The sequence below is a fragment of the Armigeres subalbatus genome, chromosome 2, assembly GCF_024139115.2.
Source record: "Armigeres subalbatus isolate Guangzhou_Male chromosome 2, GZ_Asu_2, whole genome shotgun sequence".
NCBI classification, from domain to species: Eukaryota; Metazoa; Arthropoda; class Insecta; order Diptera; family Culicidae; genus Armigeres; species Armigeres subalbatus.
This window is the reverse complement of record NC_085140.1, coordinates 35174262-35318440: the sequence shown is the minus strand read 5'-3', so window position 1 is coordinate 35318440 and position 144179 is coordinate 35174262. Positions and strand designations below refer to the sequence as shown.

The 144179-nt window shown below is 41.0% G+C and overlaps 1 protein-coding gene across 1 annotated transcript; it reads left to right on the top strand.

The window, feature by feature from the left end:
- The first annotated feature begins 54021 nt into the window (after window positions 1-54021).
- On the top strand, window positions 54022-92006 carry LOC134218445 (uncharacterized). Its single transcript, XM_062697443.1, has 2 exons — window positions 54022-54371; window positions 90760-92006. Exons 1-2 carry the CDS (start codon window positions 54345-54347, stop codon window positions 91810-91812), a joined length of 1080 nt encoding a protein of 359 aa, XP_062553427.1. The 5' UTR covers window positions 54022-54344; the 3' UTR covers window positions 91813-92006.
- Window positions 92007-144179: the final 52173 nt, after the last annotated feature.

Here is a 144179-nt window from a genome sequence, read left to right as displayed (position 1 = left end):
TTCCGGAAATTCCTTCAAAAATTTATTTGGTGATTCTTGCACAAAGTCTCTTCCATCTAGTATTTATCCAGAGATTTTCTCTGGGAATAATTTAAAAACTTCACCAGGAATTCCCTTGGATATTCCTCCAGGGACTTCTTCAAAAGATCCTTCTAAAATCTTCAGAGAGCTCATTCGAAAATTTCTTAAAAATGTATGTACTGCGAAAGTTCTTTCAACGAGCACTTCAAAAACTAATTCAAAGATGAAATAGTTTCCGGACGAATTACTAACTGAATTTTCGAAGAAGTTGCTGAAATGAACACTAGAATACTTTCGGAAAGTAATCTTGAAAAAAATTCAGAAGGTATTACTGAAGGAATTCCGGTAAGAATTCATGAAGAATTAGAAGAAATTCCTGCGGGGAGTTCTGGAAGAATACCTGGTGAATGTTTTAAAGGCTTCCTGGAAGAAGTTTTTAAGAAATTCCTTAAGAATATTTGGAATGAATTCCATGAATTTCTTCCTAAAATTTTCGAACAAATTTCTTCAGAAATGTCTAGAAGAATTTGTCTAATGTACACCTTAAATAATTACCGTAGGAATTTCAGAAGGAATTCCTAAACGCATGTAATAAAGGAATTCTCCAAGAAAACTCCCAAGGCATTTCTTATAGAAAAATTTAAGAAGTTCATAAACAATTTCCGAAGAAATCCCTAATGGAATTTCATAAGGATTTCCTGAAGGAATTTCCTCATGAATTGCTAAAGAAATTTCCGAAGGAATTCCTAACGGAGTTTTCGTTAGAATACCTGAAACAATTTTCGTATGCACTCCCTAACGAATTTCTGGAAGTATTTCGTAAATGATTTTCTGAATGAATGTTGCTGGTGAAGGGAGTGTTGTTGCTCGGCCCAAACGGCGTTCCCGGCCAAATTCAATGTTCGACAAAATTTCCCGACCCTTTTTTCCAAATGACCTATTCTGCCAAATGACTTATTCGACCAAATGACCACCCAATAAACAATTCAAGCCGAATAAGCTAGTATTTAAACTGAAGAAGTCGAGCACTGGTCCAAGTGATCTCTTCTGTATGACCCTTCCGAACCAAATTACTTTAGGCCTATTGGTTTATTTGACCAAATGTTATAATGTAGCCAAACAACTTTCGGCCTAGTGGCTTCCAGTCAAATGGCATTAGTTTTAATGGCTTTCAACAAAACGGTTTATCCCCTGATGTGTGATTAAATATTAACATCTACATTTTTTGAATAAGAATAATGAATGATGATGGAATCTATGAATAATCATTAATGCTCTGATACAAACAGCAAATTGGTTGTTTGGGAGTACCAATGTTTTTGTATGAATCCTACGCCCAACCTTAATTTTACTGATATTTCATTAGCTTTTCAACGTTATTTAGGGCTAGAGAACTACACCTGGGCTATATTGGCCGGAACGTTACTTTATAAATGTTAATGCCATTCTGTCAATAAGTAGTCAGTTGAAAAGAAACTTTCTTAGAGCTTTTTAGTAGAATGTCTTCACTTGTCATAGGACGAGTTAGCCCCAGTAACATTTTGGATTTATTCTGATTTTATAGAAGTCGTGCAGAGCAAATCATGGTTTCAAAGACCGCTATTAAACTAAAAATGTGCCTCGTACTTGGCTGACGAAACACTGAAGACGGCCTTTATGTTATGGTCGAAATAGATACATGTAAAGTTACAATCAAGTGGTGGAATTGAATAGGATAATACTAACTCGTCTTAAGACTAGTAAAGAAGTCAGTTGCTATCAATTATTTAAAAAGTAAGACACAATTTTATGAATAACATAAAAATATCCCTGAAATGCAGAAACTGTTAATTACTTCCTACTGACACAAGTGATATAGTTTCCTTTCTCATACACTAAAATTTACCGAAAGGCTATATGTTCGCTCTAAAAACAATTTTTTTATAAAAGACCCGGACACCCATAGTGCTATATATCCATCGACCCAGTTCGACGAGTTGAGGTGATGTCTGTGAGTGCGTTATCTTCTTATATATAAAAATGAAATGGTCTGCGTTCGTATCCGCATAACTCGAAAACGGCTGGATGGATTTTTTTCATTTCTTCAGCAGAAACATTCATTATAGTTTCCGACGGGTTTATATGATATTTCCTAATGCGAAAATTACGAGTAAAGTTGAGCAAACCGTGCATAACTAAAATTGTGATTCCTATGCGACTTTTGCATGGGCAGTTCGGAACGCGCATTTTCGCCTACTATGCAGGACAACGTCTGCCGGGTCAACTAGTATATGTATATTAGAGTGGGGCGTCATGGTCATTTTTTCAAATCAATGGTTTTTCGAAGCCATTCTGGGTCCTGAACAACTGTGCAGAATTTGGGACCGATTGGTTGCTTCCTCGCTTTCCGCATCGCGTTTGAAGTTTGTATGGAAATTAGTATGGGAGAACGTATATTTTTGCATTTCTACTACTAGATGCTTCAGTTCATCGTAAACCAAGTGGCACATTGCGTTAAAGTATAACCCAAAGGATGCCGAAAAACTTTGCTGAAGAAGGCACGTTGCTGGAACGTCCACGAAAAAAGTTATAACGCTTCGAACATTGAGTGTTCAAACCATATGCAAAAAATCGTTTATTCTGCCAGCACTGCCATACTACGTAGATCAATAATTTAACTGAGTGTTATTTCAAAATAATTGATCTTATTGGGCTTTAGAGCTAATGAGAGCTATCCAGAATCATTTCACAAAGAAAAAAATCCGACGAGAAGGAAGATGGGTTTTGCCCTTCGAGAACCATAGGTTGTCCGGTAGTGCTGGCAGAAACATTGATTTCTTGCATATGGATTGAACAATCCATTTTCGAAATGTGATAACATTTTTTGTAGACCTTCCAGCTACGTACCTTCTTCGGCAAAGTCTTTCGGCATCTTCCAGACTAGATGCTAACGTATTGAGTCACGTGATTGATGATAAATTGAAGCCGCTACGAGCAAACATGTAAAAAAGTACGTTTTCCCATACTAATCTCCATGTAAATTTAAAACGCGATGCGGCATGCGAGGTTGCAACCAATCGAGCCCATATTTTGCACAGTTGATTGGGGTCCCAAAACGATTCAGAAAAACCTTGATCTCACTTGATCGGACGAAGTTTGCGTTTTTCCATACAACTGCGCCCCACTCTAATGTATACTTATGTGTGTGCGCAAACAATTTCACCCATTCTTCACGCACTTACCCTTAACCAATTTACTCGCAATAAATTGCATTTGAAAGGTAATCCTGCCTCACTGTTTCCTATTGAGAATGATCCGAATCGGACTATGGGCTTAAAGTTATGGCAATTAAAGGCACCTATTACCGCTTAGTAGATTAGTCAGATTTTTTTACATATTCTGCAACAAATTTATTAGAGCCATGTTGATATAAATAACTCCTAAGTGTAATGTGACCAGACGTCCCGCGTTTCGCGGGACAGTCCCGCATTTTCGCTATTTGTCCCGCGCTGAAAAGCGTCCCGCGAAACGTCCCGCATTTTACAAATTTCTAGATAATGTCCCGCGAAATCATATTTCTTAGTATTTTCAAAGAAATTATATGATTTTTAAAATATATAATTTTGACTAAAGCAAACGTTTTGTAAGACAATCGTATGGATCATAAAAGTCAAGATTAAAATCTGTGATACAGAAAAAAATATCTCTATAGTTTGTTTTACTCAAGCCTTATAGCAGTGTCAAATTCTCAAATCTCATTCAGGATTCAAATCAAGCGCGACTCAAACCCCACCCGACTCATGGCCCAGAAAATCGTTCATGATTCGACTTGCAATTTGCATCATTGCATGATTTCAACGTGTTCTTCTACGATGTATTCATCAAATTAACTTTCTTTCCCTAAAACAATGGATAGTAAAACCATACCAACATTAAGCAAAATCATTTTTCGGCAAATGGGCGAAACGATGCGATTCTGTGTGAAAAACAGATCGAAAGCGAGTTAGATCGCGCATGAGGCTTCGATGATTGAGATTTGAACATGACTCTACCAACACTGGCCTTATACCCTGGGAATCTTGTAAGTAGATTTTGCTTCCATGTATTTTCTGCTAGATGATTGCTTGGATATCCAGATGGATTACAGAATGTCCAAAATCCCACTCCATATAAATTTTATGCGGACCAAAATCTTGCGGAAAACTTACCCCAAAACTTACGACCATTAGATTGTTAATATTGGATGTCGGTAGTAATAGATCCGACATTTACGTTGAATAACTTGATGCAAAAAATGCTCCAAAAAATGAAAATGTATTGTGTTCAAGGTAGCCTCACATTTCGGGAAAATTTTCTATTCCTGAAAGTGGAAGCTTCAACCAGAATAGACTTTAAAAAATTTGATCTAACTAATTCTTAATCACAATACTTTTGTTAGGTAATTTTGAAAGAATTATTTAGGTTATTCAGAAAATAGTTTTCGAGATACGATACCATTGCTTATATCTTTATTAAAAATAATATTCTAACAAATGTCTATACACTAGACGTTCAACAGCTGAAAGTTATTTAACTGCAATACTTTCTAACTGCAATTCGGTAGTTGCAACAGTTTTGCAATTATCAGACAGAGGACCGCCAAACTTCAAAACGATGTGAAACTCAATAACAGCTACTATGCGCTGTACGTTTGAAGAAAGCTTTGACTTCTAAAATGTGTAACCGTTTATCGAACAGTTAACAAACTAAACCTTAGTAATAAATAAGTTCTGATTCTGATTTGCTTTGAGTGCATTTCTAGAACATTATGAACTTTGTTTGTGTCCCGCGCTCACACCAAATTTATCTGGTCACTTTACCTAAGTGGACTATAGAATTAATATGTACGGTGCATGGGAGCAGAGTTCTGCCATATTTCTCAAAACTTAATTTCCATTGTCTCATGACCCTGCTACTCTAATCACGGGACTGACACTTGTATACCTCCACCACAGTTCATTTCGTAGCCAACATAGAAAATTCCGCACTGACAGCCATAAGAAGAATCATGGGAAAGAAAGAGATAGGTGCGTTCCACCCTGACAGTTCCATAAATGACAAGCAGAAGAAACGAGACTGCATCTACACTACGAAAACACAACCAAAACATCAGACCCCTGACTCTAATCGCAATTATCGCCAAATCCTGCCAAAAAGGCATTACTGCCGATTGTTTCTGGTGTGGCTGTATTGTTGAAGCGATTATTACAGCATGGCATTTCCACGAGACGACACGGATGCCAAAGTTTATCGGTGCGATAAAGATGCGACCTGACTGGCTTGATTTTTCTCCACTATAGTAACCAGCCGGTCAGTCAGCGTCATCATGCCACATGCGAGCAGAAGCTAATGGAATCAAATGAAGGTCGAGAAATTCTTGGCGAAAGTTCAACACGCGGAAGATAGGGTTTTTATTGTGTCACGTTCATTTTTGCGAAAGGGTGGTGGACTCTGGAAGCGATTCGATGCGAGAACGATGATGATACCCGGTGAAATGGCGAACATCTATCAATTTTTATGAGTTCTCCCTTTGTTGCTGCACGGCTGCTGACAGTTGGAAGCATGGGGGATGATCATCATTTGGTTTGAGTTACAGTTGGCCTTAGATGGACTGTAAAGCGTAGCAAACGACCATGAACGGTTGAATAAATGAATAAATGGCGAACTGTGCGATTCGAAGCATGATTGGTTTTATGGCATTCCGGGGGTAGCACTATTGCACCGTTGGACTCTAGGCGGATTAAAGAATAACCAAGAAATATTATGTCTCAATTCCCTTTACAATGGGTTTGATAGAGATGTGATCATTTTTTTAAAACAATTTTGTGCAATCGGGAAGTGAGTCGTTCGCCTAGCATATTCTCTTTGTATGTAACTCTGCCGCATGGAGTTATTCTTCGTTATGAAAAAAAATGGCAAAAAAATTACGTGGCCAGGCTATGGTTGTATCAGTCTATGATACTTGGATCCCAGAAATGTAATCTAAAACGGAACAAACAGCAATACATAGTAAACACAATTGAAATGGCAACCGAGTAGCTAAAATCTTCAAAATGAGTCTGTATCGTTGAACACAACTGTCATAATTGTGTCCTCGAGGATCGTTCAGTAAAGTATGTGATTTGGACTCATTCATTTTCTATTGAGACCGCTTTTGCCATGCATATTCCGAAATTCCTGAAAATACGATGTTATTTTAATAATCAAGGTTGGATTCTCGAATATTTCCATTAAAAAACAGATTCTACGATAGCATAAAACCGCATAATTTAAAAATTTGCTCTCAAATACATTCGTTTAGAATATCATTATCATAATTATAATCCTACTGCAGTTGAAATTGAAACATCTTGATTCGCAACAAGTGCTATTTCTCGACCTCAATTATGACCAAGCTACGCAAATGTGGGTGACCCTTAAATGATAAAAATAAACTCATTAATCTTGTAAGTCGAGCGAATCGTTATGCGTGTATCGACCAGCAGAGTGCAAATATTTGCCCTATCAACGATAACCAAGAACGGCTACTGCTCGGCAGACAACAAACAAAACGAAACACAAATCACAATGTGCGATTCCCACAAAGGCAAACAGAAGTATACGTAAAGATGGACCACAAGAAAGACTCCGGCAAAAGCCTAATGTCTAGTCGAGCCAGCCAGTGGCTGATAGCAACTTGTAAAGTACTGGAAAAATTCATTATACGACCCTTATGGGCATCGACTGGTATCGTTGCTGAACATAAATCTGGTCAAACGATTGCCGCCGTTAACAAGAAGTTTCCGTATGTCTACTAATTGGAAGAACGAGTTTTAAAGTGCCATCATCTTCATTTGATTTAGTTGGGATAATTGGAGTGAAATTCCAATATACTTGCAATAATTTTGCGATATGGAGCTCAATGCCACAAGCTAATGGATGCTGGTTTTGAGAATGCTTGATAAACATCAGTAATACAGTTACTGCGAGATTTCCATATCCATTCGTTTTAATAAATTGTACAATGTATGACTATGACTTTCCAGCATTGAATTCAACATATAAACAGTCCAATCTTTTCATTAAGCTATACAACCGAACGCCAAAAAGTATCCGAACAGTACCGCCATCGGGGGTGGCAATGGGTCTGGGGGTGAAAATAGGTCATCGCTTTCACCGGCAGTCTGGAGGTCGTAGAGCAAAACTGTTCAAAAAGTCATCATCAATTTTAGTCATCTTGCCCACAGATGCATTCAATCCAATCTGCAAGCATTCTAAGTGGTTGAAACAGTGACCCATTCTCACCCCCATTTGACCCATTGCCACCCCCGACGACAGTACTCAAAACATTGTAAGTTTCGAATACTTCACATTAACCATTCGTATTCCTAATTTACTCTGTAATTTCGCTCTAAAGACGCAATTTCATTAATTTTGCCACTTGTTTCCGGGGAGATATTATGTCAGTTTTCCACGAGAATCATCTACAATTGGTTCAAGTCGCACATAAGGGGTATTTTGCCTATCTAGCCGAAATAAATGTTTTTATTTGTTGAAGCCCCTTAAGGTCACTCCTGACGGAATCCAATCCTCAAAGTACTCGCGTTTACAAGGGCACACCGTTCGATACGGAAGCAGCGCACAACTGTAATTTTTATTTTTCAGCTTTGCTGCGTCGCAGCAAGCGTGAAAAAATAAAAATGACAGTTGTGCGTTGCTTCCGTATCGAATGGTGAGCCCTTGAAAACGCGAGTACTCTGAAAATTAGATTCCGTCAGGAGTGACCTTAAATCACTTTGGTTTTTTTTTGTTTTTGTGATGTAAAAACAGTTTTAACATGGATAACATGACATTAATATACTTCGAGCTCGCTTTTTACGCGGTTGGTTTTCATCAATTTCTCAGTCACCTCTAATTCCACGAGTTTTTCAATTCCACCTATTTTTTTCTTAATTTTTTATAGATTTTTTCGACCGATAAATGTGAAGTTTTATCAGCTCCAATGACCAAAAGCAACCAAAAACGATTTGCGTAAAAAGGGATCCCATTGTATCCCGTATAATAATGTATTTAGAATCCGATCAAAATGCTAGTTGATGAGGGAGCAGATTTACCACGTGCGTGGGTGATTGAGTAAGTAATTGAGTGAGTAAGCGAACGAGTGAATGGAAGATTAATGTTCATTAGAGTATGAATCAACGAGTTAACGAACGTGAGAAATTAATTAATGGAGATATAATCGTATGAGAGAGTAAGTGACTGCGTAAGTGAGTGAGCGAGTAAGTGAGTGAGTGAGTAAGTGAGTAAATATGTAAGCGAGTGAGTAAATGCATGAGTAACGAAGTGAGTGAATGAGTAAGTAAGAGAGTAAGTGAGTGAATGATGAAGGGAGTGAGTTATTAAGTCAGTGAATAAGTGAGAGATTGATAAGGTAATTATATGGTGGGGAAAGCTTGTTAGTGAGAAAAAGTGAGTGAACGAGGAGCAATGTTGGGAAATGTACGTTAAAACACTCTGATTATGTGTATATTCACATTTTATCCAGTCAAATTTCATGCACCAAACAAGCCGAAACAGTTTGCAAAAAAAATGTACGCGACATCGTGACATTATTTTGCCGATGAAGCAAACTGTTTGTTTGCTGCTTGTTACCATTCTGGTGCGTTCACCCTATTTCCCCAGTCCAGAGCAAGAAAGCGCAGAGAGCAGAAGAGCATACTGCTGTTCAGTATGAACTCAAAGAGAGTAAACCGCTGTAATAAATATTTAAATTAGCCACTCCCAATAAACCAACCGTCAAATCAAATAATGTAATCATTAAGTTAAGCACACTTCACACATTAAACACACGATACAATAATCTACGGGATGACAAAGGATTGGGAAGGCATTGAGTTGCGGAAAGGATATAAGAAAAAGGAATGAGTTGAGATTTTAGGAGGAAAGAAGGGTCTTGGGGGTCTTAGCTACTGGGTAAGAAGATACCCTTTTCAACTCCAACCGTCATAGTGATCGGATCAAGTCTACCGAACGAGAGTTAAAAGTTAAAAAGTTCCTGAGCTACAAACGACATCATTTTTGCTGCTTTAAGAGTGGTAGATACCACATCCAGTGTTTTGGGATCATTCAGAGCATTCGAGCAATCATTGAGCATTGCTTAAAATATTGGAGTCAGGTATGAAACCAAAGAAAACCCCAGTAGCAACACCCTTCCTTAAATGCCCTGTCCAACCTTTATTAGGACCCATCGTTATTGATCGCAGAAGTGTGGTTCATCCACCAGCGCCGGATTTGGTCCCCGTACGGCCAATTACGCTTGCCCCTTAGTGGGAAATCGCACCGCGTCGTAGAGCGACATCGTTCACCGGCAGCCATCTTGGCCGAAAGGACCACGTCGTTTGGTCTGCAGTGCCTCCCGAGTACTCCGCCCGCCCAACCCATTCTATCTCGAGCATCCCGTCATCGCTGGCCAGCCCTACACCTTACACGAGACACGCCACACAGTAAGTCTAATAATAATAGTTACTAAAAGTGAAATCGCGGTGTAGTGTTTCTTTATTCCCTGATTAGCTGAATAGTGAAGAGCCGGCCCTGGGAAAAGTGGTGGTTGTAACCCACCCCAGACGACTTCCGTGGCCGTGACCAGAAGTCAGGGGTACCCCAGGTGGCGAGGCCCTTCTGGCCAAGTCACCCTAAAAAGTAGTATTGTTTTTGAACAATTGGCGCCCATACTAAAGAAAGCTGAGCTGATCAGAGTTCAAAGGGGAGTGGTGAAGGTTAGATTTTGAGGTTTTCAGAAAACCAGATTTGAGAATTAGGAATAAATTAAATGCGCTCGGACTAATAAATAGGGTAACGAATTGGACTTGCATAGTGCGACACACATTCTCTGCGGATGCTATTGCGAGAGCTGTGCTTTTACTAGTGCGCGTACGTCGACAAGAGCAAATTTATTAAACGAAAATTGTGCTAAATAGGGCACGCGAATAAATTGTAGGTTTTCTAATTTAATTTTCATTCTCGATCGATGGGTTCTGACTCAGGAAAACATATTTAATTGTTGAATCGATTTTGCCCGAGCAATAAGTTATCGTTAAATTTAAAATTGAGATTGATCCGTTGTGATTTTCACTGTGGTTTGGCGATGGATTTACAGGCTGAATACAGGAACTTAGATGTATCTCATCTCGCGGTAGATGAAGTAGAACACGAGCTGTTAATCAGAAATTTGCTTTTTCATTTCGATGATCACGATAGTGTTAAACGTCGTAAGTTAAAAGACAGAATGAAAGAGGAAAAAAGTATTGGGGTTAATCCGACTGCCTTTGCCAGAACTTGGCGAACGGCGAAAGAAGAGATCGGAATTATCAGATCTCACATCAAAATTATCGGTGGGATACTTGCGAATCCAAAAACCGATGCCAGGCAAAAGGAAAAAATGAGAACGCGCATCGTGCATTATCGGGTGAGAATAGGTCAGTTGGCGAGAGCCACTGATGCACAGGATTATTTACAACAGATAACAGAAATCGAAGATCAAATCGATCAGATTATAGTAACTCATTTTACGAAACCGTCCAACACACATACCAGAACTAGCAAAACGAAACCAATAGGTGATAAAATTACAGCAGCTTTACAAGAGGTACGCACCGAGATCGCAACCTTAAATGATACGGTTGCGAATCTCGAGAGTGGTGATGAGGGGGATAAGTTAGATGAGGCGGTAGGGGGAGTTCAAACAAATTTGATCGACAATAGGAAGAAGGAAATAGAAGCTTCAAAGAAACGAACGGAAGAAATCTTAAGAAAATTGGATGAATACGAGCAAGGAAAAGAAATAAATTTTGAATATTTGTTGCCTGCTTTCAGAAATTTTGTGATTCACACATCTGAACAGCAAAAGCAGACGCGAGAAAAAGAAATTAAGGCAGCAGAAGAAAAGAAAAAAGAAATGGAATTACGAATAAGAAGAAAACAAAATTTGGAAAAAGTATTAACAGAATTGAACGAGAGTTTAGAGCAACAGAATGTTGCCGTATCAAAGTCAGAGAAGACTAGATACCATGCGCCTCCATCAGATATATCTGAAGAGGAGAGCAGAACAAAGGAAGCGCGAAAATTATGTAATCCAAAACCATCATTGAGCACAAGAAATAGAATGAAATATCAGAATAGCCCAACAGAGAGCTCTAGTGAAGCAAATGAATTTTCGAAGAGAGAGGAAAGGGCACGGAAGAGTGGCAAGAAGGAAAAACGAAGCGGAAGAAAAACCGAAACGAAAAAGCGAAGAAAAGGTAATTTACGATCTAGCTCGTCTGAGGAAACTCTCTCGGTAGACACTGAAGAGAGCTCAGAATCATCCAGTTTGAGCTCGGATAGTTCAACCGACTCAACAGAGGAGGAAAGGAGGAAAAAGAAGAAAAATAAGAAACAGAAGTATCGGAGGAGAATGACAAAGCGAATTCCAGTAGCAGAATGGAAATTAAGATATGATGGGAAAGACGATGGACGGAAAATAGCAGAATTTCTAAAAGAGGTGAAAATGCGATGCCGGTCCGAAGACGTTTCGGATCGTGAATTGTTTCGATCTGCCATTCATTTATTTTCCGCACGTGCCAAAGATTGGTATATTGACGGGGTAGAGAATGGTGATTTCCGAAATTGGTCGGAGCTCAAAAAGGAATTGAAGCGAGAATTCCTTCCTCCTGACATCGATTTTCAGTTAGAAATTCAAGCTACTAACCGACGTCAAGTCCGTGGGGAAAAATTTTCTGATTATTTCCATGAGATACAAAAGATTTTCCAATCCATGACAAAGCAATTGTCTGAGAAAAGGAAATTTAGGATAGTTTGGCGCAATATGCGTCACGATTATAAAAACGCCTTAACAGGAGCGGAGGTTAAAACCTTAAGCAAACTAAGAAGGTATGGTAGGAAAGTGGACGAAAACTTCAGTTTCGTTCAAAGACAAACCGAAATGCCAATTCGTCACCGTAATCAAGTGGGTGAGATAACGACTACGCAGACGAAAGGAAAATCGGGTAGCTCTGGAAATAATACGAGAGTTTTTATTAACAGTCAGAATCAAACGAAACCTATTACTGCGGGACAAGGGAAGAAAGATCAGCAAGCCAGAGTAGGTAAAGAACAAGGGAAGAGGGAAGAAGTAAGGGCTATCCCTGGTGACCAACCATTAGAAGTGCAAACGCAATCTCTGCCTAATCGGTATCAAAGACCACCTATCGGAACTTGTTATAATTGCCGCAAGCATGGTCATCACTATGTGGAATGTTCAGAGACAAAGCGTTTATTTTGTCGTGTATGTGGATTTCCGGACGTTTATACAAGTGCTTGTCCGAACTGTCCAAAAAACAAGGAGGAATCAGCTTGAGGAGGCAGGCTGATGTAAACCTCATAAATCCTTCCAGTACCGAACCACTATCTAGAGAATTGACATCGTGTGGTTTTGAACCATTTTCTGAAACTGATTACGACTCCGAACATCACTTAAACGAAATCTTTGTCCATATGCAAGGGGACGGTAGACCATACGCAAATGTTAACATTTTAGGAATAGATTTGGTGGGGCTCTTGGACAGTGGTGCCCAACGATCAGTATTGGGGATGGGCTCCGAAAAGTTAATAAAATTTTGAAATTAAAATGTATCCAACACCTACTTCAGTGAGAACTGCAGAAGGGAAAAATGTTCTAGTGAAAGGTCTAGTGTACCTACCAATCACATTCCAAAATCAAACCCGAATTGTACCAACACTGGTTGCTCCGGAGCTTCGGAGAAGACTCATTTTGGGCTTCGAAGATTTCTGGAGAATATTTAATATCCGACCTACTTTGCAAAACGGAGAAGGGTTCGTTAGAATTGACGAAGTTGAAAATTCTGAAGAATCAGAATCCGATCTCACAGATGAGCAGAGAGCTCAACTGGAGGAGGTAAAACAATTGTTTAAGATTGCGATTGACGGTGAGATCCTGGATATCACACCTCTGATCTCGCACAAAATCGAGCTTAAAGAGGAATATCAACATTCTTCACCCATTCGGATAAACCCGTACCCCACATCTCCGGAGATGCAACGAAAGATCAACACCGAAATTGACAATCTCCTGGCCCAGAAGGTAATAGAAAAGAGCAAGAGTGACTGGTCTCTCAGTACGGTGCCTGTTATCAAAATTCTGGGGAAGTAAGATTGTGTTTGGATGCTCGTCGCCTTAACGAACGAACACGAAGGGACGCCTATCCTCTCCCCACCAAGACCGTATACTGAGTCGATTGGGAGCAAGCAAGTATATGACGACAATTGACTTGACCAAAGCATTTCTACAGATTCCACTTGACATCGGCTCACGAAAGTATACGGCTTTCTCGGTGGTTGGGAGAGGACTGTTCCAGTTCACCAGATTGCCATTTGGACTGGTTAATAGTCCAGCCAGCTTGTCTCGGCTAATGGACGAAGTGCTAGGCTTTGGTGAACTGGAACCGAATGTGTTCGTCTACCTCGACGATATCGTCGTGGTGAGCGACACATTCGAGGCTCATCTTCGTAGTCTTCGTGAGGTGGCAAAGCGGCTGAGATCCGCAAACCTCTCCATAAATCTCCAGAAATCAAAATTCTGTGTAACCGAGCTACCTTATCTCGGGTATCTGTTAACTCCCGGTGGGATTCGTCCCAACCCCGAGCGAGTCAAAGCAATACTCAATTACGAACGACCCAGTTCTATTCGCGCCTTGCGCCGATTTTTGGGCATGGCGAATTATTATAGGCGCTTCATTGCCTCGTTTAGCGAGATAAGTGCGCCTCTCTCAAATCTTCTCAGGAAAAAGCCAAAATCTCTAGCCTGGAATGACGAGGCCGAACAGGCGTTTGTTCGCCTCAAAGAGAGCTTAATATCAGCTCCGATATTACGCAATCCAAACTTCGACTTGCCATTTCAGATACAATCTGATGCGAGCGACCATGCGATAGCCGCAGTGCTAACGCAAGAGCATGCAGACGGCGAAAAAATTGTCGCATATTTTTCCCAAAATTGACACCAGCTCAACAGTCTTACGCTGCTACCGAAAAGAGGGTTTAGCGGTTCTGGCCGCTATTGAAAAATTTCGCCCATATATAGAGGAATGCATTTTGTGGTAATGACTGATGCTTCAGCTCTTACACACATAATGCAGGGTAAGTGGAAAACCTCGTCACGGTTAAGCAGGTGGAGCATTGATCTCCAAGGTTACGACTTTGAGATTAGACACAGGCGGGGGAAAGACAACATTATCCCTGATGCGCTTTCTCGAGCTGTCGAAGAGCTCGAGGTATCAGAGGATGACTGGTATAAAGGTCTTATAACAAAAGTCGAGAAATTCCCCGAAGAATATTTGGACTATCGAGTTGAGGCAGGAAAATTGTTCAAGTTCGTACCGGCAAAGACAGAAGTCTTTGATTACCGATACGAATGGAAATTATGTGTGCCTGAGGGTCTTCGAAAAGAGATCCTTAAAAAGGAGCACGATAATGCGTTTCACATAGGCTATGAAAAGCTTCTAGACAAAGTGCGGCAGCGGTATTTCTGGCCTAATATGGCTACAACCATAAAGAAATACGTTAACGTTTGCCAGCAATGTCGAGAAATCAAGCCTTCCAATGTGTCCCAACACCCAGAAATGGGTAAACAACGTATGACGACTAAACCATTCCAAATCCTCGCAATGGATTTTATCCAGTCGCTACCGCGGAGTAAGTCTGGGAACACACACCTTCTCGTTCTTATGGACCTCTTCTCCAAATGGACAATCTTGTTTCCCGTGAAGAAAATTGCCACCGATATCGTAATTCGATTGATGGAGCAGCACTGGTTACGAAGATATTCCGTTCCGGAGGTTCTTATAACGGATAACGCAAGCTGTTTCCTCAGTAAAGATTTTAAAGCCTTCCTCGATAAATATCACATTCAGCACTGGACGAACGCTCGCCACCACAGTCAAGCGAACCCAGTAGAGAGGCTGAACCGCAGCATCAACTGTTGTATTCGATCGTATGTAAAAACGAATCAAAGATTGTGGGATACTCGTATCTCAGAGATTGAGTACACCATCAATAATACTCGCCATTCGTCCACAGGGTTCACACCCTACAGAGTTCTCTTCGGTCACGAGATCGTGGCGAACGGGGACGAACATAGACTTGACGCCGATACACAGGATCTCGCTGAGGATGATAGAATAAGTCGAAAACTAAAAATTGACAAAGTCGTTTTTGAAGTGGTGCAAAAAAATCTCGCAAAGGCTCACGAGAAAAGCACGCGTAATTATAATTTGCGATTTAGGAAACCAGCCCCTGTTTATCAGGTCGGCGAGAAGGTATTCCGACGCAACTTTACCCAGTCATCAGCGGCTGAAGCATATAATGCTAAGCTAGGACCCATGTACATCCCATGTACAATCATAGCCCGCCGTGGCACTAGTTCTTACGAGCTCATAGACAGCTCAGGCAAGAACATTGGAATCTTTTCAGCTGCAGATCTCCGTCCGGGAGGCCCGGAATAATAGTTACTAGGAATATTTAATAGATAGGTCAAATTTGTATTTATAAGCTTATTTTTAGGCTGTAAGCCTAATTGATTTCGTTTTGCAGAATCACGGTATTGAATTATTGAAATAGTGTTAGGTCCGATTATACCTCAGGACTTTAACTTTGAAAAGCAATCGCCAAAAGCATCAGGGGGAAATAAAGTTCAAGGTCAAATTATTGGGCACTCGATCTCGTGCAATTAGTTCAAACAATTTAAAAATCAGTTTCAATAGTTTGCGTACACTATCAATTCTTATTTAGTTCCATTCATCGGGTAACGCGGTTTCACTATCGATGTAGTTCGCACAATAGGAGAATAACAGGTAAATGTAGTCACAACCGGTAAATGCCACAACTCCGTTGGGCTTCGAGAGATATCAAGCGCAAATATTTTTCCTACTTTCGATGGTAAGTCCGTTCCAAATTGTCCATAGTTATCACCTAAAATCAGAAACCGAAGACATAAAATATCACCTCTTCAGACCACAGTCAGAATGCCAATAGTTTTCTTGAGCTCAGCTTTATTTCGTACAGCTCTGACCAAACAGGTAGTGTCGAGATATAAATCATCCTCTCAATAATAAAGAGATTTTGGGAAAGAGAAAGTTCCGATCGATTGAGCATGGAAGGGTAAAGACGTTAGTAAATGGTTGTTTGTCTAAAATGGGCAGTATTTCTATTTAGTAGACTTAGCGTTGAAAAATTTGCTCTTTCGGATTCCGATGATTGCGAAAGGCAAACTCGACCCTGGGAGTACAGTTGTACAATGGTATTCCGTAAATAAATTGATAGTAGTCCTAGGCAAAGTTCAAAATAAATTGATGAATCAATTTATTTTTACAGGGAGTGTGGGGTAGTGTTACCATTCTGGTGCGTTCACCCTATTTCCCCAGTCCAGAGCAAGAAAGCGCAGAGAGCAGAAGAGCATACTGCTGTTCAGTATGAACTCAAAGAGAGTAAACCGCTGTAATAAATATTTAAATTAGCCACTCCCAATAAACCAACCGTCAAATCAAATAATGTAATCATTAAGTTAAGCACACTTCACACATTAAACACACGATACAATAATCTACGGGATGACAAAGGATTGGGAAGGCATTGGAGTTGCGGAAAGGATATAGGAAAAGGGAATGGGATGAGATTGCATGAGGAAAGGAGGGGTCTTAGGAGTCTTAGCTACTGGGTAAGAAGATCACTCTTTTCAACTCCAACCGTCATAGTGATCGGATCAAGTCTACCGAACGAGAGTTAAAAGTTAAAAAGTTCCCTGAGCTTCAAACGACAGCATCTTTGCTGCTTTAAGAGTGGTAGATACCACATCCAGTGTTTTTGGGATCATTCAGAGCATTCGAGCAATCATTAAGCATTGCTTAATATATTGGAGTCAGGTATGAAACCAAAGAAAACCCCAGTAGCATCACCCTTCCTTAAATGCCCTGTCCAACATTTATTAGGACCCATCGTTATTGATCGCAGAAGTGTGGTTCATCCACCAGCGCCGGATTTGGTCCCCGTACGGCCAATTACGCTTGCCCCTTAGTGGGAAATCGCACCGCGTCGTAGAGCGACATCGTTCACCGGCAGCCATCTTGGCCGAAAGGACCACGTCGTTTGGTCTGCAGTGCCTCCCGAGTACTCCGCCCGCCCAACCCATTCTATCTGGAGCATCCCGTCATCGCTGGCCAGCCCTACACCTTACACGAGACACGCCACACAGTAGTCAGGGGTACCCCAGGTGGCGAGGCCCTTCTGGCCAAGTCACCCTAAAAAGTAGTATTGTTTTTTTAACATGCTACGTTAGAGTCGTGCCGGCGTGCGGTCAGCACTTGCATGAGATTTTTTGTTTTGGCTCGTGCGCAGCGCAAACAGCACAGAATCGAGTTTAATTATCTGTGGCGCAAAGCCTGGAAGGAGTGCTATTCGTAGGTACTGATTTATTCGTTCTTATCTCTAAAATGGGCAAGGAGTAATGAAATGAATTTTTCTCACCTGGAACGGTTACGAATTGTACGAAAACATTAATCGTGGGGAGAGAAATTAGAAAACAGCATGTACTGACTGTCATCTGCTTGGCGTCAGTGGTGAAAATACTCGTTTCACGAGTGAGAAAAGAGTGTAATTGGGCCTACCAAAAATGCCATACTTGCGCGAACCTACCGCCTGCATTTTTCTGGCGCTTGCTTTGTTCGCGAGTACGGACAGAGCAAAGACAAAAAGCAAGGCAGTATTTTGTTTCCGAGTAAAAATCACGGTTGCGAGTATTTGTGGTTACTTCGAATACAATGGATAAAACTTACTTAAGATGAACAAAATAACAATAAACAAATGTGTTCTTGCTCGAACATCCGTGATAAACATGTTCCGAAGTTGTTTTATGACATTTTGCAAATTAACCCGAATGACTCGCGAAGCTTCACGAACATTTTTCAGGGTTCGTTTTTCTGTTTTGTCTGCGAGTAGTAGGTAGACAAGGGTTCGTTTTTCTGTTGTGTCTGCGAGTAGTAGGTACGCAAGTGTTCGCGAGTATTTTGCATTGCCTGCTTCTCGTTTTGTGAGCAAGGTTCACAGATTTCCACCACTGCTTGGCGTGGCTGCTGCTGCGGCTGCCGTGGTTTGGGTTTATTTGTTAGCATGGAAGAATGAATGGTAAAAAGAAATGTCAACCATTCCCGTCCCTGACGAGGACAACGAGTGATTGAGCGAGTGAGTAAAAAGACTAGTTAATCACTTAGTGAGACAGTAAGCGTGTGAAGCTGTTAGTGAGCAAATGAAAAAGTGAGTGAATAAGTGGGAAGTGAGTTAGCGAGAAAACATATGAATGATTTTTAGAGTAAAAATAAAAGAAATTACTGGCGAATTAATCAATAGGTGAGAAAGTGAGTTAGTAAGTGACTAAGTGAGTATACGAAATAGTGGATGTGAATAAGGTGAATGAGTGATTCAGTGAGTAAATAAGCAAATGTGACAGTATATTAGTGGTAAGGAAGGAGTTAGAGGTTATATAAGTGAATGAGTAACAGAATCAGTTAGTGAGTAGAGTATATGTGAATGTGTGATAATATGACTGTATAAAATTGAAAAAATAATGAATGAGTTTGGCTTCACTAAACCATTCAAACACCGCACCGTATTGATTTCTGTTCTGAGGCATCACCATTCTTCGATAATTCGTCTACCAGCTGACCGAGAAGAAACACATTTGATGCTCTTCATTGTGTCAATTTGGTCGGACGAAATAATTTTTGTTTACACTGGTGTAGCTTTTACGCGATTTACACATTTTTCACGTGGATTTTTCTTTATGTTTTCTCAATGCTATTTTTTGAAAAGATCTAAAACCCCGTAAAAAACGATTTCCGATGAAGTCGTTTTTACGCGGTTTTTATTTAATGTGGATTTTATAACTTACACGATTTTCGGGATTTACGTGGTTGTGATTTACACGGAACGTATCCCTCTTGTAAAAGTCGGTAAGTGTACTTTTTTATTCAGTTCAATCATTTTTAGCATGACATCCTTTGTGAGATAATTTAGTTTTTTATTCTATTATTTTATATTATTGTTTTGAAGCCATTCACAAATCACAACCTACCTGAAAGCCCTTAAGCAACTTACCAAATAATAACAGAAAGACTTGTAATGTGACGTCGCGGTACATTCCTTCGAGTCGTTATAAATTATGAGTCGTTGTACCTTACGTTCCCCAAGCGCAATACGGCTGATAAAAATCTCGAAAATATGGATAATCTCTTGGTATATACTATCATATAATTAGTTGACATCTATCCACTTAGAAAGTGAGATGGTAAGATCATCGCACCTGGAAAAAACTTTCATAGAAATATCTCAAAATGTTTCACAACTTTCGAGACCCCGATTTTCAAATGGCGATTCAAATATGTACGAACTTATATTACCACCATAATCATCTTCCGTAGTAATAATGTGAATTAAGGTTATACAGAATAAACACCGAAATAATTAATAATATAAATTTTAGTTAAAAAAATGCGAAGTTTCAAAAAGAGTAGAAGTCAAAATATCACAAATAAAAGAAATGATAAAGATAGCAGGTCCCACGCTATTCAGCTAATTTTTACATATTTTAACACCGCGAGACGCCATTTTTTTAAATCAATTAAGTTAACAATAGAGGTGTGTGCCGGTCAGAAAATCGGCGGCGGCGGCGTTTGTTTGCCAGTTTCTGTAGAGTTCCTTTTGAGTATTCTTCGAAGTTTGCACAGCAAATTCTTCGGAATATCCGCGGATGAATCTAAGGAGCTTTCACGGGAACTTCTTTGGAATTTTCAAGAGAAATTCTATTGGACTTCCGCAGAGGATTGTTGAAGATGGTCGGACTGGTAATTTGGCAGGAAAAAAAAACCGTTCTGCCCAACAATTCGTTTAAACGATATGCTCGTTCGGCCGAATAGTTCGTCAGGCCAAAAATACCGTTTTGTCGAAATGGTCAAATTATGGTCCTTTTAAACAGCTTTCCAAAGAATTTCTATACATCTCTATATTTCCATGAGTCAATTATCCCTTCAATATCGATTCATCGAGGTTTGTCTGTGTGTTCAAAAATACCCACCCGTTGCACACTGGGGAGTTTCAAAAGAAAAATGCTCGAAATTCAATTACTCCAGCTGCCGCTGAAAAATGTCGGCCAAATGCCCTTTATGCCAAAGGATAGTTTTGGTCAAATAATATTTTCGGCCAAATTAACGATTTGGCCAAACGACTTTTTCTGTCAAATGACCAGTTTGTCCGAACGACCTCTTCGGCCTTATGCACATTTCGGCTGAATGACATTTTCAGCCAGATGCGTTTTTGGCCCTTCTTGCCATTCGGCCTATCAAAGCCCTTTGTTCAAATGCCACTCGGCCGAATAACACGTTAAGCCGAAACACGGTTGGCCGAATTGAACGTTTGTCCGAAATAATCATTAGATCGAAAATAATTTCATTGAAAATGTGATTTGGTCGAAAATGGCATACAGCCAAAAGAAACATTCGGCCAAACTGGTAATTTTGCCGATAAAGTAGTTTGCCCTAGCAAGTCATTTGGTTGATATTGCCTTTGAGCCGAAATGGTCATTTTGTCGAAAAAGTCATTTGACCAAAATACCGTTGGGTAGAAATGGTCATTTGGCAGAAAGAGACATTTTTTCCGAAAATATCTCTTCTGCAAAACCATTTCGGCCAAACAGAATTTTCTGCCAAATACCTATTCGGTCAGCGTATCCGAGGATGGAGAGATGCGGCCTCGAACCGTGCATTGTGGCGTCAAATTGTTGATTCAGTGTTATCTGTTTAGATGTTAACTAAATAAATGAATGAACCTATTCGGTCAAGCGACTTCTTTGGCAAAACTACCAATCCAACCGAACCACACTTTCGGCCGAATGTCCATTTCGGCCAAACGGATTTTGCAATGTCCGGCGCTGTTTTGTGTGTAATTTTTTCACGTTTCTGCTTAAGCAAATTTATTTACATGAATCAAGAAAAATATATTCCAGTTGGATCAATTTTCATTCAACACTAGTCGACCCGGCAGACGTTGTCCTGCATAGTAGGCGTAAATGCGCGTTGTCAACTGTCCATGCGAATTTTCCATACGATTGATAATTTTAGTTTTTCAAAGATTTCTCGTGATTTTGCATAAGGGAGTATTATATAAACCCTTCGGAAACGATAACGAAATTATTTGCTGAAGGAATGAAGAAAATCCATCCAGCCGTTTTCAAGTTATGCGGATACGATTTTATTTTTATTATATAGATAAACATTTGTTTTGCAAAATGTTGAAGGTGGGTCGCCAGACTGCTGCATACTGGTTTCTGTCGCATACCTGAAAAGTTTGGGAAGCTCTATTGTAGGGAATTTACAAGGAAAACATTGGTATTTTCTCTGTATAGTTTCAACATCATGTTGTGGGATCAATCGGGAAATTCTGCGGACTTTTGCGACGCGCCGATGCAGAAATGTCGGCGGCGGCGTGTTACGGCGGTGCACACCTCTGGTCAAACTGCTTTACCGTGTGTACGGTCCATTACAGTCTGGTACATTACAGCCTCTAGTATCCGATTCCTGGCAGCATTTTTTCACCAAAACCGAGATCAAACCAACCATTTCGTTAGCATCGCTGTACAGTGCATAACACTTTTTGCACTGTTGTTATCACAGATTCGTGGATATTTTCCAACAATCTGTTGACGTCACCAGATCCGTTGGCATCTACTATGCGCACGTCCAGTACACTATCCGTGACGCTGTTTCTCATCGCGATGCAACCTATTTTCCGCGTGCTACCCGCCGGAGTTGAAATTCTTCTGTACGCGGACGACATCCTCCTCGTGGTGCGTAGAGCAAAAGGGGTAGGTTTACACCGCAGGTTGCAGACCGCAGTTAAAGCTGTGGACAAATGGGCGAAGATTGTAGGATTCTCTAAATTTGCGACCAAATCGCAAACGTTTTACTGCAGCTCCAACGCGCGTCGAGAGCCGACGCAAGAGATCACCATCGATCGAATTCCCGTCCCAAAACCAACCGCCTACCCTAGCAGCACACATATTACACATAGGTTACTGCAACTCATATGGGACCAGATTCAGTCACAATCAAGTTGCTGCAACCAGTTTTGTCTGACTTGTGCTGCTCGGGTAAGGATCCTGGGAGTCACTCTGGATCGAACGCTCACGTTTAAGCCGCACTGTAAAGCGGTGAAGAAATCGTGCGAATCACGACTGCGAATCTTCCAGATGATCGGAGCGAAGCTTCCACGTGGCAACCGAGCAACTCTGCTGCAGGTGGGTTCAGCGCTCATCACAGCGAAGTTGACGTACGGAATTGGACTACTGAGCCGAGGAGGAGCGGACACTTTGCAGACCCTCGCTCCAGTGTACAACATAATGGTACGCTGCGCTTCCGGAACGTTTGTGACCACCCCTATTAATTCCATCATGGCCGAAGTCGGTACTCTCCCGTTTGGACTACTTGCCACACAATCGATAGCGCGAACGGCCATTCGAATTATGATAAAAAGTCTCAACAACAGCACCCTTCCGCTGATCCACCGGGCATCAGACCGTCTTTACGAATATACGGGCACAGCACTTCCCACTATCGATCAGGTAACAAGGCAGAGTGATCGTGTCTGGCATGCACGAAGACCATCGATAGTGTGGAATGTGAAGAACTGCGTTCGAGCCAGCCTTCCGCCGGATATAGCTATACCAGTCGTCCAACAATTGCTCTCGATAAGATTCCGTGGGTCGACGGTGATCTACAGCGATAGCTCAAAATCTGACGATGCTGTAGGTGCCGCATTTCACACGACCGGCCTCGCAAGATCGTTCAGCCTTCCGCAAGCGTGCAGTGTTTTAATTCTCTGCGGAAGCATATGCAATCAAGAAAGCGGTCACGACCCCGAACACCTGGGTTGAAATGGTGATCCTTACAGATTCGGCTAGCTGTTTGTTGGCATTAGAATCCGGGGCATCAAAACACCCGTGAATACAGGAGATCGAAAAGGCGATGCGCAACAAACCAGTCCGATTCTGCTGGATCCCAGGACACGCCAGCATTAGTGGAAATATCGAGGCCGACCGACTAGCAAACGAGGCTAGGAGACAGCCTGCAATCGATATGCCCATTCTGGGCGAAGACGCTTTAAGAGCGATAAAGCAGGCGATACGATGGCGATGGAACCGTCAGTGGCACGATTCCCGAGACGTGAAACTAAGAGAAATTAAGGACGATACGCTCAGGTGGACGGATCAGACCAATCCAGCGGACCAACGTGCGTTAACCCGACTAAGAATTGGTCACACGGGACTGACCCATACGTTTCTGCTGAAGAAGGATCTTCCGCCCACCTGCGAGTGCTGCGGAACTATCATCGACGTGCGGCATGTCATCCTCCATTGTCGGAAGTATGAGCAGCAGCGACGGGACAACGACATCAACGCAACTAGTCTCAGAGCTGCCCTGGGTAATGCCGACGAAACAACGAAGAGACTGCTACTGTTCCTACAGCAAACAAACTTGTCTGAACAGCTGTAAATGGCGTCAACACACGAACAAGATGAATCCAGTCGACAATACTACACAAAGCCTTTCCCCAGTGCCGGCTGTTGCCGGTGTTTTTGGGAACAGTGGTGTAGTAGTTTTGGCAACGGCTGGCACTGTGGGGCACTGGCGTCCCACAGGTTAGTACTCGGTCTATTCATCCACCAGCAGATACTGTCTTGTAAAACATTACAGGTTACCATCAAACCGCAACCGTATTCTCGCCTGGAGAAGGACCGTTACCGAAGCAATATTACACAAAGCGCATCCCCAGTGCCGGCTGTTGTCGGTATTGGCAAACTAGTGTAATGGTTTCGACAGCAGCTGGTACTGTGGGGCAATGCGCCCCACAGGCAATGGTCCACGGAGACGGAAGCGCTGTTGTTTCACAGCTCTGCCGCAACCAGCATGGAAGCACCGGTAGAAAAGATTAAGAAGAGAGTGAGAGTGAGAGAAGTATGAGGAGAAGCGTGAGAAGAAGCGTGAGAAGAAGCGTGAGAAGAAGAGTAGAAGGTGAAAAGAAAATATTACAATGTAAAGAATTTATAATTGTACACCAAAAATCTGCTTTCCGGCACGAATGCACCCTTCCAGTGTAACGTGTCGTAAATACACAAATAAACAAACAAACTACTAGGGACACGGCAGGTATTTCCGTTCATCGTCATAGGGACTAAAACCAACGAAAGCAACGTACATTTGCTAGAACTCCACTATAGCAGAACGTTTCTTCTGAGCTTACGATTTGGTACGTATGAGAGACTATGACGAACAGACGAAAATACCTGCCGTGTCCCTATTATGTCAATTTTTATAGACAAAAAACCAATAGATTTAATCGATAATGTACAGAACATCGAAATTTTTGGTGCTTTGCGAGAGTGACCATATTGATCATCCCTTAATCCCTTAATAATTATTACTTTGTTTGCCTCCAACTGATATGTATTTTCCTTTAATTAGAACCCTCAGTTCCCGATCTAAAGAGTCACGATTTATTTTTATCAGTTCATTTTCAGGATGGAGCATATTTGCGAGTATGATGCCTACTTCTTAAGTTATCATTCAATTTTGTCGCAGTTGTAACGTTGTGTTGCTGCTCGTTGAACCTTCTTTATGCTAGATTTCATTCAATATAACGTTCACTGTATTTATGGCCTCATGCTGAGAATTTTGAATGACTTGAGCTCTCATTCTTGTAATAATTTCAGCGTGAACTATGCAAAGGAACAAGAGAGGCCAACGTTAACAATCAGTAAACTTAAACAATTAGCATAGAATTCAACAAAAATAATTATCACAGGCAGAAACCAATCATTATGCCCCCCTAGTGGAAGATGACGATTATTACCCAGGGATGATTACCGTTATTGTTATTATCGTTATCATCGCTTGGCTTACAATTATGGCGTATTAACAAAGAAAATTAAATTTCGCACTTCAAGGTTTCCGTATCGCTGATTTCCGAGACATCAGCAAGCTTTAGGCGCTTGGCACGGGGCACATTGCCATAGCAGCGAGCAGCACCACCAACCGGATGAAATGCACTTGAAAACGATGTTCTGTCAATTTGCGCGTGTCATTTATGCAAATGAATGCTAAAATTGTGGCTCTGCTTTGTTCTTGCTTTCTCCTGTCGGATTGGTTTTCCATTGCCATGGATATGAGTGGTTTTTGGAGTGGTTGAAACTTCTTCGGTACTTGCGTTGAAAGTCACTATGTGAAGGTTTTACATGAAAGTGTTAGAAACTCTAAAATATTATCAAAAAGGAATAGGTATTGCTTTTTCTACCTCATTGTTCAAAATAACAATGCATAATTTCATTGTAATAGCTGTAATCAAGTTATCACATTCCATTCGTTCACATTTAATAAAAATAGATAACACTGCTTCGAAAAATAGTCTTTGGATACGATGGATTGGCTTGATCTTTATCCACAACTTAGATTTATGCTGCAACATCACATATTTTAATGTTTACGTTCAACAGTATACATTAAGCTGCCTAGTTCGATTCTTGAATAACATCAGTCATACTGCTTAAGCAGAACTTCTTTCACTCCACGACTTCAAGAAAGGGTAGTGGCCAAAGCGAATCTGAACACACATGATCTCATCACTATAACAATCACTGGTGGTTATAATAGAAAAATCCTATTCCATTTAATTCCATTCTAGGAGTTGATTTTGATATTTTCAACTCGGCTTTAAAAAATGAGAATGGAAAACACAATATTGATTGTTCAATAAAAATACATATATGATTGTTGCATCTATCTCTTAATATTTATTAGTGCTTTTGTCCACGAAAAGTGGCCATAGTGCACATGTCTACCGCGTGATCTAAAGCACTCATCGCGGTCTTCGCTCTTCTTGCGGTCTACAAGACATGACAAACCTTGGCTACAAACGATGACGATGACCGCGAGGGCAGCTTAAACGGGCGTAGATTGATGAGGATGGTTTGTGTCCAGCCTAGCGAAGGCTACCGAAACACAGGTGCTTAATGGCATGGACACGACATGGCGTTAGTTGATACTGCGTGGGAAGATTACCAAGAAACGTACCTCCAAGATCGCTTTGGGATGGGCCACAAGAAAAGCGCAAGGAGAAAATGAAGATAAAATCCCGGATCGGTAGGAATCAATATTATTCAATTTTGCAAAGACGATTACCACCCTGCTCTTGTTGCGTCAGTTTTATCTCGTGGACGGTGGCTATTATTAGGCGGTCAAGAGATGCATTCTGAAGGACGTTGGATAAAGAAGTGCAGACAGGACGGCTGTTATTCACTGTCATCAATACTTATCATCACATTGTGTGCGGTGTTCTCGCTTGTTTCATTTTCAACCCTGGAATGTATCTTACAATGTTGTTGAGAAGCCAATAAATCGAGTGATATTTATTCCGAATGAATAAGTTTTTTGTTTTTTGGACATTTAATTCAAAAATCACTTTAATAAAGATTTAAAAAAAATTACCATCAACTTTTTCAGTTCCAAAAGGATTTCTTAAAGTACGCGGAATTTAATTTCTACGTGGAGTGTATTCTGAAAATTTATGTTTGTGTGGTGTGGATCAACCCAACTAACTGGGAAACTAATCTTATCATGTGTAAATCTCAGGTATCCATCCTAGGGTTAGCCAGCGTTCATAACTTCGCTGCCGCAATCCCACTCAACAAGGGTGTAAGCGTGGCTAATCACAGGAACAAAATTGCAATATATTCTCCGCCTAGTGGAGATTCTCGGCATTCTCGGCTCTTCCCGATCGGGACTTGGGGGAATAAATAGAACATGGTGTGAGACAAACCGTCCAAATATCACTTGCTCGACTTGTTTTTTCTCTCTCGCTCGGGTGCAACGACGCCATGCCAAGATGAAGACGACGATCCAGAATGTTTGAATTTAAAAATTATTCAAACAACCGACCAGTCGAGGATCAAGGCGACCAGTGGGCATTCCAAGGACTGAGCGTTGGTTGACCTTTTTTTTCACTGAAATTAAGCAATGGGTGGTAGTTCAGTAGCGGAGAGGAGACATCGATTGATTGTTTCAAATTACCACCATAATTTGGTCCAAACATGCATCATTTTGATGTATCTGTATTTTGAATTTTGATTGATAGTAAATTATAAATCATTCTCATTTGAGCTGAATAAAAGATCAGGTGAAAATGGCGAACCAGCAATCTTGGTGGACTATTGTCGCTCCGGTGAATTTTTCACGCTTAGCTTCAATGATCATAAAGTGCAACTGAAAACAACGAAAAATTAACGTAATGTTCGTTTTCGTTTTCGTCTTCTTCTTCTTCATTGGTGTTACATCCCCCACTGAGACATTGCCGCCTCACAGCTTAGTGTTCATTAAGCACTTACTCACTTATTAACTGCGAGGTTTCTAAGCCCAGTTACCATTTCTGCCTATGCATATCATGAGGCTAACATGATGATACTTTTATGCCCAGGGACGGCGAGACAATTTCCAATCTGAAAATTGTCTAGACTGGCACCGCGAATCGAACCCAGCCACCCTCAGTCCCCTTGCTTTGTCTTTGTAGTATTTTTGTATTACGGTGCTTGGCATTTATTTAGTTTAACGAATTTGCTCAAAAATGATATCATTTAATGAGCATGAGTATTTGATCGTACACGTAGTCACTATATTATGTTTGATTTAAACTTGTAAACGGCTTGGGGGTCGTACACTTATTACGTAAGCAATTTTTCTGGGTTTTTCGACATCCCTTCCTCCATGTAAGATTTTTCCCATTCAATTTTTTTTATTTATGTGGCACATAATAAAACAACAGACCCCCCTTCCTCCAGAAGTGCTTACGTAATATGTGTACGGCTCCTTGGTGTTCGCTTTCCATTCTCAATGTACATACAATGTGAGGTTTGGAAGCTGTGATTTGGGTGTCCCAGAAAGAATAAGCACGATTTAAAAATCTAGTGCGAGTAAAATAAACATCGCTTCTAAAACCCTTTTGAAACATTTATATAAATATATCCAATTAAGATTACGAGAGCCTTTTGAAAATCTGGTATATCGTTTGAAAAGCTCTTAATTATAAAATAATAAAAAAAAAAACAGATTAATCCACCTAGCGGTGATGGAGCCTTTCTCGTGTGTTATAAAAATAGTATTTTGGTCATATCTTTTGAACACATGACCAATTTTCAATAGGAAACAATGGGAAAGGATTCCACTTCGAATGCAATATGATGCGAGCAAATTTCCAATACAATGAGTGAGTTTTTTTGCGGTTTTTGCGCACATACATACACACATACACATAACTAAGTAGTGAGCAGTTGCATCAATCGATCCACTCTATTATTGAGAAAATATGGGAGGTGAAGAATTGCCTATTGGCTGGCGACCGTTAGCGATCGCGTAGTGCAGTGGTTCTCATCCTGGGGTGCACATAACCCTGAGGGTTCCTGCACTGGCCCCAGGAGGTACCTCGGGCAAATATGCGTAATGTCGGATGTATTACAATTTCAATAAAAGCTTATCGACACAGTTTTGCCAATTGTGTAATTCTTTATTTAAAAGCTTTGTATTGTACATAATATGCATAGCGATTAGTAAATCGAAATCTATTGAATCTTATAACAACAACCAGCACAGTGTATAAAAGGCTGTGGGACAAAAGATCAAATGGACAAAACGACGAGTGACTAAATTCTTGGACCGGTTCGGAGCAGTGTTGTCGCCAGCGATAACTTTTTAAATTTTGGTCTCAAACGATAATAAGTACATAATTATTATTCAAATAGAATACTAGTACCATATAAATGTCAACAGTCCCGATAAATCTTTTATTAAGCGATATAGTTTCGTTAAAGTAAATACTTACAAAGTGTCTTAAGGTTTCAAAATACAATTTTCAAACGAGTTTCTTCTATCGATGGATAATTTAAAAGTAAGAAAGCGTGTGAGTGTTGTCACCTTTTCCGAGGCTTGCAAACCTCCATTTGAGAGGCTTGGAAGCCTCCTTTCAAGAGGCTCGGAAGTCTCCTTTCGAGAGGCTCGGAAGCCTCCTTTCAAGAGGCTCGGAAGCCTCCTTTCAAGAGGCTTGGAAGCCTCCTTTCAAGAGGCTTGGAAGCCTCCTTTCAAGAGGCTTGGAAGCCTCCTTTCAAGAGGCTCGGAAGCCTCCTTCCAAGAGGCTCGGAAGCCTCCTTCCAAGAGGCTCGGAAGCCTCCTTCCAAGAGGCTCGGAAGCCTCCTCCAAGAGGCTCGGAAGCCTCCTTCCAAGAGGCTCGGAAGCCTCCTTCCAAGAGGCTCGGAAGCCTCCTTCCAAGAGGCTCGGAAGCCTCCTTCCAAGAGGCTCGGAAGCCTCCTTCCAAGAGGCTCGGAAGCCTCCTTCCAAGAGGCTCGGAAGCCTCCTTCCAAGAGGCTCGGAAACGTCCTCCAAGAGGCTCGGAAGCCTCCTTCCAAGAGGCTCGGAAGCCTTCTTCCAAGAGGCTCAGAAGCCTCCTCCAAGAGGCCTGGAAGCCTCCTTCCAAGAGGCTCGGAAGCCTCCTTCCAAGAGGCTGGAAGCCTCCTCCAAGAGGCCCGGAAGCCTCCTTCCAAGAGGCCTGGAAGCCTCCTCCAAGAGGCTCGGAAGCCTCCTTCCAAGAGGCTCGGAAGCCTCCTTCCAAGAGGCTCGGAAGCCTCCTTCCAAGAGGCTCGAAGCCTCCTTCCAAGAGGCCTGGAAGCCTCCTTCCAAGAGGCCTGGAAGCCTCCTTCCAAGAGGCCTCGGAAGCCTCCTTCCAAGAGGCTCGGAAGCCTCCTTCCAAGAGGTTCAAGCCTCCTTCCAAGAGGTCTGGAAGCCTCCTTCCAAGAGGCCTGGAAGCCTCCTTCCAAGAGGCTCTGGAAGCCTCCTTCCAAGAGGCTCAGAAGCCTCCTTCCAAGAGGCTCGGAAGCCTCCTTCCAAGAGGCCTGGAAGCCTCCTTCCAAGAGGCTCGGAAGCCTCCTTCCAAGAGGCTCCGGAAGCCTCCTTCCAAGAGGCTCAGAAGCCTCCTTCCAAGAGGCTCGGAAGCCTCCTTCCAAGAGGCCTGGAAGCCTCCTTCCAAGAGGCCTCGGAAGCCTCCTTCCAAGAGGCTCGGAAGCCTCCTTCCAAGAGGCCTCGGAAGCCTCCTTCCAAGAGGCTCGGAAGCCTCCTTCCAAGAGGCCTGGAAGCCTCCTTCCAAGAGGCTCAGAAGCCTCCTTCCAAGAGGCTCGGAAGCCTCCTTCCAAGAGGCCTGGAAGCCTCCTTCCAAGAGGCCTGGAAGCCTCCTTCCAAGAGGCTCGGAAGCCTCCTTCCAAGAGGCTCGGAAGCCTCCTTCCAAGAGGCTCGGAAGCCTCCTTCCAAGAGGCTCGGAAGCCTCCTTCCAAGAGGCTCGGAAGCCTCCCTCCAAGAGGCCCGGAAGCCTCCTTCCAAGAGGCTCGGAAGCCTCCTTCCAAGAGGCTCGGAAGCCTCCTTCCAAGAGGCTCGGAAGCCTCCTTCCAAGAGGCCCGGAAGCCTCCTCCCAAGGGGCTCGGAAGCCTCCTTCCACGGCGCCCGGAAGCCTCCTTCCAAGAGGCTCGGAAGCCTCCTTCCAAGAGGCTCGGAAGCCTCCTTCCAAGAGGCTCGGAAGCCTCCTTCCAAGAGGCTCGGAAGCCTCCTTCCAAGAGGCTCGGAAGCCTCCTTCCAAGAGGCCTGGAAGCCTCCTTCCAAGAGGCCTGGAAGCCTCCTTTCAAGAGGCCTGGAAGCCTCCTTCCAAGAGGCTCGGAAGCCTCCTTCCAAGAGGCCTGGAAGCCTCCTTCCAAGAGGCTCAGAGCCTCCTTCCAAGAGGCCTCGGAAGCCTCCTCCAAGAGGCTCGGAAGCCTCCTTCCAAGAGGCTCAGGAAGCCTCCTTCCAAGAGGCCCGGAAGCCTCCTTCCAAGAGGCTAGGAAGCCTCCTTCCAAGAGGCTCGGAAGCCTCCTTCCAAGAGGCTCGGAAGCCTCCTTCCAAGAGGCTCGGAAGCCTCCTTCCAAGAGGCTTGGAAGCCTCCTTCCAAGAGGCTCGGAAGCCTCCTTCCAAGAGGCTCGGAAGCCTCCTTCCAAGAGGCTCAGAAGCCTCCTTCCAAGAGGCTCGGAAGCCTCCTTCCAAGAGGCTGGAAGCCTCCTTCCAAGAGGCCTGGAAGCCTCCTTTCAAGAGGCTTGGAAGCCTACTTCCAAGAGGCTCGGAAGCCTCCTTCCAAGAGGCTCAGAAGCCTCCTCCCAAGCGACTCGGAAGCCTCCTTCCAAGAGACTCGCAAGCCTCCTTCCAAGAGGCCCGGAAGCCTCCTTCCAAGAGGCCTCGGAAGCCTCCTTCCAAGAGGCTCGGAAGCCTCCTTCCAAGAGGCCTGGAAGCCTCCTCCAAGAGGCTCGGAAGCCTCCTCCAAGAGGCCTGGAAGCCTCCTTCCAAGAGGCTCGGAAGCCTCCTTCCAAGAGGCTCGGAAGCCTCCTTCCAAGAGGCCTGGAAGGCACCCTCCTGGAGTCTTGGCACCTACCCTCCAAGAGGCTCGGGAGCCTCCTTTCAAGAGGCTTGGAAGCCTCCTTCCAGGAGGCTCGGAATCGTGCTTCCAAGAGGCTCGGAAGCATCCTCCGAGAGGCTCGGAAACGTCCTTCCAAGAGGCTGGGAAGCATCCTTCCAAGAGTCTCGAAAACCTCTCACAGAGAGGCTCGGAAGCCTCCTTCCAAGAGGCTCGGAAGCCTCCTTCCAAGAGGCTTGGAAGCCTCCTCCAAGAGGCTCGGAAGCCTCCTTCCAAGAGGCTCGGAAGCCTCCTTCCAAGAGGCTCGGAAGCCTCCTTCCAAGAGGCTCGGAAGCCTCCTTCCAAGAGGCTCGGAAGCCTCCTTCCAAGAGGCTCGGAAGCCTCCTTCCAAGAGGCTCGGAAGACTCCTTCCAAGAGGCTCGGAAGACTCCTTCCAAGAGGCTCGGAAGACTCCTTCCAAGAGGCTCGGAAGCCTCCTTCCAAGAGGCTCGGAAGCCTCCTTCCAAGAGGCTCGGAAGCCTCCTTCCAAGAGGCTCGGAAGCCTCCTTCCAAGAGGCTCGGAAGCCTCCTTCCAAGAGGCTTGGAAGCCTCCTCCAAGAGGCTCGGAAGCCTCCTTCCAAGAGGCTCGGAAGCCTCCTCCAAGAGGCCTGGAAGCCTCCTTCCAAGAGGCCTGGAAGCCTCCTTCCAAGAGGCCTGGAAGCCTCCTCCAAGAGGCCTCGGAAGCCTCCTCCAAGAGGCCTGGAAGCCTCCTTCCAAGAGGCTCGGAAGCCTCCTTCCAAGAGGCTCAGAAGCCTCCTTCCAAGAGGCCTGGAAGCCTCCTTCCAAGAGGCTCGGAAGCCTCCTTCCAAGAGGCTCAGAAGCCTCCTTCCAAGAGGCCTGGAAGCCTCCTTCCAAGAGGCTCGGAAGCCTCCTCCAAGAGGCCTGGAAGCCTCCTTCCAAGAGGCTCGGAAGCCTCCTTCCAAGAGGCTCGGAAGCCTCCTTCCAAGAGGCTCGGAAGCCTCCTTCCAAGACGCCCGCCACCCTCCTCCCCACACGCTCGCAAGCCTCCTCCCAAGAGGCCCGGAAGCCTCCTTCCAAGAGGCTCGGAAGCCTCCTTCCAAGAGGCTCGGAAGCCTCCTTCCAAGAGGCTCGGAAGCCTCCTTCCAAGAGTCTCGGAAGCCTCCTTTCAAGAGGCTCGGAAGCCTCCTTTCAAGAGGCTCGGAAGCCTCCTTTCAAGAGGCTCGGAAGCCTCCTTTCAAGAGGCTCGGAAGCCTCCTTCCAAGAGGCCCGGAAGCCTCCTTCCAAGAGGCCCGGAAGCCTCCTTCCAAGAGGCTCGGAAGCCTCCTTCCAAGAGGCTCGGAAGCCTCCTTCCAAGAGGCCTGGACGCCTCCTTCCAAGAGGCCTGGAAGCCTCCTTTCAAGAGGCTCGGAAGCCTCCTTTCAAGAGGCTCGGAAGCCTCCTTTCAAGAGGCTCGGAAGCCTCCTTTCAAGAGGCTCGGAAGCCTCCTTTCAAGAGGCTCGGAAGCCTTCTTTCAAAAGGTTCGTAAACATTCTCTTGAAATTGGTTGCGAGTAACGATAGAGGTAAACATAGAGGAATTGGTGCTGAGGTAGTGCATCATGTAGCTGAAGTGCTTGAAGAATCGTACGTGACAATGATGTTTCCCGTAAAGTGAAAAGTCGTATTGCTTCTGCGAATAGGGTATTCTACGGCCTATGTAACTAGCTTAGGTCTCGCTACTTACAGACGGAAACAATTGAACAATTTGTGGGCTTCGTGGCCGTGCGGCTATCGTCTAGACGCATGTGCTAGGAAGTGTGGGTTCGATTCCCGCCCCGGTAAGGAGGAAACTTTTCGTGATCGAAAAATTTTCTAATGATCCGCTGGGTGTTATGTGTTCCGTCCGTTGTCTCATGCTAGGTGTTAAGTGTTCAGTCTGTACGACCTCTGGTCGAAGACAGTGTTCCTGTCTTTTTTTTTTAATTCTGATTCTACCAGTAGCACTTTACGGACATGAACCGTGGGCGTCAAATGATGATTGTCATTAAGTTCCCACCACATACCTCTCCAAAGGTTTGGACTAGACAATTTTTCTTTAGGATAATCAACCGATAATTTTTAATTGAATTCAGCAAACAATAAACCATCCGATTATTCCCACAGAAATAAAAAAACATAAACATATAACATTGCCATTCAGAAAAAAAGATATAAAGATAAAAACAACTTGTTATATTTCTCGCATGAAGTTAAAATGTTTGTCAAGAAGCGCGACCCAATCCATTTACGTCACTCGACAAAATTAAAAACTTGTGTTACCTCTCCGTAGATATCAAAATTTTTGATAAAATCGCGTTCTATGTGAGTGATCACTACATTTATTCTTTTATAAAACAACGCAAAAAATTACGTCTTCTTATTTCTCTTTCAATTTGATTACTCAAGTATATTAGGGCAACGTACCATTTTTTATTTTGAAAATGAACACCATAGCTTCCCGAATAGCACACTTGTCACATATCAGTCACTATGACTCATATGCGACCAAATCCAGTCACATTGGAGTTACTACAACCAAATCAATCTGAACTGTGCTACTAGGGTTAGCTTGCTTGACTGTACTGTTGCTAGTCGTGTTTGGCCGAGAAACAACAAATATGCACAGCTCATCAATTGAATAGTCTTCACTGAATTAGAAAACTTTTCTAACTGTACTTGATTTGAGATTCCATTAAGCTTCTACAACACGATCGATCCAGCACTAATAAATCTAATTTCGAGTATTTAACCATGACGTAATGTAGATAAATTATTCATTAATAGTTTGAGCTTTGAAAAAACAATCTCGGATGGATGCAAAAAGAAGTTGAAGACCTAATTTTACGACCCTCGAGCTTCTTACACATGCTTTTTAAGAACAGATTCTGGATTCTATTCTTCCTGAAGATTTGGAATTTTAAAAGAGAAGGTCCATTAATGATGTCACACAAAATTTGACCATTTTCATCTATCCACCATCTTCTGCAAGCTTTTTATTTGAGACATATAATTATTTTTCTGTTGATCAACGCATTTTTTGGAATTCCTTCTCCGTGGCATACCGCTGCTTTATAAAAATATAAGAAAACAAAAACCGGTAATCATAAATTTTGTATAGGTTTATCAACCCTTGTTGATCTTCAGCCCCCAAAGTGACGTTGTGATTAGATACTTCAAAACGCATTTCTCTTCTCATCTTTCTACTGGTCTACACATCATCCATAACCTGTATTTTTTTTCGAATTTTATGGATACGGTTTTAATATTTTATAAATTTATTTTGTTCCGACATTCTAATTCTACAAGCTCTTAACAACGATGATTAGAATCAAAATGATGACTCAGTAGTTTTTTTTAACCATTTAAAGATTTCACAAGAAATAAGAACAACTAACTGATTCATACAGATCGTGCGTGTATCACCCAACCGACAGCTTCGACCAATTTGAAACCGATAATGTCATAGAAACTTTTTAGGTTCTGTTACTGCTTTACATGGGGCCGGAATATTTCAATCAGTTTCATGAATATTCATGAGGCAAACACACGACGCGCTGCCGAATTCACCACCAATCTTCGCATCACCCGTCGGACTGTTTACCCATCTAAGAATTTATTTCAAGGTTATATATGAATCGCAAACTTCGTTCTGCCACTGAAGATGATGACGATATAGGTTGAAAATTGTCGCTTTTACGCGAAACCCAAATAAATCGTCATCCATCATGTTGCATTACGGGCCCGGTGGCATTCACTTACCAAATAAAGAGGATTTAATCATGTGTGTAGTATTCGAAAATAATTTGCCAAACTCAGATTTAAATAACTCGTTTGGAAAATTATACCGTTAGGCCACACAAATGGGAAAGAAACGAGCTGACAACAGGTTCATGTTCGCAAAAACGTGGCCCAGAGAACGAAATATGATATGCTGGTTCATTGCTTGTACATTTTACACCAGCATGATGTGACCGAGTTAATCCACCAGCGTGACAAACTGCGGTGACAGACAGGAGTAAAATCCCAAAATGATTCACCTAAGAGTGAGGATAACTTTTCGTAACATTAGAAGAGTCAAAGAAAGAAAAAATAACACTGTTAGGGCGACATTATCGATGTTCTTCGACAGAATAGACTACGAACAAAAACTGGTACACTGATCCCAAATATGAGGACCACTCATAGTGACAATAGTTTGTCACTCCATTCTAATGACCAAATGGATATGACTCATATTAGTATGTGACCCATGATGGTGCGGTCAGTGTACGATTTCTTCACATAAAACTGAGTGTAGATATTCTGATCAGTTTCTAAATCGAGGTATTTTACAATGTCAAAACAGTTTGTCTGCCAAAGAAGAAGCCGTGTTTTAACGGAAATCGCACACTGAAGTCACTTCTTTTTTATAAGCCTTATCAATCTCTATTCATTGGGACTCCCATTAAAAAAATACGAATTTGATTTGATGTGGTATCATAGCCTTTCGGTACTCCTTGGAGAAATAAAAAGGCCGAGATGTGATGATTTCGTATGACAGTATGACAGATGAAATGCTCAGGAAGAACTAGGGCTGATGGCTGAGTACGATATCATATGATTTTCTAGAGTTAATCAATCATAATATGAACGCTACATGGAGAAAAAGTCCATGTAATGACTATGTCCGCCGTACATAATGATACAAACATTATCTTATACATTTTGTCGTATTCTGCTACTGTTCTTGATGACTTTGTATTGAAGGTTTGTTTGACCCAGTTTAATGGATTATTCGATGAGGATTATCTAACGTTAGTAAACTATTCCGAATATGAAAAGCTTCAAACGCACAGAACAATCCGCACCTCCTCGCCTATTTTACCACTCCGCTAAGAATGGAAAATTCAATTTAAACTATTTAATATTTTTAATGTAAACTATTTAAACTATTTATTAAGTTTTAGGTTTTCTTTCAAGATTGCCGATGAAGTGGACAATCTACTCTAGACTGAGCTGTCTCAATGAACTGGGATTTTTATATTTTGTTTTTGTCTTATTCAAGAGTATAAATGATCATAGTAGTTTTCTTCTGAGAAAAGTTCTATTATATTTGTCAACAACTTCAAAATGTATTTTTTCTAGCACATGACATGATCTCGTACATGACTTTGATTGAAAGCATGTGCTTTGTTCTGGCAAAAATTATAATTTAGATTTCATAGGAAACAAATATTAGTTTGTCTGAACCAATCTTCCTATGGCTTCAAAACGGAGGAAATCCCATGCAATAAAAATATTGCCCCTTAGTCTGTTCAAAAATTGCTATAGTCATTAGCCAGGTACTCAGTGGAAGAAGCAACTAATTTCTTTTGAACATAACTCCTGCTACAACCATGAGTGCAGTGGCTAATTGGAAATCAACAAACCATCGATCACTAGCAGCAAAACTATGTCAGGGTCATGTAACTATTAACCGGTTTGTCCAAATTAATTAGATTTCAGCATGTTCAACTGGTGCAGGGAGAGCAATTTTATCAATCAATATCATCAGTTAGGTAGTTGTATTATGGTAAACAGGTTTTAAAGCATGGAATTTAGTTGTAAGGCTCAAGAATTTCGAAAATTATTCTACTCAATATGATTTGGTAGTGATGAACATGGATGACAGCTGCGCTGCGATATTCTATCCCTTTAGTAAATCTGGATGACATCGGCTTGAAACGCTGGAAGGGTTAATTATTTTTTTATCACTTTATTTTTGTGAATTTTGATACAGGGATCAGCACTTGTCTAGTGATCGGTTCATGAGCCGCGTGGCTGCCTTTCATCCCATAAAACCCTGGCAGGCCCTATCGCAACGACTGTTGTAGGGGAAGGACGGTCAATATGCACCCCCTAAGCAAATCTTCAAATTTAACGATGATAACAATCGAAAGTATGTACTTCCAATGTGTTAGCCACTAATTTAACTTACCATCTATAATACGGAATAAAAATTTGGAGGAAAAACCAATTATATTCCGAGAAAACGATTTTATTTTGAAGTGCTGCATTTTCGTGCAAATTCAAACCATGCGGGTTGAAACGCGCCAGCCTAAAAATGTAAACAAACAGCAGTGAACTAATAGTTTAATAATTAAGTATCAATTTATGGAAGGTCCTTCTCGTTTCCATTGCAATGAAAGCTTATGAAACGGTAATTAATGTTTTTTTTTGCTAAATTTACGTGTAACTAGTTGATGTGTGATTAAAAGATATGTTTATTCTTTAATTTATTTGGTGGGCGCATGTGATCTTGTGCATTACGGAGCCAAATCAAGCTTTTCTGCGCACGGTACATGTATCACGCTTTCAAGAAATTCCTGGAGTCTTAAGGTCTACATGGGTAATCAATGATCTATCGGACTGCTTTGAATGTGATATATGCCCTTTGTGATACGTAGAATAGAATGTGTTCACAGTTCACCACAGATCGAGTCATCGACATGTCTAACCATAGATCAAATGAATTGTTCCAAAGCTGGTACATGCCCTTTATGATGCATAGAATAGAACGCGTTCCAAGCATTGGTTCTCGGTTGTCTAAGAAATTCCTGGAATAAGCCCTTAGGTCTACATGCGTAACTATAGATCAAATGAATTGTTCCAAAGCTGACACATGCCCTTTATGAAACCTAGAATAGACCAAGCATAGGTTTTGGGTCGACCAAGAAATCCCTGGAATAAGGTCTTAAGTCTACATGCGTAACCAAAGGTTACTTGGATTGTTTCAAATATGGAGCATGCCCTTTGTGATGCATAGAATAGAATGTGTCCAAAGTATGAATTCTTGGTTGTCCAAAAAATCCCTGAAATAAGGCGTTTACATCTACATAAGTAACATAGAGCAATTTGATTATTGTAAATATGATACATGCCCTGTGCCTATACATCACAAAGGGCAATTCTCTTTTGTTTTGTAATAGATCTTAAGGCCTTGCTCTAGGTATGTTTTGGATAACCGACAACCTATTCCGTAGATACATCATACGTTTTAATTAAAAATGGGTATGTGCCACATGTAAAGTCGATCGATTTATCTTCGGTTACTCGTGCAGACCTGTGTGGGATTTCTTGGATGATCAAGAACCTCTGCCGCTGACTTAATCTATTCTACACATCCAAAAAGGCATGTACCACATTTAAAACAGTCCGATACATCTTTAGTGTCGCGTGTAGATCTTAAGGCCGAACTCAAGGAATTTCTGGCTTGGCTCATTCTATTCTTCACATCCAAAAGGGTATGTACCACATTGAAAACAGTACGATTGGTCTTTAGTTACGCGTGTAGATCTGAGGATCTAACTCCAGGGATTTCTTGGACGACCGAGAACTTCTATCGCTGACTTATTCTATTCTTCACATCCAAAAGGGCATGTACCACGTTTAAAACAGTCCGATTGATCTTTAGTTACGCGTGTAGATTTGAGGACCTAACTCCAGGGATTTCTTGGATGACCAAGAACCTCTGCCGTTAACTTATTCTATTCTACACATCCAAAAGGGCATGTACCAAGTTTAAAACAGTCCGATTGATCTTTAGTTACGCGTGTAGATCTGAGGATCTAACTCCAGGGATTTCTTGGATGACCGAGAACCTCTATCGCTGACTTATTCTATTCTTCACATCCAAAAGGGCATGTACCACATTTAAAACAGTCCGATTGATCTTTAGTTACGCGTGTAGATCTGAGGACCTAACTCCAGGGATTTCTTGGATGACCGAAAACCTCTGCCGTTGACTTATTCTATTCTACACATCCAAAAGGGCATGTACCATAATTGAAACAGTCCGATTGATCTTCAGCTACGCTTGTAGATCTTTAGTCCTTACTCCAGGGATTTCTTGGATGTCCAAAAATCTATGCTGAAAAAATAATTCCATTCTGAGTAGTCTCCATACTATTTACTACTCTCCCTTCGTCTCTCTTCTCGCTGTTTTTCTTCTCTATTCTGCAATTTCACTCCTTGTACCTAACATCTCTCTCGTCTCGTTCCTCACTACTCACATCCCATTTATCAATGGTCATATTCCTCTTCATGTTTTCTTACTGCTCATTTCGCACACAAAGTATCTCGCTTATTACTTCTCATCTTCTACTACTTGCTTCTCGCTTTTCACTGATCACATCTTATTTAAGGAGGAGGAGGTTCGGTTGTGGGCACCCTTTTGTGTTTGGTCCATAACTTTGGCCCTGGTTGATCTTCTGTCGACATTTGCATAGCAATCGAAAGCTAAACTTATAACCTTACTACTAGCAAAGAAATTAATATGATTTCATCGACTTAGAAAAAAATATTGACAATTTAGAAAATTTGACATTTTTGGACATTTTCATTTCGTGGTTCGGTTGTGGGCACCCTTGAAAACTTAGCTAAAAATAAATTCAGTTTATTCATTCTAAAAGCCAGGAGATGCTAAAAAAACTCAAATCAGTTCACCTAGCAGTGATGATGCCTCCCTCGGTGCATCAAGGAGGATGTTGAAAAAAATCACATAAGAAAGGTCTAAAATAGCACTTTAGGTAAATGGGTTTTAATTTTTCATTGATTTACGTTTTATTGGTATGCATCACAGTCAAAAAAATCCTGATTAATCACCCTAGCAGCAATAGTGCCTTTCTCATTTATTTCAAAAAATAATATTTTGGCCATAAATTTTGATCCCATAGTCCGATCTGACCAATTTTCAATAGGAAACAATGGGAAAGCATTCCCCGTCGAATGCAACTTGTTGCAAGTAAATCGGTCAACGCTTTGTTCCAAAAAGTGTGTGTATAATGACTAGACATGCCCAAAGAACAAAAATATTAAATAAACTCATTATTTCGAACAATTATGTCAAATTAATTATAAAAACTGCCTATAAACGTTATTAAAAATAAGTTAATGGACAAGTAAAACGATATTGAATGATTTATCAATAAAATGAGGGTGCCCATAACCGAACCAATAAAGGTGCCCACAACCGAATTTCGCAGCCTTTTTAGAACGAGAAGAAAAAAAATTCGCGCTAAAATTTTGATGGCAATCGACATTGGGCCTCAAAATAGATTAAATTTACTGTGTAAATACGCATTAGAACTCACTTTTTGAATTAAATCCTTGAATTTATGAAACTTTGAAAAAGGCCAAAAAAAACTTTCGTGATGTTTTTCTTGTACGAAAAATTTATTTGTTTCTATTTCAAAGTAGAGATGCCCATCCGGTTTGATAATGAGCACAAAACATCATGCTATTATAGCAAACAAATGACAGTTGTCAGAATGACAGCATCTCTTATCTGTCAAAAGACACATAGGGGTGCCCATAACCGAACGGTGCCCACAACCGAACCTCCTCCCCTACTGTTTGCCTATCGCTTCTCACTTCTCAATTCTCATTCTTTTTTCTCGCTTCTCCCATCACACTCCTCAGTTCTCATATCCCAAAACTATTGAGGGCTTTTCACTGGAATTCTCAATTCCTACTTCTCACTTGTTGTTTCTCAATTCTCACTTTTCATCACTCATCACTTTTCACTTTTATTTCCTCACTTTTCAATTATTACTTTTTACTTTTTAATTGATAATTATTTAAAAATTAAATAAATTATTATTGGCACACGCCCTTCTCAAACGATGACATCAATAGTCAAGCACATCAGATGGGCGCGTTTTATCCTGCATGCAGAGGTTTTATTAAAATGTGTGTTTTTCTATGAAAAATGTAGTAAAGTTAACTGTTTAGTAACTTGGCACAATCTTTACTAATTTGTTATTCCAGACATGTGCAAAGATTATTGAAAAAATGTTTTTATCCAGTGAAAAATCCTTAAGGGAATGGAAGCTTAAATTTTATCAAAAGGCGGAAAATAACAACTTTATTTAAAAAAAAATATTGTAGATGTCTTGACTATTTTTTTAATTTGTTGATCTAAAAACATGTTTAGGCGTCAGCTGCCATCGGCTTTGTAACTTAATTTAGCATATTAACCCAGAAAATGCAATGGCTCATATTAGGATATGGACTTAATCCATGCTTACATGTATAGATAACCGTGGGATGATGAAGGAAACTAGTCCATCAGAGTTCGATAGTTGCAAAACGCCTCTATTTGCTACCTCTGAACTGTCCTTTGCCCTCTAAAGAAGTAACGGAAATTCATCTGATCAAATCTTTCCGGACAGGCGGCGGAAAAGCCTCGTTGTACCCATTCCCAAGAACAACATTTCCTCTCGAGCTGTCACAAAGTACGGGAATATTTTTTAGACCTCCTGTGTATCCAAGGTCGTGGAGAGGAGTGTTGCGAAAAACTCGAAATCTCAAATCTAATGGACGAATCAAATCAAGCGTGAGTTGAAACGCTCCTAAATCAGTAGGGGAGAACAGTGCATAATGCACTCCTGGGGAAAAATAGCCCCACTCATAAAATCACTCATATAATCTGTTGTGGGACATTTATAAACGAATAAAACGAATATTACTATTACAATTGAGACTAGAATTTCCTGAATCGTCAACTAGCAGTACCTAGGCCAAGATGCAAGAAACTCTCCGGCAATCCCAGGGTCGGCTAACTACTGGGTAATCAAGGGTTTTTCGCGGTAAACAAAAACTAACACCGGGAACTTTCACTTTTCTAATATAATTTATTTTACCTAATTGTGGCGTGTGCGTGTTGTTCTGTGTAATGAAATTGTGTGTTAATGTGTTAAGTGTGACACAACGACTCCTGCCCAGCTGTGCGACCAGAAATCTTGCCGGAATAGCGAGGCGAGCGGTGAACGGACGGTCTTCGTCCTATGGGTCCAGTGGGCGTTGCTGGGCGATGGTAGGCAGGCGTCTTCCCTAGTAGGTGCGATCGGTTGGCCGTGGCTTATCCAAGGTGGCTAAGGCCGAGAGGGGAAATCTCCTTTGCGGTTAGGGCCTACATATGACCCGAGATAAAAGTCCTACTTTGAGCATCCGCCGTCTTCTACGGTCAGGCTCGAAAGCTGATTGGCTTCACGGGCCGAGCAGTGTGCTGGACGGAATCTAACATAAAAGGTGGAGAAAGAGACAAAAGAGGAGGTCCTAAAAACTTTTCCCCAATGTGTAATCTTGCTCCTGCTAGGAAAAAGGGGGGGTTGGTCACTGTTCTTACTGCACTTAAAACACGTCTACAGCACACGGACGCCTGATATTAAAGAGGCCGAAAAGGCAATGGCTTCTCTTTTAAAGCAAATTCTTCCCATATTTTCCCGCTAATTTTGCATTTTGCTTTCATCCAACATGGCATTTATCCAAGCATGATGCCATGTTGGATATTTCCTAGCACATATCATTGCAGCGGTACCATACCCTTACCGGACATGAATGTCATCGAAGTGATAAAGTGTCTTCAATAAACTAAACTAAACATTCCCTTACGATTCTGTGGTAGTTCTTTTTTTACACGAGAAACGTGAAGGTTCCAAAACAACATCACTATTACAAAACAAAAATCTACAATTTGTAACCAAACGTTTACAAACATTTGCCCCCAGCATGCCATTCTCACTCTCACTCATGTACCCTGAGCACCCTTAGTGGTACATAAGGCCAACGTGAAAGATATCCATCCTGGGCGGCTGCTCGCTTTAGCCTTGACCTGGGCCCATGTCAGATTCCTGTCGACTTCCTTTATTTCTTTGTTTAGGCTACGCCGCCACGAGCACCTGGGTCTGCTTCTGCTGCGATGTCTCAGCATTCAAGATCCAATTGTGAGGCCATTAGGCCCGACTTATAAAACATAGACATCGGTTGATAAATGCTTGTAGTTTCTGCGCAATCTCTGGTGATACACACCAAGTCTCACTGGCGTATATCAACAAAGATTTTACGTTTGAGTTGAATATTCGAAATACGAAATCTCAAAACTTTAAGTTTAACATTTGGATTGGCTACTTTTACTTACTTACTTACTTATGGATCCTGTACACCTCCGGTGGTGCAAAGGGCCGACTTGAAAGATCTCCATCCTGAGCGATGCCCGGCTATCGCTTTAACCTGTTGCCAGGTTAGATTTCGGTCGACTTCTTTTATTTCTTTATTGAGGCTTCGCCGCCATGAGCCTCTGGGTCTGCCTCTGCTGCGATGTCCCGCTGGGTTCCAGTCTAATGCTTGCTTACAGATTTCGTTTCCGCCCCTACGTAGAGTGTGGCCGACCCAGCCCCACTTCCGATCCCGAATTTCTGTTGCTATCGGCCTCTGGTGACAACGACGATGGAGCTCGTTGTTTGAGATCCAGTTGTGAGGCCACCAGGCCCGAATTATATACCGCAGGCATCTGTTAATGAACACCTGCAGCCGTTGAGTGTTCTCCACTGATACACACCATGTTTCGCTAGCGTATAACAGCACAGATTTCACGTTAGAGTTGAAAATTCGTATTTTGGTGCGTTCACTTATCTGCCTGTTTTTCCAGATATGTCTTAAACTCGCAAAGGCAGCCCTTGCTTTCTTGATCCGTGCGCCTATGTCGATCTTGGTACCGCCGTCTGACGCCATTTGGCTACCAAGATATTGGAAGCTTTCAACATTCTCCACTGGTTGCCCGGCTACTGTGAAACTGGAAGGAGTCACCGTGTTTACATCCAACGATTTGGTTTTGTTGACGTTGATGACTAAACCTGCCGAGGAGGAGCGATCGGCAAGGTCGTTGAGCTTACTCTGCATATCAGAGCGCCGTTGCGCGAGTAGTGCAACGTCAGCCGCCAATTCGAAGTCGTTTAGGTGCTCCATGGTTATAGGCTGCCATAACAGCCCGCGGTTTGGTTCACGGTCAATCGCATCTACCAGAATCTCATCGATTACGATGAGGAACAGTAACGGTGATAGAATACATCCTTGCCTCACACCAGCTACGACCCGGATAGGGTCGGACAGGACCCCATTGTGCAGCACTCTACACGAAAAGGCCTCGTACTGTGCTTCGATGAGGCCGATGATTTTCTCAGGAACCCCTTGCGTCTCAGGGCGCCCCACATATTCTCGTGATTGAGACGGTCGAAAGCTTTTTCGTAGTCAATGAATACCAAGTAAAGGGACTCTTGGAATTCGTTGACCTGCTCCAAAATGATGCGGAGCGTGACAATATGGTCCACACAGGATCTTCCGGCACGGAATCCGGCTTGCTGCCGCCGGAGAGTCGCATCGATCTTCTCCTGAATCCGGGCTAGGATAATTTTGCACAGAACTTTGAGAACGGTACACAGCAACATAATGCCTCGCCAGTTATCGCATACAGTCAGGTCACCCTTTTGGGCACCTTCACTAAGATACCTTGCATCCAGTCGACCGGGAAAGTTGCGGTGTCCCAGATATTACGAAATAAACGATGCAGTAGTTGAGCGGATGTCATGGGGTCAGCTTTGAGCATCTCGGCTGATATGCGGTCGACCCCTGGGGCTTTATTCGATTTCATGCTTTGGATGGCTGTTTGAATCTCTAGCAGTGATGGAGCTTCGGTATTGACACGTGTTATACGTCGGATCCTAGGCAGATCATGCCGAGGTGGTGATGACCTGGTTGGCACTTGAAAAAGTTGTTCGAAGTGCTCGAACCAGCGTTTCAGCTGGTCAGTTGGGTCGGTCAATAACTGATCATTCGCGTCTTTCACAGGCATCGTTGCATTCATCTTCGCCCCGCTTAAGCGTCGTGAGATATCGTAGAGGAGGCGAATGTCCCCGGTTGCGGCGGCTCTCTCTCCTTCGTCGGCCAGAGAGTCTGCCCACGCTCGCTTGTCCCGTCGACATGAGCGTTTTACTTCCTTCTCAAGAGCCGTGTATCGTTGACGGGCTAAGACTTTGGCTCCTCTGGTTTTCGATCGATCTATCGCGGCTTTGGCTTCTCTTCGCTCCTCTATCTTCCTCCAGGTCTCATCGGTGATCCATTGTTTTCTCTGGGTGCGTAGTTCGCCCAGATTGTTCTCGCTGGTGGCGATGAAGGCATTCTTGATGGCGGTCCATTGGTCTTCCACGCTGCCACCTTCCGGAATATCTGCAGCACGCGTCTCCAGTTCTTCAACGAAGGACCGTTTCACCGTGGCATCTTCCAGTCGGCGTGTGTTGAATCGTCGTCCAACTCTTTCCTCCTGCCGACGAATCCGCGCAATGCGCAGGCGTATTTCGCCGATGAGGAGGTGATGATCAGACGCGATATCGGCACTACGTTTATTCCGTACATCAAGAAGGCTCCGTTTCCATTTTCGGCTGATGCAGATGTGGTCGATTTGATTTTCTGTAAAGCCGTCACGGGAGACCCACGTGACCTTGTGAACCGGTCGATGAGGGAAGAGCGATCCCCGATCACCATGTCGTTATTACCACAAAATTCTGCGAACAGCTCTCCGTTTTCGCTCATTTCTCCGAGACCATGGCGTCCCATAATGCGCTCATGGTTCGAGTTGTCGGATCCGATCTTCGCATTGAAGTCGCCCAAACAGATCTTGATATCACCCTTCGGAATTCTATCTACGACGGCATTGAGTTGACTGTAGAAGTTCTCGTTGTCTTGCAGATCGGCAGCATCAGTTGGCGCATAACATTGGATTATAGTAAGGTTTCGGACCCGTGTTCTAAATCTGGCAACGATTATCCTTTCACTTATAGGTTCCCACTTCATAAGCGCAGAGTGTGCCTGAGCGCTTAGTAGGAAGCCAACTCCGCGATGCCGGGGAGCGTGTTCACCTCGTAAACCAGAGTATAGCAGAACTTGTCCCGACGGCGTTCTGTGTTCTCCAAAGTTTGGCCAACGGACTTCACTCAGTCCCAGGATCTCAAGCTTCATGCGGCGTGCCTCATTGGCAAGTTGTGCCAATTTACCCTGCTGGGCTAGGGTTAAAACGTTCCATGTTCCTATTCGTGTCCGTTGTTTCGCGCTAAGAGTCGTCGCCGTAAAATCAGTCCGTATTCTTTCATTATCGGATTCTCGAACAAATTGATGTTTCGGGAACAGTAGGTTGTTGGCCCAAGGTTCCCTATCCACCGGGATGGGGCTGCCATCTTAGGTATAGCTTCCGGGGAATAGCATTTCATACTCAGCCGCTGGATGCCAGAACAGACGCTGTTGGAGCCGCACCTCCTTGGTGGACAGACGCTCGATCAGTCGGGTCAAATTTGTTTAAAGTCCCACCCAACACCAGGACTAGGCTAGTGCGCTTTGAGCGGCACACGGTCGCTTTGATAGGGCCTGCTTGGGGACACATGCAGCTTTTTATAGAAGTTCAACAGAGCTCACTGTCGAACCCCACCACATCCTAGGCAGACCCCACAGGACGCACCCTCTCACTCTAGCTGATGTCAGAAGGACAACAGTGCCCAGGCTGCACTACCAGCTAAGTACGCAACCCTTAGCTGGCGGTCAATTGTCATCGGAAGACCCGTGGAAGCGTGAGTATTGGAACTTGTGAGGACCAGAGCTATGTTAGGCGCCCCTTCCCGGATGTCAACTCACCATTTCGCAGCCCAAGGCTACTTTTACGGATGTTCCGAATTTCTCAGTAAACGTTTTTGTGGCCATCGGATGTCACAAAGGACTTTCACGTTTAATTGCGTTCACAATTCACTGCTATAAATGTTTACAAACATGATGATGAACTTTTGGTATTGATCAGATTTACAGCAGGTCCAGATGTCCTGAAGAACCAATAGGATGAACTTTAACCTTCCGCAACTCGCTTCAACTTTCATAACACGAGAACTCGCATGTAGCAATAAGTACAACAGTCCTGAAATCCGTTATATTGAAGCAAATTAAAATTATATCAAACTGATTTTCTCGGGAAAATAATAAAGGGGATAAAATACTCTCATTGAGGACATTTTTTGAGTCCAATAAAGCTTCTGCTGGTCCTCCGGAAGATCCAGACTGGAACCAACGGAATACCGGTGAAAATGAACAACAAAAACTTAATGGTGTTTCTGGTAACATTTATAAAAGTCCTGGCGTAGTGTAACAAATTCTAAATCCATCTATGATCACATGCGGCCCTATTAGTCAAGGGAAAAAATGGTTTGGAATTCTTCCACTTAGCGGCGATGCCAGTTTGGTTCGATATCTTGGGGTCTATGGGATTTAGGAAGTTGCTGTCTTCTACGAAGTTGTTCGAGGCTTGAAAACCAATATGTTGAGAAAAGGTTTAGTTCCGAATTCATCCACAGAGTAGTGATAGTGCATAGGAGACCATCACACACTGGTTCAGAAGCCCCCAAAACGTGCGTTTTTTAGTTTTCGACCTTTATTCGAATTTCGAATTTAGCTATTAAGGAAGCAATCTGTGCGACATGGTCGAAGATGGTGTACTAATAAATAAATAAAAACTACATTTTAGAGTCATAATATCTTCAGAAGAGTTGAAGGATGTTTCTTGGTCTTTCTTTTGATAAGAAAATATCAATGATCTATCAACCTTGAAAGGCGATATGAAATAAAAAAAATTACGCAGATGTACAAAAGCAGTGGTTGTTCTCTGCAATGTTATAAAGAATGTGAATTGGAACATCTTTTCTGAAGACACAATATTGGACAAACGGTTTTGTAAGGAATTAGAGCACGTTTTGTATGAATGACCCCCAAAAATAGTATTTTGAGCATAACTTTTTTGGAAATGATTTTAGCACTATGGTTTATTCTAAAAAGTTGTGCATATTGACAAAAAACATGTTTATCTAGAAGACTACTTTGATCTATCTTGAAACCTGTCAAAGTTATTAAGGAATCTTTAGAAAAAATAGTCAATTTTTACATCAACACACCATGAAAAGCGGCAAGAGGCGGCAAGCCAAACAGCCACCATCTGAAAGATTCGGTCTTAAGCTACGGAATGCACAATGTTTTGTTTTGTTCCGTCGTGTTCCACTATTGTTTTGAATCAACTTAAAATAGTCCTTAAGGCAACGCACAACTGTGATTTTTACTTTTCACGCATGCTGCGACGCAGCAAAGCTGAATCAACATAAATTACAGTTGTCCGCCGCCTCCGTATCTATTTTAAGATGTGCCCCGAAAACGCGAGCACTTTGAAACATTGTGCATTCTGTCAGCTTAAAACCGAATCCTTTCAGATGTACGTTTTCAGTACAACTGTTACGTATAATTAAAAGTGGCAACATGATTAGTTATTTATTGCATGATTACAATCTCGACAAATGACAGGTTTCAAGATAGATCAAAGTAGTCTTCTAGACAAACATGTGTTCTGTCATTATGCACAACTTTCTAGAATAAACCATAGTGCTTAAATCATTTCCAAAAAAGTTATGCTCAAAATATTATTTTTGGGGGTCATTCATACAAAACGTGCTCTAATTCCTTACAAAACCGTTTGTCCAATATTGTGCCTTCAGAGAAGATGTTCCAATTCACATTCTTTATAACATTCAAGAGAACAACCACTGCTTTTCTACATCTGCGTAAATTTTTTATTTCACACCGCCCTTCAAGGTGGATAGATCATTGATGTTTTCTTATCAAAAGAAAGCCTAAGAAATATCCTTCAACTCTTCTGAAGACATCATGACTCTAAGATGTAGTTTTCTGGTCGAAAACTAAAAAACGCACGTTTCGGGGGCTTCTGAACCAGTGTGCACCAGTTTGAATATATTGCCCCGGATCTGTGAGACAGCTGTGCTAGGATGAAAACCATCATGCTAAATAACTGTTTAGTTTGGATTACATCCGCTTTGTGGTGATGGGACAGCCAGTTTTGTTAGATATCTCAGAATATGTGTTTAGATGCCGTCATTTGGGATTTGAAAACCAATTGTGTTCAGAAAAGTGCGCATGGTTGTCATATTTGCCTCACACGCAGCAGGCCGTGGACCATTTTATTCCCTACTTTGTATATTTTTCTATATTGCTTATGTTCCATGATCGCTAGTACAGGAAATGGTTTTGCGTACCGTTTCCATTTCAATCGTGAAAATCAACTTGACTTGACACCCGCTTTACCAAGCTTCACCATCAACCGCCGACCTATGCCTCGACATCGACATCCATTGTTATCTACTTTTCGGATTTCGCCAGATCGACCGCCTCACCGTCAACCGCCAGCCAAAGCGACTTCACGTCCCGAGCACCGATTCGTTCGGTCCGTCCTGAGCCTCCTGGTGTCCAGTGCGCTCCTGCCAGCCCAACCTATGAGCCTATCGCTCACGTAATCGACGACGACGCTATCGCTTGATGCTGCTATTATTTGACATCGCTTACACGATACACCCGGCCGCCCTCCTCTGTCAATAAACCACCGTAAGTTGAAATTCAATTTTGTTAGTAGGACTCCCACATCCGAAACTCTCTCCTACGAATAATGCCCTGGGACCCGGGAGACAGAAGAAGGCCTTTGGCTCACCCCGGAAGCGGCCGTTGGCTCAAGACCAGCTGCTTGGGGCTAAGGCGGGTTCCCTTCCGGAACCGAGCATTTTCTCCCGGGGTCAAATCGTTTCAAATCAATGCTAAATAAGCTAGTTTTTAGATGAAGTAGCTTGTTGTTTGCTAAATAAGACCTTTAAGGTCACTCCTGACAGAATCCAATTTTCAAAGTACTCGCGTTTTCAAGGGCACACCATTCGATACGGAAGCAACGCACAACTGTCATTTTCTAGATAGGCGTGATAGCCCCTAAACAACAAGACCACTTAAAGGTCACGTTTGCGGAAAAACCATCAGAATCCGAGTACCAACCTCCACCGTAAAAATATCCTTTGGGTATTTTCGTATGAAGATTTGGGTACAAATAGTTCAGAGAGTTTTCACTGTATTTTGATCGCTATCGGTTTTTCAAAAATGTGGAAAAATGGCGTCATTCGAAGAGCAACGTCGCGGATTGCTTTTACACAAGCACCTGGAAAATCCTCAATTCTTCGAAAACAGCTCGGAATCGCGAAGTCAACGGTGAATCGTGTGATTAAAAGTAACTACAATACTCTGAGCATCGAATGGAAGGTCAGAATTGATGTTCTATTAGTGATCAGGATCACAAGCGTGTTGTCAAAGCGTTTAGGCAAAATCTCAATGCGTCGGTCAGGGGCCAAAAAGATGAATCTGTCCGAGTCTTTCGTTTGGCCAAGGATTGGGAGCAGGCTTGTAAAATGTCATCTGCATGTCATTTGACTAATTTGTTCATAACTTTCTTCGGAAGTCAAATTTACTTCAAAATTTTAGATGCACGCATAACGCTTGAGTAGTGCTATATTTTTGCCCAAAGGTACATTACTCTAAATATAACATCTGAGGCTAGAGAGTGAAATCTCTCCAAAATGTCACGTGTCATTTGACATAATGTCATTTGAATGACATTTTGCCTCCCACGCCCCAGATTACAAATTTACAGCAATTTCTTGTTAGACAAAGTTGTAGCCACATTTAAGCGCTATAAGTTCGCCATACTTGATAGTTAATAGCTAACTACTGAAAAAAGTTCTGGAAAAATTATGAAAAAGAATGCAAATGACATTTTACAACACTGATTGGGAAGGATTGCATACATACAAAGTGCAGAAGGCTCCAAATCGTGGTGAACGGCAAAATATGGTGGGAAAGTTACGGGCCCGGCACCTGTACACCCAGATGCCAACGAAGCCTCGTTGTCTCATCATGGATGATGAAAATTACGTCAAGACAAACTTCCGGCAACTTCCGAGGCTACTGTTCTTCACCGCCCAGCACAAGTTTAATGTTCTGGAGAAAGTAAGGAAGCAGAAACTTCCAAAGTTTGTCAAAAAATTCATGATATGACAAGTCAATACCAAATTTTCAAAACGATTTATCTGCTTTTGTAAACAAATATTCAAACGTCGATTTGATGAATCTGATAGCACTCCCACGGAAACCAACAGGTAGCGAAAGCCTTCAGTGCTAAAGCAGATAAGTCGTTTTGAAAATTTGGTATTGAAGTGATTCGCACATGTGGCAAACGGGTGTGCCGTTCGTGACTACCGGGTCTGTAAGCGGGAGTATTCTTCCTCTGTTGAAGCAACACAAGAACCCTACGATCTTCTGGTCGCATCCAGCTTCGTGCCACTATTCAAATTGTGTGTTGGCAATAAATATTTTTTACAGCGTTTTATTTCGTGATGTAATTTGATGTGGGACACCCTTCAGTACAAAATTCGAAAGTAAGGTTGGGAAGCACGGACAGTGTCAATTTGGATGAATCACCTTAGGGCCGTATTCTAGGAAACTACCGTCCTTGTTTAGTGTGAAAAGATCCAAAGCAGGTTGAAATTTGAATTCGTGATGAAATCAAGGATCCAAATGTGTCACTTTTATTGTGGCGCCTCTCCTGGACATCGGTGGTAGCTGATGTTCTCAGTGAATCTTAGTCAGAGTTTTTCAGATTTTTCTCTCGTTATGTCACAAAGGGTGTCATGCCATTTGGCCTAATGCCGTTTGGCCGAAAGGGTCGTTTGGCCAAATACCGTTTGGCCGATTTGTTTAAAAAAAATTACCTCAGTTTACGAGTAGTACTTTTTCCTACTTCCTTATTTCTTCTTCGTTCTTACTTCACCCTTCCTCCTTATTCCTTCTTTCTTCTTCATTCCTTCTTCTCTCTTATTTTTTCCATTCTCTAACTTCTTTCTTCTTTCTTCCTTATTCCTTCTTCCTTCTTCCTTCTTCTTTATTCCTTCGCCCTTCTTACTTCTTTCTTCTTCCTTTTTCCTTCTCCCTTCTTGCTTCTTCCTTCTTCCTTATGCCTTCTTTCTTCTTCCTTTTTCATTCTTCCTTCGTCCATCTTACTTCTTCCTTCTTCCTTTTTCCTTCTCCCTTCTTGCTTCTTCCTTCTCCTTTCTAACTTATTCCTTCTTCCTTCCTAATTCTTCCTTCTTTCTTCTTCCTTCTTTCTTCTTTCTTCATCCTTCTTAATATTTCATTCTTCATTCTTCCTTCTTCCTTCTTCTTTATTTCTTCTTCTTTCTTCCTTCTTCCTTTTCCTTCTTCCTTCTTCTTTCTTCCTTCTTCCTTTTTCCTTCTTCCTTTTTCTTTTTTTTTTACTTTATTAATGTGTTTAAACTTCCTTTTTCCTTCTTCTTTTCTCCTTCTTCCATCTTCCCTCTTCTTTCTTCCTTCTTCCTGCTACCTATACCTTCTTGCTTCTCCCTTCTTCCTTTTTCATTTTTCCTTCTTCCTTCTGCCAGTAACTTCACACTACTCATTTCTCATTTGTCTTTTCTCACTTCTTACTTTTCATACTAACTTCTCACTTCATAAGGAAACGTATTTCAACTATTCGGCCAAACGGCATTCGTCCAAATGGCGTTCGGCCAAATGATCCTTTCAGCCAAACGGCATTCGGCCAAACGACATTCGGCCAAACGGCACTCGGCCAAATGACCCTAAACCGTCACAAAGGTATGGCCCTGTTTTGGATGTGCTTGGGGTCAAATAGACGCCAATGCACAAGGAATGTTGAAAATTGAGCAGAAGACAAAGATACTACGACTCTGCTAATGGCAGACAGCGAAAACATCCGAGAAATCTGAAGACACATCATCAGCGGGTGTCGTGCGCATAATTGGAGTTAAGGAAAATCTGCGATCGAAATTTATTAGCAAATGCATGTACAAATATGTACAAAACGCTCATTGGACAGGTGGTACTGTCGATGTTGAAGTTTAATGATCTCTGTCTGCCATTCATCACTATAGTCTTCTTCCATAAAAATTAGATTTTGTCCCGTTGCAGATATATAACATAAACATTCGTCAGTCAAGTTGCGAGGCGGCAATGCCCCAAATGGGGATGTAACGCTAATAAAGAAGAAAGAAGAAGAAGAAACATTAACGTAATCATAATTTCAGAAATCTTCCAATATACCTATTTTTCTTTCTGATATTGCATCTCCTAACTGCGAATCAATTACGAATTTTTATTGTAAAAGGTTCAAGTCACAATTTACCTATAATAGATTTGCTGACAATTTGTTTCTTGCTCAGATGCTCGTTCTATGTGTTCAATCGTAAAGCCATCCAATCTTATTCACCATGCAGCGCGCGCGACTCATCTTCTGAAAAGAACAACAAACGCACACATCGCCCTGATAGGTCAATCTGTTTATGCTTGTTGCTTGGTCGCTGGAAACGAAGCACCAATTTAATGAAGAACCCTCTGCTTGATCGTGGTCGTTGGCATTCTTCCCAATCGGGAACGCAGGGTAGTTTGTCGCACGAAGCTGATCCCGAATTCCAGAAACCAGCCAACGACAGGTAGATCGCAAAATAATGGGATCCCGATCCCGAATCGGCAGAGCCGGGACTATCCGCGCCTGATCGCGCGCGACTATCAGCAGCGTGCACGCAGCAGGAGCGGCGAAGAAGATGTCAATATAAAAAGACGATCCCCGGCTGGGCCGCCCAGTTATTGTTTTTTGAACCGGCGACCGGCGAGGTCGTTTCCTGATATTGTTGGTAAGGAGCGGCAGTTATTTTATTTTCGCGAGGTGCATCTGCGCGAGAGGTGCTGGACGGACAAAACAAGTGAAACTGCACAGCCGAGGAAGACCTTGAAAAGTGATAATTGGAGGCGCAAGGTGAAGAACCCAATCCAGAAACGTGACAGGGCAAACGGGTGTAGGATAAAAAAAAATAAGTGGTTGTTCCTGTAAAAGGAAAAGTGATTTGTTTTTAATCAAAAATCGAAAGTTGCTGCACAATTCACGAATTCAGAGGAAGGAAGATGCTGCGGATTATTTTGTTCTTGGCGGTATGTGTAATGATTTGAGTATAAGTTATTTTTGGGAAAGTAATGGATGGAATCAACAACGACGCTAAATAAATTGGTTAGAAAACAATCAATCAAAACATCTAATGCATGAAAAGTTGTTCATTTGTAATAATCGAAGAAGGTTTTCTATATCTCTTTGTGATATAATTTGTATGTTTAAGGTAGTTATGGGGTATATGTGGAAAAAAGCTTATTTGTTATATATAGCTAAAATAAAAATTAAAAGTTGATTGATTTAAAAACATTTTATTTAATAATTCACGATATTTCTTGATAGATTAATACGTAACACACCTGCGTAACGCATACAAAGTGAAATTATAGACACTTCCGAAGGAAGGGTCAAAAAGGTTTTTTTTTAATATTTTAATCTTTTTATGGATTTGTGCATTATTTAATAAGATAGATTGTAAAACTAGTCGGTTTTTGATTTCGATTTTTAAAATCTAACTATTTAAAATAATATGGGTTCTTCGAGAAAGTTGATCAAAGAATCGACTGAGACAATAAAACGAGATACAATTTTTGACGATAAAGGTGAATTGGCAAAAAAAGGGGTTTGCTGTGATATATTTTGAGTGCGACCATTTCAAGATACAGTGGTTTTAATATAGAAAATGCGGCAAATTTTCTACTTTTGTCGTTGTCGTTTCAATATATTTTTCGTAATTAAAAACAAAAGGAAATTAGTTACACAGATCCTGGTTAATCTAAATGATGATGAAACATTAGTTTGTTTTGACTAAAAACGTACTCCAATATATTTTCAAATGAAAAAACAGTAAAGGCGAATTTTTCGATAATTAATATAATATTTGAATTTCATCTCGAGAATAAATTAATTAATATTAAAAAATTTCTTAAAACATCAGCATTAATAGAGTAGCTGAAAACTATTAACAATTTAGTTCAAATTGAAATTTTTACTCATTTTTTTCATAGTAAACGTGCAATTTTTTTCGTGGAAAAGCACACATTGACAAAAAATAAATTGAAGGTATTAATAAGTATTTCGAACGGTTTTGACGATCGACCAACAATAAGCGTCTCGGTGTAGGTGCATTACATTAGGTACTCGTGTTAATCCTGAAGTCCTATCACAGCAGTTTTACAAACATGAACAAAGTTTTCGTCGTCGATTGCGTATCAGCAAAGATGCGCAAAGCTGAGCCCAATGTTGCATAAACTATTTTGCAATATCTGCGACACCGTGGCATCATATTACTGTGCAGTGTTCTCAAAGTTCTATGCAAAATTATTCTCAACCGATTCTATGCCAAATTATTCAAAAACAGGTGAAATACAGTTGACAATCAGGCCGCCGCAGGCAGGATTTCGCACGTCACATGATATGTGAACTATATTGAACTCCAAGTTATTCAGATTTCTTCCTGCTGAGAATGTTAAAATCAACAGATTCGCTACAGAATTAGAATGGACAGATGTGGTTGACTATCTTGGATTATCTCTAGATAGACAACTGGTGGAAAGAACAGTAAACAAATGCAACAAATTGCTGAAATCGTTATACGCGTTGATCATCCTTCAGGGGATCTTGGAAACACGAGATAAGAGATCGGCGAAGACGCCATCTTGTTTCCAATCGAACCGCCAGAAGCGGTTGTTTAGTTATTGTTAGTTTAGTTCTCGAGTTGTTTAGTTTTTTCATCCATGCCAGTATTATTTTCACGATTTCATACCTTGCACACGTTGCTATTTCAAGAAATACCGGTATTCGGTATTTGGTGGAATCAATACCTGTAAAATACCGGTATTTGTGAAAATTTCAGAAAAAAAATCTTTTGATATAAAGTATTTTTTTTTCAAAAATGCATTACGTTGGAGCAGTGTCCAGATTAGTTTTAAATGTATTGGACAAATCATAAAGATTTTGTTACACTCATATTCGCTTAATGCAACATACACACCAGTCAAGCAGTTTGACGAACATTGACTCCGCCCCCAAGAAAACGCTTCGGTTGCTGCTTTGTTTAAACTTGTGTGAAGTTGTTCGAACAACCGTTTGACAGTTGGCGGCTCGGTTGGAAAAAATAAAAACGGTTTGATTTTGGTTTGAGTTGTCGGGGGTGGAGTCAAGGTTCGCCGAACATGTTTGAGCATTTGTAGTGAAGTTGCACAAACCCCCATATATTTTTTGACGGTCGATACTCAAGTTGGTGCTTCGATCATTCGTTTGTGATATTGTTGGTCGAAAAAATTGATTGTTCGTGCCTTACTCACTTTACTTATGGATCCTGTACACCTCCGGTGGTGCAAAGGGCCGACTTGAAAGATCTCCATCCTGAGCGATGCCCGGCTATCGCTTTAACCTGTTGCCAGGTTGGACTTCGGTCGACTTCTTTTATTTCTTTATTGAGGCTTCGCCGCCATGAGCCTCTGGGTCTGCCTCTGCTGCGATGTCCCGCTGGGTTCCAGTCTAATGCTTGCTTACAGATTTCGTTTCCGCCCCTACGTAGAGTGTGGCCGACCCAGCCCCACTTCCGATCCCGAATTTCAGTTGCTATCGGCCTCTGGTGACAACGACGATGGAGCTCGTTGTTTGAGATCCTGTTGTGAGGCCACCAGGCCCGAATTATATACCGCAGGCATCTGTTAATGAACACCTGCAGCCGTTGAGTGTTCTCCACTGATACACACCATGTTTCGCTAGCGTATAACAGCACAGATTTCACGTTAGAGTTGAAAATTCGTATTTTGGTGCGATCACTTATCTGCCTGTTTTTCCAGATATTTCTTAAACTCGCAAAGGCAGCCCTTGCTTTCTTGATCCGTGCGCCTATGTCGATCTTGGTACCGCCGTCTGACGCCATTTGGCTACCAAGATATTGGAAGCTTTCAACATTCTCCACTGGTTGCCCGGCTACTGTGAAACTGGAAGGAGTCACCGTGTTTACATCCAACGATTTGGTTTTGTTGACGTTGATGACTAAACCTGCCGAGGAGGAGCGATCGGCAAGGTCATTGAGCTTACTCTGCATATCAGAGCGCCGTTGCGCGAGTAGTGCAACGTCATCCGCCAATTCGAAGTCGTTTAGGTGCTCCATGGTTATAGGCTGCCATAACAGCCCGCGGTTTGGTTCACGGTCAATCGCATCTACCAGAATCTCATCGATTACGATGAGGAACAGTAACGGTGATAGAATACATCCTTGCCTCACACCAGCTACGACCCGGATAGGGTCGGACAGGACCCCATTGTGCAGCACTCTACACGAAAAGGCCTCGTACTGTGCTTCGATGAGGCCGATGATTTTCTCAGGAACCCCCTTGCGTCTCAGGGCGCCCCAAATATGCTCGTGATTGAGACGGTCGAAAGCTTTTCGTAGTCAATGAATACCAAGTAAAGGGACTCTTGGAATTCGTTGACCTGCTCCAGAATGATGCGGAGCGTGACAATATGGTTAACACAGGATCTTCCGGCACGGAATCCAGCCTGCTTCCGCCGGAAAGTTGCATCGATCTTCTCCTAAATCCGGGCTAGGATAATTTTGCATAGAACTTTGAGAACGGTACACAGCAACATAATGCCTCGCCAGTTATCGCATACTGTCAGGTCATCCTTTTTGGGCACCTTCACTATTCGTGCCTTCATTGTTCGTGCCGCTGTTGGTAAAACTTGATGGATGTTTGAATAAACTAGAGGTGGAGTCAATGTTGGTCAAACTGCTTGACCGTGTGTACGTTCCATAACGTATGTAAATTAAATATTCTGAATATGTATATAACAAAAAATAATAAGAAAAATAAACCATTGTATAATGGTCCCGGATCTCCAGTAGCCTTGCGAGTAAAGGCGTAGGATTGGCAATCCGGAGATGGCGAGTTCGACTTTCGGTTCAGGACGTTTGAAATACGCATCTGGCGAATAACAATCAAGTGGTGGAGCCTTGCCTTCTAATGACATTCCACTGTAAAACTCTAACACATCTATCTTATGAACCTTGATCATATTTGTCGGTCCATTTTTCTAAAAAAAAAACATCTCATCTCTAGAGAAATTGAGTCTTTCGGTTCCCCAATACTAAAACTATGTATAAGAATCAAGAAATGTATTTTTAAACCTGATTCCGGCTCCGTAACGCTTCACGGAAAATGAGCTTTCCAAATAAACGAAAGATTAAAAAAAAATCTCTAGAGAAATTATGCTAAACATCAGCCAAACCACCAAGTTTAGGACGTACATTTTAGGTGCATTTGAAACAGCGCATATGGGTAACAAAGTTTAATTATCGAAATTACTTTTACTTGATAAACGAAACTAAATTAATATATTTTTTCCATTAAATACGATATTCAACCTATTCTATTGATAATCTGAATGATAATATGAGTAAATTTGCTTGTTAGCGGTAGTCAGCTGTGATAAATATAATGAAATTAGAATAATACAGTCGACTCTCTAGATCTCGATATCTCTCCCTATGTCGATAATTTGCTCGGTCCCTTCAATCTACATACCAGTGTCCCAGTGGGGGATGTAATGCCAAGAAGAAAAAGAAGAAGAAGAAGAAGAAGAAGAAGGAGAAGAAGAAGAAGAAGAATAAGAAGAAGAAGAAGGAAGATGATCTCGATAGCCTCCATATCTCGAATCGATTCTCTTCCTATCTCGATGTGTTCTGATCATGGAATGTAATTGTCGCTGAAAAATGCAAAAAACAAGCGACAAAAGAGAATAGGGGAAGTGGGGGTAGCACGCCCATAGGGCTTAAAACGCGCCACCCCTGAATAAGGTTAAATATCCCCATTTTGATTATTTTCAATACGATAAAGCAATGAAAAATATTGCCATTGGATACATATATTTCATGATTTTTCTCTAGTTATACATGAAAAACTCGAAAAAACGATTTTTGCGTGTTTTGATGCAATTCTAGCTCGGTGGAATTTAGTCTTTCTGTCGCTGTTATACATTGATAAATTAATAATTGAGCCATGAGCCATGCTGCTTACTCGTGTTCTTTATGTTCCACACGAAATCGTCGTCAAAAATGGTTTTAAAACGATTTTATGGGCCTTCAAACTTCTGAGGTCGGTGTGGGGCATTACGCCCATGCTCATTTCGTATGACCGAAACAGCTGAAACATTCGGTTAATTGCCTTAATGTAGGGTAAAGTGCCCAATAGTGGACCCCCAACCAATAGTGGACCCTCCAGCCATTTTTGCATTATTACAGCACAATGTAAACATTAGGCTATGAAATTCCATCGGGAGAACCTACCTTACAGTTCTATGATTTGATTACATGCATTGAAAATGCTATGGAAAGTAAAATTAGATGATTTTTTACAATTCTATAAAAAATAAACACGAGAGTGTCCATTATAGGAATATTTTGGGGGGTCCATAATAGGGAAGCAGAACATCCCGAAACGGAACATGAAAATCAAATGAAGTGTCGACTATAGGGAAGCAATTTCCTATTATGGACAACCAGGGTGTCTACTAGGGTGGCTCAAATTAGTATGGGAAAAACTTTGTTCAATTTTTTTGATGGGCCGCCCTCTTATTCGGTTCTATTTGATGCCCTGATGCTCTGGACAAAATTTCAGCCAAATCGGTCAACGTTTGGGCGGTGCTAAACTTGTTGGAAGTTTATATGGAAAAATGTATGCAGAAACATCCAAAAACAGTAAATTGCAGCTGGACTACACAACTTACGATGAAGAACTATGATACTCATTCAGATCTTGGAGAATTTAATACAGAATGTTATGCAGAAAACCGCGAGAAGATTTGAGTTTGCCCGGCTAAGTTATTAGCATTTCTCTGCAGTGGGGTTTGAGCAAATTTCGTTTCTTTTACCTTTGAAAAGAAATAAATTCACCCTACAACACTCCAGTAAAATGCTAATATCTTTGCGTAATAAACTCTAATCTTCTCGCGGTTTCCAGCATAACATTCTGTATTTGATTCTACAAGAACTGAATAAGTATCATGGTTCTTGATCGTAAATTGTGCCGTCCAACTGCAAATAACAGTTTTTTGATGTTTCTGCATACATTTTTCCATATAAACTTCCAACGAGTTTAGCACTGCCCAAACGTTGACCGATCTGGCTGAAATTTTGTCCAAAGCATCAGGGCATCAAATAGAACCGAATAAGAGGGCGGCCCATCAAAAAATTTGAAAAAGTTTTTTTTGAGCCACCCTAGTGTCTACTATAGGGCAAATTCAGTCAGACTTTAAAATGTTAATTTTAACGAATAACGTCGTGTTTTTGAGTGTTTCATGTATGTATCGTGAAGAGGAGATGCAGAGCTTGTTATTAGATATCAAGCATGATAAATATGTTGAAAATATCTACTCCTTTTGACAGGAAGAGCAAAATTCAGCTACTAGGGGGTCCACTATTGGGCATTTTACCCTAGGCAATTAAAATGAAAATCAGTACGATAAGCACATGCGCGTTTTAACCCATCCACTGGCGCATCTCACCCCGCATGGTTTCAAAATCATTTTTTTTCGGGTGCTTTTAAAAAATCAAATTTCTGTGCAATAAAATGGACAATTAGATATCTGTTATCGGTAGTCAGTCGCAGATATGCTGTTCTTCAGTATGCGCTGATGAAAACTGGCTGAAATGGTGGTTTTCATTGATAAAAATGGCATTTTCCTTAACGTGGGCGTCCTACCCCCAGTTCCCCTAGTGATAACTCTTTGTCCTCATCTGCAGAGGATAAAGACATTGTTGCGCTCTATTTTATTTGCAACAAACATGGAGAGGTAATTGTTGTGAACTTTTCAAACTGCGATAACTTGTATATTTCAGAAGTAAAACACAAATCATGACAACAGATGGTTAAGTTTATGTCTAAACTATGATAACTGATATTTATTTAACCAAAAACATCATCGAAAACCGACTACTTCTCAAAATGCACGGCAAGCGATCATTGTCCTATTCTGTTGCAGTTTGGGACAAACGCTTATTGCGAGTTGAGTTTGTCCCAACATTTACAAGAGAGGACAATGTTGTTGTCATTGGCAATGTTGTTATTTTACATTCCTTGGTTCTGATCATATATTGTTCAGGATTCTCTTTCCCTATGACGATATATTCAAATTTCTACGCTACTACACCCCCTTGAATGTGACCAGCAAGCCTCCTACAAAACGCGGGACGCCTATTTGGATTGCGTCACTAGTTTGAAAATGGATCATCCAAAAGTGCATTTCGCATATATTTTGACCCAAAAAAATTGGAAAAATATTTGTAAGGCTGTATGAATTGTAATAAATTTGTAAGAAGAAGTTGATAAATGCAGCGTCCCAGGACGTCTGGTCACTACCCTTGGAACAATAATAAACATATTAAAAACAAGAAATGGAATTTGTGTTGTTATCGTTTTTTATAGCAACTAAGCTTTTTTGATCTAGCACCCATTTCATTTCCCTCTCATTCCCCGATCTCTCCTTATTTCGATGGTCCATTCAATTTCGAGATGTGGGGAGGCGACTGCACTTCCTAATTTTATTATGAATTTTATAAATATAACAATCATAATAAATATCATGATTTACGAGGAATGAGAATTGAGACGTTTCTCTACTTACTCCTAATTTCTCACTTTTATGCTATTTCTATTTATACTATTTCGCCGAGAAACATTTCGCGGTATGACATTCTGCGGAATGTAGCAAATCTCCGAAACACATTTCGCGGAATGTACTTTTTTTTTCAAAACACAATTCCAGAATGTACCTTTTCACCGAAAATTGGCGGAATTCAGTTAGAACAATTATCGTTGAAATATTTACCGATTTCTGCTTAATTACATGGAATCCGGGTTAAATTCTTTTGGATTGTGATTTAAATAATAACAGAAGGTAATGCCGTAATGCTTTCTTTGAATGACCGCATCCGGTGAGAAAACAATGCCTTTTTAAAATGGACACGTTTGCTCGTTATAAAGAAAAGAAAGGAGGTAGTCCCTTTTATGAATTACAGCGAAGGGAAAAGATAATGTCTGTTTTAAATGGATGCGTCTGCCCTTGAGATGGTTGGGTTTCGAATTTTGCAAACTCGAACCCGATTTGTAAATTTCCTTAAAACGGAATAATTTTTTTTATCAAACTCGAAACAAACCATTTGGATTCGGGTTCGATTCGGGTTTCAAACCCCGAAACTCGGCCACTTCTGCCGGCATAAGGAGAAAGGAGTTGGTAATGCCTTCTTTGAATGGATGCGTCTGCCCGGTATAAGGAGAAAGGAGTTGATAAAACCTTCTTTAAAAGAACGAATCTGCCCGGTATAAGGTAAAGGAAGGGGTAATGCCTTCTTTAAATGGTGGCGTCTGCGGAAGAACGATATTATGCCATACATAAACGAATACGTTTTCTCGCTATAAGACGATATATTTTTTTTTTTTTGACTAATTTTATTTGCTGATTATCTAATACATGCATTCATCTCTTAGACTAGGTGTTCCGTGTTTTCTTAACACTATCATCCTTATTTGCTATGTTATATTTTTAGTTATTATTAATACATTTCAATTGCCTCTGGCAGTTAGAATTTTTCCTCTGGTTGAATTGAACCATGTAGGAATTACAATGTTTTCAACTTAAACTAATCTTAACCTATTGTATACTAAGGGTACAAGGAGTTAATCGTTGCAATAGAAGATTGCAACGATTTTTGTCTAAAATTGGAAATTATTTTGTTGGACATTTGTTGCAATGTCTCAATATTAGAAATTCTATGAAGTTCATTGGTACTATACCACGGAGGCAACTTCAGAATAATTTTCAGAATTTTATTTTGAATCCTCTGAAGTGCCTTCTTTCTGGTATTGCAGCAACTAGTCCATATTGGCACAGCATACAACATGGCAGGTCTAAAAATTTGTTTATAAATCAAAAGTTTGTTCTTAAGACAAAGTTTTGATTTTCTGTTTATAAGTGGATATAGGCACTTAATATATTTGTTACATTTGGCTTGAAGGCCTTCAATGTGATTTTTAAAAGTTAACTTTTGATCTAGCAGAAGTCCTAAATATTTAGCTTCGCTAGACCAATTAATTGGAACCCCATTCATAGTGACAATATGTCTGCTAGAAGGTTTCAAATAAGAAGCTCTCGGTTATGTGGGAAAATTATAAGCTGAATTTTGGAAGCATTCGGGGAAATTTTCCATTTTTGCAAGTAAGTGGAGAAAATATCCAAACTTTTTTGCAATCTACTACAAATGACACGAAGGCTACGCCCTTTGGCTGAGAGACCTGTGTCATCTGCAAACAAAGATTTTTGACACCCTGGTGGTAAATCAGGTAAGTCAGAAGTAAAAATGTTATACAAAATGGGACCCAGTATGCTGCCTTGGGGGACACCAGCCCTTACAGGTAATCTATCAGATTTAAAATTCTGATAGTTTACCTGCAGTGAGCGATCTGATAAATAATTTTGGATCAGTTTAATAATGTACAGAGGAAAATTAAAATTCATCAATTTTACAATCAAACCTTCATGCCAAACACTGTCAAATGCTTTCTATATATCAAGAAGAGCAACTCCAGTCGAATATCCTTCAGATGTGTTGAGCCGAATTAAGTTCGTAACTCTTAATAACTGATGAGTGGTTGAATGCCCATGGCGAAAACCAAATTGCTCATCAGCAAAAATAGAATTGTCATCAATATGAACCATCATTCTATTTAAAATAATCTTTTCAAACAGTTTGCTTATAGAAGAAAGCAAACTGATTGGGCGATAACTAGAAGCCTCAGCTGGATTTTTGTCCGGCTTCAAAATTGGAACAACTTTGGCGTTTTTCCATTTATCTGGGAAGTATGCCAATTGAAAACATTTGTTAAATAAATTAACCAAAAAGGATAAAGAGCTCTCAGGAAGTTTTTTGATAAGTATGTAGAAAATACCATCATCATCCGGTGCTTTTAAATTTTAAACTTTCTAGTAATAGATCTCACTTCATCCAAATTAGTTCCCAACGAAGGGTCAAAACATTATCTTGGTTGAGAATGTCTTCGAAGCTTCGTGTAACCTGGTCCTCATTAGGACTAGTAAGACCTAGACTAAAATTATTGGCACTTTCAAACTGCCGGGCAAGTTTTTGAGCCTTTTCACCATTTGTTAATAATATTTATTTCCCTCTTTAAGCCCTGAAACTGGCTTTTGGATTGTTTTTAAAAGAATTTTCGTTAATTTCCAAAAGGGTTTCGAACTGGGATCCAACTTCGAGACATTATTCTCAAAGTTGGTATTTCTCAGAATAGCGAAACGTTTTTTAATTTCATTTTGCAAATCTCGCCAAATAACTTCCAACGCGGGATCGCGAGTTCTTTGGTATTGCCAAAAAAGAATTATTCATAATAATGTCTATCCGTAATAAACTGAAGAGAGGAGATACTCTCTCAATTTTACCTGGCCCGTCTGCCAGATACAATAAAGGATTTGTAAGGGGCAATTAAATTTTGAAAACTACTTCTACATATGCTGGGTGGCCTTTTTGCGGAAAGATGTGTGACTGCTAAGCAAGACTTAGTTGGAGGAGACTGTGTTCAACTTCTGGCCCGGTTTTGGAAAATAACCGAAATTTTTTTTTCGGCCTTTTAAGTATAAAAGTTTCAAAGTGTTAATCTTGTGTTATACGAATGCAAAATATGGTAACTTGGCTTAGAAACTTTACAGGTAATAATTATGGAAGTGCTGAATGAACACTAAGCTATTATTATTAGTATTCCGCGAAATGGTGTATTCCGCGAAGTGGTACATTCCACCAAATATCATTCGGCAAAAAGGTACACACCGTCAAATGTCGTACTGCGAAAAGTTACAAACCGCCAATTGTTACTCCGCGAAATGTTCAACCGCAAAAATGTTTTCCGGAGAATAGTTTTCTTTGAAATATTAATCCTTTCGGCCATGAGACGCTGGTTTTCGAAATATTTCCTGTGGTATTTAAGCTCTATCCCACCTACACTCTCGATAAAAGCTTTTCTAGATTTATCGTCCGCGCACTACTGATGGCGTATCTATATAAATCTACTAGTCGACCCGGCAGACGTTGTCCTGCATAGTAGGCGAAAATGCGCGTTGTGAACTGCCCATGGGAAGTTTGCATACAAATCTAAATTCTAGCTTTTCACGATTTACTCAAACTTATTCGTGATTTTTACATTAGGAAATATCATATAAACCCGTCGGAAACGATAATGAACATATTTGCTGAAGTAATGAAGAAAATCCATCTAGCCGTTTTCGAGTTATGCGGATACGAACACAGACCATTTCATTTTTATTATATAGATTCCAAACTTGGCAAACTAACGGCTTCTAACGCTGGACAGAAATTTTCTTCCGAAATTATAATCGTTTTTCAGTTCTCACTTTTTAAATTTTTTTGAAGGGAGGAAAACTCTTTTGCGTCCGTACTTCGACAAAGTTTACTACGATCCTATCGGTATTCGGTATTTGGTGGAAACAATACCGGTTATACCGGTAAAATACCGGTGAAAATATCATAAATAAAAAACTTTGGACTTTTGGGTGAAAATTTCAAATGTTAAAATAGCAATCACGTCACTTTCGAACTGTCATTTTCTTTACGAGCCTACTTTGATTATGTTTACCATGTGCTGCAGTCTTATCACGAGTTGTTATTTATCCCATAAACCAGGCAAATCATCCATATATGGATACCTCTATAGAGGTAATCTTCTTCGTACCGATCGTCAAATGTGGTTGTTGTCTCAACTTTGACGATCGCATCATGAATGATTAGAAGCTCAAGATCTCATCCGCTTGCTTAATCAAAATAGCTCTGGATGTTCTGAAGAAAATGTCAAAATCGTTTCTGATCGATTGCTTTACGGCAGGATTATCCAAAAAAGCAAAAAAACGGCGTATTCTGATTACGTCTCTTGGTTTCGTTCTTTGAGAGCATCGAATAAGTTGACGGCAATGTTTGTGGCTTGATTTGATAAATGCCCCAACATAAATTGAAGCAACACGACGGCTTCATATAAAGTGCAGAACTGGGTATACCCGTTAGGCATAAGTACGTTAGGCATATGGACGTTAGGTATAAGTACGTTGGGCATAATGGACGTTAGGCATGACGGACGATAGGCATAATGTACGTTAGGCATAATGGACGTTAGACATAAAATGATCCAAAGAACAGCCTATGCCATAAAGAAGGCAGAATTATGCCAAACTTCCATTATGCCTAACGTACATTATGCCTAACGTCCGTTATGCCTAACGTCCATTATGCCTAACGTACTTATGCCTAACGTCACGGACCCTGCAGAACTCACGGCAGAGTAGTTCCACAGCAGCTGTTACAGGTTCGAGGGCTTGAATTATTTGACCTACCGTCAAAAATTCATCGTCACTGAAGTGGAATTTGGATTGAAGCTTCAAATTTATCAGAGTTTTTTGAACGCGCACCTACGTGGAAGAGGAAAGCATATACTTTCGTGTACCTAGTGGGTGTTTTGGAGATACTGATTTTTTGATAATAGGCCACTTCGGACAAAGACACCGTTTGCTATTCCAGCGCGTATTGGTATCAGCCACCAATAGAAGTTCTTTTCCAAAATCAGAACGTTTTTCACAGGTCATCTCCGGAGAAAACTACTACGGCACGTACTATCATAAACAGATACAAGAATGTTCTAACTGGGTAGGATATGCCTCATGACTCAGACTATATAGGGGAGATCCCCCAGTGCCGGACACATAAACCATTTAACGAAAAACTCTTTAATTATCCGAATTATGTTTACTTGTACATCATGTGTGTGTGTGTTTGTCATCTTCTATCCCTCACCCAGCTGGGGGTGTTGGTCAAATAGTACTACGAATAATTTGATCAGATCTCATGCTCCGCAATGGTGCCCTTTTTGTTACGAAGACTAGTACTGCAAAAAGGATTCACTTCTGAAGCAAGAAAGGTTCCTTCAAAAAGTGTAGGGAATGGGATGTACTAGACGTTCATAACAGGTACAGCAAAACTTCACAAGGACGCCCTTATTCGTACTAACTATTCAGGGAATAGAAGGTCGAGAAGAGCCACCGTTGCTAACTAAAGCGTGAACCGAATACCTGGTACTCCCACAATATCCGCAGCAATAGAAGCAAACGATGCCCTGTACGTATTTAGTGGTACTTTTTGAAATGAAGTTTTAGGTTTTTATATAGCCATTGCGACGAAGAAAGTAAAAAGTAAATAATTGGAACGTGCTCACCGGTTAGTTACTCCTCCATCCAAATAACTTCCTTTGAACATGTTTTATGGGCTTCGTGTTTGATCTCACTTGATCCTACTTTGCTCCCATCGAAATTGTGGCCTCAATGCTCTAGTGCGGATGGTTCGGCGGCTGCGAAGCTGCTCGTCAGTTTTGTAGCTGTGGAAGTGCCTTTGCCTGTTAATGCCAAGGGTGCTGCTGTCGCTGCTAAAATTAAATTGGTTCTATTCAGGAACAATTCCAATGCGTTTACATCGAGCATATCGATATTATTCCACTCTTTGGAGTAAAATTTCATCATCCTGTATAACGCTCTGTACAAGTGAATGAATATTGTAGTGTATCAGTAATTTAAAATCATATATAAACGATTATGTAACATTTTTTGCAAAAATAAATAAATAAATATTTTAGTTGCTTATCTGCATTTGGGCAGCAAAAGCAAAAATAAAAATATAAAAATTCGCAAATCAAGTTTAGCTTGGCGTGCAAAGATGCAACATTGAGAATTTTTCAATAATTTTATAGCTTTAAATAAATCCTTAAAATCAAAAGCAACATCAAAAATGTATACCCACTCAAAATGTTTAATTTTTGAGATTAAAATCTACCCCCAGTGGCTAGACCAAGCTAAAATCCCGCCTATCAAATCTAAACTACCCAATCTTTCAATTAATTCAAATTATTTTAAGTCTTTCGATTTTTGAGCCCTGTTTTAGATCGAAATAATAATTAAACCACACAACTTGTGTAATGCTCTAGAAACAAGTGCCGTCCTATATCAGTTTTCTTCAAGTTGGGTAATATGCCGTTGAATTTTTCAAACCCGTTTTACATGGAGAATCGGCATAAAATTCTAATGAATTGATAAAAACTGCAATCTATCTAAAAAATTGGCATTATATTCTTTATCTGTATACAATGGTATGGAACTGTTAAAGAACCATAATTATATTAATTTTTTGTGCAAAAGTGTATTAATATAAGGAATGTGACTGTTATGCGAAAAAAAAACAAGCATATTATTTTATCAGTTTTTCTTAAAGATTTAAATGGCAAATCGTCAAAAATTGACATGGGACTCTTATGTGAATCGCGGCAGTGGAGGAAGTTACACTTTTTACGTAAGAAAAATTCGAAACTCGATTGTGTATTTGAAAAAACACAACAGCACCACTTTGAAACGTAAAACCCATTGGAGGGCGTAGTACATTGAATCGAAACTTTCTAATTTGAATAAAATTCGGTAAAAAAAATAAAACAGTGGCCGAAACCCCGCCATGATCCCTCAAGTATAAATTCGATAAAATAAGTATGAGCTTGCTTACCTCCGCGACTGTATCAAGATTACGAACAGTCTACTTACTCCTTACCAATCGTATAGTTGCTAGACCAAGTGGCACTGCAGGTCAAAACGACGACGACGTTATCGTAAGACTGCCGTTGGTTTTGTTGCAATTTTTCCGTTCCTCGTCGGAATCCTAGTCTAGTCTACTCCCAGAAGGTGCATCATAGTACCATAGCACTTCAGTTTCCTCTCCAGTAGTAAAAGACGATTCAAAACGTAACGCGTAACGTAACGTAATACAGCTATTCGCCATCACAATCCTCTACTCCTCTCAAATCCAGATATTTTCCACTTTTCCGGCCAAAACGAAATGACAGAAATTGCAGCGATTGAAAAAAAATCGCGTCCACTCGTAAACGCGGCACACTTCGATCCCCATTATGTTTACTTGTACATCATATACACAAAATATGATCAATAATGATTCAGGGTTCGTAATGCTCACTCAATCTCAGGAGCACATGATTTTCCCTCACGAAAGTTTTCGGGGAGAAATCGCTTTTCGGGAAAGAAAAACAGCTTGGAGAGTGATAACAATTTTTCGCTCACTTCGATTGCCGCTAAACGTTGGTTTGCTCTTTTTCTTTCATATTCGAGTCTTTTCGTGGCATCATCAATGCAAATGGTAGTAGCTTATGTGGAACAAATAACTTAACGCTTTCATACAGATAGCGTGGTGGTGTGGCTAAAGTAAGCGCATCCCAACAGCTATTATTGTTACTATTCTGGGTTCGAATCCCGGCGCGGCCATACAATTTTGTAATTGTTCAGCGATAATTCTCGCGAAAAGTGAGTGAGAGGTAAAGGTAATGAAACGAAAAAGGATTTTCACCGAATAGGCAAGATTTTCATTCATCTTCCAATACTAATTCTAGAGAAAAAATGATGGGTGAAAGATGATCCTCAACATAAACAACGAAACAAGATTTTCCCTTGGCCCGAAAAACGCTTGCTTTTGTCTCATTGAAACGAAAAGTCGAAACCCTGAAATGATTGATACAAACTATATTTGATCATTTGAGCACGTTTTCGGACGATGTATTTCGATCATGAATTTTGGTGAAAAATTTCATGGTTCAGAAAAGTGTCCCCGAGTACCGGACACTATTGCATCATGTTCAATATATCCAAGTTCCTATTACATGAGTAAAGACATCATTTAGAATAGTAATATTTATCACTTGCTTCAGGTTGTAGATATTAACACGTGTTAGTTAGAGTTTATTTGACTCTGCAGCTAATTTTTTTTACATCTTACTCATAATTCTCTCTATATTCAATGATATCTTCAATTTTTGCTTTTGCTTATTTCTGTGGATTTTTGATACCGCAACAAGAAAAAACAATTGAATTGAAGTAAGTTTAGCAAAACAGGTGCTATTTGATCACATGAAAAAGCTCTCTATCCGGACCCGGGGGACAGCTACCGGATACAGAAATTTATTTTGCACCTTTATATATCTAACAAATCATGATCGCTATTTGACAATTTGACTAATATTGACCATCTCGGCATAATCAGAATGTATTCCATTGATTTTAATATTGCAAAGTTTACAATATCTGGGTCTGATATTCCATGCAAGCAAAAGACAATAGCTGTCTTTTGTATCACATAAGATGATGCCGGAATCCCTGCAAGTGTCGTTTTTAGAAGTGTCCGGTATTGGGAGGTGTCCGATGCTGGGGGATCTCCCCCTACATACTTTCGTATTTTTCTCTATGGTGATGTACATACCGTAAAAGAATGTATGCAATGTAACACTCCTTGAAAACCTCCTTCTCCGTAAAGCGTTAATAAATGTCTTGGCACTCCTTAGTTTGGCAAGATAGAGTTTCCTAGGCATTGTATAAAAATCCAGAATTAATGTAGCTAATGACACACATTAATTATTATCCGTACTACAGTGGTTTCAACCTAACAGAGAATCTTATTCAAATTATACAGAAGTCCTCAACAGATGAACAAAACTCATCTTATCGTATCGAATCGTTCTAAAGTTATAAATAGATATACCGACTTTCTTATCGTTCAAATTATGCCAACGACAAACAGGTTCAGCGGACAATGAACCCAGTCCATGATATCTCGGCGTTGTTTTGCTATCCTTATCAACTTCCTTCGCACCTACTGCCACGTTCCCATTCCACATAAACTTAACTCGAATGCGATTATCCAGAACAGGAGAGAACCCATTATCAAGCGGAGTTGTCATTTCTCCTCTGCTTATCCTATATTTAGTTGCACTTGCTTAATAGTATTCTTGTTTCAACCGGGCGCCATTCTCGGATAGTTGAACGATCTCGATCGACGCTCGTTTACGATAATAAAAATTCCGCCACCCGATCGGCTAATGTATTCAAAAACTGTTGTCAATCACAGCAGGGTCTGCACACCATCTCGCTGTGAGCTGATTGCTCACGAGACAGCTTTTTTTTTATTCAGAATTGATTTGTTGCCATCCGATGAAAGGCCAACGGGCAGTGAGTGATCTATGAAGTCCAATCAAGGAAATTTCTCACGAAAATTTGATATGTCAAGAGGAAGCTTTTAAAAAATCTAAATAATCCCCTGCGTGACTAGGGAGGGATTTTATTTCGGTTATTTACTCAACCAGAAACGTAAAGGGTTCCAGAGAACTATGAGTCATCTGATAATTTGAGGCGGATGGGAAAAACCAGTTCGAGATCATTCGCTAGCGATTTTGAGGCAATAATCAGATGAGATAAACAACGATATAATTAGGGTTGAATAGGAAAACATACAGCTTAACAGTAGCCGGACAATCAGTGGAGAATGTCAAAGGTGACACACGGCGGTACATACCACGATCGACATAGGTCTACGGATCAATAAGGCAAGGGCTGCTTTTGGGAGTTTCAGAAACATTTGGAAAACAGGCAGATCAGTAAGCGCATCAAAATCTGAATTTTCAATTCCAACCTATTCCAACGTCCCACGTGAAATTTATGCTGCTATACGATAGGGAAACATGGTATGTATCAGTTGAGATGCGGAGAACTTAAATGCGACTATAAGTTTATACAACTGCTAAGTGGTATGTGAGTAATTGATAGAATTGAGTTATGATTATTTGGTTTGACATTTTTGCTAACAAAATTATTACAACATTATAGAAATGTTTCAAAGAAATCTCGCTTAATTTTTCAAAAGGACCTAAGGACCAAAAGGACCATTTTTTTCATGAATTCATTTGAATACTGCAATCAATAGCTTTCATGTTGTTCTGTTGATGCGCTATTCAAATTAATTCATGAAAAAAACGTTACTTGGGTCCTTTTGAAAAGTTAAGCGAAAAATGTTCGAAGTTTTAGTTATTTCATTAATTTTCTTCTTCGCCTTTATTCACCTTCATAACGATATCCTTATAGCAGGTGTGAAAATAGTCATAAAGAGCAATGTCAATAAGTTTGATCCAAACATTTGGCTGCTAATAAGATGTAGAAAAATATGTTTGCGGCAGTAATGCATGCGCCAAACACTTTAAAATTAATTTATTCATTTCAGACGATGAAATGTGTACAGAAAATAAATCACACACAATTCTCAGCGCTTGCGATATGACAGCTATTGTTAGTAACCAGTTTATGGCCAATTTATTTAATATTCATAATTTAATATTAATAAGCCAGAGGATTCATGCTTTTACCATATTTGCAGCGAAAAATATTGGCAAGCATTTTTTGAAGATTTTATTAAAGCACAGTAAAATTATCTTCTGACTAAAATTTGCTGTCAACTTTCAATAGTTCTATATTATGCTGGATTTATTGCCAGTTCAACAGCACACAAACTCAGCATAATAAAGCTGGATTTCAGTGAAATAAAAACGTAGCATCGCATATATATTCTCTTAGTTTTACCGCAAAGATAAATCATACAACGATAGGTCGTTTCTCCCCTATCAGTTCTGAAGCACAATAAGCCAAATCGACTCCAATGGTGACGCCGCACATTCGTTAAAACTGGCCCGGGCACGTGCAGCGTGGATGACCGCGCGGCAATAATGTTCCCGCGCTTTATTTCTTTTGCACCATTCCCGTCACCCGAGTCAGATGCCTATCCAACTAATTTATGACCGAAAACCACCAATTATCTACAGAGGGATCAGGTAATCTTAATCGGTAATGATTTAATTTACATGGGCAAGACATCGTTTATTTCACGATGGGCGCGGTAGCAAGGCTTGAAATAGGGGTGTGTTAGCAGTTGTAGAGGGGTGCTGTTTGAAAAGCTACAGCAAACATTCAACAGCATTTGATTTTGAGCTTGATGAGATAAAACTTATAAAATGGTAATTTGTTAAAAACGTAAGTGTTGTCTATCAATAATGTCCACTTTAGATGTTTGATGAAGTAAATTCTTCGGTGTTAGTTTTACTTTGTTTCCACCAAATTCGTAATCTTTTTATATGTAATATGTAAAAAAGCTCATTCAATTGTGGATCCGTTTTATAAGCGGCATCCTCTAGAAATACATCCCTAGCTACGTAAATGACCATCGTCATCGGTACAAAAAGAAAACAGAAAGAAACACAGGAACATCAGAAAGAAATCTTTAAACAAAATGGTCTGGACGGTAAGCAATAATCCTTCGACGGTTCCGACTGATTGATTCCAGCCTCCGTTGGACACTCGATCTGGTCTGCCACTGAGCCGGGAGGGAGCGCTCATAGAAGTCAGGCGTGAAAAGACAAGTGTTCTGTTCCACCTGTTGACTTGTCGCGCTTCCACGATATTTATTGCCGACATCATGTCATCCTACTGCTCACTGCTATCAAAGGGGCAGCGAGCGGGATCAAGAAATGCGCACTCTGTGGAGGAGGCAGCAGCCACAATTAATGAGCGGTTTTAATGTGGATGATATTATCGTTTGTCGTCGAATCGGTTGGTAGGAGGTACTTTAAGCGAAGACGGTCGTTGTCCAGCACGGCGTAATTAATGTCGGCTTGTGCTTCAGATGACTCTCTTGAGATGCATTGATGTGTATGGTGACGTATCGAACACGAACATGGCGTAATGTCATTAGTATTCATTGAGTAAACATTATAAATATGTCGGTCTTTACTGTATTCTGAGTTACTGGCACCGAATAACCTCCCATCAGAAGCAGAAATTCTAATTTATGAGAGCGCTGCTGTAGAACCGTGCACTAGACCGTAAACGATGGAACAGTAGTCAAACCCTGTTCCTCCCCATTTAATGTGGAAGTGTGAACTACATTTGGCCCTTCTCTTGGTTGGCATTCGGCCCAAACGCTTTGCCGGAATTGTCGTTTATTTATGATGGACGCCTTGGTATGGAGGATTTACAGTCTCCTATAGTAGAGACCTCGACCTGGAGCAAAAACAAAGCTAAGACTACTCATATTGCACTCAGAGGACATTAAATAAATTGTTTCAGAATTACACATGTAACTACTAAGTATTGAAAGGTAATCAATAATTTCTTAGAACCTTTTTCTATATTTTAATTATGCAGCTCACAAAATTACAATAAATGTAAAATATGCAAACTTCTGCTAACAGATAAAGCCGAAATAAAAAAGTTTTTTTTTCTTCTGTGCGATGTCAAGTCAGTTATTCTTTAGATTTTAGTGGCTAGGTATCGCAGTTCTAATACGGCGTCATATCGAGATCCAACCAACAATGAAAGAACTCGAAAAATGTAATCAATAATACAAGATTGAATAATCCGCAAAGGACACGGCAATATTTAACGAAAACTGATTGGAAAATCGGTACTTGGAACAATTGCACAAGTTGCCCTCTTTGCAAGAGAGCTGCAGAAGGTAAAGGTAGAGGTTGCAGCCCTTCAGGAGGTCCGATGGCGAGGAACATGAGAACGGGAATTTTCGCACAGTTGAACCAATTGCTGGTACCTCATTCAAGTATCATATCTATTACAGTGGTGGTGAGAAGACGGAGCATGGAGTTTTTTTTCGTAGTGCTTGGTAAGCAGCAGGGTTGAGTCATTAGATGGAGGCCGGTAAATGATCGCATCTGCGTGTTCAGGATTAAGGGCAAGATCTTCAACTATAGTTGAATATACAGCTTAGGGTGGCTGAAAAAACACTTTTTTCAAATTTTTTGATGGGCCGCCTTTTTATTCGGTTCTATTTGATGCCCTGATGCTCTGGACAAAATTTCAGCCAAATCGGTCAACGTTCGGGTGGTGCTAAACTCGTTGGAAGTTTATATGCAAAATCTATCCAGAAACATCCAAAAACCGTGATTTGTGGTTAGACAGCACAATTTACGATCAAGAACCATGATACTTAATCAGTTTTTGTAGAATTATATACATAATGTTATGCTGAAAAGCGCGAGAAGATTAGAGTTTATTACGCAAAGATATTAGCATTTTACTGGAGTGTTGTAGGGGTGAATTTATTTCTTTTCAAAGGTAAAAGAAACGAAATTTGCTCAAACCCCACTTCAGAGAAATGCTAATAACTTAGCCGGGCAAACTCTAATCTTCTCGCGGTTTTCTGCATAACATTCTGTATTAAATTCTTCAAGATCGGAATGAGTATCATAATTCTTCACGTAAGTATTGCCGTCCAACTGCAATTTACTGTTTTTGGATGTTTCTGCATACATTTTTGCATATAAACTTCCAACGAGTTTAGCACTGCCCAAACGTTGACCGATTTGGCTGAACATTTGTCCAGAGCATCAGGCATCAAATAGAACTGAATAAGAGGGCGGCCTATCAAAAATTGAAAAGTTTTTCCCATACTAATTTGAGCCACCCTAATACAGCTTGATCAATACTTACGCGCCGACCAACGACAAACCCGATGATGTGAAGGACAAATTCTATGGGCGTTTAGTCAAGATCGATGGGAAAAACGAAGTCAATTTTTGTTGTTGCTTTATTAAGCAGGCTTTCAGCCCTTGGCTGGCTCACCTCCGGACGTCAACGTCAAATTCATGGCGACGCAAATGCACGAGTCGGACGGAAGGAAAGTGTTCTTTCGCCCAGTCATTGGAAAGGAGAGCCTCTAAGCAACTAGCAATGATATCGGCCTGAGGCTAGTCAATTTGTAGCATCTATTTTCGTCTCCGTTGACATCCAATGATTTGGTTTTGCTGATGTTGCTGACTAAACCTGCCGAAGAGGAGTGCTTGTAACTTACTTTGAACTTACTCGGCATAGGTATTAGAGCAACGTTTCGCCGTTTCGACGACTCTCCCGGGGTTCTGTTGCAGGAACCGCTTCACTTCAGATGCGTAGTATGACTTAAAACAGGGCTGCACAACGTACGGCCCGCGGGCCGGATGCGGCTCTCAGCTCCATTTTTTGTGGCCCGCGGCATGTAAGAAAAATAACCTCATGATCGGCCCGCCAGCTTTTCTTCCGGCTCCAGAAGTTTTTTTTTAATTATTATTCATTATTCAATATGGAAGTTTTAAATCAAAGCTCGCGCTGCAAAACCATTTATTTGAATTTAAAACAAAAAATAATATGTTTCATAATTTGAAAGGAAAACGCGATGTTTCACATTAATCCTTTTTATCATGGGGTCGCTTACCCAAGATACAAATGGTTAATGTGAAACATTGCATTTTCAATGAGGATTGGTCAAAGTAGTTTATGTTCACGATAAAAAAAGGAAAGCCGGTTTTCTTAATTTGTTCGGGAAGTTTTGCTTTATTGAAGGTATAAAATCTGAATTCAAGTATTCTATGAAATATGATATTTGAAAGGGCACAGGTAGGAAACAAATGTTGATAGAATTACAAAGGTTTCAAATTAAATTTCCATTTATTGATTCAAATTATTGGTACAATAAATTATAGAACCACCAAACTCTTTTCACTCGAGCTAATACGCAGTCAGAAAATGCAGTACGGGCTAGTTTTGCTGTTAGTAAGATTTTGGAAAAAAACGGATGATTTTTTTCTAGGACGGAGAACTTTTTAAGGAATGCAATTCGGTTGTTGTTGACATCGTGTCGTACGGAAGCAGCCTCTTCCTGTAGCATAGTTTGTGCGGAACACGATGAAGAGTAAAAGTTCTCCCAGAAGATTTGAAAGTTACGTAACGTGAAAAAGCCGTCAGCTTCACTCTTGCAAGCGATGAAACTACTGTCATGAAAAACGTGGCAAGGGTGCCTGTCTTCATGGTCATTTTTGAATGACAGATAAATTGGCATTTATTAAATGGTCAAACCAGCCATTGAAGATGTCCATATAACCCGGAAAATTGCACGCAAATTTGCATCCGCATACGTGCAAAAATTAGAAACGGGGACAGGTGTTGCCTTGCTGCTGACATGCACATTACTGCCGTTGTTGCATCCGTTCAGCGGACGTAATCCCACCTGTTTCTTACCTTTCCGCGATCTTCCGTTTCTTAGTTGGGACCTGTGAAGAATAGGTGAACTAATAGTTTCACAAAATACAATATACAGGTAAAAATGCACAGTACAGATGCCAGTCTCATTTGCGTTGAAACTTCGATCCGCGTCGTAAATTTATGGTTTATGAGCGCCTCTTCCAACAAATCGAAGAATGCAAGAACTGAGACCTTATTGAAACTTCTGGCACGGGCAGCTGAGGTTGCTTCACAGGCTTCCGGAAGGACAACTTAGGATTTCACTTGAGGAAATTTCTCAACCATGCGACATCAGCAAGTTTGGTGGACTTGTTGAATGGGTGCTGCAAACCATTTTTTCCGCCATGTCAAAAGCCAGCTTTCGAACGTCAAACTTTGAAATCCCATAGAACCTCTTTTCTAAATCCAAAAGGTGTTGCACCAGTTCCTCTTCTTGTTGTTGATTGAATACTGAAGCAAGGGGCCTAAGTCGTGGCAAGAGATCGGGTTTCGTGAGGTGCCTCATCAGCGTCGTTCGATGCTGTTTTTACCGGTGTCCCATTCCTCACGGATTTCAATTCCCTAGCTGCACAGAGGTCCAAAACTTCCGGTTGCTTTTGCGAACGTAATTTTCTTGGCATCTGTGAACCAAAAATCGATAACATAAAGAAAACGGATTGAACCTTTCTGTGTCTGTCTTTCCATACGACAGAGTGTCCGTCTTTCCCACTTTGGTGCTTGATATTTAAACCACCAGAATACAATAATTTTAATAGTTATAATTATCGTTCTTTTATCAGGCGTGTGCTTGGTAATCAAGACAACTCGTTCGCGTAGGAAATCTGCCGTATTTCTCTACGGCATTGAAGAGCTTAATATCCGTAATAGCAACATTACATTCATTACTAATGATCCCAAGTAACATTTCAAGTTTTAATCCGCTCTAGGAATGGTTTTCAGGATCGAATTTCAAGAACTGACAATAAAACCCATTACTGCAGAATTACCTTCTGATGACCACTATAAGAGTAAGATCTGTCCAAATGGACCTCTCTCGATTACCACTATAAACCTCTTATAAGAGTATCTAAAAATCCGTTTTAAGCCGCCCGCAAAAAAGGGAATTTGGCTGCGGCAGCTGTCAAGAATGTTGTTTTGAAAAAAAAATCAAAATCTTGCCAAAAAATAATAACAAACTAAAGTGTTGATGGGGGAAGGGTCATTTGGCCGAAACCAATTAGGCCGAACAGACCATTAGGCAGAAACCCATCTGGCCGAAAGTCATTATGCCGAAAGGGTCGTTTGGCCGGATGGGTTGTTTGGCCAAAAGGGTCGTTTGGCCGAAAGGGTCGTTTGGCCGAAAGGGTCATTTGGCCGAAAAGGTCGTTTCACCGAAATGAACGTTTGGCCGAATGGGTCGTTTGGCCGAAAGGGTAATTTGGCCGAAAGGGTCGTTTTGCCGAAAGAGTCGTTTGGCCGAAAAGGTCATTAGGCCGAAAGGGTCATTCGGCCGAAAGGGTCGTTTGACCGAAAGGGTCGTTTGACCGAAAGGATCACTTAGCCGAAAGGATTATTTGGCCAAAAGGGTCATTCGGCCGAAAGGGTAATTTGGTCGAAAGGGTCGTTTGGCCGAAAGGGTCATTTGGCCGAATAGGACATTTAGCTGAATAGTTTTTTTTGAAAATTAAGAATTAGCAATGAAAAGAGAGACGTCTTACTTCTCATTCTTCATTTTTCTTTTCTCACTGTAAAAAATGAGAAGCGCGAAATGAGTAGTGAGATGTCTCACTACTCACTTTGCGCTTCTCACTTTTGACAGCGAGAAGTGATAAATGGAGAGTTAGAAGTGAGACGTCTCACTTCTCACTCCTCATTTATCACTTCTCGCTGTCAAAAGTGAGAAGCACAAAGTGAGTAGTGAGACGTCTCTCTACCCACTTCGCACTACTCACTTTTTACATCGAGAAGTGATAAATGAGGAGTGAGAAGTGAGACGTCTCACTTCTCACTCCTCATTTAACACTTCTCGATGTAAAAAGTGAGTATTGTGAAGTGGGGAGAGAGACGTCATACTACCATGGAAATGAGATGCGCGCTCGATTTCATGGTGAAAGCTAGTGCAAAAATGAGATTAAGCATTACGCGCCCGCAAAATAATATAGTTTTGGGCAATGAATTTAAAGTTATTATAACATAAATCTTCACTAAATTGATTGATATTACACCCAAATATGTTTGCTTTTTATATCTTTTACCAAAAACGTGTCTTTTGCGGCTAAAACACCGTCTAATCATAAATTTATCCAGTGATAAAGTTTCACTGACTTAAAGATGGTTCTCCATTTTCATTATGGCCATCATAGATTTCGATCAGAAAAATGTTGCTCTTATGGAACACCGTTATACACCCTTTGCAATGTAAATATTCTTATTGGGGTCATTCATTTAACCACATTACGACCCAAAATTATGGCTTTGATCAAGCTTTGAAATTTGGACTTATTATGCTCTTCTTTACAACCGTAGAGCTGCTAACAAGACCAGTCGATATTTGACGTTTGAAGCTTTTCGAGCAGATTTATTAGAGGTTTATTGAAAGCAATAAGATAGCCAACTGAGCCAATCTGAGCAACTAGTCATGGTGACAGCTGTCAAAAATCCGCTATCAGAATTAAATAAATCTAACAAGCATGAAAATTGTTACTTGGGGAATCATTAGCATCTGCACGAAGAAAACTTTTGTTTTGTTTACATATTTGACAGATTGAATTTGTGATGTCAACAGTGGTTTTTGAATGTTTTGTTACACGTTCAAAGTTGATGCTACATTGTTGAAATGTATCAAAATAACTTTTATCCTTTAATTATGAGAAGTGCCCATCTTTTCCACTGTCTTTACATACTTATCCCTACAGGATTGAACAATCGACAAAGCAACCCGAGTAGCACAACTCACACTGATTTGGTTGCAGCAACTCAAATGTGACCAAATTTGGTTACATATGAGTTACTGTAACTTCTCTACAACATGTGTGCTGCTTGGGAAAGGACATGGCAATATTTAACAGAAACTGATTGGATAATCGGTACTTGGAACGTTAGGACCTTATTGGTCCCCTTTCTGCTCGAGAGCTGTAAAAGGTGAAGGTGGAGGTTGCAGTTAGGGCTTCCATTCTGGGAAACGATTCCCCGGGAAATCAAATTTTCAGGGATTCCCGATTCCTGGGATATATGTATGTGTTAGTTTTCCGGAATTCTCGAGATAAGAATATACCAAAATATTTTGTAATAATTTTCTTAGCATTTAGCATTGAGCAATTCTCACACATCCGTAGGTAGTACAAGCTTGGGTATACAGGCTGTATGTAATTAAGATTGGCGACACTGTCAGAATTGGAACAAAATTCATCTGTCATTTCCATACAAAATCGTGTTCCAAATGAGCAGGAGTCCTGTCAAATGCGGCACATGTCGCCACTCTTAATAACATACACTCTGGTCTGGACTATTTATTGTATGAGAGTAGAATTACTTTCATCCGTTACCACAGATATTGATTTGGAACTAATCATTATCTCTTAGATGGAAGCAATGCACTCTCCAATAGTCGAGATCTGTCCTGACCACGACTTTGCGAATGCTGAGGAAGAGGAAGGATGGTTAGTTGGACACCTACTTGAGGAAAATGTCGAAAACTCAACGACCTGTCATAGGTGTCACCGTTACGGGAGGTTTTGGAGTATTTTGTAATAATTTTCTAATTTCTAACACTCTAGACATTTTTTGATTACCATCATGTGACCATTTCCATAGAATATTTCACTTTTAAAGTAGATTACGATCCATATTATTGAGAATAATTGAAGTTATAACTCAAGATGCTACAAAGTTTGACTGAAAAAAGAAATCAATCGACTGGAAGTTCTTTTTTTCATTTTCGAATGGAACAAATATTTTTTTTTAATATTTTCATCTGCTATAATTGGCACGGCAAATGCTGGGTAAAGCGTACCATTGGTACTTCGCGTACCTGAAGGAATAAAATAGACCCCATCTTGCGGTCCTTAGCCTCTTACCCAGCAACTCCTATCCCTACCTCTCGTGGTGCTAACCGGGATACGAGCAACCTTATGGAAGATCGGGTAACCAACCCCGGTGGGAACTATGGTCGTATGCTGACAGGGAAGGGGGGGTTTGCTCCTCTTCGGAGGTGCAAATCTTATTGAGCGTCTGTTCTCCATGTCAGGATCGGCTCACAACAGCGTCTGTTCTCCATGCTAGGGGCGGCTGATCATCGTCCGAGTGCCAGCGAGGGACTCTAAGTGAAACTGTGCACCATGGTCCACCGGAAATAAGGAGGAATGGTCCTCCGGAAATTTAGGGGGTTTGGTGTCAGGCCCTGCAAGCCAGCCTTTAAAAATCATAAGCAACGAACAATCAACAAGAGAGTACGGACCGGAACCATCGGCGAAGACCACTGCGACGAAAAGGACTAGCGATTGGAAACTCGGTTCGTGGAACTGCAAATCTCTCAACTTCATCGGGAGCACACGCATACTCGCCGATGTGCTCAAGGACCGTGGATTCGGCATCGTAGCGCTGCAGGAGGTTTGTTGGAAGGGATCAATGGTGCGAACGTTTAGAGGTAATCATACCATCTACCAGAGCTGCGGCAACACACACGAGCTGGGAACAGCTTTCATAGTGATGGGCGATATGCAAAGGCGCGTGATCGGGTGGTGGCCGATCAATGAAAGAATGTGCAGGTTGAGGATCAAAGGCCGGTTCTTCAACTTCAGCATAATCAACGTCCATAGCCCACACTCCGGAAGCACTGATGATGATAAGGACGCATTCTACGCGCAGCTGGAACGTGAGTTCGACAGCTGCCCAAGCCACGACGTCAAAATCATCATAGGAGATTTGAACGCTCAGGTTGGCCAAGAGGAGGAGTTTAGACCGACTATTGGAAAGTTCAGCGCTCACCGGCTGACGAACGAAAACGGCCTACGACTAATTGATTTCGCCGCCTCCAAGAATATGGCCATTCGTAGCACCTACTTCCAACACAGCCTCCCGTATCGGTACACCTGGAGATCACCACTGCAGACAGAATCACAAATCGACCACGTTCTGATTGATGGACGGCATTTCTCCGACATTATCGACGTCAGGACATATCGTGGCGCTAACATCGACTCGGACCACTATCTGGTGATGGTTAAACTGCGCCCAAAACTATCCGTCATCAACAATGTTCGGTACCGACGACCGCCGCGGTACGACCTAGAACGACTGAAGCAACCTGATGTCGCCACTGCATACGCGCAGCATCTCGAGGCAGCGTTGCCGGAAGAGGGTGAGCTCGATGGGGCCTCTCTTGAGGACTGCTGGAGTACAGTTAAAGCAGCCATTAACGACGCAGCGGAGAACAACGTCGGGTATATGGGTCGAAGTCGACGGAACGATTGGTTCGACGAAGAGTGCAGACAGATTCTGGAGGAGAAGGACGCAGCGCGGGCGGTCGCGCTGCAGCAAGGTACCCGGCAGAACGTGGAACGTTATAGACGGAAGCGGAGACAGCAGACCCGCCTTTTTCAGGAGAAGAAACGCCGCCTGGAAGAAGCGGAGTGCGAGGAGATGGAACAGCTGTGCCGTTCTCAAGAAACACGCAAGTTCTATCAGAAGCTCAACGCATCCCGCAAAGGCTTCGTGCCGCGAGCCGAAATGTGCCGGGATAAGGATGGGAGCATCTTGACGGACGAACGTGTGGTGATCGAAAGGTGGAAGCAGCACTACGAGGAACATCTGAATGGCGCTGAGAGTACAGGCAGTGAAAGTCAAGGCAGCGGAGGAGATGACTACGTCAGTTCAGCGGACGATGGAAGCCAACCAGCCCCCACCTTGAGGGAAGTTAAAGATGCCATTCAACAGCTAAAGACCAATAGAGCAGCTGGTAAGGATGGTATCGGAGCTGAGCTCATCAAGATGGGCCCGGAAAAGCTGGCCACTTGCCTGCACATACTGATAGTCAGAATCTGGGAAACCGAACAGCTACCGGAGGAGTGGAAGGAAGGGTTTATATGCCCCATCTACAAGAAAGGCGACAAACTGGAGTGTGAGAACTTTCGAGCGATCACCATCCTTAATGCCGCCTACAAAGTGATATCCCAGATCATCTTCCGTCGTCTGTCACCATTAGTGAACGAGTTCGTGGGAAGTTATCAAGCCGGCTTCGTTGACGGCCGCTCGACAACGGACCAGATCTTTACTGTACGGCAAATCCTTCAAAAATGCCGTGAATACCAGGTCCCAACGCACCATCTGTTCGTTGATTTCAAGGCGGCATACGACAGTATAGACCGCGTAGAGCTATGGAAAATTATGGACGAGAACAGCTTCCCGGGGAAGCTTACCAGACTGATCAAAGCAACGGTGGATGGTGTGCAAAACTGTGTGAAGATTTCGGGCGAACACTCCAGTTCGTTCGAATCGCGCCGGGGACTAAGACAAGGTGATGGACTTTCGTGCCTGTTGTTCAACATTGCGCTAGAAGGTGTCATGCGGAGAGCCGGGTGTAACAGCCGGGGTACGATTTTCAACAGATCCAGTCAATTTATTTGCTTCGCGGATGACATGGACATTGTCGGCCGAACATTTGCAAAGGTGGCAGAACTGTACACCCGCCTGAAACGTGAAGCAGCAAAAGTTGGACTGGTGGTGAATGCGTCAAAGACAAAGTACATGCTTGTGGGCGGAACCGAGCGCGACAGGGCCCGCCTGGGAAGCAGTGTTACGATAGACCTTCGAGGTGGTCGAGGAATTCGTCTACCTCGGATCCTTGCTAACGGCTGACAACAACGTTAGTCGTGAAATACGAAGGCGCATCATCTGTGGAAGTCGGGCCTACTACGGGCTCCAGAAGAAACTGCGGTCGAAAAAGATTCGCCACCGCACCAAATGTGTCATGTACAAGACGCTTATAAGACCGGTTGTCCTCTACGGTCATGAAACATGGACAATGCTCGAGGAGGACTTGCAAGCACTCGGAGTATTCGAGAGACGGGTGCTTAGGACCATCTTTGGCGGTGTGCAAGAAGACGGTGTGTGGCGGCGAAGAATGAACCATGAGCTCGCCCAACTCTACGGCGAACCCAGTATCCAGAAGGTAGCTAAAGCCGGAAGGGTACGATGGGCAGGACATGTTGCAAGAATGCCGGACAGCAACCCTGCAAAGATGGTGTTCGCTTCCGATCCGGCAGGTACGAGACGGCGTGGAGCGCAGCGAGCGAGATGGGCAGACCAGGTGCAGAACGACTTGGCGAGCGTGGGGCGTATCCGAGGATGGAGAGATGCGGCCTCGAACCGTGCATTGTGGCGTCAAATTGTTGATTCAGTGTTATCTGTTTAGATGTTAACTAAATAAATGAATGAATCTGCTATAAATACATTCAAAGTTCAACATGTGGTCAGGTGGCCGTAACGGGGAGGGTCGTTTGGCTGAAACCCATTCGGCCGAAAGCCATTTGGCCGAATCCCACTAGGCCGAAAGTGTCGTTTGGCCGAAAGGGTCATTTGGCCGAAAGGGTCGTTTGGCCGAAAGGGTCATTTGGCCGAAATTTGACGTCTCTTTTCGCGCTTATCACTTTTTACAGCGAGAAGTGATAAATAAGGATTGAGAAGTGAGACGTCTAACTTCTATCTCTACATTTTCCTCTTCTCATTGTAAAAAATGAGAAGCGCAAAGTGAGTAGGGAGTCGTCTCATTACTCACTTCGCGCTTCTCACTTTCAACAGCGAGAAGTGAAAAATGAGGAGTGAGACGTCTCACTTCTACCTCCTCATTTCTCTTTTCTCACTGTGGAAAGCGAGTAATGCAAAGTGGGAAGTGAGACATCTCACTACTCATTTCGCGCTTCTTACTTTTAACAGTGAGAAGAGAAAAATTAAATGTAAGAAGTGAGATGTCTCTTTTTTCATTCCTAATTTCTCACTTTTCAAATGATTCATACGCCAAATGTCCTATTCGGCCAAATGACGCTTTTGGCCAAAAGACCCTTTCGGCAAAAAGGCCCTTGCGCCCAAATTACCCTTTTGGCCAAATGGCCCTTTCGGCCTAATGCCCTTTTCGGCCAACTGACCCTTTCGGCCAGATGGGTTTCGGCCTAATGGTTTGGTCGGCCTAGTGGAATTCGGCCAAATGGGTTTCGGCCAAACGACCCTTCTCCACCATTAATATGTTCTGAGGAAGGAGGGGCAGAGATGCATCCTGAACAGAACATGAGCCAAGAGCCTGCCTTGGTGTTCTTAGTTTTGAACTCTGAACATTGTTCAGTGTGCACTGGGTTGGTAAGTAAGCAAAACAGTCATGGTAAATAAGATTCCTTAGATTTTGAACTATGCAAAAACATACGAGCATGCTTGATTTCTATCCATTAGATGCCCACGTGTTCCATTACCAGCCGAAAAATGTGTAGCATGCCGTCGCTTGAATTTGTTCTCCTAGGATACAAGTTGCTAAGTTGGGTCAGTGCACTTGAACAGGATAATTATAAATAAAAAAAAATATTTGTTTGGTGGTTTTTTCGGGTGGTTTTTTTCGACTCCCCTTGTGGGCTTCGTGAACGTGCGGTTAGCGACATCAGTCGCCAGCAAACTTTTCATAATGGGGAAAATTCTCCGCTAGTCCACTGGGTATTGTATAAATATCCTGTCCTTTGTCTGATTGTATGACATTTGCCAGAATCAATTGGCCAGAATGGTATTTGCCAGAAACCCATTTGCCAGAATGGACCATATTCCAGAAAGCCATTCCCCAGAATAGGCCATTTGCCAGAATGTAATTTGCCAGAAAGTACCATTTCCCAGAAATAGTAAAACTGGAAATTCCAATTATTATTGATGGCTAAAGAATAGAAAAAGAATTATATAAAGAAGGTAATTTTGCATAACGAGGATTTTGCATTATTTACTTATGAAAGGGTTTTCGGTATTCACAATTAATTTTCATAAAATGGATTATTTAACATATTGACAATTTTCAGATAGATGGATACTATTTATCAAAAAAAAAAAAAAAAATGCATTCATATTTGTCTAGTACCAAACAAAATTTTTACAAATGGATATCATATTTCTTCGCCTCATTCCAGACCCTGACTTCATTTCAAGAATTGAATCATATATCTCTCTCTTCTTGGCATTACATCCCCACACTGGAGGCCTCGCAGCTTAGTGTTCATTAAGCACTTCCACAGTTATTAACTGCGAGGTTTCTAAGCCAGGATACCATTTTTGCATTCGTATTATCATGAGGCTAGCACGATGATACTTTTATGCCCAGGGAAGTCGAGACAATTTCCAATCCGAAAATTGCCTAGACCAGCACCGGGAATCGAACCCAGCCACCCGCAGCATGGTCTTGTTTTGTAGCCGTGCGTCTTACCGTACGGCTAAGGAGGGCCCATATCATATCTACAATTGGATAATATCACTTCAATTCATACTAGAGAGCTATTTGCCTTCATTGAAGAAGTTATATCTTGTAGTCTAGGCAAAATGTCTACTTCCAAAGAAGGAATCATAACCCCAATTTCCATATTTGAACACGGGCACGGGCAAACACCTAGGAATAACAACTACCTTTGCCTTAAGCAGAACAAGTGCATTCTTTTTAAAAAAAAACGAGCGATGGGTAATGTTTTTAACATAACCGCGAGTAGACGTAGGACTTTTATAAACATCACGCTCTATTTGGTAAAAGGGCGAATGTCGCAAGAGAGGATTCTCTTCTTCGACTTCCTCTCTTTTAAATAAAAGTGACAAGCAGAGGATTTCATCGCGGTTTATCACCTCAGAATGCAAGTTTTCATTGTTTACTTTCATTCTGAGTGAAGAAACCGCAAACAAATCATCTGCTTGTCACTTTAATTTAAAAGAGGGGAAGTCGGCAAAGAGAATTCTCTCTTGCGACATTCGCCCTTATTCCAGATAGAGCTAGAGATAGAGTAAACACAGCGAACGAACGAACGAAACGAAAAATGCGAGAGAGAAAAGCACGTCAGTACGCGCTGCTGTCACAAATTGTAATGACTCGCACACGGCAGGCACTGCTACTTTTATACACAAAGAAAATCTTGCGGTGGACCCGAGGGCCCGTGACATACCGCATTCTGATGTCCGTGCTAGAAATGCACGGGATTAATTACATATGAAATTTTTACTGGCTTTGACAAGAATTGGAATTTTCAATAGCTTATCGTTAATAATCTTAACTTTCAATGAAATAGGCAAAATGCTGGAGAGTGTCCGAGTCGATTGATATATAAATCTTAAAATCCATCGAAAGATAAAGGCGCTAGTAACGTTCGAAATCTTCCCTTCCCGCTCTCGATTTCCAAAAATCTAAATGAGACCCTGTATAGTAAAGAAAGACGTAAGTCCTACGTCAATATGAATCACCATTGCTTCATATCTGGGAAACGCCTATTTCAAAGAAGGGATCACATTCACCATTGCCTTAACCCTTTTAGGACGGCTAAGTCACATTTGCCCAGCGCATGTATGACCCATCCGTCCTGAAAGGGTTAATCCGGACAAGCGCCTACTGCTAAGGAAGGAATTACATCCATTATTGGCTTGATCCGACCCGCTTTAAAAGAAGGAGTCACATCCACCATTCCTTAATCCGGGAATGCGCCTAATTTTAAAGAAGAGATTATATCCACCATTGCCTTAATCCGGGCAAGCGCCTTCTTTTGAAGAAGGGATTATATCCACCATTGCTTTAGTCCTGGCAAACGCCTATTTTTAAAGAAAGGATCACATTCACCATTGCGTTAATCCGGGCAAGCGCCTACTTTTAAAAAAGGAATCACATCTTCCATTATATTAATCCCGGCAAACACCTACTTTGAAAGGCAAACTCCTATTTTTAAAAAAGGGATCGCATCCACTATTGCCTTAATCCGTGCAAGTGTATATTTTTAAAGAAGGAGTCACATCCACCATTGCCTTAATCGGGGCAAGCGCCTTCTTTTGAAGAAGGAATTTTATCCACCATTGCTTTAGTCCTGGCAAACGTCTATTTCTAACGAAGGGATCACATCCAATGGCAAATAGGAGATGACCAATTCTGGGGAATGGTGCATTCTGGCAAACGGCTTTCTGGGGAATGGTCCATTCTAGCAAATTGATTCTGGCAAAAAGCCTTCTGGCAAATGACTTTCTGGCGAATGTCATACAACCCTTTGTCTAATGCTGGATGTTAAGTGTTCAGTATGTGCGACCTCTGGTTGAGGACAGTGATTCTGTCTGTTTAATCTCATGCGATAACTGTAGAGATGCAGAAGTGATCTTGGTCTCTAGTACGGAACGGTCTCAACGGATATTACACCAACGCTCCTTCCTTTCTGAGCAGCTCAAATGTGTGCACAAAAGAGTTGGGAGCTAAACTCTAGCCCAAATCATAAGTTTCCTGTGCAGTTTTGATTATTCTAATCATAGCAACTACAACAACAAGTTCAACCTTGAGGAAAAATTGAACAAAAAATTACTTGCAAGTGACATCCTAATACGTTTGTTTTATGAACACTTGCACTAAAACCTTGACTTTGTAAAAACGGCCGTTCAAGTGCAAAATCTAAAAGAAGAACACAAATTTAAATTCTAAATGTTACTCTACCAAACTGTATTCTCCAGCCACGAATCATCCAATTCCAGAGAAAGGTGATCTAACCCATTGGCCATATTATCACGGCCAAACCGGATCCTCCTCCGGATTAGAATCCCCATTCACAGGAATGTGCATGATAATTAGCATAAGCGTCTGAAACCGACGGCGTTGTCATATAATAGGTTCGGTAATTTATTTGATCTTTTTAGAACCAGACTCCCGTGGTTAGTGTTTTTGGTAGAACTTCAGAATTAAGTAAGAATATTTGATTGGCTTAGAATAAACGACCCTATCCAGAATCGATAACAACGATACAAAGATACAGTTTGGCAAAAACAAAACATTCCAGTTCGATGCGCATTTCAAACCGGTTCGCGAAAAAAACAGTTATGACCAAATCATGCTAGAAATATTCCCGATTATCGTGTATTTGAGTATGTTCAACAAAATCAGTCGATTTGAATTCAATGCGACTCACAACCGTTAGCACGAGTTCTCGAATCTAGATCGTATTTTGCCGGTGTATTGTTGGTAATGCAAAACTTTGACCCACATGGGTGGAAATGAATCACCATGTTAATACCTTGTCACGATCGACACAATTCTAACGCAGCCTGAACAATATTCGGACGCATCTTGGGTTTTATTCTGCAACGCTATTTGCTCGGCTTCCTGTGTATGCCATAAGAATTTCAATCAGTCTGGACTAGGAATCAAGACATCGTAAATTAATAATAAAAAATGCGTCTTTTTACTGGCGTCAACCGCTGCCGAAAGTGTCGCCGACCTAAGAAATTTCATTTTCAAAAACAGACAGCATGAACTGCCGCATACGCTATCGATTTTTGTTTACTATGAGCGCCTATTTGTGTACCGTAAAGCGTGGTAAAACTGGAAAACCTTTCGATAAATTCAAGAAATCAGAAGAAAATGTACATTGATATCATGTCTCTCCACAGTGCGGTACGTTAAGATGGTTTGCCAAATCAAGTTATTGCGCGCTCATAGACGTGGCTGGAATATTTAAATACTTCTACTGCATCGTCCGTCAGCTAAATCGATGGACTTCACGCAAGACAGTTGTGCGTTTCAAATTATTGCGTACCAAATAAGATGTATTTTTTTGATCATCAGTATATAGAAAACAAATTATAACTTGTTTTTTCAAATCAACTATTTTCATAATATTAAATAAAAGTCACTAATCAATAAACATAAAACCAAATTGCTCACATTGACATACTGATTGCCACCACTACTAACAGGAGTTTGATTCAACTTAAAAACAATTAAATAACAATCTGATATTGCATGCTAGTACAGACTGCATTTCATTTTTGTTACTTCATAATAGTGACCAACACATTTAATTGGTACTTTGAGTTCATTTGTAAAAGACTTTGTTTAAAATGCATAAAAAATATAAATTTTTAATAGAAGTAAAAGAGATGGACATCAAAGTTTTTCTTTCTAGCCTGGAATCTTCGAAACAGTCAGACGCACCCATAATTATAAATTCGACCCATCATATGTGTAAACCAGATTATTCCTGTTTGTTTACCGAACAACTTGCTGACTTGAAAATGCTTAAGCTCACCGATTCTCGCTGCTCAAAAATGATTGACATTTAGCCATTTAGCTTTATTATGCATGTAGCGAGTTATCGTGTCCATTCCCCAATGACCGAATAAGATGCAAACCTGTTATCACAATCCGTAAACCAGATTTCTAACGTAGTTGTTTTTATTCTACTTTTGATTTGAATATAGGTCACGTCACCGGCACTACTGAAGGCCGCTCGAATCCAGCTGGTGAACCTCACACCCGAGGAAGCACAAAAATACATCACCCAGCAGAGTTTGGATTTGCGCTACGCCAAAAAACTGGGTGAACACCCTCTGGGTTACTTCCGGAACATTCAGGATCCAGAGGCAAAGTTCTACCACAATGGGCGGTTGATCGACAACCCGGAGGATTACGTCGAAGAGGCGTTCGAAGCTTCGCAATTCCACGGCCAAGATGGACTTGGACGAGCCATGTTCGGATATACTGATCACAATCAGGCCCGCCTGGAGGCTCGCAACACCAACGGAGAGGTGCGTGGCTCATATCAGTATATTGATCCATTCGGCCAGGAAATGGTCGTCCAGTATTGGTCGGACAGTTTGGGATTCCATCAGGTTGACAACCGACCTGAAGTTATCCTTGAACCGGTTACTGAAACTCCGGAGGTACGCGAAGCTCGCGTTGCACATCAAAAAGCTTGGGAAGAAGCCGCTCAGCTCTCTCGGTCCGGAAAACCAATAAGCAGTGTCAACCAGAAACCAGTGCAGAACACCGTAGACGACGATGACGACGAAGTTGTAGGCGCTTTGTCCAATCAGCATCAGGCTCTCGTTCGGTATCCCAGTCTGCCATACACGACTCACATCTCACCGAATTCTGCTCCAGCCGCATCAAATGATGCGATAGTTGTTGAAGCCGTGCGTAAGCTCAAGAAACGGCAGAATGATGAATCCGTCAAAGGGACTACCGACGAAGAGGAACCACAATATGATCCAAAAGGATTTTTCTACAGCTTCGAATATCCAGTTTTCAACATTGTACAATCGGAGGCTGCTCGAGCCCGCTCACAGAAGGTCAAGCGATCGACTGAATCGGATTCCGTTGACGTAGTTGAAGAACCTTCACCAGTGGTTGAAAACGTCCCCGCCGAGGATAACCGAGTGTCATTGAAGGCCGTCCAAAGTGGAGAACAGCTGGTTGCGGCAGTTCACGATGTACAGGTTTCACCCAAGCAAAAACTTAGCACGGAACAGTGATCGATGACAGACCTACACAAATTTGCCATATTTTTGCGATGTACAAAAAAGCAGAGCAAATGGATCTCCTTCACACACACGAAAATACATTTGTAAAAAAGACGAACAAAATGAAATCAATAAGACTTGAATACATTTCGCGATTGAACCAGAATACTCAGCAGGACCGGAAAATAAAGTGAAAAAAAAATACATTCAGTGGCCTTTTATTGTCTGCATTCCTATAAGTCAATGATTTGTGAATCTCCATTCCACAGTGCTCGTCCGACCATATATTTAGATTAATATTAGCAAACTGCATTCATTATTGTTCTAATATTGCAGAGTCATTTCAAAACAGCTCTGCTGATCACAAAACAACTCTTCTCGACAAACTCGATATTGCGCACTTGGGCATTTTTCAGCCAGCTTTACTTTGTGCTGGTCGTATAGTTGAGGTATATTTTATCAGTGATTTCAACTTTTTGCATTCCTAGCTCTGTCTTAATTTGATTTTTTTTCATGAATCGATTACTACTTAATTGTTTTATATTTGTGGTGACCGGAGCACGCCAAGGTGTATCTTAGAATGAGAGTGACCATTCATTCAGAGTACCGCCAAACCGCAATTGACCAAACTCTTACTAATACTAATACAAGTATCTAAATTGCCATACTTACGTAGTGCGACAGGTACCACATCCCCTTTTCTATAATTAAATTGAATGATTAATAATGCGGGTAATTTACTTTTGTTTTTATTAAACACATTTTTCGTTAGTACTGTAATGAGTTAGTTGATCTCTTTGAGACACCGAACAGAACACTTAAGGATCAACAAGTTTACGGATACGCTCAGAACGACGAAGTAATACTGATTCGTTTTTATCATTTGATAAGCTGCTATTACAGGGATCAGTTGTTGTACCTGGAATCTTTTTCAAATGAGAAACATTCCTGTCATATTCTTTGCCTGAGGGAAATAATTAATAAAAGTGATAGGGTTATTATGCTTGCTGAAATAATCGAAAGTAATTCAATTGATTTACCTGTATCCATTGAACGAACACGGACGTTTGTTCCACGTCGATCTACAACCAAAAACTTGTCCCTTAGAAAGCTGGTCGAGAGCTTATTTGTTGGATTCAGGTTGCGTAGAAGTACTATGTCATCTGGACCTATATCACTGGATCTCGAATTACGCTTAGCATCCTCTCTTTCCTTTCCCACGAATTTATTAAACGTGTCTCTGTCTCTATATTCTGTTGACGAAACGGCCGTAGATAAATCTTCTACATCCGGAAATTTGAATCGTAGTCGTCGGTTTTGTAGAAGCTCATTCGGAGACTTTCCAGTTGTAGAATGAGGAGTGTTGTTGTACATCTCTAAATACTGTGTCATTTCCGACCTCCAGTCGCCGTAAAGGGCATTTGCAATTTTTAAACGTTTCAGAAGCGATCGATTTTGGCGCTCCACCTCGCCATTGGCTTGTGGCCAGTACGGTGTGGTATAGTTCAAATATATTCCTTTAACTTTGCAGAAATCCTCAAATTCTGTAGCAACAAACTGTCTTCCGTTATCCAGCGTGATTGTGCGAGGCACGCCCCACAATCCAAAAATCTTTGACAAACGCTTAATAGTTTCCTTGGCAGTTATTGACATCATTATTTCCAAGTCAACATGTCTGCTAAAGTAATCAACCACCACCAATATGTGTTCTCCCGTTGGCAAAGGGCCAAGAAAATCGATCGCGATATCAATCCACGGTTTTTCCGGAAGAGTTCTACGCACCATTGGTTCTGGTGGGTCCGGTATTTGCACAAGACGACATCCTTCGCATTTTTCGCAAACTTTGACTGCTTCCTGATCCATATTTGGCCACCAACAGCGATCTCGCAATCGTCGTTTCATACACGTTTGGCCCGGATGACCTTCATGGGCAAGCATTAGCATTCTTTCTCTGAGACTCAATGGAACTACTATTTTAGATCCACGCATAATCAAGCCATTAGCGAACGAAAGTTCACTGCGGAACGGGGAATATTGTTTAACCATACTTGAAGTCCAGTCTTCTTCCATGATGGAGGATGATACAGCTTGCATTGCTTCATCATTCTTCGTTGCTTCAACTACTTCCGATATATCAATAGCAGCCGTTTCCTGAATAGCACGAATCGTGATCTCGGTATCTGTGTCATAATCAGTTTTCGATTGGTCATTATGCAGTATTGCTAAGGCATTAGCGGCAGTTCTTCGTATATACACCTCAGATTCTTCTTGCCAGCTTGGATCATTCACATGTGATCCAAGGCGTGAGAGAGTATCAGCAATGTTAGATGACCCCTTTTTGTAGACGACCTTAAATCTAAACGCTTGTAATCTCAGCATCCATCGTTCAATACGTGCTGTGGGGCGTGACTTTGTCGTAAACAAAACTTCCAAAGGACGATGGTCGGTTTCTAGGGTGAACGATATCCCCAAAAGATATATTCGAAATCGTTCTACACCCCACACGATCGCGAGCGCTTCTTTTTCTATGGGTGGGTATCTTTGTTCAGTCTCCGATAAGCTTCGGGAAGCGTAACTGATTATACGAGCTTTGTTTTGATGTATCTGTACCAATACAGCACCGAGGCCAACACCTGAAGCATCTGTTACCAAAATGGTCTGATCGTTAGAATCGTAGTATCCCAAGTGATCAATACGTCCTATCTGTCGTTTAAGAGATTCAAACGAATGTTGATGCTTAGCAAGCCAATAGAAATTGTTTGAATCTTTCAACAGTTCTCTCAACGGATGACTTAGGGTTGCAAGATCGGGAAGGAATCTGGAAACGTACGTAACCAGACCCAAAAAACTGCGTAGTTCCTCCTTGTTGCAAGGGGCACGGCACTGTAACAGTGAGTTAACTTTAGAATCCGATGGCAAAACTCCGTCCGCTGAGAGCTTATGACCAAGAAATTCAGTTTCTGTCCTTTTAAATTTGCACTTCCGAATATTGAGCAATAAGCCGTGTGAAGCTATCACGGATAACGTTTTCTTAACCGCTTCATCGTGCTCTGCCTCTGACGAACCCCACATGAAAATATCATCGATAAATACTACTGTATTTTTGCATCCAGCAAGTATACTTTCCATTAGATTTTGAAAGAATTCTGGTGCATAGTTTACACCAAACAGCAGCCGCGTGTACCGAAACAATCCCCAGTTCGTTACGAATGTGGTAATATCTCTGCTGTCTTCATCGAGCTCCACTTGATGAAACGCTTGCTGTATGTCCAATGTCGTAAAAAACTTCGCTCCTTTGAACCTTGCTAATAGATCTTCAAAAACTGGTAGGGGGTGATTCAACCTCTGAATCGCCTGGTTTGCGCGCCGCATGTCTACACATAACCTCAGCTCACCGTTATCCTTCATGATAGGTACCAGGGGAGATACCCAGGAAGACGGCTTTGTTACTCGTTCGATGATGCCCATTGACAATAATTCATCTAATTTCGTTTTCACCTGATCGAGCATGGGAATTGGACACCGGCGAAGTGGTTGGATAACAGGCGGCACCGTTCTATCAATGGGCAGAACTAACTTGAAGTCTTTTATTTTAGGGAAGGCCTTCGGTTCCTCTACCCGGTTGACGCCTTCCTTGACAGTGCTAGGTAATCCAACTCGAAGCAATCCCAATTCTCGCGCTGTGATCTTCCCCAGCAGTGATTGTTGTCCTCCTTGGATCACATAGAAAGTTGTATTGGAGGAAATTGTTTCAAAACCATCTTTGATTTCGAGTTCCGCATCGAACACCGTGATGAGCTTTAGCGGTACTTTTCCATATGCAAGGAATTGCTTTGTGGAATCGTATCTTTGCGAATGACATTCCACCCCTTTAAGCTTCAATAGCTCCCAGGTAGTGTCATCTATGAGATTGTATGTCGACCCAGAATCAATTAGCATTTCTATGCCAATACCCCCTACACAGCAAGTGATATACTCATCTTGTTCGTCTAATATTTTGTACACCGGAAGATCTTCTTTCTTAATATCACCACTCTCATCGCGTGACTCAATGTGTCGTACAAATTTGAATCGTTTGTTGGAACCACCTCTCGGTGGCGAGTACCTTCGCTTTTGCACTCTCGCAGGCTAAATGAAAAGAAAACATATTGGAAATCTTACGATAACGAAACATTTTACAATTTACTTCTCTCTCAATTTTGCTTTACACATTGTTTGGAAATGACCAACTCGCCGACAACGATGACACGATTTGTCCACTGCTGGACATTTTCTATATTCTGATATTCTACCCTTCCGCAACGTGAACATCTCGCTTTATAGGCAGGAATACCAGTGTCCTTGTAAAACGGTATTCCTGATCCCTTGACAATCAAACTATTCACATCAACAGAATTGGGTCCAGTGGTCATCTGGGACGCTTGGTGTTTGATAGATTGATAAGCATTGATAATTTTCGATACGTCGTCAAGTTTCAGTTGGTCCCTTTCGAGCAACTTTCGACGAAGATCCTCTGGAGCGTTTTGTATAACCTTATCAATTACAGCAATTTGACGGCATTCGTGTTCATTTCTACCAAAAGCACATTTTTCCGCCTTTTGTTGCACTCGCAATAGAAATTTTTCAATAGATTCGTCCTTATCCATACGCATCGCCCAGAACTGAAACCTCTCAAAGCTTTCGTGTTGTTTAGGGAGAAATGTTCTGTTAGCATCTCCTTAGCTACTAGGTATGGATCCCTTCCATCAATACCATCAATGTCCGCTCCAGGTAATCCATAGAACACACCTTGCAACTCAATACCGCCCATTGCCAGTAATTGCGCTTTTCGATATCTGCCTTCAGTAATATTGGTAGCAACCATGACATTCTCGAACCATCGAATCCACCCGATCCAAGCATTTCTGATCTCCGATGATGGCAGATGCAAGAATTTAAACTGCGGCAAGTTATACGACGCAGGACTGCGATGTCGGCTGAACGATTTCTTCCACGGAATCTACCATTTTGCCTAAAGATGAATTTTATTTAGATACAATCCTTACAACATAGAAAACTCTCAATCGGCAGAGTAGGCAGGCATTTATCATAGTGAATTGAATCACACCCATTTTGGTAACATTTTCCTAATCAGTGAATTTAATCACGTCAACAATTTCTTTACTTCATACGGAGGTTCTGGCTTAATTTCAACATGCCCTATCTTTTCTCCCGTATTTGAGTGAATTAAATCACATGCATTCCATTTTCAAATTCATTCATAACGCACATCACAGTGAATTGAATCACACACCCAAATAATTTGCTTTGCTCTCAGTTCTCCCTTCCAAGTGAATTTAATCACATACATCAAGCTTTTACTTTTCTGCGCCGCTCTTGCTATTTATAATGAGGCTCTCCATTCATAGTGAATTGAATCACATACAGCTTTTACTTTTCTACTCAGCTCCCGCTATCTATAGTGAATTGAATCACTCACACACATATATATGTATTCTCCCTTATTATCAATGCGTTGGCGTTGGAACGACACTCATGCTAAGCCGGAGAGAAAAAAAAACACCTAATTGCTAAAGAGAGCGCATCCAATCTAACTGGCTCGCGCACTGCAGCGACTGTTCGAAGCGAAAAGAAACTAACACATACCTACATATATTTCCCCTCCACAACGAGCCCTTGTAAAGGCTAACTCGATGCTGAACAGTCGCATTGATGCTGCCACCCTGCCACCGTTACACTCGTTCATTTTGTGTTATACCATTCTCAACATATGCACAACACAACTAAACAGATCAAATTATGAACTACCCCATTTTATATTTCCAAGCATATGTATGCCAACCATTCATATAGCACAGCGTGAATGTCTTCATTCATAAATCGATTCTTCTTTCATTCTCTCTAGCACACTAGAACCAGATGGAGTATATTGGTTCCTGAATAATGGATACATCTATTTGTATGTTTCAACTAGATTGAGATGAATGAATTTAAATAGAATAATCTAACAAGCAGATCTAAAGCAATAATTGAATATTATATTGGTACTCTTGTTTAAAATCGTCATTATTAATAAAGTATCTGATTAGAATCTCCGAATCATCCAAAAGTTTGTCAAAATGTTCCATTTCAAACCACAACCACATGTACGTACCTGAATCATGGTAAAGTAACATCTTACACAAAGAAACAGCATGGTCTGGACAGTCTGGTCAGATCACTAGTCAGGGCTACTCAATGAGCCTACCCATACATACGTGTTTTGTACTCCTCATTGCTCATGTGCACGTAGTTATGCACCTCGATCACTCTTTTTTTTTCTTTCAGCCACTGACTCACATTTTCATCTTCTCACAAGTATTCTTCAATTTTTGGCCGAATAGATGTATTAGAATTTTCTCAAATCACATTTGCTGGTCGTTATTCATTGAGCTTTCAGATTTTATTTTTTTCATAGCTAGTCACACTTTTTCCACTAAAAACTTCTGCATAAAATCTTCCGTTTTTTTTTTTTTTAATCATTTTCATTCCTGAATTCGAGCACATTTTTTTTCCATTATAAAATCATTTTTCTACTCAACCGTTTAATCCGTTCACCTTTTCTTCACTGCCCACGCTACCCACGCTGCCAATATGGCCGCCGCAACACTGACCAATTGAGAGTTTCCATTTTATTCAAATTAACGTTAAACATCACACCTTTTACCTTTTTCCTTTTTATGAATAGAAAACTTATTCACAAACCACACCAAATAAAACCAAATTTTCTGAAATTTGAACTTCACTTTGTAAATTTTTCCGAGAAACTTTCACCTCGTCGCCAATATGTGGTGACCGGAGCACGCCAAGGTGTATCTTAGAATGAGAGTGACCATTCATTCAGAGTACCGCCAAACCGCAATTGACCAAACTCTTACTAATACTAATACAAGTATCTAAATTGCCATACTTACGTAGTGCGACAGGTACCACAATATTGAAACAAGCCGAAAAAAAAACAAAGGGATTGTCAAACAGAAAGCTCATTGCACTGTTTTTTTGCGTTTGAATTCTTTGTCTTTGACTAAACATTAGACATAATTCCTAAGACTGCCTTCAGACGGGATACTGTATGTGATTTTTTAAGTTGACTTCAATTTTTAGAGTGAATTTACTTTAAAATTACTTATTTTAACAAAACATTGAAAATGTCTTAAACTTAATTGTTAGTATTGGTTTGAATAGTGAAATATTTGTTGTTTTCACATGTATCCTTGTATAATAGGAGGCTTAGGTGGAAAATGATACTATCAAATATATTAAATTTAATAATCGTAAAATAAAAATAAAAAAACTATATAATTTAAAATTATTTAACTTTGAAAAGAATAATAATTAAAAAACAACTGGATAAGGATATGCAAAATAAGATCAGGAAATATAAAATTTTGTCGAGTTTCGTAAATTTTTGAATCAAATTGAAACTTAATTTCATAGCGTTTCGAAGCCTCGGAAGCAAATGAACAATTCGTTCCGGTTAGTTCCGAACTAACATGGACATTTTTTCTTTCGTTTTGTTTCGTCTTTAAGAATATGTTATCGCGTACCCTTAGACCAAGAAAAGAAACCATAAAACAAAATAATTCTAAAAAATTGAGATTTGAAATTGACAAAATCACTAATGAAGAAGATTGTGATTTTAGGCAAAAAGTAACATTTTGGTCTTGGAAGCTTAGTTTGTTTTTCACACGCCAGTTAATTTATTGGGAAGATGTCGAGAATTTTTGTCTCTAAATAGCTGGAGGTTCGTCGCTTGTGATTTTTTTTCGACATTTACGTTGAAATCATTTGTTGTGTTCTTGATCGTGTTTCAATTCATATAACTTAAAATACTAAGGATAATCCTTTATTTTTTATGTCCTTATGAGTTTTCAGGTCAATATGGGCTTTTTAGGGGCAGGCCAGATGAGGATATAAAATATGGTCATTATCACAAAAGCATACGAGCATATGGAGAAGCATGGTACATTGGTTTACCAACTCCTTGTGACTTATTTGTTCAAATGCAATCATATCTGTTAATGAAATGGTTGTACGAGTCTACTAGCACTTGTATAGTAACTTTATTAGGGGGAAACTGAATCTAAGTACATATTGGGAACAACATGTTTTCGATTGATACGTCGTCGAATACTGTAATCAGAAAATATTGGGAGCAAGAAGTGCACATGGCTGGCGTATTTCGTTTTCTTGTTTCTTCGTTAATAGCTTTACATATCAACTGAAACATGGACTACTTTTCGACTTAATGTTTTGTTAGCTTTTTTTCAGTTGTTAATTGAAAGCTTTTCTATGCTTGCCAATTGCGTGAATATGTACATATCTTGTGTGGCGAATATTAATAATGGATACCAGGGAGCCAAGGACGTTTCCCAGGGAATCAATTTTTGTTGGATGCGCATGCGCAACAAGCGATAAAAGAGAACCAACGACAAAGCTTTGTTTTTGTCGAAGATAATAATGACAAAGATCCGAAAATTTTTGTCAGTAACAAAAATGAAGACAATTTCGTTGCTAACTTTTCATCCCGTTATTTTTCATTATCTCTACAGCAAATTTCGGTTTTATGCTATCGTAGTTTCTGCTTTTATGGAAATAATCGAGAATCTAACTCTTATCATAAAAATAGCATCGTATTCTCGGAAATATCAGAGCATGCAAGGCAAATGATTCTTGTCATAATGTGTTCGGGTTCTGATAAACTCTTGTTGCGAGTTGCGTTTGTCAGTAACAAACTCTGTTTAAGACAGTTTTGCAAGCTGTTCTTCCACACTCATATACAAACTAAAGTGGGGTGCCGTTGTATGAGAAATGCAAACTTCTTCCAACCAAGTGCGATAAAGGTTTTTCTGAACCGTTTTGGGTCCCCAATCAACTGTGCAAAATATGGGTTCGATTGGTTGCGTCCTCGCTTTCCGCTTCGCATTTAAAATTTATATGGAGATTAATATGGGAAAACGTACTTTTTTACATTTCTGCTCTACCGGCTTCAATTTATCGTCAATCACCCCAAGAAACACGGTTTGTTGTATGAGTGTAAAAAATACATCTTTCGATCATATAGTTTGTTATGTTTTGGTATAAAATACTTCTTTCAGTAATTTCACACGATCCAAACAGCGCCAAAATTATTGATATTTTTGCCTTTCTCGTATACAAAGTATACGTAAAGGCTATATGTTCGCTCTACAAACGAACTTTTTATAGGAGGCCAGGAGACCCATAGTGTTATATACCGATCGACTTAGTTCGACGAATTGAGGTGATGTCTGTGTGTATATTAGATCTGTTCAAATTTCAAAAAGTTTCTTAAAATCGACCGGTCAACTGGTATTCACAATTCTTATGCTAAGATAGACTTCTGGTGAAAATTTCAGCTCAATTGGTTGAAATTTAGGTGTGCTTCAAATCGATTTAGTGTTTTTGGTATGATTTTGCCCCTAAAAAAATCGTAACTCTGAGTGGGATTAACGAAATTTATTGCAACAACAATTGAATGAAAGCCATACCTATCCTCGAAAACTTTGTAGAACATTGTGTTATAATCGGAACAGATCTTCTACGTGTTTCAACATATTTCGCACTTCGAGATACTCAAAAATCAACATTTTTCATTGATAATAGGCCTATGAAATCTACATCCAAATATTTTTTTGGATTGAATTTGTCGGGAAGTTGCAGCTACACATTCATTTGAGTATAGCACGGTATTAAATCTTAAGCGGGTATTAAATAAAAATTGCAGAAAATTGAGGAGTGGATTCACATTTTATTTTGCTTAATTGATTGCCTGTTTACAAAGATTTGCACGCTGGCAAGCATTTCCATCGAACAAGTTACCCTTGCTTTTCAATGATCGTCATCGAATAGTTTTGGTTGGGACCTGAAATGTTGAGACAAAGCAATCATTCGTGACTTGGTAGATTGTCATTCAATTTTAACATCATGCTGCAACGGCAAGCGTATCTGGTGCAATGAGCTAGACTTTACTAAAAAAGTAAAAAAAAAGTAAAGTCTAGCTCCTTGTATCTGGTGCAGTTGGTAGGGCGTTCGGCTGATAATCACAGGGTCACGAATCGAATCGCACAGAAATTGAACAAAAAATTTTTTAAACATTTTTTTTAAAAGAATCTGACAAGAGCAATTGTTTGTAACATTAAGGTGACACGGGAAGCACTAACAATCATCAAATCGTCATCATTTTCATCATTGAATGCTCAACTTTTTTCTACAACAAATATGATTTTAAAAACATATCACCGGCGCGTGCTTACTCGCAATCTACATGCTGATACATTTCCAGTTACATCAAACAGCTAAAAACCGAAATACGCCGCTTCAAAGTTGCGAGGTTATATTGCTAGAAAGAGACGTAAGATAGGAAAAATAACACGGTGTTTAGTGCCTCCCCGAGTCACCTTAACCACGTTATAATTGATGAGATGAGTTTGTTACTTCTTGATATGGAATTGCAAAATGCTCTTCCTCCAAATTTAAACGTACATGTCCATGATATAATTAGAGGCGAAAGTACAGATGGTTGATAGTTCGGCAGCCATGAAGATTTCCATATAGAACTAGATTTGTACTTCCACCTTTAATTCTATCGTGAACATGTACATGTTGAAAAGATTATATTAGCTGCATTTCCATATCAAGAAGATTCTTTAAAAAATGTCAAACAAAATTTTTGTTCAATTTCTGTGCGATTCGATTCATGACCCTGTGATTATCAGCCGAACGCCCTACCAACTGCACCAGATACGTTTGCCGTTGTAGCATGACGTTAAAATTGAATGACAATCTACCAAGTCACCAATGATTGCTTTGTCTCAACATTTCAGATTCCAACCAAACTATTCGATGACGATCATTGAAAAGCAATGGTAACTTGTTCGATGGAAATGCTTGCCAGCGTGCAAATCTTTGTAAAAAGGCAATCAATTAAGCAAATTAAAATGTGAATCCACTCCTCAATTTTCTACAATTTTTATTTAATACCCGCTTAAGATTTAATACCGTGCTATACTAAAATGAATGTGTAGCTGCAACTTCCCGACAAATTCAATCCAAAAAAATATTTGGATGTAGATTTCATATGCCTTTTATCAATGAAAAATGTAGATTTTTGAGTATCTTGAAGCACGAAATCTGTTGAAACACGTAGAAGATCTGTTCCGATTATAACACAGTGTTCTACAAAGTTTTCGAGGATAGGTATGGCTTTCATTTAATTGTTGTTGCAATGAATTTCGTTAATCCCACTCAGAGTTACGATTTTTTTAGGGGCAAAATCATGCCAAAAACACTAAATCGATTTGAAGCACACCTAAATTTCAACCAATTGATCTGAAATTTTCACCAGAAGTCTATCTTAGCATAAGAATTGTGTATACCAGTTGACCGGTCGATTTTAAGAAACTTTTTGAAATTTGAACAGATCTAATGTGTGTGTATTAGAGTGGGGTGCAGTTGAATGGAAAAATGCAAACTTCGTCCGATCAAGAGAGATCAAGGTTTTTCTGAATCGTTTTGGGACCCCAATCAACTGTGCAAAATATGGGCTCGATTGGTTGCAACCTCGCATGCCGCATCGCGTTTTAAATTTACATGGAGATTAGTATGGGAAAACGTACTTTTTTACATTTTTGCTCTTAGCGGCTTCAATTTATCATCAATCACGTGACTCAATACGTTAGCATATAGTCTGGAAGATGCTGAACGACTTTGCCGAAGAAGGTACGTGACTGGAAGGTCTACAAAAAATGTTATTACGTTTCGAAAATTGATTGTGTAAACCATATGCAAGAAATCAATGTTTCTGCCAGCACTACCGGACAACCTATGGTTCTCGAAGGGCAAAACCCATCTTCCTTCTCGTCAGATTTTTTTCTTTGTGAAATGATTCCGGATAGCTCCCATTAGCTTTAAAGCCCTATAAGATCAATTATTTTGAAATAACACTCAATTTAATTATTGGTCTACGTAGTACGGCAGTGCTGGCAGAATAAACGATTTTTTGCATATGGTTTGAACACTCAATGTTCTAAGCGTTATAACTTTTTTCGTGGACGTTCCAGCAACGTGCCTTCTTCAGCAAAGTTTTTCGGCATCCTTCGGGTTATACTTTAACGCAATGTGCCACTTGGTTTACGATGAACTGAAGCATCTAGTAGTAGAAATGCAAAAATATACGTTCTCCCATACTAATTTCCATACAAACTTCAAACGCGATGCGGAAAGCGAGGAAGCAACCAATCGGTCCCAAATTCTGCACAGTTGTTCAGGACCCAGAATGGCTTCGAAAAACCATTGATTTGAAAAAATGACCATGACGCCCCACTCTAGTGTGTATGTGTGTGTGTGCGCAAAAAGTCTAGCTCATTTTTCAGGCCATTTGTCCCATTGTTTCCTATTGAAAATTGACCCGATCGGATTATGGGCTTAGGAGTTATGGCCAAAATACTTTCTTTTTTTTTTCAAATAAAAGAATACTAAAAAGTCTAGCTCATTTTTAGGCACTTGTTCTCAACCGATTTGCTCGCAACAAGCTACATTCGCAACAGAATCTTGTCCCATTGTTTTCTATCGAAAATTGACCCAATCGGACTATGGGCTTAGAAGTTATGGCCAAAATTCTTTTCGCCTTTCTCGTATACAAAGTATACTTAAAGGCTATATGTTCGCTCCAAAAACGAACTTTTTATAGGAGGTCCGTAGACCCACCGACACTGACGTATACCGATTGACTCAGCTCGACGAATTGAGGTGATGTCTGTGTGTGTATGTGTGTGCGCAAAATAATCTCACTCATTTTTCATGTACTTATCCTCACTTATACCGATTTGCTCGCAACAAGTTGCATTCGAAGCGGAATATTATCTAATTGTTTCGTATCGAAAATCGGCCCAATCGGACTATGGGCTTCGGAGTTATGGCCAGTTTTTACAAGAAAAATTCTCACTCTCTATTTAGGCACTTACTCTCGGCCGATTTGCTCGCAACATTCGACGCAAAATCATGTCCTATTGTTTCCTATTTGCCGGATCGGACTATGGGCTCAGAAGTTATGGCCAAAATACTTTTTTTCATACTAAAAGTGCGAAGAAATTACTCACTCGCAAGAAACGAGAAAGGCCTTATCACCGCTAGGTGGATTAATCTGGGCTTTTTTTTTTTGTAAAAACCACATAAATAAAGCCTAAAAAAATTGATGTTTTCAACATCTTTCAGTCGTAACATTGTTTTTTATTGCACATGTACAAAACTAAACTTACTTACTAATGATGTTTTCAATAACCGACTTTCAACATGATGCTGTCAAATTGAATACCAAAAACAAAATGTTAACCAACACGTTGAAAGAAAGAAATTTTATACAAAAAACGAATGAAAACAAGCATGCCATGAAATGATGAATACCGTTTTAATAATATTAGAGTAACTGTTCCTGTATCGATAACAATGTGCACATAAAGTACATTGATTTCTCATCTAATTATCAAGAACCGTGCGAATAATTATGCTCAATTCACATAATATTGATTTGAGAACAATTTAATGACTTTAAAACTTGCTTTAAAAATGTAATTATTATCACATATATGAAGCATTTTACTGAAAAACATCATCACCACCATGCACCTATTTCAATAACATTCTAAAACAGTTAATCCTATGCCTGTTCCTATTTCAATAATATTATTTCCAACAGAAACTATAATTATATTTTAAGTGAAAATGTGATGTGCTTTATGTATTGTGAAGTGAATTTTGAAAGGATACATTTGCTTAAGCTTCAAATTGAGTGGAAAACAATGTCGTGAAAGCAGATGAATCTGGTAGTAGCAATCGAGCAGTGTATCAAACCAACAGCTCAGAGGTAGGAAAAAGAAAATAAATATGTTTCATAATTTTGTTTTTAATAATTTGAGTCTTGTGAACCAAACATTACACAAACCGAATTTTAAATAATATTCCAAACGTTTAAGAATGTGGTCTATTCATTATTATGAACGTTTGATGTGAGATACTGTAATTAAATTAATTTTCAATGAATTATTGGCAGTGGCTGATTTTCTACCCGCCGCAGCCACATCCTGGCGCTATAGTATATGCACAAAATAGCCAGCAAGAGTTAACCGCCAGAAATTTGTATGGTGAAAGACATCTAACGCTGGTTTTCTCAAAATTAGGAACTTTTCATGAAAAACTATTTGGTACCGGTTATGAGGGATGGTGTCCGCTACTACGCCTACCAAATATTTTTTCGATTAAAGTGCTTAATTTGGAGAAATCGAACCTTAGATGCCTTTCGCCATACTGATTTCAGAAAATTAACTCCTAGTGTGCCGCTGTAAGCACGCTCAAAGCAGTCGATTCATTTGGTTCATTGACGGTTGCGATTCATATACGGGCTGTTATTACTATGGGAGCATTTACCCTATCTTCTATATAATAAAAATGAAATGGTCGGTGTTCGTATCCGCATAACTCGAAAACGGCTAAATAGATTTTCTTTATTCCTTCAGAAAATATGTTCGTTGTCTTTTCCGACGGGTTTATATGATATTTTCTCATGCGAAAATCACGAGTAAGGTTTGGTAAATCGTGAAAATTAAAATTTAGAACCATATGGAAATTTCGCATGAGCAGTTAAAAAGGCGCGTTTCCGCCTACTATGCAAGACAACGTCTGCCGGATCGACTAGTTAAATATACAAATTGAATAAATAAATGAAATTCATTTTGAAGTCGCAGTCGAAACCAAGATGAATACACAGCTAGGTGTTGCAATGTGCTCAGTTTGTGGAAGAGAAGAAGGCGGGGGTGAAAAATTCATTTTCAGTGCAAAACGACAACAAACCGGCTGGCTCTCCCATACTAAAATCCAAGATGGCTGAATCGTGAATTTGGCAGATTGGAACACCTAGTGGTGTATTCATCTTGGTCGAAACAATATATGCGGCTCATGTTTCATTGGCCTACTTTTCTTTTTACTTGTCCTAAATTCATGCGCCATTGATTGAAGATAAATTTAACTATGCCAAGCGAGCCTGTAACAAGCGCGGTGTCATCATCATCAATAGACATAGACCGCTGTCATCATTGAAAAGTAGTATGAAAAAAATTTGTGCCCGGGACATCCTGGCTACGATTTGGCGATGGGCTAAACAATAGCATGACAGTAGCCTGATGCCAAGGCATGATTTTGAAATGAATCACATACAGTGGTTGGTTTCCTACCCGCCACTGCCTTATGCAGGCGCTAACGTATATGTAAAAATAGCCGGCACGAGTTAACCACCTGAAGTTTGTATAACGAAAGACATCTAACGCAGAGTTTCTCAACAGCAGGAACTTTTCACGAAAATCTATTTGGTACCAGTTATGTAGGAAGGTGTCTGCTACTACGCCTACCAAATATTTTTTCGATTGAGATGATTATTTTCGAGATATTAAACTTTAGATGCCTTTCGCCATACTGATTTCCGAAAGTTAACTCCTAGTGTGCCGCTGTAAGCACGCTCAAAGCAGGCGATTCATTGATATGTAAACAAATTCTTGAATCTGCAAAAGAAAAACAATATGGCGTGTTCACGATAATCAACAGGGTCAATGAAGAACGTTCATTGCATTGATCTTAAAAGACGTTAAAATTACGTTCAAAATGCCTATTTTAGCTAAATTACTATCATATATTCTGACGAAATAAAGGTCAAAAAATAAACATGTTATGACCTCGTTCTTAGAATCTTTCTATAGACATGTTTTATGTTGTGAGAATGTTAATCAAAACATTTCAAATTACCAAACAAATGTCAAAAATCAACATGTTATTAGCAAGTTTTAAGAATGTAGTATGAAACATCTTCAATGATCAAATTGCTGTATGTTTTGCAAAAACCTTTTATTGGATTTTCTTGAACATAACATGTTTTGTACTTCATTTTCTCGACCTTTATTTAACATTATTTTCAGATCTTCGTTAATGATAATGTTCTCGGTGTTACTTGAAGATTCCGAAAGACTTTGCCGAAGAAGAAATGTAGCTGGAAGGAATATACAAAAAATGTTATTACGCTTAGAAAATTGATTATCAAACCATATGCAAGAAATCAATGTTTCTGCCAACACTACCGGACAACCTGGGATAATTGGAGGGCAAAACCCATCTTCCTTCTTGTCGAAATTTTTACTTTGTGAAATCTTTGTGAACAAATTGATGTTAATTTTATGAAAAAGAATCTACGTGTCTTGGTGCGACTCGAATTCACAACTCTTGCTTTCTAGATATGCGTGATAGCTTCTACAAAAAGATATTTTAGTTACTAGATAAAGATTGTCGCTTCGGTTCCCTTTGTTCTGCTGTCTGGAACATGTTGGGTACCAAGCTGTCAAATCGTTTGGATTTTTCATCTTTGACATTTAGCTCCCCTATCCTCGCCAGCAAAAGATGTTTCGGACAGCGACGACAGCGACAATCTTTATCTAGTAACTAAAATATCTTTTCTTCTACACAACAGGCCCACTACCACCGATATGCAAATAACCTAAAGGTTCCCCCAAACACACGCGACGAGACAGTCGCGACGCGATTCTGTCGCTTGGCGACAGTGATTCTGTCGTCGTTGGTATGGAAGAGTAAATCAAACATTGCTAGCTGCGACCCAACGATAGAATCGCGGCGACTAGTTGTCCCCGTCGCGGCGATGAAATCGCTTAGGTCTGGGGGAGCCTTAAAAGTTGTCCATACAAACGCAATGAAGGCAAGTTTGTTTTTACGTAAGCAAGGATTCATAACGTAGCATCCGGGATTCTTAGAAGCCAGACATGAGTTCCAGAGCAAATTCAAAACATTGGTTTATAGGGTGTTCAAGTTCACTGTTCAATAAGTACACTTTCCAAAAATGTTTAAAAATTTAGATTAAATTATTACTTTTCCCGGTTCCATTTCATTGGAAATATTGTTTATAAGGATCGTTTGTAAAATTTCTTTTAGAATGACCTCTATTTTTTACTTCTTCACGAGCTTCAAACGTTTCTAAAATCCATCGCAAGTGGCACGCACGGTCTGCATGGGCATTTCGTTCCAGATTTTGAGAATTACGTCTTGACCAACTACCAGGAGAGCTGTTTAAACACGGTGGATAGGTACTGGATAGAACGCTACAGTGGGTAATTACCAAGCTTTGGGAGGATGTGGCTCTGCCGCAGGAGTGGATGGAAGGTGTCGTGTGTCTCATTTACAAAAAGGGCAATAAACTGGATTGTAGCAATTCCCGCGCAATCACATTGTTGAATACCGCCTACAAGATACTCTCCCGCTGTGTAACACTAATTGCAAGGGAATTCGTGGGGTAGTCGTATCTGGTATTCAACATCGATTTGGAGGGGGTAATACGAAGGTCAGGGATCGACGCGAGTGGTACGATTTTCACTAAGTCCGTCCTAAGTCCGTCCGTTATTTGGATTTGCCGACGACATTGATATTATGGCACGTAACTTTGAGAAGATGGAGGAAGAATACATCAGACTGATGAGGAAAGCTAAGCGGATCGGAAAAGTCATCAACACGTCGAAGACGTACTTGGGCTCACTGGTGACTGCCGAAAATGATACCAGCAGAGAAATTCGGAGACGCATAGATATTATTATTATTATTATTATCAGACTAAGGCCGGAGTGGCCTGTGTTGCACATAAAAGTCTTCTCCATTCAGCTCCATGGCTGCACTTCGCCAACAACGCAGTCTGCGGAGGGTCCGCAAATCGTCCTCCACCTGATCGATCCACCTTGCCCGCTGTGCACCTCGCCTTCTTGTTCCCGTCGGATCGTTGTCGAGAACCATTTTCACCGGATTACTGTCCGACATTCTGGCTACGTGCCCGGCCCACCGCAGTCTTCCGATTTTTGCGGTGTCAACGATGGATGGTTCTCCCAACAGCTGATGCAACTCGTGGTTCATTCGCCTCCTCCACGTACCGTCCGCCATCTGCACCCCACCATAGATGGTACGCAACACTTTCCTTTCAAAAACTCCCAGTGCGCGTTGGTCCTCCACGATCATTGGCCAGGTCCCGTGTCCGTAGAGAACTACCGGTCTGATTTGCGTTTTGTAGATAGATAGTTTGGTACGGCGGCGAACTCTATAGAATCGGAGCGTCTTACGGAGTACGTACGATTTCCAGCCAATATACGCCTCCGAATTTCTCTGCTGGTATCGTTATCGGCGGTCACCAGTGAATCCAAGTACACGAATTCTTCGACCCCCTCGATTTCGTCACCACCGATAGAAACTCGTGGTGGGTGACTTACATTGACCTCTCTTGAGCCTCTTCCTATCATGTACTTCGACTTCGACATGTTGATGACTAGTCCTATCCGTTCAGGTTCGCTTTTCAGTCTGATGTAGGCTTCCTCCATCCTCTCAAAGTTACGTGCCATGATATCAATGTCGTCGGCGAAACCAAATAACTGGACGGACTTCGTGAAAATCGTACCACTCGTGTCAATCCCTGCCCTTCGTATTACTCCCTCCAAAGCGATGTTGAATAGCAGACACGAAAGACCATCACCTTCTAACCCTCTAAGCGTTTCAAAGGGACTCGAGAATGCCCCTGAAACTCGAAATACGCACATCACCCAATCCATCGTCGCTTTGATCAACCGTATCAGTTTATCCGGAAATCCGTTTTCGTGCATTAGCTGCCATAGCTGGTCCCGATCGATTGTATCATATACGGCTTTGAAGTCGATGAATAGATGATGTGTGGGCACGTTGTATTCGAGACATTTCTGCAGTACTTGGCGAATGGCGAACACCTGGTCTGTGGTGGAGCGTTCGCCCATCAAACGCATATCCTGCGCGCGTGCTCACAGGTTCATTACCATACCACCACCGTTGTCTGCCATATCGCCATTCAGGTGCTCTTCGTAGTGCTGCCGCCACCTTTGGATCACCTCACGCTCGTTTGTAAGAAGGTTCCCGTTTATGTCCTTACACATATCGGGCTGTGGCACGTGGCCCTTACGTGAACGGTTCAACTTCTCATAGAACTTTCGTGCGTTATTAGCGCGATACAGTTCCTCCGTCTCTTCACGGTCTCGATCTTCCTGCTGGCGCTTTTTCCTCCGGGAAATCGAGTTTTGTCTGTTCCGCGCCCGTTTGTATCGTGCCTCGTTCGCCCTCGTGCGGTGTTGCAGCAATCTCGCCCATGCTGCATTCTTCTCCTCAACTAACTGCTCACATTCGCCGTCATACCAGTCGTTTCTCTGATCCGGAGCCACCGTGCCAAGTGCAGCGGTTGCGGTACTACCAATGGCGGATCGAATATCTCTCCAGGCCATCTTCAAGAGACGCTGCTTCCACTTCCAGCTGCTGCGCGTATCCTTGGGCTAGTCTACCGTGTTGTAGCCGCCCAATGTTAGGCCGTGGCGTCCGTCTTCGACGCGTGTTGTACACCGTCGAGAGTTTTGAGCGCAGGCATACAGCAACGAGGTAGTGGTCGGATTCAATATTCGCACTGCGGTAAGTGCGGACGTTCGTGATGTCGGAGAAGAATTTACCGTCGATTAGAACGTGGTCGATTTGGTTTTCCGTTTCTTGGTTAGGTGATCTCCATGTGGCCTTGTGGATATTTTTGCGGGGAAAGAAGGTGCTTCGGACTACCATTCCGCGGGAGGCTGCGAAGTTTATGCATCGTTGGCCGTTGTCATTCGATACGGTGTGCAGACTATCCGGTCCGATGACCGGTCCATACATTTCCTCCCTTCCTACCTGTGCGTTCATGTCACCAATGACGATTTTAACGTCCCGCAGTGGGCATCCATCGTATGTCTGCTCCAGCTGTGCGTAGAACGCTTCTTTCTCGTCGTCGGGTCTCCCTTCGTGTGGGCAGTGCACGTTGATGATGCTATAGTTGAAGAAACGGCCTTTAATCCTCAGCTTGCACATCCTTGCGTTGATTGGCTGCCACCCAATCACGCGTTGGCGCATCTTACCCATCACTATGAAGCCGGTTCCCAGCTCGTTGGTGGTGCCACAGCTTTGGTAGAAGGTAGCCGCTCGATGCCCGCTTTTCCACACTTTCTGTCCTGTCCAGCAAATCTCCTGCAGCGCCACGACGTTGAAGTTGCGGAGATGTAATTCATCGTAGATCATCCTGTCGCAACCTGCGAAACCTAGCGACTTGCAATTCCATGTTCCAAGCTTCCAATCGTGATCCTGTATTCGTCGCCTAGGTCTTTGCCGATTATATCGAGTCGCATTATCTCTTATATTGTTCGTAATGATTGGTTTTCTAGGCGGCTTATTGGGCCAGCGCAAACCTCCTGTCTCGTCGGAGAGCCGTCGTGTCAGGGCTGTTTAGCGTCCCACCTAACACCAGGACTTGGGCTTGTGCGCTTTGAGCGGCACACGGTCGCTTTGGTGGGGCCTACTTGCGGATACATGCAGCTTTTTTTAGAGGTTTAACAGGGCCCACTGTCAAACCCCACCACATCCTAGGCAAGCCCCACAACTCGCAGATGGCCTGGGGAGGGATCGTCAAGCCCTTGGACATAGTCCCTGCTGCCCGGAAAATGCGTTTATGGCGTATGCTAATGGCCATCCTAGAAATTTATGGAGTAAGACTTCTAAGCTTACACGAGTAACTAAGAAGTCTTCAATCTGATTTAAATATGGTACATATTTTTTGCGGTACTAGCCCGTTTTATCCCTTCCGACAACAAGAACTAAATGGAATGAAAATATATCAGGATGAGGTTACACATCTTGTTTATTCTTCAATAACTGCCTAGAGCAAATAACAACAACTTGAACTACTTGGAATGCAAACATATACCAATAGCCTCCCGTTCGGGGATTCATCTGCAGATCATTACTGTAGTATGGGGTTCATAGACTACCTAGTACAATAAGAACTACTCGGAATGCAATCATTTAGCAATAACTTGTCTATTCCTCAACAACAGCCTCCGTTACCGATATTGATCTCCAAACCTTGACTCTACACCCAACCAGAGATTGCAACATTTTATTGCAATCTCGCATTAGTTTCGTGTACAGTTTGCCATAATTTGCGACATATGCTCAGATTGTATTAAGTAAACGGCAGGCCCTTGCATTAGGTCTCCGGCCACGAGAAAATAAGAACTGGTTATGTGTTAGTGTCTACATTGAATCTAATTTTACACTCCCCCATCGAGGAGTGCAATGCTGTATACTTCGACAACCTCAGCAACCATACAAAAAATTCGGTCAAAGACGGGAATCGAACCCGGACCCTCCACCCTTAGCACATCTTGACTGACGCGCTAACCATCTGGACTATTTACCAGATGAGGAACGACGTGCCCAAAGGCAATCATAATCCACGTTTCATGCTATACGGATATGACAAGTGGAAGGGTAACAGGGATAGCAATGAATGATACGAGTGGAATAAGCATCATGCATATTTGTGTCCTTTTCCGTTATCAAGCTAAATGCAATCAGGAAGACTGTGTGGGTTAAAGTCATATTGCAGTACACGATTCATATACTTGTTCCAGGAGGAGCCAACGAGATTCGTTTGGATGTATTGATCGAAACCAAATAAACCGACTTAATGCAATGAGCTGTATTAACAAGTATGACATTCTCTGATCGGTTTGAATGCGAGATTTGATACAAAATGCTTAATACAAAGAATGTCACACAGAATTGTTTTGGGTGCACCCAACCAGAGATTGCAACATTTTATTGCAATCTCGCATTAGTTTCGTGTACAGTTTGCCATAATTTGCGACATATGCACAGATTGTATTAAGTAAACGGCAGGCCGTTGCATTAGGTCTCCGGTCACGAGAAAATAAGAACTGGTTATGTGTTAGTGTCTACATTGAATCTAATTTTACACTCCCCCATCGAGGAGTGAAATGCTGTATACTTCGAAAACCTCAGCAACCATACAAAAAAGTTCAATCAAAGACGGGAATTGAACCCGGACCCTCCACCCTTACCACATCTAGACTGACGCGCTAACCATCTGGACTATTTACCAGATGAGAAACGACGCGACCAAAGGCAATTATAATCCACGCTTCATGCTATGCGGATGTGACAAGTGGAAGGGTAACAGGGATAGCAATGAGTGATACGAGTGGAATAAGCACCATGCATATTTGTGTCCTTTTCCGTTATCAAGCTAAATGGAATCACGAAGATTGTGTGGGTTAAAGTTATATTGCTGTACACGACTCATATACTTGTCCTAAGAGGAGCCAACGAGATTCGTTTGGATGTATTGATTGAAACCAAAAGAACCGACTTAATGCAATGAGCTGTATTAACAAGTATGACATTCTCTGATCGGTTTGAATGCGAGATTTGATACAAAATGCTTAATACAAAGAATGTCACCCAGAATTGTTTTGGGTGTAGTATTTGACTCTATGGAGTTCCTAGACTACCTGGAACTCACGACAACAACAAGAGCTACATGAAATACAAACATATACCAAGAAGGAGTAACCCACCTTGTTTATTCTTCAATAACTGCCTCCATTACTGATGTTGATCCACAGACCTTGACTCTATGGAGTTCATAGACTACCTGGGACCAATGATAACAACAAGAGGGAGTGTAAAAATAGGTTTTACAGTACATATTTTGGACTCCGCAAGACGCTCCGATCGAATAGAGTTCGCCGCCGTACCAAACTGACTATCTACAAAACTTTTTAGGGATTTCGACTGGATTTGTTGCTTATAATCAGGATTTTTGGCTTTCAGTCACATGATAATTTTAAATCATTGCCAATGTTTCGATCCGGAAGCTTAGATCATCATCAGGGCTCGAAAATAATCAACCTGTCTAGTTGAGTGTTGGTGTGTCCATCATTTATAAAAATAGCGTTTAAAAATTTACGGCCTCCGCGGCATAAGTAAAAATGCATAACCATTATTTTACTTTTTTGGCTGATTCGAATGAGCAGTGGCTACTTACGTTATCGTTTTCGCTACAGAAGACACACTCTCACGTACATTTGTACCATTAAATAAAGTCCGTTCTACCAGATCTCTGAAGTGCGGCATCTATCTATACCAACGCGGCATCTCAGCCGGAAAGATGTTATCGATCATTTAATAATTTGTCGATAACGCATTCCAAAAGCTGAATTTCAAAATGTGTTGTATGGTAGACTTCTAGTGCGAAGGTTTTCTACAACGTTGCCTAAAGGTTTGATTTTAGAATTCAACTAATAACGGAGTTATAGCGTTAGTTGCAGTAGCTTAAGGCGATTTGCCGAAATTTTGTGTTTTGCATTGCGCGGCCGGTAATAAAGTTAATTAGTTCAGTGCGTGTTGGCTCTTGTTTTGGACGGCAGAACGATCGCGCGATTTGCCGAAATATTGTGTTCTGCATTGCGCGGCCGTCAGTGCTTGTTTTGTCGTGTTTCTGCTCAGTAAGCAGATAGTTCGCGCGACCGAGTGAGTAAACAATTGGTGCGTGATCGGATCGGAGTTTTTGGTTCTGATTTTAATGTTCGGTGAATAAATGTGCGGTTGAACGTGTTTTGTATATAATGCGAAACATTTGTAAAATCCAGGTTGCTTTGTCCTCCTTTGGACGGTTTGTAAGTAAATTGATGAATATATTTTAATATTTTTTCAGCATATACTGTTATTGACAAACGCTCTATATTGTCGAATAGAGCTCCCTGTTATTCACTTTACCCACTAACACAAATTTTCCTTCCCGAGACATCTATGAAGGTAGTATGGGTTCCCTGCATCTTCACTAGTAGATGTTGAACTAACATTCCTTCCCTTCCTTCCGTGATTGTAAGGACGTGGCCAGATATACAACTGCTACTGTATAGGAAAAGGTACTAATCACAAGTACCAATTTGCGACAATATGCAGTAGATTGCTCAATTGAGCATTGTATAGCCACCCACGACTTTAACAATCACATATGCTATGCTATGCTATGATATAGCGTTAGTTGCAGTAACTTAAACTAAATGATTGGAATTTTGCTATCATTCAGTTACTGAAACTTTAGCTATAACTCCGTTACTAGGGGAATTCAAACAACTAATCATAAGGCAGAGTTGTAGAAAAACCTTCGCACTTGAAGTCCACCATACAACACATTTTGAAATTCGACTTCTGGAATGAGTTATTGACATGATTGAACACAAATTTTTAAATGATCGATAACATCCTTGCATCCGGATTTATCCTACTACACTATTATTATTATTTAATCAGACTAAGGCCGAAGTGGCCTGTGCGGTATATAAAAGTCTTCTCCATTCGGCTCGGTCCATGGCTACACGTCGCCAACCACGCAGTCTACGGAGGGTCCGCAAGTCATCTTCCACCTGATCGATCCACCTTGCCCGCTGCGCACCTCGCCTTCTTGTGCCCGTCGGATCGTTGTCGAGAACCATTTTCACCGGGTTACTGTCCGACATTCTGGCTACGTGCCCGGCCCATCGCAGTCGTCCGATTTTCGCGGTGTGAACGATGGATGGTTCTCCCAACAGCTGATGCAATTCGTGGTTCATTCGCCTCCTCCACGTACCGTCCGCCATCTGCACCCCACCATAGATGGTACGCAGCACTTTCCTTTCGAAAACTCAAGTGCGCGTTGGTCCTCCACGAGCATCGTCCAGGTCTCATGTCCGTAATGGACTACCGGTCTATTAAGCGTTTTGTAGATTGCGGCGAACTCTATTCGATCGGAGCGTCTTGCGGAGTCAAAGTACGTACGATTTCCAGCCACTATGCGTCTCCGAATTTCTCTGCTGGTGTCATTTTCGGCAGTCACCAGTGAGCCCAAGTACACAAATTCTTCTACCACCTCGATTTCGTCACCACCGATGCAAACTCGCGGTGGGTGGCTCACATTGTCTTCTCTTGAACCTCTTCCTATCATGTACTTCGTCTTCGACGTGTTGATGACTAGTCCGATCCGCTTAGCTTCCCTCTTCAGTCTGATGTAGGCTTCCTCCATCTTCTCAAAGTTACGTGCCATAATATCTATGTCGTCGGCGAAACCAAATAGCTGGACGGACTTATTGAAAATTGTACCAATCGTGTTAATCCCTGCTCTTCGTATTACCCCTTCCAAAGCGATGTTGAATAGCAAACACGAAAGACCATCACCTTGCCGTAACCCTCTGCGGGTTTCGAAGGGACTCGAGAATGCCCCTGAAACTCGAACTACGCACATCACCCGATCCATCGTCGCTTTGATCAACCGTGTCAGTTTATCCGGAAAACCGTGTTCGTGCATTAGCTGCCATAGCTGGTCCCGATCGATTGTATCATATGCGGCTTTGAAGTCGATGAATAGATGATGTGTGGGCACGTTGTATTCGCGGCATTTCTGCAGTACTTGGCGAATGGCGAACACCTGGTCCGTGGTGGAGCGTTCGCCCATAAAACCCGCCTGGTACTGCCCCACGAACTCCCTTGCAGTTGGTGCTAGTCGACGGCATAAAATTTGAGAGAGTACCTTGTAGGCGGCGTTCAGCAATGTGATTGCGCGGTAGTTGCTACAATCCAGCTTATCGCCCTTTTTGTAGATGGGACACGACACCTTCCATCCACTCCTGCGGCAACACTTCCTCCTCCCAAATCTTGGTAGTGACCCAGTGCAGCGCTCTAGCCAGTGCCTCACCACCGTGTTTAAATAGCTCTCCTGGTAGTTGGTCAACCCCAGGGGCTTTGTTGTTCTTCAGCCGGCCAATCTCCTCCTGGATTTCCTGGAGATCCGGAGCCGGTAGAATTATGTCCTGCGCGCGTTCTCCCAGGCCCATCACCATACCGCCATCTTCGACTGCCACATCGCCATTCAGGTGTTCTTCGTAGTGCTGCCGCCACCTTTGGATCACCTCACGCTCGTTCGTAAGAAGGTTCCATTTATGTCCTTACACATATCAGGCTGTGGCACGTGGCCCTTACGTGAACGGTTTAACTTCTCATAGAACTTTCGTGTGTTATTAGCGCGGTACAGTTGCTCCGTTTCTTCACGGTCTCGATCTTCCTGCTGGCGCTTTTTCCTCCGGAAAATCGAGTTTTGTCTGTTCCGTGCCTGTTTATATCGTGCCTCGTTCGCCCTCGTGCGGTGTTGCAGCAATCTCGCCCATGCTGCATTCTTCTCTTCCACTAACTGCTCACATTCGCCGTCATACCAGTCGTTTCTCTGATCCGGGGGCACCGTGCCAAGTGCAGCGAATATCGAATATCTCTCCAGCCATCTTCAAGAGACGCTGCGCCTAGCTGCTCTTCCGTTGGGAGTGCCACTTCCAGCTGCTGCGCGTATTCTTGGGCTAGTCTACCATCTTGTAGCCGCCCAATGTTAAGCCGCGGCGTCCGACTTCGACGCGTGTTGTACACCGTCGAGAGTTTTGAGCGCAGGCATACTGCAACGAGGTAGTGGTCGGATTCAATATTCGCACTGCGGTAAGTGCGGACGTTCGTGATGTCGGAGAAGAATTTTCCGTCGATTAGAACGTGGTCGATTTGGTTTTCCGTTTCTTGGTTAGGTGATCTCCATGTGGCCTTGTGGATATTTTTGCGGGGAAAGAAGGTGCTTCGGACTACCATTCCGCGGGAGGCTGCGAAGTTTATGCATCGTTGGCCGTTGTCATTCGATACGGTGTGCAGACTATCCGGTCCGATGACCGGTCTATACATTTCCTCCTTCCTACCTGTGCGTTCATGTCACCGATGACGATTTTGACGTCCCGCAGTGGGCATCCATCGTATGTCTGCTCCAGCTGTGCGTAGAACGCTTCTTTCTCGTCGTCGGGTCTCCCTTCGTGTGGGCAGTGCACGTTGATGATGCTATAGTTGAAGAAACGGCCTTTAATCCTCAGCTTGCACATCCTTGCGTTGATTGGCTGCCACCCAATCACGCGTTGGCGCATCTTACCCAGCACTATGAAGCCGGTTCCCAGCTCGTTGGTGGTGCCACAGCTTTGGTAGAAGGTAGCCGCTCGATGCCCGCTTTTCCACACTTTCTGTCCTGTCCAGCAAATCTCCTGCAGCGCCACGACGTCGAAGTTGCGGGGATGTAATTCATCGTAGATCATCCTGTCGCAACCTGCGAAACCTAGCGACTTGCAATTCCATGTTCCAAGCTTCCAATCGTGATCCTGTATTCGTCGCCTAGGTCTTTGCCGATTATATCGAGTCGCATTATCTCTTATATTGTTCGTAATGATTGGTTTTCTAGGCGGCTTATTGGGCCAGCGCAAACCTCCTGTCTCGTCGGAGGGCCGTCGTGTCAGGGCTGTTTAGCGTCCCACCTAACACCAGGACTTGGGCTTGTGCGCTTTGAGCGGCACACGGTCGCTTTGGTGGGGCCTACTTGCGGATACATGCAGCTTTTTCTGGAGGTTTGAGGTTTAACAGGGCCCACTGTCAAACCCCACCACATCCTAGGCAAGCCCCACAACTCGCAGATGGCCTGGGGAGGGATCGTCAAGCCCTTGGACATAGTCCCTGCTGCCCTACTACACTACACAGTATAAAAAATGTTACAGCATGTATGATGTAACAAAAAGGCTCCGTTCGATTCGACTCATTTTTCCATCACATTTTAAAATTACAGGTCGTCGTTACTATGGAGCTAGTATTCTATATTGCGTACAAGATAAAGTTGGATGTAAAATTAGAGGCTATTGAACGCAAAAATATGTGTTCAAATATTTCCACTAAAAAGCTCAAAAAAATTTTCTTAACATAATGATTTTTTTGTTTACGTAAAATTATTTGTAGTGATAAATAAGAAATAAATTGCCTAAAATATACTAATTATCATATATTGTTTTGTGCAGTGAGAAGCCAGGCAGTAAACTGCAGAAATTTTAGTGGAATGTATTGTATGCTCTTTTAGTGGAATGTATTCAACCGTCTATGCCGATTATATCGAGTCGCATTATCTCTTATATTGTTCGTAATGATTGGTTTTCTAGGCGGCTTATTGGGCCTGCGCAAATTGGAATGTCGGACAGTAACCCGGTGAAAATGGTTCTCGACAACGATCCGACGGGCACAAGAAGGCGAGGTGCGCAGCAGGCAAGGTGGATCGATCAGGTGGAAGATGACTTGCGGACCCTCCGTAGACTGCGTGGTTGGCGACGTGTAGCCATGGATCGAGCCGAATGGAGAAGACTCTTATATACCGCACAGGCCACTTCGGCCTTAGTCTGAATAAATAATAATAATAATTCAACCGTCTAAGACGAATAAAGTACTCTCCATTTAATTCCACCAATTAATTTTCGATATCTTTGCAGATACGTATTTCGACCACAACTGTGTGGTCGAAATACGTATCTGCAAAGATATCGAAAATTAATTGGTGGAATTAAATAGAGAGTACTTAATTCGTCTTAGACGGTTAAGTAAACTGCAATCAAATCTCTTCCGAGTTAGTTGTAATTGAAACCAATTGCAGCGCCGTTTTATAAGGCCCACACACAATGATGCCACTGGCCCCGACACCCGTTGCATAAATCATTGCACCCCATAAGTCACCGTTGAAGTTCACACCCAAGCACAAGCAGCGGGCATTAGTATCATAAGAAAAATGATAGGAACGTCGTGATAAACATTTTCTTGAGGAAAGTGTGATTTTCCTACAGACCGTCCATCAATCATAAAACAATAGGGCGTCTGTTTAGTGCTGACACTGTGGATGGCGTTACCAAAAAACAGAAGTTCCCACGCCTTAAACAAGAAATTAATTTGGCTCTGCTTCGAGAAAGAGAGAGAGGTCAAGCAACTTTGGCGAACGCTTTTCCAAAAAGAAGAGAAAAACACAGTGAACACGTTGTTGGCTTTTGTGTTTTCCGACATTGGATGGCGTTGGTGATTTTCATCATACTAGTTGTGTTTTGATTATTCACAGAGGTGATAGAATTACGTTCACCTGAACCGTGTTGAACATATGGAATCTTAACGTTATTCCCTGTAATTATACATTTCATAATATTGCCTAAAACAATTGGTTTTAATAGACACGTGTATTTTGAAACTTAACATCTTCATTGAATGTATGTACTTGAATTTGAAGAATGCTGAACACGTTCCACCTTTGGCTAGTTAATATTATTCAACTCGTTTTCCAAATCTGAACTTAACAAACAATTAGTCTAAGCGGGAAAATATTAACGTGAACATTTAGAAAAATCACACATAAATGTATCGTTCATGTACCATTGTATTCGCAACGATTCAACTCAAAAGTTTTTTTTTCGAACGCGGATGCTCCATCCAGCATCCATTCCAAAACCCACCATGAACCTTTATTGGACCACGGCGTGAAACACATCCATCTGATATTTTCTGATGCACCCCAAGGAAAGTCAATTTCTTCTAATTATGTACATTTCGTAACATCCAAAATTGTTGGCGTAATTTTCTCCCACTGCTGTTACAACGAATTTTCACTATTCAGAGTGTAGACCATCGCAGCCAGTAACAGCGGGTGGGGCCGAAACCGTGGTGCAATGAGCCGAAAAATTCGGTACTGGGCAGCCAGTCACGTTTCCACCTGTTTACCGTTCGCAAAGTATTGTTTTACGAGTGGCGTCTCGAGTTGAATCCAAATTGAAATATTCGCCGAATATCGGGAAGTATGTCCACTTTACTAGTGATCCTGTTGATATCGGTCTTAAATGGATGTTCGGTCGTCGGCGTACCAATCGAGAATGACATTCCCCCGCCTAACACCAAAGGCAGGAGCTTCTCTTACTATGATCTCCAGAAGCAGGTCGGCGACTTTAACGACGACATTAGACGGATGATTACCAGCTTGATTGGCGCAACCCAAGTGGTTTACTGGAAGAAACCAACTAATCGGATTGCTCCACTCTCTCCCACACCGCCGATTAAACGAAGAGTCGTGGCGAAGCCTGCGAAACATCACGCTGCAGCCGATCATAAGAACAATGCAGGGCAGAAGACGGCTTCCGTCAAGCGGAAGAGAAAAGCTCTTCACTCGGACTACGACGATCTAATCGAGATGGATTTCTGGTCATTATTTTAGATAAGGTATCTTGCGACGGCAACCATAGTGAGAAACTGTGTGAAGAAAAAGGAATATTCAGTGGAAGTCGAAGCACGTTGAAGCTTAATTTATTCGCTAGTGTGGTATAACAGTCGATATGTGGTCAGTTCAGTTGTGAGTGGTGTGCGCCCAAATGTATGTAAAGCCATCAATCGAAAGCTTGGAGTTTGTGCGAAAACGGATGTCGCTGATATTGAAATAACAAATACGATTGATTTGGACAAAATCAATATGTTATCATAAATAAAAGAGAAATCTCGTCCGATAATTATGTGTATTTTGATAATCCAAAGAAAATAAACGAAACGAATAATAAAATGGAGTGTTTCTTAATTCTTAGGTAACCGTAACGATTTACATAATCATCGGCAGACCCTGCTTCTAATATAAATTAAATCGTGGAAGAAGTAAAGCGTTCATGGACATTTTTGAGTGTTGAGTGTTTTTTTAAACTGCCTTTACAAATAGAAGTACGGAAATGAAAATGGGCATTCGATTTACACTACCTCAGCAAAGTTTTCAACAAGCATGAAAATCAAATAAGTCAAACTCGATTTTCCGAAACGGAATTATAGACTCGATTATCCGGTGTTTTTTTTCTCATATTTAAAGAAACATGAATGTACTAGGTACAGAAGAGGAAGAAGTAGGTGATGTTCCATTCATTTGTCCTTCCGTGAATCAATTATTTCCTCTAAAATATTTCCACGTACTTCTCACAGCAAGTATTAAGTCTCCAAAGAAAGTCCGTTTTCCTCTGCTCAAGTAATTACTCTATCAATTCCTGATAAAGCTGTTTCATTTGAAACACAGATTTCAGCTTCATCTTTCTGATTAATTTGGTGTGGTTCCAATACTGATGAAGCATTTGTTCGCTCGACAGCTGAACAAGTATTTGGCCATCCTAGACCGTTCCGATAATTATAAATAATTTATTTTTATTGAACAATAATCAATTTTTTCAAGTAATTTACTGTTTTATGGTTACATAAAGCCTAACATTCTATTTAATTTCGTTTAGCATGGAGTTTTCCAGAATGTTTTGTATATTTGTTATGTTCTATAATTTTTTTCTTCGCAATGTTTCGAGGATTTTGCACAACATGTTTTCGAGCTTTTATTTAAATATTTCATCAATATTTCTACTTAATCCATTCTATATGGTTTTTATACTCATTTGACAAGCATTATAGATTTTATAAATTAAATAATTGCAATCGGACTAGAATTAGAACAATTTCAAATTAATAGCAATTATCCCCAACAAAACATTAAAAATTAGTCGATATGTACGTTATGTACATAACGTACATATCCACATATGAGTTTTCATAACATTGTAAATTAACGTCCAAGTCGGGTGGTTTAATCCCCGGAAATAGGCAATTAACTTTGATTGAATTAAAAATTATTCCGGGCTCCCGTTTTCATTAGGGGAAACTGGACACACATGATCCCCGGGGACACATGATCCCCCCATGTTTTCTCGGAAACTAATCACATTTTTATACCAGTGATATGTGCAAACGGATCCGTTAGATAGATTATTGAATCTGAGTAACAATTGATATGAGTTACTTTATGTATATGGGTTTTAGAGAGGTTTTATTATTAAAGCAATCTCAATCCTTTTTTTCTTCAAATGAGAAAAGTTTAATAACTTTGAATATGTCCAACCAAAACGTATCAAACTTTTACTGGACAAAGTTATATTATTGTAGAATTGAATAAATTCATTCAATTAACTATTGCTTATTTTCCATTGAATACAAAAAAACAAAACAAGATAAATACTCAACATGGACACACTTGATCCCCCACAGTTTGGACACACTTGATCCCGATATTGCATATATTAAGGCGTTTGTTGTATACCGTCGCAGATTATTGAATTGTATGTAACTAATTGATGTGTTAAAATTCTTTTCTAGTTAAAAAGTATAAATGAATTTAAGTTCTCTTCAATGTTGTCAATCAGACGATACACGCGCAATCTGAATTTCTCAATAGCCTTATTTCATGAACCAGAACAAAGTGTAGTTGAACATACTTAGTTTTGATTAGTTTTATTAAATGCATTTTAACATTATTTTCAATGAAAAAGAGTATAAATTAAGTTTTGAAAATACTCAACAAATCAAAGAGTAATTATTCGATCTGGTATTATTTTTTTTCCGTTTGAACTAGGAGAAGTTTGCTTATAATCACCATTTATTTGTAAATCTTCTTATAGCCTATTCAGATTGGGCTATTTATGACTTTGTTAAGTGAGAGGGTATCCAATTATTACGAGGTGTTCAGACTGCAGCAAGATAATATATCTTGACGTTTCCATGTTTCCTCATTTGCACGCTAGAGAGTTTTAAAATTTAATTTGCGAAATCAAGCATTTGTGTGGCGACAATCGAACATTTTTTTCTGAACAAAGTTTCTACGAAAAAAAATATAAAAAAAATATGAAAAGGGATTTTCGAAGAATATTTGAAGCTCTCATTAAGGATAATGAGCGAAGCTACATTCATTAGTTGGGTGCGCCGTTCTTCGGGGAATCAGACTATTCCTCAATTTATTTTTAAGTTTAAAAAGTATTTTGATTCTGTACTATGATCGAACGGAGATTTGATAGAAAAATTTAGATACTTTTGGGAATTCTCACAAATAAATAAAAAAAAGGACGATTGTACCAATTTTCAAGAAATATTATCGAACTAAAATGTATTTCCACCAGTATCTCCATGTATGAAGGGCAACTCAGCATTTTTTTTTTTCAAAAATGGAAACTAAACCATTGCGTTCTACTCGACAATCAATGATACAGCTTCTAACAAAATCGAATCGTGTGAATGTGATATAATTTAAACTGGATTTTGGATAAATTAATGCATTACCAATCCATGTTTTATTTAAGGTTATTCTACTTTATATATACATCCCATTCAAATCGTACAGTTGTCCCACATGAAAAATGTTGAAATCCAAAGTATATTAATCCATTCAAGGAGCAGAATTGAAACAATTTATGAAATCATGTTTATTCATCAAATATATTCGTTTTACAACCATTCCTACGTTTTAAATTGTCTTCCGCATTGGCCCTTGAACTTTGAAAATTTATTCGATTTGTTCTAGAGAGCATCTGTTTTTTAAACAATTCATGTTGAATAAGTGGAGAATAAATAATTATCATCATTATTTTTCATTATATAAAATGCTTTCCACAAAACCATCACAATCCGAGTTATTCTTCAGCGCTCAGAAGATTTCCATCTAACATGCATTCGACCCTGCTGCGACAGAAAGAGCATGACTGTCAACTACGAAACGAAATGAAAACAGAAAGAATTTTCTCTCTGGCAAAGAGTCAGTTTTGTTTTGTTAAATTTCTCCCTGCATCCCAGTTAGAACGAAAGCTCTCTCGTAATAATTGTTTGTAATAAATTCTTTATGACTCTTTTTAGCGGGTATCTTTTGACAGCGCAAAATGTATGGAATATTACGTAAATAATGACATCATAAAGCGTATTTACCCTGAAACGCCAGTTATTATGTCATTAATGGCGTAATCTGAATAGGCTATTAAAGAATTTTTAATAATAGGCTCATTCAACAACTTTTGGTCAGTTGTTTGAGAGAAATCGCATTCGTGTAATAAGAACACGCACTACAAAAATGATGATGTGTGACACTACCAAATTATAATGCGTGACAGTACCATATTGATGTATGAAGTCACCATCCTGGTATGATCACGGTTGTGGTATTGGTAGTAGTCTGGCGATCTTGATGTATCACAGTCTTTTTTATTGGTCCCAAAACAGGTACTCAGGGATATTTACCATTGCCTAGGGCACGTGAGAGAATTTTCAGAGATTTAATAGAAAAATTGGTTACTAAAATTACAAAGATATATTTATGTATCGATCAATTATTTTTGAGAGATCCTTATGGGAACGTCGGATATGACCACTGTCTTTTAGTGGAGTGCATGGTTTGCAGATAAATCATCATCACCATGTCAATTTTATTGCTATAGCAGACATTCTATCTGTCACTATTACTCTATTCGAGAACCAAAATACTTGCCTTGCTTAATACCAACAATATTTAATTTTCGCACGACTGCTATTACAACAGAAGAATTGTTAGGATTTGGGGCTAGATAAATTCGACCTTTCATTAGACTTGGAAGAACCTAAACACGTGCAGCTTATAAAGGGATCAATTTCCCCCTATATGGGGATCAAGTCTCCCGCACATTTTGAAAATGTCAAATTTTCTATCTTTCGGCAAAATCGATTTTTTGGTAACTTTCATGAACAAATAATTGCTTCCAATGACGTTTTTGAATATCTAATTAAATTCTTTATCAAGTCCATCGAGAAGCGTGCAAATCCGTGCATGTTACATCGAGAAATATCCTAAACAAAAAGTGGGGATCATGTGTGTCCAGTTTCCCCTAATGTTACCAGTTTTTCACTTTTTAGAGCAATGCGGTATGTGACAAAAGTGTCCAGATCAAACCCCAAGATAAACCGTACCTGAAAATCGTCTGATTCTAAAGCCACATCCGTACTAATTATGATTATTCATTTTTCGAAATATTTTTTGTGGTTTTTCGAAACTTTCACGTCATTGAAATATTTTTTCAGTCAGATCTCATCGTTAATGCGAAAAGACAGACATTATTATGCGTCTGTATTAAAAATTATATTGATCTAACAGCTATACATTTTTTTCTAGGTAATTTACCAATAAAACACGTTCCAAAACTTACCAATTTCGGGCAAAAAAAAAATTGGTCGAAAATCAAAGCTTCAAATTTTTTTAATTTCAAGCAAAAAAATCGGAACTAATACATCACGTGAAAGAGTATGATGTAATTTTTAGGAGGCATCGACATTTTCATTAATATCAAACGGTATTTCAATTGGTGACTTTTCCTTAGTGTATTTATAATTGTTCAGGGTTCAGCCAAACCACACCAAGCGGCTTTTTAACTGACTTGTAAAATTTTGTTCGCACAAGGAAAATGGGAATCATTTCATATCAGTGCATACGTACATTTGATGAATGATGTCCTCAGCTATGAGGTTGGGGGATGTTCGATCCGATTTGCGATCAATTAAATCCACTAAACGAAGGCTTGGGCAGAAAAAAAGTTAATTTTTTGTTGGCGCTTGGTGTGTTTTGGCAAAACCCCGACCAATTATCGGAACGATCTATAGAATGTGTTTGGGTGCATAACAATGTTCACTATATCATTTTCGTTCAGAGTGTCAATCTCCAAGTCCTTCTCGTGTATGGTATTGGCTTGGTTCGCCAATTTCTGCAGTTCTAAGTTCGTCAGCGCTGCAATGTGCACTCGCCTACAGTTTAGAACATTTCAAAAGTCGTTGAAAACCAAATCCTTAAATAACTGCCGTATCATCCAGGCATTTTTGACAAAACATAGTATACGGCACCTTAGATTTTCCAATCGTCATAAGCGGTCCCTTGAACGAAGCACACACTTCTTGTTCTCCTTCCTCCCTGGAGCTGATCACTGGTTGAATGTAAATTTGTAGACAAGACTAAGTTATTACGATATCTGAATGTCCCCATGAATGTTTTTCAGGCAAAAATGAGCTTCCTAGAGGAAACGATAGGCAAGGATTGTGAAAACTGTTCAATTGCATATAAGCATAAAAGCATATGGAGACGCAGGGTACATTTGTGCGATGATGTTCACACAAGTCCCTAGAGCCCTTGCGTATTATGTGGAGTCCAAATTAGTTTGATGCAGATGTTCAAGGTTCTCCAAATTGTTCTGGAATCCAGATCATTTGGTCTGCAAGGTCAACTACTCCTGGTTTCAAACCGACATCAACCCAGCATGTCCACAAAAGTCCTTAGAGCCCTTGAAGTTTGAATTAGTTTGAAATCCTTGAAATAAGACGTTTAGGGCTACATGCGCAACCAAAGATCAATTATGTTGTATTTAAACGGCACATGCCCTTTGTGATGCATAGAATAGAATGTTTTTACACCAAATTCAGCCTCATGTCATCCCGTTACGCTGGGATATAGATACTCTGAAGTAGTGCGTAACAGTGTGGCTCGGTACAATACTGAAGCTGACAATATGACCTCCCCAATCCCGAATCCCAAGGTATCAGGTGACCCGTGCCGAGGGGATGAATGGCCTGGGGATGAAACAATTAGACAGGCAGTTAACGGAGCCTGTAATGCTGGGTAGACACATTTTTGGTGATGCATTACGAAGTAAGATCTACAACACTGTGGTCCAGTTCTTACTATTCGTGTTAATACTTATGATCCCTAGCAGCACTGTCGATTCGGTTGCAGCAACTGAAATGCGACTAAATTCGGTTATATAAGGGTGACGGTAACTTTTGTGCAACATGTGTATTACTCAGGGAGTGATGATCGGAAGAGTATGGAACGACTATAATTTGCTTTTAGATGACCCATTTTTTGCATCTTTTGGATGGAGTCAATGGAGTATAAATTATAAAAAGTAACTCAATCTTAGGCTGGTTTCGAAGCCGACGACATGAATCTCCAAGCTCCAGAGCGCTGATTAATTAGTAAAAAAGCGAACATGAATTTGGTGGATCTGCTAAACCCTCTAACTGATTAGAGCTCTGTGTAAAGGTGAGATTCCGAAATGCCAAACGCAATGAAATCAGATCTCTGTACAAAAATAAATTCGAAACTCATAAGTAAAAATATGTTTGAACTTCAGTACGGATGCATGGTCAAAATCAGTATTATCCCACTTTTTTTGAAGCCGAAACTGATTGAGGGGCGCGCCTTTGAGAGTTGATATAATCCATTTCTTGAAGGGTATAAATAGCGGTACCTTAATATCAAAAGATGCCTCACATTACGTTTAAGAAATATCTGAACAAAAAACGACTAGGGTAACAGTTCCGATAGTCGTGGGTGTTCCTATAGTTGCGGTAGTACGGTTTGCAGGGAATTTACATATTAAACGCAGTAACCCACATCACCGATCAATTAGTCGACCTGTCATAACACGATGGGAACAAAAATAACATTGGAATCTCATTTAAACTGATAAAGTATCTTTAAATTATATATTTTTTTCTTTCCCTTGCACCAATATCTGCGGTAGTGTTCCAATAGTTGTGAATCCCGTAAAAAAACCTATGGGATTCGCAACTATAGGAACGCGAATTATAAAATACCGCAACTATTGGAACACTGTACCAATAATTGGAGGATTGATTTTAGGTAACAATAAAGGATTTTGATGAAATTATGGCACGTTTCGAATAAAATAGAAATAATGAGCTTTCGGATGCACTATAAAGGTAAGGGAAATGAAGTATGGATTAGGTGAAATGGAGAAATTTGTGTTGGAACGTGCTTAGTTCCTCCACTATCGGGTCTTTTGCCCTATTTCATTTCTTCTCAATAGAAATGTAGCAGAAAGACATGCACTAAGCCAATGACATGGGTATACTTCAAAAGTTCGATGAAATGGACGCAGTGGTCCATCCCGAACTAGTGGTTTGTCTTGGATGACCGACAACCTATGCCGAAGTCACATCATATTCTATAATTTAAACTGGGCATTAGATCTGTTCAAATTTCAAAAAGTTTCTTAAAATCGACTGGTCAACTGGTATTCACAATTCTTATGCTAAGATAGACTTCTGGTGAAAATTTCAGCTCAATTGGTTGAAATTTAGGTGTGCTTCAAATCGATTTAGTGTTTTTGGTATGATTTTGCCCCTAAAAAAATCGTAACTCTGAGTGGGATGAACGAAATTTATTGCAACAACAAATAAATGAAAGCCATACCTATCCTCGAAAACTATGTAGAACATTGTGTTATAATCGGAACAGATCTTCTACGTGTTTCAACAGATTTCGTACTTCGAGATACTCAAAAATCAACATTTTTCATTGATAATAGGCCTATGAAATCTACATCCAAATATTTTTTTGGATTGAATTTGTCGGGAAGTTGCAGCTACACATTCATTTGAGTATAGCACGGTATTAAATCTTAAGCGGGTATTAAATAAAAATTGCAGAAAATTGAGGAGTGGATTCACATTTTATTTTGCTTAATTGATTGCCTGTTTACAAAGATTTGCACGCTGGCAAGCATTTCCATCGAACAAGTTACCCTTGCTTTTCAATGATCGTCATCGAATAGTTTTGGTTGGGACCTGAAATGTTGAGACAAAGCAATCATTCGTGACTTGGTAGATTGTCATTCAATTTTAACATCATGCTGCAACGGCAAGCGTATCTGGTGCAATGAGCTAGACTTTACTAAAAAAGTAAAAAAAAAGTAAAGTCTAGCTCCTTGTATCTGGTGCAGTTGGTAGGGCGTTCGGCTGATAATCACAGGGTCACGAATCGAATCGCACAGAAATTGAACAAAAAATTTTTTAAACATTTTTTTTAAAAGAATCTGACAAGAGCAATTGTTTGTAACATTAAGGTGACACGGGAAGCACTAACAATCATCAAATCGTCATCATTTTCATCATTGAATGCTCAACTTTTTTCTACAACAAATATGATTTTAAAAACATATCACCGGCGCGTGCTTACTCGCAATCTACATGCTGATACATTTCCAGTTACATCAAACAGCTAAAAACCGAAATACGCCGCTTCAATGTTGCGAGGTGATAATGCTAGAAAGAGACGTAAGATAGGAAAAATAACACTGTGTTTAGTGCCTCCCCGAGTCACCTTAACCACGTTATAATTGATGAGATGAGTTTGTTACTTCTTGATATGGAATTGCAAAATGCTCTTCCTCCAAATTTAAACGTACATGTCCATGACATAATTAGAGGCGAAAGTACAGATGGTTGATAGTACGGCAGCCATGAAGATTTCCATATAGAACAAGATTTGTACTTCCGCCTTTAATTCTATCGTGAACCTGTATCAGGCTGTATGCTTAAGTTGAAAAGATAACATTAGCTGCATTTCCATGTCAAGAAGATTCTTTAATAAATGTCAAACAAAATTTTAGTTCAATTTCTGTGGGATTCGATTCATGACGCAGTGATTATCAGCCGAATGCCCTACCAACTGCACCAGATACGCTTGCCGTTGCAGCACGATGTTAAAATTGAGTGACAATCTACCAAATCACCAATGATTGCTTTGTCTCAACATTTCAGGTCCCAACCAAACTATTCGATGACGATCATTGAAAAGCAATGGTGACTTGTTCGATGGAAATGCTTGCCAGCGTGCAAGTCGTTGTAATAAGGCAATAAATTAAGCAAATTAATATGTGAATCCACTCCTCAATTTTGCACATTTTTTTTTTGATTCCCGATTTTATACCGTGCTATACTAAAATGAATGTGTAGCTGCAACTTCCCGACAAATTCAACCCAAAAAAATATCTGGATGTATATTTCACATGCGTTTTATCAATGAAAAATGTAGATTTTTGAGTATCTTGAAACACGAAATCTGTTGAAACACGTAGAAGATCTGTTCCGATTATAACACAGTGTTCTACAAAGTTTTCGAGGATAGGTATGGCTTTCATTTAATTGTTGTTGCAATAAATTTCGTTAATCCCACTCAGAGTTACGATTTTTTTAGGGGCAAAATCATGCCAAAAACACTAAATCGATTTGAAGCACACCTAAATTTCAACCAATTGATCTGAAATTTTCACCAGAAGTCTATCTTAGCATAAGAATTGTGTATACCAGTTGACCGGTCGATTTTAAGAAACTTTTTGAAATTTGAACAGATCTACTGGGCATGTACCGCATTCAAAATCGATTGATTTATCTTTGGTTACTCGTGTAGACCTGAGAGCCTATCTCCAGGGATTTCTTAGATGACCAAGATCCTCAGCTGTGAACTCATTCTATTCTATGTATCGCAAAGGGCATGGACCATACCATCCCGATTGATCTTTAATTATGCATGCAGATCTTAAGGAACTAACTCCAGGAGTTTTTTGAATGACCGAGAACCTCAGCCTTTAACACATTCTATTCTATACATCCGAAAAGGCATGTTACAAGGTGTCTGAAAATTATCCATACAGACTTTGGCAGTTTGCTTCTACAAAGCAAAAAAATATAGTAATTGACTCACAGTAGTTCTGTGGATTCTACAGCTCAGCATGTTATAACGAATATATTTTCTGACAATAGTGGGTTTTAGCTCATGGGCAATCAATACTATTAGTATTTGTGGATACTTTTTCCAGAATTTTTGAATAAATAGACAAGGCATTCCAACTCGACGAATTTGAAGTAAATTTATCATTCAGTGTAGCCCATCTAGAAAACAAGAGCCAGCAGAACACCTAATACGGCACTGAGACATTCGAAATCATCTTATAGCTATCAGAATTATCTCAGGTGTATCGGTATGAAAACGTGTGGCCATCGTGATATTTTTTCCACACTTTCAAAAGTGTATAAAGCTCAATATGGTGATCATTTTCATATGATCAAATGCAGCTTGTTTTATAAAAAATCTATTTTTCTTATTTGCTTGTTTTATCAGCTATTTAGTCCAATCCCGTCCGATCCGCTTATAAGGCGATCGTGCGAACAACTACCCCACGAGACCCCCTAATGAAAATCTATTATAATAATCCAATGCATGTTGGTTTTTTAATTCATTTGTAAAAATAATTGTAAACATATTTTCTTGTACGAAAAATTTGCAGACACCCTGTACATATTATAAACAGTTCGATTGATCTTTAGATACGCGTGTAGATCTTAAGGGCTAACTCCTGGAATTTCTTGAATGACATTGACTTCTTGCGTTGGCTTACGTTGGCATGTACCACACTGTTCAAACGAATCATGTACATTTACATCAAATATCATGCACATAATTGGAGCATGATAAACGATAGAAATTTACATTTAATTTTATTTTTACATCACTTATCATCTCAAATTTATGTGTTGTTTTAAATTTACATGTTCTATTTTATGCTATATAAATAAAAAAAATTGTTAACACGAGAATCGAACTCAGGTCCGCAGAGTGATAGCCCGTTCTGATACCACTCTACCGTCTTCCCTTCCACCGAGATCGTCGCAAGCGTGGCCATCTTTTGGTTCGGTTCACATAATATCATGTAAACTTAATGGTTTATAAATGAATTTTCTGGGTAAATAATGTGTTGTTTTCAACAGAGTGTAAAAATAATGGTAAGGTGATGTATTTATACGGTTTAATTCATGCTCTGTTTATGTGCATGATTTTCAGCGCATAATTACATTAAGAAAATGATTACATGAGCTGCATTTACATTAGTTTTATTGATTACATTATCAGTAAAAGTCAATTTTTTTTGCAGTACATGATTAAAACAGTCTGATTGATGTTTAGTTATGCGTGTAGCATAGTCGATATCGACTCATGGAAGCAAATTATGCCATATTGAAAAAACATTTTCTGGGCTGCAGCTTCCCAAGGATTTCCTATTTCACATCTCGATATTTCCATGAGTCGATGGTCCCTACAATATCGACTCATGGAAGTTTGACTGTACTCACTTCGTGCTCTTCACTTTTTACAGTGAGAAGAGAAAAATGAAGAGTGAGAAGTGAGATGTCTCTCTCCCATTGCTAATTTCTCACTTTTCAAATGACCTATTTGGCCAAATGTCCTATTCGGCCAAATGTCCTAATCGGCCAAATATCTTATTCGACCCTATGTTCGAAAATGACCCTTTCGGCCTGTTTGACCCTTTCGGTCAAATGATCCTTTCGGCCAAATGACCCTTTCGACCCTCTCGAACATATGCCCCTTTCGGCCAAATGACCCTTTCGGCCAAATAACCCTTTCGATCTAATGAATCATTCGGTCTAATGACCCTTTCGGTCTAATGACCCTTTCGGCCAAATGACTAAGCATATGCGGTATTTCGAAAAAAAAAATCGATTCAGGTGGTTCAAAACGAAATGCCGCGGAATTTCGCGGAATTTGATCATGACGTAATCTGATTTCTTGATTTTCATTTCGTATAATTACAAAAATTTCGCTTGAAAAAACTAGCTTCTAACGAAATTTTACGGAATTTCGAGATAAATTTAAACTCAAACCATACTTTATATTATCAAAAATTTTGGCTGCGCTGCTGAAATAAAAAAACTTTATGTTACACATTTTTTTCTTTAAACGCTTACTTCTTCCCTCAATGGCTCTAAATTTAAACAGAAAGTTGGACTGCTTTTCAACTTGACCTGAATCGAACTCACCATCTCCGGATTACTTGACTTTGCAAAGTGACATCTGAATTCCGTACATAATGTAAAACCAATTAATTAAAAATTCCGCGAAAAAAAAATTCGTTTCGTTTCGTAAAATTTCGAATTAAATGGACCTTGATTTCGTATCGTTTCGATGTCTCGAAAGTAAATCTATTTTTCGTTTCGTTTCGAATCAACAAAGACATTTTAAATGTCGTTTGCTTCGTTTGGAAAAAGTGTGTTATCGCATACCGTTACAAATGACCCTTTTGGACAAATAACCCTTTTGGACAAATAACCCTTTCGGCCGAATGGCCCTTTCAGCCAAATGACGCTCTCGGCCAAATGACCTTTTCGGCCTAACGACCCTTTTGGCCAAATAACCCTTTCGGCCAAATGACCCTTTCGGCCAAATGACTCTTTCGGCCAAATGACTCTTTCGGCCAAATAACCCTTTCGGTCAGATAACCCTTTCGGCCTAATGGCCCTTTCAGCCAAATGACCCTTTCAGCCAAATGTCCCTCTCAGCCATTTGACCCTTTAGGCCTAATGAACCTTCCGGCCAAATTACCCTTTCGGCCAAATAACCCTTTCGGCCAAATGGCCCTTTCGGCCAAATGACCTTTTCGGCCAAATCACCCTTTCGGCCAAACGACCCTTTCGGCATCTCGCTTATAACTTCTCACATTCTACTACTTGTTTCTCGCTTTTCACTGATCACATCTCGCACTTCTTACTGCTTGTGTATCGCTTCTCGCTTATCAATTCTTCTTCTTTCTTCTCGCTTCTCCCATCTCACTCCTCACTTCTCATATTCCAAATCCCAGTTTACCCTTCCCGATTGATTATAAAATTATTGAGTGCTTTTTAGTGGCATTCCCAATTCCTACTTTTCACTCGTTGTTTCTCACTTCACGCTTATCATCACTCATAACTTTACACTTTTATTCTATTACTTTTAAATTCCTACTTGTTCACTTTTTAGTTGATATTTATTTAATAATAAATTATTAGTGGTTCACGCCCCTATCAAACTATGATATCCTTATTCAAGCATATCTAATTGGCTCGTTTTATCCTGCATGCATAGTTCTTTTTATTAAAATGTGCATTTTTCTATGAAAAATGTAATAAAGTTAACTTTTTAGTAACTTTAGTAACAGATTAACTAATTTGTTTTTTTCAGAAAAATGAAAAGATTATTGAAAAAATGTTTTTATGTAGTGAAAAAACCTTAAGGGAACGGAAGCTCAAATTTTATCAAAATGCGGCAAAAAACTTTTTTTTTTAATTTTATCATAGATGTCTTGACCATTATTTTTACTTTGTTGATCATTTGCCATCGGTTTCGTTACCTAATTTAGCCGATTCACCCAGAAAATGCAATCACAGTTTGCAAAATCGGGATGAAAACGGACGCAATTCAACCATGTATCAACCTATTTGGTTTAGATTAGACACTATTCGATTTTCTAGAGCATTTTACAACGGTCAGTAGAATATTTAATGATTTAATATGAGATTCGTCATAGCATCGTTTGAATCTTTGTTTACATAAGCAGGTAAATGATTTCGAAAATTTGGTATTAGGAATTGTTTGTCTCAATTCGATTCACTCAAGCGCCATGCTGTCCCTATAGAATCGCAAGTGAGTTAGCTCGTGCATGAAGAGTTGATTCAAAACTACACCCAGTTTTTTTTATCCGGTTGAAATTCATTAATTTCTCGGTGACCTGATCTTTCACAGCTTTTTAAATACCACCTGATTTTTTTGATTTTTTTTTTTTTGTTTGGTTAACTAATTGTTTCATTGACGCTGAAGCTCTTAAACGACTGAAACCAAACCGTGTAAAAAAACTTGGATGTATAAGATTGCTGATGTCGCTCCAAATCGCGTGACCAACATTGCCGAAGTTTTGGATTCCAAGAGGGTTGTTCTTAAGGTGATTATCGGCCATTTTGTAAACCATGTATTTTCCAATATTTTTTCAAGAGCACGAGATGAAAGAACCATAATGTGTATGCGTCTGAAATAATGGTAGATTGTTTACTTAGTTATGCTGAACAATCATAATTTGAGTTTGTACGAAAACGAAAACTATTACGCCAGATTTGGGCTTTTGGAAATATATGTAGATTAGAGTGGGGCGCAGTTGTATGGAAAAACGCAAACTTCGTCCGATCAAGTGAGATCAAGGTTTTTCTGAATCGTTTTAGGACCCCAATCAATTGTGCAAAATATGGGCTCGATTGGTTGTAACATCGCATGCCGCATCGCGTTTTAAATTTACATGGAGATTAGTATAGGAAAACGTACTTTTTACATGTTTACTTTTACCGGCTTTAATTTATCATCAATCACGTCACTCTATACGTTAACATATAGTCTGGAAGATGCCGAAAGACTTTGCCGAAGAAAGCTGGAAGGTCTACAAAAAATGTTATAACGTTTGGAAAATTGATTGTTTAAACCATATGCAAAAAATCAATGTTTCTGCCAGCACTTCCGGACAACCTATGGTTATCGAAGGACAAAACTCATCTTCCTTCTTGCCGGATTTTTTTCTTTGTAAAATAATTCCGGATAGCTCCCAGCCCTATAAGATCAATTATTTTGCTCTAAAGCTCTAAAGCCCTATATGATCAATTATTTTGAAATAACACTCAGTTAAATTATTGGTCTACGTAGTACGGCAGTGCTGGCAGAATAAACGATTTTTTTGCATATGGTTTGAACACTCAATGTTCGAAGCGTTATAACTTTTTTCGTGGACGTTCCAGCAACGTGCCTTCTTCAGCAAAATTTTTCGGCATCCTTTGGGCTATACTTTAACGCAATGTGCCACTTGGTTTACGATGAACCTCTAGAAGTAAAAATGCAAAATTATACGTCTATACTAATTTCCATACTAATTTCTATGCAAAATTCAAACGCGATGCGGAAAGCGAGGATGTAACCAATCGGTCCCAAATTCTGCAAGTTGTTCAGGACCCAGAATGGCTTCGAAAAACCATTGATTTGAAAAAATGATCATGACGCCCCACTCTAATGTAGATAAACGTATGGTGAATTTGAAATTCACCACGGGCTTCATTGTATAATCACCTTAAGTCGAGTTAATTACGAAACACTGATGACGGACTTACAGTTGAGGTTAAAATAAAGGACTGTTAAAATTATAACGTGGTGGATTTGAATGGAATAGTATTAAACTCGTCTTATAAGTGTGAAAGAAGTTCTTTGATAGATGAAATTTGAACGTCAAAATATTATAGAAATCTTGAAACTTTGGTCGACGTCTCTCGTAGATAGCAGTTCCTGCTGAGTTTGCCGTATTTTGTTATAAGAATGGCTTCCCCTAGCTTTCTCTAGTAATTGGAAAGGATATTAAGTTGGTTAATTTCGATGAAAATATTTATCGTTCGCTCGTTTTCGATCCTTTGGACTAAGTTATTGATGGGGAGCAAAATAAAATTTCCATGAAGAACTAGACATTTTCAAATCAAATTAGGAAATTGCCAAAAAATGAATCAGGGTGTGAGCATTAAATAAATATAAAACTTCATCAAATAATGTAAAATTTCCATAAACAATTAAAAATTTTACATAAAACAAAAATAAGTGCTCTTTTACGAAAAGTAAAAATTGCAATTATAAAAGAATAATTTTTCACAAAGAAATCAAAATGTTTCTTTCACGTAAACAAAATACAAAGTTTCCATAAATAAATCAATATTAGCAATAAACAATTACGAAACCTTAAAAAAATATTTTTTTTCCATAATTGATGGTTTTCTTCAGAAGGGGTAATTTACGTAAAAATGCTCAGTTTTTTTGTTTTTTATATTTCTGTATGGAAATTTTCATATTTTATTATTAGAAAATTATATTCGTAGAAAATTTTAAATTTTTTGTGGAAAAAAAATAATTTTGGGAAAATTTTGTAATTGTTTATTGCTAATACATATTGATTTAGTGGGCATCGTGGCCGTACCGTGCGGTTGGCGACGTCAATCGTGTATACGCATGTGCTGTGGAGTGTGGTTTAGATTCCCGCCCGCACTTTTCGTAAAGCAAACAAATCTCCACTGGTCCACTGGATGTTGCTCAAATGTCCTGTTCGTTGTCTAATGCTAGATGTTAAATGGCCAGTCTGTGCGACCTCTGGTCGAAAACTGTGATTCTGCCTGTCTTTTTGCCTTTCTCGTATACTAAGTATACGGTAAAGGCTATATGATCGCTCCAAAAACAAACTTTTTATAGAAGGCCCGGAGACCCATAGTGTTATATACCAATCAACTCAGCTCGACGAATTGAGGTGATGTCTGTGTGTGCGTGTGCGTGTGTGTGTGTGTGTGTGTGTGTGTGTGTGTGTGTGTGTGTGTGTGTGTGTGTGTGTGTGTGTGTGTGTGTGTGTGTGTGTGTGTGTGTGTGTGTGTGTGTGTTTTTTTTTTTTTTTTTTTACAGGGGTTAAAGGCCATCAAAAATCTGCGCGACAGACACCTCGAGCATCCACACTATGCTCGAAGGCGAACAGGGATGGGCTCCTCCCGACCTGCTAAAAATGTGCCTCCCGGATAAACCGGGTCCCTTATCCTCCTTGCCTCAATCCCCCCGGGACCACGGGATGCTGCAACTACTTCGGGGGCTGTGCTCATGCACTTCTTCTAAAATTCCGGCCCCTAGCTTAGGCTAGTTCGCCGACTGGCTGGCTAATCCACTGCCGCACTGCAACGTAGTCTCAATCACTCGACGGTCATGCACCGAACTTCCTGACTCGAATCCTCCTGACCCAGGCTTGAGGGTGATCCACCAGTTCCAGCGAAGGAAACTTCCGCACTGGTGGTGCCCCGACTACCGGCGGCTATCGCAGGGGACGCTTTCACGCATTTTCTCGATATCGTCCTCGAGTGCCCTACGTACCCCAATCGCTTTCTTCTTCTTTCTTCTGCAGGTTGGCAGTTCGAGTGCCGAGGTCGGTCCGAGGATTCCGGTTGGCAGAAAACTTCCGGTTCACCGGCGCCGCGACGACCCGAAGCCAAACACTGCTCACTGCGCTGAATACTCACCAGAATTGGAACTTATTCGCTGATCTCGTCTCCATCTACGCTGCAGTATTTGCGTCACGACTCTAACTACCGCATTCCACGTGTTTTCCTCGTGACACATTTGCTCTGCGATATGATCCGCCCTTGGGACAGGCCCCTACGTATTTCCGCAAATCGCGGACAATCGAACACCATGCCGGCGTCTCTTCAATTCTCACATTCTGGACATAATGGTGAATTAGTGTGTCCGAACTGATGTAAATACTTCCGGAATCATCCGTGGCCCGACAGGAACTGCGTCATGTAGAAGTTTACTTCGCCATGCTTTCTATTCATCCACGTCGACAGATTTGGAATGAGCCGGTGGGTCCACCTTCCTTTCTCAGTACTGTCCCACTTCTGCTGCCACATCGCCATCGAGCGAATTTTCGCCACCTTTCTCATGTTTCCGGTGTCTCTGCACTGGTAGCACTCGATGTCTTCCGCCAGGGTGATGCAAATGGGTACCATCCCGGCGATAACGCATACTGCCTCCGACGATATCGTTCTATACGCACTTGCAACTCGTATGGCCATCAGCCGGAACACACTTTTCAGCTTTTCCCGGTTCCGCTTGGTTTGCAGTGCTTTGCCCCAGGCAGGAACCCCATACCGCAGTATCGATGACGAGACACTAACTAGCAGACGCCTCGTGCTGCTTCGTGGGCCGCCAACGTTTGGCATGATCCTCGCTATTGCGTTCATTGCCTTCGCCGACTTTTCACAGGCGTAGTCAACGTGGCTGTTGAAATTTAGCCGGTCGTCGATCATCACTCCCAGGTGCTTCAGTGATCGCTTCGAAGCAATCGCATGTCCTCCGACGACGATTTCCATCCGCTGGGTAGCCTTGCAGTTGCTGACTAATAGCACCTCCGTTTTGTGGTGAGCTATTTGTAGCTTAACTCCATTCATCCAGCTCTCGATCGTGGCTATTGCCTCTGTCACAGACGCCTCCACTTCTTCGAGTGTCTCGCCCATCACTGTTAATGACACGTCGTCCGCAAAACCCACGATTTTCACTTTCCTGGGCAGCCGCAATGTCAGGACTCCATCATACATTCCGTTCCAGAGGGTTGGGCCGAGTATGGAGCCCTGAGGAACACCCGCTGTAACACGCGTCGCCTTTTTCGCTTCGTTCGTGTCGTACACCAGGACTCTGCTCTCAAAGTAGCTCTTCAGGATGCGACAAAGATATTCAGGAACCCGCATTCTATGCAGCGCAGCGGCAATGGCTTCAAAGCTGGCACTGTTGAACGCGTTCTTTACGTCTATCGTAACCACTGCGCAGTATCGATCTCCTCTTCGCTTCTGTTTAGATGCTTTGTCAGCACTCTCGAGCACAGTGCGAATTGCATCCACTGTCGATACTCCTTTGCGGAATCCAAACTGCATGTTTGACAGTCCACGCTCACCCTCCATACACTTCGTCAGTCTGTTTAGGATGATCCTCTCCAGAAGTTTCCCAACTGTGCCTATCAGGCAAATAGGCCTGTACGAGGCCGTATGTCCCGGCGGCTTTCCTGGTTTTGGCAGCAGTACCAGCTTCTGGGTCTACCACATTTCTGGAAAGTTACCCTCGTCTAGGCACTTCTGGAGTACCGTTCTGAACATATCCGGATATGCCAAAATTGCAGCTTTCAGGGCCACGTTTGGTATTCCATCTGGACCGGGTGCTTTCTTCATTTTCAGGTGCTTCGCAGCATCTGCCAGCTCATCATTGGACACTTGCCGACCCTCGGAAATTGCTTCTTCTTCTCCGTACGGTATCGGTGGCCACGTAGTCGGATTGTGTTTCGGGAAGAGACCCTCCACGATTTCCTTCAGCATGTATGGGCACGTTTCAGCTGGCGTCGACGGGCCTTTAATCTTCGCCATTACAACGCGGTACGGTAGGGATTGGCGTCTGCTTCTCGGCATAGCTCTTTGTAGCAATCTGACTTGCTAATCTTGATTGCCCGTTTCAATGCGGTTCTAGCTTCCCGGAACGCCGCCTTGCGCTCCTCTCTCTCTGGTTCCGTCCTCGCTCTCTGTGCCCGCCTCCTGGATCTAAGACAAGCAGCGCGTAGTGCACTGAGCCTCTCGTTCCACCAGTAGGCTGGACGCCGATTGCTCCTAGGCTCCAGTTTTCGCGGCATTGCGGCATCACAAGCCGCTACCATCCTTCTTATTAGTTCGGCCGCATCGTCGTTCTCGAAACTGTTGTCCGGTCGAAGTGCCTCTATAAAGAGGTCCTTGTCGAAGGCTTTCGTCTTCCACTTCTGCTCAGCGGTCACTCTTCTCTGTGTTGTCGCATGGTTTCGTTGCCCAATACAATAGCGAATCGCCTGGTGATCGCTATGGGTGTACTCTTCGCTAACTCTCCAGTTCATGTTCGCCATCAACGAAGGACTGCAGAACGTGACATCGATAATAGACTCCCTCCCGTCTCTCCGAAATGTGCTTACGGAGCCTTCATTGCACAGTCGTACATCTAGCTTCGCCAGAGCTTCCAGGAGAATATACCCTCTCGTATTGGTGACTCTGCTGCCCCACTCCACAGCCCAGGCATTGAAATCACCCCCCAAAATTACCGGCCTTCGTCCGATCAGGTTGTCGGTTAACCGCTCTAGCATCTGGCTAAACTGATCCACTGTCCATCTTGGAGGCGCATAGCAACTGCATACGTAAACGCCGCTGATTTTGACGATCACGAATCCCTCACATGAACTCTCTACCACTTCTTGGATAGGAAATCTGCCCATAACTTGTATTGCAGCCATTCCCGTTCTATCAGCCACCCAGTTTCCGTTATCAGGAGGAACTCGATACGGCTCTGCAATTATCGCTACGTCACACATCGTTTCTGTTGTTGACTGCCATAGCAGTTGCTGTGCGTTATCGCAGTGATTCAGATTAATCTGAATTATGTCCACTGTTTACGTTTTTATCCTTGCTCTATACTCTTCGCATGGGCATTAGTTCAACTGTGTTGTTTCTAGTTGCTACCAAACTGCTCGAGTCATTAGCTCAATAGTGAGCGGACTGTAGAATCCATGAGATCGCAAATATGGCATCACATTGTCACGCGTGGAGTCACTAAGCGCTAGAGCTAGTGACTGATATGATTGAAATTAATAGCCATTCCGTGTCCAGCCACCGGCCAGTAAGGTTCGTTATATAACCGCTCAAAACTCCAATTTTATTCTGTAGTGTATAAGTGAATAAATGTATAGTCTGTAGTTCAAATAAATGTTTGATGTAGAGTGTAATAAATGTAGTGTAGTATCAGTGTAATAAAGTGTTTTAAACCTACGATACGGTGAATTACTTACCTGGAACCTGGAAATACCTACCTGCATACGGGCATCCTGCATACTTACCTGGGGAGCTACAGACTGCCGGAAATAACTAGACGATCACAGGAAACACGGTGGAACACTTGGTAAAGGCCACAACATTGGTGCCGTGACCAGGATCAGTGTTCCAAGGATTCGGGCGGCGTCGGTAAGGACAACGGACAAAGGACCTACGCCATTACGCCATCATTGCAAATAATTGCATTGATCGGAGTAGAAAGGACTTTCGCCATTACACTACTAGCTATTTTCGCGCCAACTTGGTGGCGCAATTGGGAGTCATTGTACCAGTAGATTATCAGCGTACAAGGCCTGTTAGACAGGCTCACAAGGTGAGTACCTGTCCAACAACTCCTAATAAGGTTTCAAATCTACCTGGTTCCTTTTTCTGTCCCAATCGGTATTTCTTGTGGCGAGGACTTGACGGTTAAGTGCGGTTGGACGGAACATCTTTATTCTGGATCGGAAACTACCATCGACGGCTCGACGGTGGTCTTTGGCAGGAGCTTGGCCACTCTTTTGGTACTAGGAGGACCTTATCGGACAAGGTTCAACCGTTTGCGGAAGTTGCTGTTAAATCTAAAATACAAGGCCTATATAGACAGGCTCACAAGGTGAGTACCTGTCCAACTTCCTTTTGTTGTATCGTGAGGTGCTTCGCTTGTGCTATATTCGCAGTAATTACCCGGAACGGATCGTGGGTCGGTATCAGTTTCGAGGAGTTGGATTTGGATCACGCTCTGAATCGCCATTTTGAATTGGTCATCCAGTTGATGAAAGCAGGTTCCAGAGAGATATTAAATACAAGGCCTTGTTGACAGGCTCACCAGGTGAGTACCTGTCCAACCCCAATACTCTCTCTTGGAAAGGTTCCCCGCTTTGCCATACATTCACAGGACCCTCCTGGCCGATATAATCATCATCTCGAGGCAGCATGGGTGGAAAGAAGCTGAAGGCCATGATTCACGTTAGGGACAGCGTCGTGGATTTCCTAACCCGAGCAGAGAAGTTCCTGAAAACCACGCAGGCAGTGGATGAGAACCAAATACGGTTTCGGCTAGAGAAGTTGGAGGCCAAATGGGAGGAATTTGAGGGAATTCAAGCAGACATCGAATCAGCGGAGGACTATGAGGACAACCTCGAGATGCATCATCAAGTCAGGGCGAGTTTCGAGGAAAAATATTTCGAGGTAAGGGCAGGGTTGGTTGGCAAGTTACCGCAACAGACGCAAACTCAATCGTCACAAGGGTCTTCTTTCGTTCCTCATTTGCAATCGACTAACGTAAATGCTTACGTACGACTTCCTCAAATAAACCTTCCTGAATTTGATGGAAGTTTTGAAAAATGGCTACCTTTCCACGACACATTCAAGGCCCTGATTGATTCCGCCCCGGAGTTGAGTGGTATCCAAAAATTCCACTACTTGAGGGCTTCTCGGAGGGGTGAAGCGTTGAAGTTGATCGATTCTTATCCGATGAGCGAGGCAAATTACGTGGTTGCGTGGAATGGTTTGGTTGCACGGTTCTCCAATGGCTACTTGCTGAAAAAACGCCATTTGAATGCGATGTTTGAGTTCCCGAAAATTCGGAAAGA

Coding starts and splice junctions, on each gene's coding strand:
- LOC134218445 (XM_062697443.1), top strand. CDS start 54,345: ATGCTGCGGATTATTTTGTTCTTGGCG. Junction 54,372..90,759: donor GGATTATTTTGTTCTTGGCG/GTATGTGTAATG, acceptor ATTTGAATATAG/GTCACGTCACCGGCACTACT.